The sequence below is a fragment of the Mesocricetus auratus genome, unplaced genomic scaffold (assembly GCF_017639785.1).
Source record: "Mesocricetus auratus isolate SY011 unplaced genomic scaffold, BCM_Maur_2.0 Super-Scaffold_100008, whole genome shotgun sequence".
NCBI classification, from domain to species: domain Eukaryota; kingdom Metazoa; phylum Chordata; class Mammalia; order Rodentia; family Cricetidae; genus Mesocricetus; species Mesocricetus auratus.
This window is the reverse complement of record NW_024429192.1, coordinates 6209053-6352171: the sequence shown is the minus strand read 5'-3', so window position 1 is coordinate 6352171 and position 143119 is coordinate 6209053. Positions and strand designations below refer to the sequence as shown.

General features: G+C 49.2%; 2 protein-coding genes, 3 long non-coding RNA genes and 1 other non-coding gene across 12 annotated transcripts; 3 read left to right on the top strand and 3 right to left on the bottom strand.

The window, feature by feature from the left end:
* Positions 1-58267: 58267 nt before the first annotated feature.
* On the bottom strand, positions 58268-66158 carry LOC121141897. Of its 5 annotated transcripts, none has more exons than XR_005878835.1 (5): positions 65954-66155; positions 63239-63467; positions 62450-62771; positions 61080-62353; positions 58268-60796 (listed from the first exon to the last, which is right to left on the bottom strand). It is a non-coding gene; the product is annotated as an uncharacterized LOC121141897 (long non-coding RNA). The 5 variants fall into 5 exon arrangements; XR_005878834.1 differs by having other exon boundaries at positions 61080-61282; positions 61969-62771; positions 65954-66148; XR_005878836.1 differs by having other exon boundaries at positions 61080-61282; positions 62021-62771; positions 65954-66148.
* Ifnar2 (interferon alpha and beta receptor subunit 2) lies at positions 65657-100947 on the top strand. Of its 2 annotated transcripts, none has more exons than XM_040750495.1 (9): positions 65657-65949; positions 77029-77120; positions 78130-78171; positions 78989-79112; positions 81073-81245; positions 85278-85444; positions 88043-88208; positions 94675-94802; positions 98669-100947. In XM_040750495.1, the coding sequence occupies exons 1-9, from the start codon at positions 65936-65938 to the stop codon at positions 99386-99388; spliced, it is 1626 nt and encodes a 541-aa protein (XP_040606429.1). In that variant the 5' UTR covers positions 65657-65935; the 3' UTR covers positions 99389-100947. The 2 variants fall into 2 exon arrangements, with proteins under 2 accessions (XP_040606429.1, XP_040606430.1); XM_040750496.1 differs by lacking the exon at positions 65657-65949 and adding an exon at positions 66156-66339.
* LOC121141898 lies at positions 100879-102409 on the bottom strand. Its single transcript, XR_005878838.1, has 2 exons — positions 102245-102409; positions 100879-101167 (listed from the first exon to the last, which is right to left on the bottom strand). It is a non-coding gene; the product is annotated as an uncharacterized LOC121141898 (long non-coding RNA).
* Il10rb (interleukin 10 receptor subunit beta) lies at positions 101690-123616 on the top strand. 2 transcript variants are annotated; one of them, XM_040750498.1, is made up of 7 exons: positions 101690-101790; positions 103071-103194; positions 106529-106686; positions 109094-109260; positions 113865-114012; positions 117752-117912; positions 122684-123616. In XM_040750498.1, the coding sequence occupies exons 1-7, from the start codon at positions 101736-101738 to the stop codon at positions 122927-122929; spliced, it is 1059 nt and encodes a 352-aa protein (XP_040606432.1). In that variant the 5' UTR covers positions 101690-101735; the 3' UTR covers positions 122930-123616. The 2 variants fall into 2 exon arrangements, with proteins under 2 accessions (XP_040606432.1, XP_040606433.1); XM_040750499.1 differs by having other exon boundaries at positions 101691-101790; positions 117755-117912.
* LOC121142069 lies at positions 113114-113252 on the bottom strand. Its single transcript, XR_005879082.1, has one exon. It is a non-coding gene; the product is annotated as a small nucleolar RNA SNORA70 (small nucleolar RNA).
* A 13292-nt stretch (positions 123617-136908) lies between the features above and the next one.
* LOC121141747 lies at positions 136909-140300 on the top strand. The gene is made up of 3 exons (XR_005878686.1): positions 136909-137043; positions 139228-139468; positions 140020-140300. It is a non-coding gene; the product is annotated as an uncharacterized LOC121141747 (long non-coding RNA).
* The last annotated feature ends 2819 nt before the right edge of the window (positions 140301-143119 follow it).

Here is a 143119-nt window from a genome sequence, read left to right as displayed (position 1 = left end):
CACACAAAGATACACACGCACACACACGCACGCACGCACGACCATAGGTACGCACTCATGTTTCAAGGTCCTTCCAGTCTGTCTTTGGAGGGGGGCTTTGGAAACCCTGCTTGTGTGTCTGAGTTCCAGATAACCTTGGGAGCTGGTCTCCATCTTGTGTGAGACCGAACCCCGCTTTTGCATGGGCCACTGCACACGCCGGGCTAGTTGGCCCAAAGGCTTCTAGGCATTCTCTCGTCCCTGTCGCCCGTTTCTTGGTAGGATAGCTGGGCCTACAGACATGCTAAGGGACGGTTGTATCTAGGGGCTTGAACTCTCGCTCTCATGCCTGTGTGCCAGGCACTTCACCCACTGAGCCAGATCCTAGAAATTCTGTTTTGTATAACTGCTTTCCCAAATGGCTTGTTCTAGAAAACTAAAGCCAATGGCACAAAAACTCCCAGTGCTCTTTCCAGACCTGCTGGCTAACATTTAAGGAGCCTATAGGACCCTGGTTGGTGCCCTTGACGTACTCTCCCCTCGGTCATGACCGGCGGAAGGCGCTGGAATCCAGATCTTATTCCCGTCTATGGCTGTGGGATCATCATGCTACCTGACTCATCTTCACAAAGGCAAAACTGAACCTACACACCCCCACCCAGAACTCAGAGGGAACAGCTGTCTGCCAGTGCCAGCGTCTCTTAGCAAGAGAGCTGTGAGGGCCCGTGAAGGCCTGAGCAGATGGGAGCCGGGATGGCCGGCCGACCCACCGACCGGCAAGTGGCCGCGAGAGTCCTGCCACCTGGCCCTCTTCCCACAGTCTGAGAGGAGTGTGCGGCTGGCGACCTGACTCCCACTCGAGGCAGCAGGCCTGACTCCGACAGCCTGGTCACATCTCTTGCTTTGGCTTTTTAAAATCCAGGACACATTTCCCCTTAAAGTCACCAAGTTCCAGCCGCCGGGGAGCGGGGTCCTCACACGCAGGGGAACAGAAGGCCTTCCTCTGTGTGGGCAAGCCCGCAAGAGTTCCGAGTCTGCATTCGGGCCTTGGGGACAGAGGGCAGGATTCACAAGAGCCTGGAGCTATCCCACTACCCCTGGCACTTGCGGCACCACACGGAGCTGTGTGGCTCCTCGGGACAAAGAGGAGTGTTTTCACCAGCCCAGCGTTCTGCTGACAAACGCATAATGAACTGACAGAGAGCAACGGAGCAAGCAGCAGCAGCAGCAGCAGCAGCGGCGTTTCAAAACCCCCAGCTACAGGGGAGGCCCAGCCTGAGTGGAGATGGTCACTTTGTGCAGGTGTCAGGCCAGTGTCCCTGAATTTGCATGCATTTGCATAGACTGTCAAACAGTTGGCCGACGACGAGTCTGAGGAGGTCTGGATACAGCCCAAACCTGTCAGTGGCTTTCTCCTTGCCAGTCAAGGTTGGCTTTGGCTGCAATTAAAACAGGAAACGACTGCTTCTGACATTGCAATAGAGACCCGGCCACAGCTGGGCCAAGCTAAACGGGAGAGTGTGCTCTGTTTAGAGAAGGTGCGCACTCAGACAAAAGGGGAAAGAGGAGAAAGGCGTGACTAGTGGGGAATTCTGAGAGTCACACCAAACACATTCTTCCGGGGGGGGGGATAATATTCCGCAATTCTCCCAGGCCCGTGGTGTTTTTCGGGGTGTGCAGGCTCACCCCTCTGAGGGAGACCAAGTCTCCCTGCAAGAGGACCTCTCCAAACACTGCACCTTCCACATCCAAAGCGGCGGGAAGCAGCACCTGCTGTGCACGCGTGCGCGTGGGTTTCCACACAGTGCTCGCTGCCCGATAAAGCCTCACTGTGTGCTTGAGGTTGGCCTGGTTCGGGGGGGGGTGAGAAAATGGAGGAGACTGTTGTTCCCCACTGCATGGGCGGGAGGATTACAGATCATATTAGCATATGGATTGCGGTGGGAAAGAAACAAAAATCAGGGCTTCCACTACTGTAAGTCTGAATGGGCTCTCAGGATGAAGGGGGAGGGAGAGGAGAGCTGTATGGGAGGCAGCAGTTGCTTTTAAGACTATGTGAGATTTCTAGTTTCCGAGGTGCTGTGTTACAGCAGGGTTAAGCAAGACCTAGCAATTTGTTAAATACTTCATCTCCAGAACAGTGGTGGGCACTACAGTTTCACGAGCAGCAGATAATAGATTCTGTTTATTCACCAACAATACTGACACTGTTTAGCTCCGGCCTGCAAGTGGCTGAGCCATCTGGCTTATATCTCCACAGTAAAACATTGTCTGTGACACAAAAAATGACTACATCCCCAGGACAAACTAGTGTGACCTCTAAATAAAGCCTTCCTCTGAAGCTATGATATCACACTGCACAGGGGACACCAGCACAATTGAATCTGGTCACCAAAAGCCCAAGTGAGATAGGACTATGTAAATGGGACTTTATAGGAGACGTTTTGTCCTCCGTGGCAAACCATCTAGATCCGTCCACAGCACTGAAACATCTTTTTCATTCACCCTGAGGACAACAGGGTGGTTCTTCTGGGGGCTTGGCAGTCCTCCTTCTCCGGCTCCAGGCGGAGGAAGCGCACATCCGTGTCCCAGAGACGACACCTGCAGCCAGCCTCTGCTTCCAACAGCATGTCACTGACGGCCCCACCTGCACCAGCCTTGCGGCTGACATGTCGCAAACAAGCAGCCCTTTCTCTTCCCTGCCAGGGAGAAAGCCCGAGTCTGCCAGTTTCTTCACAAATAGCCGCACAAGTCACCCACGGCCGTGGGCCACCTGAATACCCGCTTCATGAGACAAACGGGTGTGCACCCGCGCACACACACACACACACACACACACACACACACACACACACACACACACGCTACCACCACTACCGAGAAAGGAGCTGTTTCAGAGGAAGAAGGGTCATTCCCCGGAAAGGACCCCACACTCAGTTACTACTACCAACACGTTACAGCAGTGGAAAACGCAGACGGATCTGAAACGGGCGTGGCTTACGTGCCCTCGCTCCAGCACCTTCCAATGCCTGCTTATATTGCTTTGTTTGTGTTTTAGAGGAAAGTACTCATATACCTAAAGCAGCTTCTGCATGGGCTGGTTCATCAAATAGCGCCTCTAAACTCTCACTCCAGGCAAAACGCACCATTTTACAGCCAGAGCTGCCTGAGGTGACAACAGGGACAAAGACACCGTGTGTGGAGATAGACAGAGGAGGAATGAATAGTTCCTCCTCCTCCTCTTCCTTCTTCTCATTCACTTACGCACTGTGCGCGCACGCGCATGTGTGCAGGCCCATGTGAGCCACAGCACACGTGAGACCATGTTGAGATCAGAGGACACCTTGCGGGCCTTGGTTCTTTCCTTCTACCATAGGGGTCCCGGGGCTCAGACTCAGGCCATCAGGCGTGAGGAGGGCTGGTGCTTTTGCCTACTCCTGAGCCATCTTGCTGATCCGTGGGTTGAATTCTTACGTGAGAATTCGCTGGCCCCATCATCTTGAGAAAAATCATTTAATAGCTATTCTCAGCTTGTAAAAAGGGATAACAGTTATTTATTTCACATATTCAGAAAATGGGAAGAGAGATTCTTAGCACATGCCTAGCTGTATACTATGAGTTTAATAAACGGTAACTAGCAATAATTGTGGCTTTCAAACTCTTAGTGTAAAAATAACCTGTTGGGCACTAGCCATGCATTTAAATGTCCATTGACCATTTCTTCAGAATATTAGATGTATTAGCAGTGAAAGTTTAGCATAAAGCTGGGGTGTTTGGCAGTTAGATTGGAAACTAGGCTTGGGTCCTGATTTGTTTCTGTTGTAGGCCTTTCTATATGCAGCATGGAACTGGCCAGAATTTTTGTCAAGTTATTCTTATGACTGCCAGGTTTTAAAAAATGAGATGCCACGCACACAGTATGTGACCATCTGTATAGCTTTGAACACTTAAAAGTGTGCCTTGACTTTAGTGCCGACCAGCCTTGGAACCTTAATTATTTGCAAGTATTTTCAAAGTTAAGTTCTGCCCTTATGACAGGCTGCTCTCTAGAAACAACACTTTGGGTTTGGGGATTTTGTTGTTTCTGTTCTTGTGTTTGAAGGTTGAAGTTTGAAAATTGTGTTGTTCCCCCTAACCTGTGAATCATGAAATCCCAGTCTGACCTAGGGTGTGAGAGGTTGTTCTTTGTACAAAACGTGGGTACAAATGACATGATGGACAATTGTAGGATGAGTTCTGGCTCTTTCCTGACTAAACTATCTAACAGTTTAATTTGTTACTGCCTAGTGGCTTTGTCTCCCACCAAAAGAGCCTTGTTAACATTTTCAGGAGAAATTTAAAGTGTACACATAATAATGAAGCTAATAGAAATTTCCGTGTGGCTCTATGGAAAAATCCTCTAGATTTTCTTTGTATATGAAGCACTCAGCATGTATGCACAAATCTTACCTCGTCTTTGCAGGTAGCTTTGGGTGAAGTTTTGGTAACTGTTTTAATACTTAAATTGAAAACATCTGCACACATCACACTATTCTATGCATTCTGGTTGATAAAGGATAGGAAACTGTCCCTAGGTAGCTGCCATCAGGCCAAACACTCCTGCCTCTGGGACCTACAGGAGTGCAGCTAAGGACAAATGTGAATGGTTACATTTGGAGACACATCTTGGGATAAGAAGGCATAGTTGACTCATCTGCTTTCCTGGTGGCAATGTGAATTGTAGCAGTCTGTCTAGACAGCAATTTGACAGTTTCTAGCAACATGTTTAATATTTACACCTGGTGACCCAGAAACTCCACTCCTGGGACTGTCTCCTAAGGAGTTCATCCTTTAAGTGTGCAAGGAACAGAGGCACATGGGAATTTGTTACAGCACTATTCACAGGGGAGAGATAGGGATAACGTAAAAAGGGATGCTTACAGCCTGTGAGCCTGGAGCTGTCCTTCTGGGATCAAATCCTACTGTGCTAGGATTAAGAATGGAAATGTAAGGGGTTGGAGAGATGGCTCAGCAGTTAAAAGCAATGACTGCTTTTCCAGAGGACCTGGGTTCTATTCCCAGCACCCACGTGCTGGCTCACAACCATCTGTGAATCCGCCTCTGGAGAATCTGAAATCCTCTTCTGGTCAGAGTACTGGACATGAGCGGTGCCCAGACACACATCCAGCCAAAACACGCATACACACAAAATGAAATAATAATAATCATTTTTAAATAATGGAAATACATGTGCTGCAAGGACAGTTCAGGATAAAGACACTTTCTGATCTTCAGAGGACACCTGTGGCCCCCAGGGACACCTGTGGCCCCCAGGAGCACCTGTGGCCTCCAGGGACACCTGTGGCCTCCAGGGACACCTGTGGCCTCCAGGGGCACCTGCACTCACACGCATATATCTACATTCAGGATATCTATGCACAATTTAAAATCATAAAACATGATTTGTTCTTTATGTGCGTGAGCAGTTTTCTTGTAAAAACCTGGTGCCCTTGGAAGTCAGAAGCAGGTGTCAGACATGCTTGTGAGTCACCGTGTGAGTACGGGGAACCAAACCAGGTGCTTTGTAAGAAGAAACACTCTTATCCACTGAACCGTCTCTCCAGGCCCTAAAAAACTGTTTTTAAAAATTAGAAAAGAATGCATGAGCATTGATTGATGCTTGATTAGAGTATTTGTAAAAATGAAAAACGGGAGATTACCATAATTTACAGTGTATTCCATGGAAAGAACATTGGACAGCCATTTGTATAATATCTGTCTATACATAAAACGATCTGGGCTGAGCATCGTGTCACACGCCTTTAATCCCAGCTCCTGGGAGGCAGAGGCAGGCAGATCTCCGTGAGTTCGAGGCCAGCCTGGTCTACAGAGTGAGTGCCAGTATAGCCAGGACGGTTATGCAGAGAAACCCTGTCTCGAAACCAAAAAACAAAACACACGCACAAAAAAAAAAAAAAACAAGTGGGGGGAGGGAGGAAAAACCTAGAAGAATGCATAGCGTGTCCCAGAAGATGAAAAGAGACTCTTCATTTCTACAGCTTTTTTTTGGTGGTGGTGTTAGAATTTTACTTTTTCTAAACCACAACACACAATCCTTTTTTTTGTACTTGAAAAAGCAATACAAATTCAAATAATGTGTTTCCCAGTAACTGTTCATTGCCAGGCTGCAGATATCCCTTGGCATAGGTACATGAACTTTATAAGGGAAAGGAGAGGGGCAGCTGGCCGGCCAGCTTCCTGGATGCCCACTGTGAGAAGGGTTGATGCCAAAGGCTGAATGCATACAGCCAAGGAGAGGGGGGGAAATCTCAAGCTCTTTCCCTGCAGAACTTACTGTAGCATAATAAATCTGTGGTTTAAAATACAGTATAAATGAACAAAATGGCTTGACTTTGCCATCCATAGGGTTTTAATGATTTATGATTCGTTTTTGCAAAAATGATATAAACACTGACCTACGGGCAGGACACACCTACCTGAACCATCAGTGTCACTTTGCTGCTCTCTCCAGACCTTAGTTTCCTGGGATCACTGTATCACTTCCTCACAGATTTGACGAGAAGTACGTGCCATGGCCTGGGCATACACCATGAATTCAAGCCCTTGAATCAAGCCATTATTACTTTTGTTCTATAGTAATCATGACTAGAGCTAATCTTCCAGGAACAGGAGCTCGACATAGCTGTACTCTGAGGGCACACACACCCACTCTAGGTAAGAATGGGTTGGGGGGGGAGCTCCATTAAATTGCCCAGATCACCTGGAACAAAGACACACTCACTGGGACAGGGACATGGACATATTGCTTGCTAAAGATGTCCTTAAATCTGAGGGATAAAGCACCCACCATACCTCAAGCCAGCTTCTGGTGGCCCCGGCCCATAGGAAGGTATTTTGTGTCAAGCTCTCGGGAATGCCCTCTCTGTTCTTGGTGAAATGGGATCTAGGGTCAGTAATCAGGAGCCCTGTCTCCCCACGTTTTCAGTGTCCTTCTTCCTTATTTGAGCCTGAAGATGTTTATCTGGGATGTCCTATCTGTTGCACAAAGTGACATCAGAAAGGACAGCAGCAGAAGCAGAGATCCTGCTTAGGTCATGGGGCTGAGGGGCTCAGGGTCTACGTGCACAGGTGCCCACGCCGTCTCCTGAACTTTGTGTTTCTGTCTGGGTCTGCCCTGCATCCTTGTACCCTCCTTGATGCCTTTACCTGAGGAATTCTCTCTCTCTCTCTCTCTCTCTCTCTCTCTCTCTCTCTCTCTCTCTCTCTCTCTCTCACACACACACACACACACACACACACACACTCACATGCCCACCAGAAGACAAGAAAGAAGAAACCATCAGCAGACAATAACGCCACTGGCCCTTTCCGCCTTTTAGCGGGCTCGAGGCAGCAGGCCACGGCTAAACCCTTCTATCAACAATAAGACCCAGAGAAGAGGGGGCTCCTATTTTTGATTGGCCGGCAGTTTCTAGAGGCCCCAAGCTCACTGGAGGCCATGCTGTCACCTCACAGGTGCAGGGAGACCCTGGCTGAGCTCTCTGTAATCAAACTGTAAGGAGAGACTTCAGGATCCTGAGTTTGAGGCCAACCTGAGCTTTGTAGCAAGACCTTGTATTGGTCAATTAATTAACCAGTTAATTGAATATTTGTGATCCAGAAATCACTTTTTAATATCCATTTTAACTTTCGGATGACTGTTTTGCCTGCGTATATGGATATATACCCCATTCATGCCTCAAACGTCAGGAGAGGGCCACTTGGAGTTGCAGATGCTTGAGAGTCACTGTTTGGGCACTGGAAATTGACCCTGGGTTTTCTGAATCACCCAGCTATTTTTATCTGCCATCCTAGAAAGCACATTTTCACCATAGCTCTTTTATGATAAGGTATAACTCCTAACGAGAGTGGCTCGGGTCATTTTGTTCGTGAGTCTCATTGGTATCACGAATGTCATCGTCTGTCTTTTGAAAACTGCTTTCACACCTGCTGGTTTGGGTGACGGAAATGTGAGGTGTGTTTTATCAATCTTCATCCTCTAAGGAAGGGGCAGCGTTGCACAGAGAGGCCAGTTGCTGTTCGTCAAGCCCGCAGAGTTGGGAAAGTTGAGAGTAAATTCGGGTCTAGTCTCTCAGAGTCAGGCCTGTCTTCCCCACAGGTTTCCGAGTGTTCGGTGGGTGCTCAAGATGCTAAAGGTGTCACTTCTCCCCGCTCTTGGTCTTGTTTCTCATTTAGGAAGCCTTTTTGCCTAAGGGTCAATGTAGTAGATAAACTAAAACAAAAATCTTTCACCGGCGTAAAACTAAAACTTCCTATAAAGGGAAAAACAGGACATGTCTATGGCCTACCAATAAAACAATGCCTCACAGGAGGCCTGTCCAGACAATGTGTCCCCTGTGAAGTCTCCTTGCTGGTCACCACAGCAGAAAGGACACAGGCACAGGCGTTCTGCCCTGTGGTAACAGTCTCAAACAGAAAAGCACATGGTAGCCACCTCCCCCAGTCTCCATGTCCTTGCCGGACAATATGCCTCTCTTCAAGCATCGCCTGTGTACATACCCAGTGTAGTGATACATTCTTTATGATTTATTAAAGCTTGCCTGAGGATTCAGAAAGCAAAGTCAGCCATTGGCCACTACAAGTCAGGCACACACCTTTAATCCCAGCAGCCAGGAGCTAGGAGGTGGTGGTATACGGCTTTAATCCTAGGACTCAGGATTAAGAGGTAGACAGATCTCTGTGAGTCCGAGGCCCACCCAGATCTACGCAAGAGTGAATCCATCTAAAAGAGAATTATAGCTCACACTTTAATCCCAGGACTCATGAGAGGTATACAGGTCAGTATCGGGATTCAGTAGGAGGCATTCATTCTCCGGCCACACTGAGGAGAGGTGGCAGCTCATGGATCAGCCCTTTCAGCCTGAGCTTGAGGTGAGAGTGAGTGGTCGGCTGCTCTGCTTCCCTGATCTTCAGATTGAACCCCGATATCTGTGTCTGGGTTCATTTATTTATCACGTTACACCCCAGACCACGAGGGTGCTCTCAAAGACTCCCCTGGCTCTCCACACCCACCCACCCCAGAAGCTACCAAGGTTACAGCTTCTTATTCACAAACAAAGGATTCCATTAGAAAAAACATGAATAGAAGCCCCTCCACATCTTTGGGCTGTTCCATGAAACCTCAGCGGTGGCCGTTTCCAGTACCCTGACCAAAACCAACTTCAGCCGTCAACCACGACCTCGGAGCACCTCACTGCGCTCTAGATATATCCAATTTAATATGGCCCAGACAGGCAGCCAACTGCTGCTTTCAAAAGGCAATCTGACAGAGTCCATTCACTTTCAAAGTAGCTCTCCATGGCTGGGACAATTATCTTTCATCTCCGTCGCTCTGACACCTTTCAATGGTTCCCTGACATCTGAAGAGTTACAGGCGATTTCAGAAGGGCCAGCTGGACTTTCTACCCCTGAAGATACACAGGAAAGATTCCCATACAGCATCAGAAATAACTCTATTTTTTTTTCTGCAAAGGGGCAACCTGATCTACATATTAATAGGGCACTCTCATCTTAACTAAAAGCTCAAAGAAAGGAGAGGCGGCCGTGTAACTCATTCCCTGGCAGCTCTGAAAAAAAGTTCACATTCCCCTCCAAAAAACTGGGGTTCCATCACTGGCTGAACTCACTAAAACACACACAGTCTCTCTCTCCCTCTCTCCCTCCCTCCCTCTCTCTCTCTCTCTCTCTCTCTGTGTCTCTCTCTCTCTCTCTCACACACACACACACACACACATACACACACAATGCGAGTACTCCATATTTTCAAACATCTCATGTCTGATGAGCCCTGCGCTAAGAGAGTGAAAGGAACCCGAGAAACAGCAGGAGGTCCCCACTGTTCCATCTGCTACCAGCAGAGTCTGTGGCGTGTCCTAAGGATGCTGGGTGCTTTTCTAGAATTCGTAAGGTCCGAGTAAGTGGGGTGTGATAGCGAAACCCTGTAATCCTAATGCTTGGAAGGTAGAGGCAGGAAGACCATCCTTAGCTATAGAGTGAATCAGGAGTCAGCATGGGCTACTTTGAGACCTTGCCTCAATAATAATAATAATAATAATAATAATAATAATAATAATAAATGTTTTATTATTAGCTAATAAATGATTACTTGGACAGCCCTTCAATGCAGGCATCTCCAGGGACCTCTCATTATGAGCGTAGGGCATGGGTACAATTCCCTTTACAAGCTTCCTTTAGAAGTCCAGGCTAAACGGGTGGTGGTGACTGTTTAAGAGACTTCATGTAACCAGTAACATTCAATTACAACCTTAGATCCCATCACAAGTGGGGCATTGCGTTCAGGATTTTAAAATTCTGTTCTTTCCCTTTCCCTTGCTCTATACCCTCCCCCCTACACACACACACACACACACACACATACACACACACACACACCGGGGACAGAAGTGCTTGGTCTATTTCAATATCGGTAGGGGGTAGCAATGGTACAAAGGAGGTGTGCAGCCCAATTGTCTTCAGAGACCAGAAAACAAAGACGGCAGCAAGGAAAATGAAGACCTGATCTATTAACCACACTTTGGGGCAGGTCCGGTGCCCAGGAGTAGTTGACCAACAGAACTCAGTGACATTTCCATAGACTTTATGTCTCATTTTGCTTTCTTTGGGTTTTATGGTGTGTGTGTGTGTGTGTGTGTGTGTGTGTGTGTGTGTATGTGTGTGTTTCTTGTTTTTGTTTCTTTTGAGAGAGACAGACAGAGAGAGAGAGAGAGAGAGAGAGAGAGAGAGAGAGAGAGAGAGAGAGAGAGAGAGAGAGAGAGAGAAGGAAACATAAAGATGGCCGCGGGTGGGAAGATGGGAAGGACCTGGGAGGACTTGAGGAAGAGGAAAGACAATCAAAATACATCGTATGAAACACTTTTCAATCAAAAAGAAAAAAAAGATTAAAACAAAAATGAAGACCCAAGCTGCAGTGGGCAGTCAGACCCAACGCGGCCATCCCTCTGCGGGGCTTGGAGACCTGGCTGCACAGGGCAGGAGCCCCCGCCCCGGGGAAGGGCTTCCCTTCAGAGACCACACGGGGAGCTGGGTTCTGAGTCACTCCTGTGAGCTTTCCGTTCTCACCTATTTTCCCCTGCGAGGAGCCCAGCGCTGACAACACCCACCAGTCCCCTCTTCCCCGACACGGTCTTTCGATCAACAGCGCCCCTTACTGGCCAGTCCTGGGGTTCTGACTTCATCACACCCTTACCCTGGGAACTAACAAACGGATTCCTTTCTGTTTTTGCAGAACTTCAAACACGCAGAAAGGCAGACCTTGCAATCCCAACTCAAGGGTCTTGGCTGCCCCTCTGCTTTTTCGGTCTCAGCGAAGTCACACTTCTCTTTGGGACGCTGGTTCTCCCAGGAGGTGTGTCTCCTGGGAGGCCACAGGTACACTGTGACCACAGCAGACGCAGAGCCACAGAGATCCAGTGTCCCCGGAGGAAAGTCTGCTCCTCTGTGAACCAGATGGGCTTGAATTCTAAGCGGCGGGTGTCACAGGCAGTAACTAAAAATCAGGCACCAGCCGTTTTCAAACACTTTTCTGGAGGTTTACAAAGAAACCTCTCCTAACGGGTGTGTGAGGGGCTCCTCAAGCTAATGGGCCACAGGAGCTCAGTCCTGGCTTGGCTGCAGGTCGAGCCTGAGCTATTTTAGGTGAGGGGGTGTCGCAGAGGGAGACAGACAGGGAGGCGGAGGGAATTTATTTTGGTGGAGGCACTTTATTTTGCTTTCTTGCCTGTGAGGATGGGTTTCCCTTGGGTAATTTAAAGTTTGTTAAGAACCTGAGAATTCCTTGGAGGGAAGTGCACCTCCTCAAATGAAATAAAGCTGTGGGGGAGAAAGGGGACCCCACGCGGTGTCTTGGGTTCTGGGGCTTGACAATGGGGTTGGCAGAGGTCTTTAGGCAGCCGGGGCAGCTGCTCCTCCCACACCTAGCTCTTGTCCCAACGATGGTTGTGTGCCTAGGCGCCCAATAGCCGATGGTTGTGTGCCTAGGCGCCCAATAGCCGATGGTTGTGTGCCTAGGCGCCCAATAGCCGATGGTTGTGTGCCTAGGCGCCCAATAGCCGATGGTTGTGTGCCTAGGCGCCCAATAGCCGATGGTTGTGTGCCTAGGCGCCCAATAGCCGATGGTTGTGTGCCTAGGCGCCCAATAGCTCTCATCCCCAGCTCCACGCTAGCATTTTTTTAATGTGTTGGTTCATTTCATTTTGAGACAAGCACCAGAAGTCTAATTTTAGGTCCGACCCACATGTACCTAATTAAGAGAATTGTATCACACTCACCCCGGTGTGATACAACTGGAAACTGAGTCAGATGAGCTGACTGCTCTGAGCTATGCTTCTTAGACTTACCACCACCACCACCCATGCTGTAGCCAATAGTTAGACCCCCAGCTCAAGCCGGTAGTGCCTGCTGATTTTCCTTGGCCTTGCTCAGAAAACCTTTCTGACGCTCTGCCCCTCTTCCTTCAGCCACGCTCCTGTTTCTCAAACACACAGAGAGCCCAGACTGTCATCTTGGTATTCTGCACAGGAAGAAATTCACACTCCATATTCAAATCCTCCTGCAATTACCTAGCAAAATGCCTAGAAGAGTGTATACTGTGCACACCACCTCTCCCTCCAACTGTGACGTCTGCCAGCGTGTTCAGAGCCTACGGTGAGGGGAGATACAGACTTGGCTCCTCCTGGCCTACGTTCTGGCTTCCCACAAGGCTGTGGATCATAGCGTCAGCTCTGGACTCTTAGGGGGGCCCTTCTGTGCATCTGCTTTTGAGCCGGAAGAGAAACTGATGTCCCTGTTATTTAAAAGAACCAGGGCAAAGCATGCCTTCTTCCCAATGCCGCTGGTTGTACCCTGGGTCCCCGCATTCTCTGGGGGGGGGGATATCATTTTGTTTAATCCACTATTTATATGAGCACAGGACACGGATTCTGAAGAGGCATCCAGACTCATGTATTTTTACAAGATGTTTGCCCATCAGTCATTTCAAGAACAGAAATATTGAGAGGCTAACATGAAGAACTTTAAAACATAAATTCATTTATGCAGTAAGAGGCTCACACAGTACCCCATCTGTGCTGGTTGACTTTTTGTCAAGTTGACACAAGCTAGGGCCATCAGGGAAGAGGCAGCTTTAACTGAGATTGGCCTGTAAGCCAGTTTATTCACCGTTTCCTCGATTAATGTTTGATGTGGGAGGCCCCAGGCCACCTTGGGTGGTGCCGTTCCTGGTCAGGTGGTTCTGAGATTGATGACAAAGGGAGCCACAGGTACAAGCCAGTCAGCAGTGCTCCTCCGTGGTCTCTGCCTCCGTGCCTTCATGGCTGACTGTAAGCTGGGGGATGAAATAAGCCCTCCGGTCTTCGTGCAGCAATGGGTGCAGACTAGAGCACCGTCACTTTCAAGCGCTTGAGTGTGTAGCTCAAACAGAACCCTCTGTCATAACCAAGGCACGTTTGTCAAAAAGAAGAAATCAGCAGTGATGACTTCAAATGCCACCTAACTGCATAGGCGAAACCTTCACAGCAAAAGCAGCAATCCAGAGACCTCCTCTCCCCTCGTCATCACCATCCATAACAGCTTTGGGTTTTCATGACACTGGCACTTGGTAATCGATGGAGCAATTATATTGCAGGCCTTGCTACAGGGTTGGCTTTCCATGACTCTTCGCCATTCGATTTTGGCTCTGCCTCTTTGGATGGTGTCTTCACAGAAATGATGTTTGTTCGGGGTCAAGGAAAACATGACTTTAATATTCCCCAGTAATGATCAATGTAACTCAGATGAAGGTGATATTTTCATGTGTTTCCACCTCACTGTCATTTAAAAGGAGTTCAGATCCCCAATACCCAGGTAAATGTCAAACTGGTGGGGTGGCCTCTATAAAGCCAGCCCTCAGGAGGCAGAGGCAGGTAATCTTTAGGCAAGCTGCTAGCCAGACCAGCCAGAATCGGCAAGGTCCAGGGTCAGCAATAGGCGTTGTCTTGACAGATACAGTGCAGAGTAGCCGAGGAAGACACATCAACGTCAGGCCTCTATACTCAAGAAAAAGCGAGAAGGACGGTGCCTGAGTGGTGTGGTACGTCCTTCTGTGTGCTGTAAGTATGTGTGGCTTTTATTGGGTGATGAATGAAGCTGCTGTGGCCTATGGCAGGGCAGAATATAGCCAGGTGGGAAATCCAAGCAGAGACACAGGGAGAAAGAAAGCAGAGTCGAGAGAAGACGCCAGCAGCCGCAGAGGAAGCAAGACATGTAGAAAATGAGGTAATGCCAAGGCCACACAGCAATACATGGATTAATAGATACTGGTTAATTCAAATGTAAGAGCTAGCTAGTAATAAGCCTGAGCCACAGGCCAAACAATTATAATTATATACATGTAATTTATAATATTATATATAATATTATATATTACATATATATAAGTAATATTAGGCCTCTGTGTGATTATTTCATAAGTGGCTGATTAACAAAGCCTGCCTCAATTAAGATGATTCCTGTCACCAGCCTTGAATCTCTACATGCACATAGGTGTGTATCCACCCACACAGGTGCACGCATACACACATGCATACATGCACGCATGCACGCATACTCACGAATACATACATGCAGGCATACACACATGCACACCACACATACACACGTGAAAATGGAAAAATGAGAGAATTCAGAGGGGCATTAGCACATTTGTGTTCATAGCAGCATCACCCATGAAAGACAGAAGCAATCCAAGTGTCATCAGCAGATGAGTGGGTCAACGCATGTTGTACACGCATGTAATGGGATATTATCCAGTCTAGAAACCAAAGTCTGACTCATGCCATGATGAGCATGAAGTCTCGAAGACGCTATGGCAAGTGAATTGAGGCAGATACAGAAAGACAAGCGTCTTACAATCCCGTTTACAGGATAGTCTGAAGTAGTTGGTCACAGAGACTAGAGAGGGAAGGTACGGTGGCAGTTTCCAGAAGCTTGGGAGGAGGCAGGATCACTGTTCTGTGGGTGCTGGGATTCAGTTTCCCAAAATGACAAGCTTTCTGCAGAAAGACGGATGGGGTGGTCACGTGACACATAATGTGAGTTCTTACAGCAGCTCCACAGGGCAATAGGTATCAGCAGCGGTGTTACGGAGAGAAGGAGATTCATGGCAGGCAAACGGCCTTCGCTGGATATGGAGCAGCGGATGACCTGGAGGCCATTGTCTGCACAGGCAGTCTCTGCCTGTCTCCTACTGAAAGCTAACCCTCGACTGTAGGAGTTTGTCCATCAAATGGCTCAGCCTGTAAAAGTGCCTGCCGCACAAGCCCTAATGACCTGAGTTTGATCCCAGGAACCTGTGATAGCAGCCAGATGTGGTGGCGTGCATCTAACCCCGGCACTCCTACAATGACATGGGAGGCAGAGACATCACTTTGATGCTGCTTAACCAGCTAGCCTGGAGAATACAGCATGGCAAGAAAAAAAAAAAAAAGACACCCTGTCTCAACAGTGTTGAAATAAAGGACCAATTCCCAAAAGTAGTTCCCTGACCTCCATACTTTTACTGCAGTCCACAAGCACCCTCCACAGCACACAATTGTAATAAAGATGGTAGTGATAATCCTCATTCCTATTGTTGTAATCTTTTTAAAAGTGCCTTGAGAGAGGAACCACCATGCCAGAGAGTTCAAGTGGAGGCTTTATTATTATTATTATTATTATTATTATTATTATCATTATTATTAAGGGAAAAGGATCCTAAAAGGGGGAAAGGGGAGTGGGGAGACCAGCCTCGGGTGACAGGAGTAGCAGGAAAGAGGAAAGAAGAAAGGAGAGAGAGAGAAGGGGGAAGGGAGGGAGGGAGGGAAATTGGAGCTAGGTAGGGACCTTTTAAAAGGGAACATATTGAATAGGTACAGGTGAGGGCATATCCTGTCAGAACTCCAAAGGCAAGCCAGTAAAACGCCTGAATACCAACACCTATTATCATAATTTCCACTACTAAGGCAAGCTAGACGCTGGTTTTGTTATTTTGTGTTTCTGTTTAATGTTGGGTTTTGTTTCTTTTAAGACAGGGTCTTCTATAGCCAGGCTAGACTCAAGCTTACTATACAGCCAAGGGTGGCTTTGAACTCCTGATCTTTCTGCCTCTACCTCTCAAACACTGGATTATAGAGCTTTGCTCAGTGTGGGTGCTCAGACCTACAGCTTTGCACATAGACAAGCACTGTACCGACCGGGTGCATCTGCAGCGTGGACACCTCTGCAAGCAGTTTGCACGGGTAGGCCCACTTAATCTCCACAACACATCTGCCCCTCAGCCTCCAATGGGCCTGTGTCCTGGTGGGCTCCTCGTAAATGGAAAATATCAAGCCAGGTTGAGCGGTGCAAGCCTTTAATCCCACCACTCAAGAAGCACAGGACAGTACATCTCTGTTAGTTTGAGGTCAGTTTGGTCTACATAACCAGCCCCAGGACAGCCAGAGCTACATAGTGACACCCTATCTCAACGAGACATCAAAAAATAATAATCTGCGGAGAATGCATTAACACTCCTGGCTTACCTCGGCACACTAGGGTCTCAACTCTCCCCTCTCACTGTAATATGACTGCCTGTGAGCTTCTGCCATTGCTATGATGAAACACCATGACAAAAAGCAAGTTGGGGAGGAAAGGGTTCATTTGGTTTACACTTCCAGATCACAGTCCATCATCAAAGGAAGTCAGGACAGGAACGCAAGCAGGGCAGGAACCGGGAGGCAGGAGCTGACGCAGAGGCTGTGGAGGGGAGCTGCTCACTGGCTTGCTCCTCATGGCTTGCTCAGCCTGCTTCCTTATAGAATCCAGGACCTCCTGCCCAGGGATGGCACCACCCACCATGGGCTGGGTCCTCCCCCACTGATCACTATTTGAGAAAACGCATCACAGCTGGTTCTCTTGGAGACATTTCCTCAACTGAGGCTCCTTCCTCTCTGATGACTCCAGCTTGTGTCAAGTTGTGCGCGCGCACACACACACACACACACACACACACACACACACACACAACCCCAGCCAATACAGCTTCAGTTCCTGACATTACCCACCAGAGAGGGGGGGGGGGCGGAGAGAGAACATCCTTATACTCTTAGCTTGAGAGTGTGGGAAGGGAGAAAGAGTATTGTCCTTATACTGTTAGCTTGGGAAAGGACCAAAGTTAAAAGCTTGAGGTTATCGTCTCTATTAAGTGGGAGTTGACTTCACATATCAAAGGGTCTAGTCTTCTGCGTTTTGGGCTGAAGATATGGATAACAATAAGACATCTTGATTGGTGACTTCGCCTGGCTGTATTGCTTTGGAATTGCTGGGCAGGGACATTCTACGTCAGTCTTCATTCTTTATGCCCATAAACCGTCAGCGGCGGTAAACTAAGAGGAAGACTAGGCATTAATTAGCTTGGTGTTTGTGCACCTGGGCGTGTACACAAAGCCCTTCCCCCTTTTCCACAGAGAGAATGAACTAGAAATTTCTCATGAGTTTGGTTAACACACTCCCAGAGAGGAGACAGAAGCAAGGACTCAAGAACTGCTTTGCAGAAATGGATGCTGGGTAAGACGGAAGAGGGTGCGTGGGATGTGGCCTACTGAGTGAACGCTGAAGTAGGGATGTCCACTCCTCTCCTCCCCATCTGACCTCAAACTGGGCTGCCACGTGCTGAGTGTACCAGAGGGGGCATCGACTCATCAGGAAAGGACACACCGAGAACGTTTTACCGGTCTACACGATGTTCCTAGCAGCAGTGACATACAGTTTCGAAGAGAGGGATCCTGCCTGCCAGACCTGTAGCTGTGTTTCACATGGGCTGACATGGAGAAAGGAAACCATTCCTAACCACAGGCTACAAAGCACGCGTCTGGGTCACATTGATCCGTGATGTGATTCTGTAGCCGTGCATGCAACTCAGGAATTCTTGCCTGGTGTCTCCGGCTACAGAATCAAAAAAGCCCCCCACCAAACGTAACTTTACCTCCGGTGGCACCTCATTACCGTGCGGTAGCTCCTTTTGTGCAAACAACTGCTGGTTCCTAGCATAACAAGGAGACCGTGGTGTCTGTATCGAGCGTATTCCTGGGAGAATGAGAAATCTCCAAACGGGGGAGAGGGGATCCTTGTTAAGCGCTGGATAGAGGCTGAAACACGTGCATGTGCCGCCTTCCAGAACTGCCTAATTGCCCATAAATGTCATTAAGTTGAGAAATGTTTTCCACCGAATTAGCTTCAACTCATGATGCCTAATTAGCTGGGGGATCTGGAAGCTAACTTATCAGCCGGTGTTTGAGAAAACACGTTTACCGGGTGACTTTGGGCCAGCGACAACACGGAGACAGGTAAGTATCTGTCAGCCGAGCCTGAGCCCGGCAATTAAGCACCGCATCTCTTTTTTTGGTGCCAAGAATTTTACAACTCCCTCCAAGATATTTTTTTTCAAGCCAGGGAGAGCTAGGGTTTCCCTGGAATTCATTGTTTGCCTACAACATAGGCTTAGAGTGCTGGGGTAGAGGCATCAACAATTAACTCAAACATTTCGGTAGAAAGTTGGTAGGCGATGCTTGAAAGGGTGATTCAGATTTTAGTTTTCCTCAACGCTCACAGAGTAAGCATTCCCTAGTAATTAAGAGAAAGAGCGCTCACACAGCGCTCACTGCAACCCGCTAAGTGGCTGCCACGTCCGGATTCTTTGACTAGCAGGTGAAGAGACCTGAAGTGACAGCCAGCCCGTGCTGGCATGAAACTTGGACCCAGCTCTGTAACCCCTACCCTGGAACCTAGGCTCCTCAGACTGAGAATCTCGTCTTTATCTTCATCTCTACTGAAATTTTTAATCCGGGTGCAAAGGAGTCCTTCAGATCACCGTGCCTTTCTCTCTGTTCAGAACGGCTGGTGTTTCCACGCCCAGTGTGAATACTGCTTACAGCCATCACATTTCAAAATCACACACGGCAGCCTTGCCATCAGATCTTGCCACTCAATGTGACTTCAAATAAATGTATGACTATTACCACAGACATTTTTTTAAAGATATGCTCATTACTGTGTTTTAACATGATTGGTTTCTTTGTACTTTACAGAGAGAGACAGACAGACAGACACACACACACACACACACACACACACAGAGGGAAAGAAGAGATCTTAAGTGACGGATGACAGGAGAGATAAACGCAGAGCTGCGGTATTTGGGAAGGGACCAGGAAGAGAGCGACAAGGAGGACGGGGAAAGGCTGTGGGAGGGAGAGAAATAAGGAAGTGTAATGATACATCTGTGCAAATATGTAATAAAGGAGCCGGCATTGTACGCTAACCTGAAGAATTCATCCAAGGGCTGGTGAGATGGCTCGGTGGTGAAGGTGTCTGCTACAGAAGCCTGAGTTCAGTTTCCTAAAACCCATGCCAAGGTGGAGACAGAACTGACTCCAGAAAGATGCCCTCCACTCCATGGCACCCACATCTGTGCACACACATGCATGCACACACACGCGTGCGCGCGCACACACACACACACACACACACACACAGAGAGAGAGAGAGAGAGAGAAATAATTGTTTGAAATTTTTATTTAAAAATATGATTCTGAAGGGTGCTCTGAAGCCTCGGCCAGACAGACAGCAGAGAGGAAGGACAGATAATTGCAATCAAAACTGGGAATCCACAGGGAAACTGATAGCATATGTGTTCTTGGAAACCATAGTCACCCGAGTACCTTTTAGCTCTGAGCTAGGCTGGCCCTCTGCTCTGAGCCCTGACCTGTTGGGAGGGGCCAGCTGGGCATCTTCCACGTGCTCAGGTACTCCCCAGTTGCCCAGCCTCCTCCACCAGTGAGCTTCTGGTCCCCCAGGTCCGTCAGAGAGCTACACTAAGGCATTCATTGGTGGAGGTCCAGCACCCATCCCCAGGGCTGGGAGCGTGCACATCCACAAAAGCAAACAGCACTAGAGAGAGAGGGTGCTCAGGGACACCCAGCATGCACCCACAGGGCCCTGGCTGCTTGTCAACGCCCACATTCTCACACACTACATGATGGCTGGTGACTAGCGTTTAGAGTTGCCGAGAAACCTTCCCATCATCCCCCAGGCAGGCCTGGGAAGCACTTAAGAACCCATGGCCCACGAGTGAATTGAGAATTTGGAGAGGGCACAGGTAAGCAAGCAGTAAGACCCTTCAGCTGCCACTGTGAAGGATGCTGGGTCTTTGGAACCCAGGGGGCATGGCTAGCACTGTGGTAGGCTGGCTGGCTTATCTTAGGGGCAGGAGCAGAAGTTGCTGAATGACCTAATTTAACAGCCTCAAGGCAGGGAAGGTCTTCCTCAGTAATGTTGGCCCAGGTCACTGAGTAACAGTGCCTGCAGGACCAGAAAGGCATGAAGTTTGGAAAAGCTCTAGAAAATGCCCCTTGCTGCTCTTTCTCTTTCTCTGCAGCTCCCTCAAATGAACAGCTTTAGGGAGCTGCATGGCAGCCAACACACAGTGACACACTCCACCAGAGCTGGGACCAATTACCTGGCCACTCCTAGCCCAGCCTACAGAAGGATGCATTCCCAAGACCAGTAAGCAAGATTGAGTCATTAGACTTCAAAGTCAAGAAGATATTTGAGGTTCTACTCAAACCTATCCCAAAGGCCACATGATATATATAATATAAAGAATGTCCCCTTCGATGGTATCAAGAAGGTCGACAATGGAAGGGGTCAATGAAGCTATAATCACTCTGGAAAGGAAAAGCCTGGTCATACGCAGGGCGCCAGCACACAAACCCACCCTTCCCTAGACCCAAAGCTGAGGCCACACCCTTGGGAGCTGAGATCCGTGTGTGCTCAGTTTATCCAGGGGAGGCTACATCGGTCCAAATGACAGCTGCCAAAATTGGGACCCAGGATCCAACCAGATGTGGGAATGCTGTCCCACACACAGACTGGGCTCACAGCGAAGGGGAAGGGACTCTGTTCATCATGACAGTAAATGACACACGAGTCTGCGTGACTCTGGTTTACAAGTTTTAGTCTATTTGTCTTTGTGGGCAAGGAACTGCCAGTGTTCTCTGACACAGGGAAGAAATTACCGTCATAAAAGCTGGATAAAGATGACCTGGCCATCTGATTAGTTCAGGTGGAAGAGTGGAAGGGTAGGTGTCTCAGTCTGCCATGTGGAGTCATGAACCAAAACTTCAATGTCATAAAACAGTATCCTATATTGTCACGCCTGGTCTACATGTCTTGGGTTGTCTGCGGCTGGCTGGCGAAAGCCGGGCTGAGTAGCTCTGCTCCATGCCTCATCCTCATAGACCCACAGACTGGTCAGACATGACTTTCACTCAGCACCAACAGAAGCCCAAGAGAGTTAGCCCAACCCGGCAAGCTCTGCTAAGGCCTGGGTCACTTCAGGTCTACTCAAGTCACAAGGCCACCCCAGGCTCCATAGCCACACCTAAAGCCAAATGGTGGGGTGACTATAGAGGTGGAGGCATGGGAGGCTTTCAAGGGGGGCTTTGGGGGGCGGGACCCTGGGATGTGCACTGGTTGTTTTTCTTTTTCTTTTTTAAGATTTATTTATTTATTATGTATACAGTATTCTGCCTGCATTCATATCTGCATGCCAGAAGGGGGCGCCATATCTCATTAGAGATGGTTGTGAGCCACCATGTGGTTGCTGGGAATTGAACTCAGGCCCTCTGTAAGGAAGAGCAGTCAGTGCGCTTAACCTCTGAGCCATCTCTCCAGCCCTGGTTGTTTTTCTTGTTGAGACAAAAGACTCAACAAGGAACAGCTTAAGGAAGGGAAGGCTTGCTTTGGTTCATACTTTGGGGGTACAGTCCATCACGGTGGGAGGCCATAACAACAGGAGCTCGGGACACTTGGTCACATTGCGTCCACAGCCAGAAGCAAAGACGGATGAAGCTCAACCCACTCTCTCCTTTTTAATCAGTCCAGGATTGCAGCCCGCGTTTAGGGTGATCGGCCCACCGCAGTTAACCTCCATTAACACAGGCTAGAAAATCCCTCACAGACATGCTAGAGATTTTGTCCTCTAAGGTGATTCTAGATTCAAGTTGACAATCAGTATCAAACATCTGCAGGAGACAGAGTTAGAGGACGTCATGGGCATGGAATCTTCCTAGGGGCGTTGGTGGCTACATAAGAAGATGAGATATCCAGCTAGCTTGCTCTTTCTCGCCATGAGGAGCTCTGCTCTACCTTGGGGGCTCTGCAGACAGTTCAGCAGAGAGATCCTCCCGATAGGCCAGGCGTTGTGATAGGTCCCGGGGATGCCACAGCAAACGCACATGGACCCTTCCTCTCACAGTGAGGGACAGTCGGTTAAGTCACATGAAAGAACCAGGCCGGAACACTGGCAAGGGACCACAGGTCTGGGACAAAAACCGGGGGACAATGTCACAGAAAAGTTTCTCTGAGGGGAGTCCCTAGGTGTGGTCCTAACTGGAAGTCAATGAGCCAGTGGGGTCAAGGCAGGAATGGTGTAACCATCTTGTCACCACCACATCTCAGCCCCTTCCCAGTGGGGTCCAGAGAAGAGACGTGCCTTACAGTGAGAGATCCCAATTCAACATTTTTAGACCCCTAGTAACTAGCCCATCACAGAGTGACTTGCTCTTCTGCCCTCTCCTGAGAAACCGGAGACCTCAAGATAAACCTAAAAGATAACCCTCCCTGATCCAGGAACTAGCTCACCACATTCCTGCTCAATGTTTAACTGTACAATGCCCAAAGAATGCTTGCTTGAGATAACCTTCCTGTTAAGACATAAGCTATCATTTAACTTCTCATCCTTTATGATGTTTGCCTAACTCCCCGATTCGGTTTCTCCCTTTTAAAAACCCCAACTGCAGTTACCAGGGGTCGAACTCCTCTGCCCCTGCGAGGGTCATGAGCTCGGCCCCAGTGCACTGGTTCCCGGAATAAACCTCGTGTGTTTGCAGCAAGAACGGTCTCTCTTGAATTATTGGGGCATCGGCTTATCCCGAGACTTGAGTGAGGGTCTCCCCACTCTGGGGGGTCTTTCAACAGAGGATCTAGAAGGAATTCTTGGAGCCTCAAAAAAAAAAAAAAAGAACCTCAAGCAGGCTGAGAGAGGCCAGGCTGATATGCCGTGACACTCTTCGGTGACCACAGGCAGAGAGAGAAAGGTGGTATCTCAGAAGCTCGATCTCCCTCCTGAAGGACAGCTACCAACAAAGCACGTCCATCAGCGAAGTTAGCTAGCCACGAAAGGAGACCCAGAAGGCTCAGGCCTGGCCCTGTCCGCGTGCGTGAGCAAGGGGAAATCAGATGGAATTATTTACTTGTTCATTTTAACCGTTTTAGAGAACTGCCTTGATTTCATCACTCTTCCTAAGCCCACTGAGTTCTCACAGATAGTCCACTTTCCAAGCTGGGTCTGTGTCTCTTGCATGAGTTGCCTACAATATTCCCAGAACTGCATCCCTAATACATATTCTTTGCATTGGGATCTTTGTCTCAACATTACTTGTAGAAGAATCCAGATGACAACATCAGGATCCATAAAGCGTGTTGTATCTAGTGAGATACCACACTGGTATCTCACTGTCTGTGCCTTGCTTTCCTGCTCCGTAGGATGTGGTCTTATGAGGCCATCTCCTGCCGCTGTCAAAGACAGGACAAATTTCCACAGTGCTTCCAGAAAGGGAAAGCCAAATTGATTTCATTGTGGAATGCAGTCTTGTCCAAAGGAGAAAAGATCAGGCAGGCAAGAGGGAAAGAGGAGGGGACAAGGGAAAAAGACAACAAAATCTGTAATGTCACAGCTCAACAGTAGTGGATATTTCCTCTGCCCCTAAAGGACATGGTGGAAGCCTAAGGACCCCATGCTCAAGAAAGGACTTGGTACAGCAGAACAGGATTTAAACAGATCTCTCTTTTCCAGGCTACAATGTAGCTCTGAAGCTGATGTGGTAAAGCTGACATACTAAGTAGCAAACTTGCCCCTTTACTGGGAGACTCACTTTGAGCAACATTTGTTGTTATAACAACGAAGTTAGACACATCCAATACTCCTCGGGTGAGACAGACAAGGGAAATTGTGTGGTTGTCCCTAGTGGCTTCTTGGTTTACCCCATTGTTTTTGGGCTCTGCAGTCTGCCACATACGGTGTGTAATATTATCCAAACACCATCACAGATGAACAAAGTGACAGCCACATTCCCGGTCTTAGTTCTGAGCCTCGTCTTATAGCGTTGGACCATTTTCAATGTTACTTTTGTGCCCCACGAGAAGAGTGAAGGGAAGGGGGGCAGGGGCAGAGGGCAAGGGACAGGGGACAGAGGGCAGGCTGGGAGATTGCAAAGAACCAGCATCGAGCACACCTCTAACCCACATATTAATTAGAATACAGCTCTATAATTAGGGGCTGTGCACGGCACAAAGCTGCACCCCAGAAAGTGCATATGTTCATCCTGCCGTTCGCACGTCACTAAGAGGAGACGTGCAGACCCCGTGTTCTGATCTATCTCAACTACTAGGAAACCTATGACGTGCATCTTTCTCCTTAGAGTGTCAAACTTTTCTAGTGCACTATTTAGAGGAATTAAAAAATGTAAAGTTGTTATATATGCCAACTCTTAACTTTTTAAGTCTCTCTCTCTGTCTCTCAAAAGCACAGTTGAAGCTAGACAAGTTTCCATCCCATATAAATTCAGATGATGAATTTAAACAAAGCCCCCCCCCACTCCCTAGGAGATTTGCAATGGAAATGGCCGCTGACTCTTAACTACAGAGTCCAACGTGCAGCGGTATTACAGTGTCTGATTTGGAATTCAAATTCTCCCCAAGACAACAGCCCTTTATTACATTTCTGACACTCGTTACCTTGCCTTCTGGCTGGGCACATCCCATGGACTACATATTCTTAGAGCAATTCTAAATCCTCCCCAAGACGTTGAGACAACTGGCCGAAGGGAACCGGCCACCCAAAGACACAGACGGACACCCACACACCCCTGGCCCCAGGATCCTGCTCCTTGCCATCCGCTGACCTCTGTGGCTACCACACCCGTCTCCTTCTGAAGCGAAGGGGCCATCTCTGTAGCTGCCCCAGGTACCTGTTGACCAGTCTGTCTCCCCACCCCCTCCAGCACAAATCCTCACTGCTGTCAGTGACACATGCTCCCTGGTTCATCTGGGTGGCCCAGCCTCATTAGGAAGGGATTTGGTGTCTGTTAGTTAATTGAGGCCCGTTCCTGCCACCTGCCACTCTCGGGCCTCATCTGCACACTAACTGCCCCTAATTGTCATCATACGGTGGACCCCGGCAACAACTTGAGAACAGGTCCTCCGAAAGTTCGTGCAGGGGCCCTTGGTATTGTGGGAATCGGGGTTCTAGAAGCATGGGGTGTGGTGGCAGTCAACCAGAGGCCAGAGGTTTGGAGAAGAAAGGCACCTCGGGCTAACATCTGCCTTGCTTTGTGAATCGGGAACACAAAGCCTTCCTCAGATCCAGACAGAGTCTGAGCCCAGACTGTGGTGTATAGGTATGGTTTGCATATCTGTGCAAGACCACAGCCCATGCGTGTGTTTAACCAAGAAAGGCTGGGATGTCAGGGCAGTGTCCCCCACCTTATTGGAGTAGAAGGAGGCCAGAGAGGGAAGCAGAGGAGGAAACACAGAACACCCCTCCCCCCAGGGAAAGAAGTCTAACACCAAGCAAAGGAAAGGATGGTGGCGGGAGACCATTGCATCGAAGAGCTGGGAGGCTTTTGATGCAGAGACACGATGCCTGTCTGGTAAGAAACACGTGTCTGCTCTGACAGTGTCAGGACTCTATACCTACAGAAAGGGAGAGAACACGGTTGTGGGGACATGAAAAACTGTTCAGGGGTGGGAAGCTGGAGGATTTTGAGGGTCAGGAACCCGGCCTGCACAGAACCCATCCGGACCTCCCAGAAATGAACTCTGACAAGCAGTGTGAGTAGTTCTGCTTTGGATTCTCATTTTATAATTTTTCCACGATAAGCACACTTCCCTGGGACTCTGAGACCAACACTCTTGAGACACTCCAAGACCAGGGAACTGTGTGATCTCTCCACCCAGAATTGGGAAGTGGGGGGGGGGGGGTTGCTTAGAGATTTCTGATTTGCTCTTCCCTCCACACTGGGTGGGAAAAAAAGGAAATTAAGTAGGAAAACCCCAAGTTATCCAGGAAGAGGGAAAAGAAACGAGAGAGGAAAGGAGAAAGAAAGCCAAAAGGAAGTAGAGAAGGGGGAGGAAGAAGGGAGGGGGCAGGAGGAGGGAGCAGGGGAGGGACAGGGACAACTGAGGAAGCCCTGGCATAGGAAAAGTCACGTGCTTCAACAGCCTCTGCTGATACCAACCAGACCCATATCAGCAGCTCCAGAGACGGACGGGCCTGTCCCACTAGCTCGCCACAAACAGAGCAGGGGGGAGCGCAGCTCTAGAGGGAGAACAAGTCCTCTTCCAACCCTGAGCCTCCCACGCTGGCATACATATTCTTAGGGTTTCTTCCACAGCACAAGTTTTTAAATGACTGGACACCACCAGCTTCCTTTGAAGTCTCTTTGAAGACATCTTCCCAGCTCCCGGGAGCTCCTGTGTACCCTCAACGGCCACACAGCTGAGCGTCAGCACGCCCCGAGCCTCCTCATGCTGCACCTGTGTCAACCCCAAAGCCCCCTTCTCACATCCGACTCCCCCTCCTCCACGTCTGTCCTTCCCTGGATGTCACTCACCACCATCCCCGCTTACTTCCTCCAGCCTGGGAACCCGAGGGGCCTGGTCTAGGCTGATTCCAAGAGCTGGCAGGTTTCAGAGGAAAAAAAAAAAACAGGAAAGAAAGAATGGCAGTTTGACACTGCACTGTCACAGTTAAAATGGGCCCGGCGCGTGACCCGGGCTTGGACACGGATGCCTTGTGCCCAATCACAGCTGAGGTTGCATCTGCCACGGTTCACGGCCGCTGCTCCATGCTGGGGGACCAGATGCCTCTGTTGATGCTGCTCCCCTCCCGGCCTTCTGCCGGACACGCGTCCACAAGACACAGCCCGGCCACCCGTCACTGGACATCATCTGCCTCCACAGCCTGCCCCTTCTACACATTCCCCCTCCAACCCTCTCTCTCCACACGAGCAGAGGAGATAGTTCTTTTCTTAAAGTGCCTCCCGAAGGAGCCAAGTAGAATAAAAAAGGCTAACCGGGGAGAATTTGATTCCTGCCACATGAAAAACAACAGAGTGTTCCAAGATGGGGCCAGGAGGCCAGCAGCACAGCCTGCTCTCTGTCCCCACTGAACTCCTGTTGAAATGTCACTGCGGTCATTAAGAATATCGAGACTAGAGAACAAGTTTGAATACTATGCACTTAGCCTCTTTAGTGAGTTGACCTGTTTTGTGGAACTTTGGTGACTGGGAGGCAGGGGACCGAGCCTGCAGCTCACTGTCATGCATGTGTCCTCAAAATGGATTGGGCTTTTGCATTTTAACTAAATCTTCCTGGAAACAGCATCTTTTCTCCTAGACCCAAGACACCTGCCATGCAGTGATGTTGGAATATCCCTGCGGGACAGACAAGGGAAGCTCAGAGAGGAAAGGAATTCGTGCCCGTTCGTGTTTATCCAGGGTGCATAAAAGACCAGGTGCCCGTGTCTGCCATGTGCCTGCCCAGAGCCCCCCAGGAGATCCCACTGAGTGCTGGCCCCACCCGCCACTCCCGTGACTCCACCCACCAGGAGATCCCACTGAGTGCTGGCCCCACCCGCCACTCCCGTGACTCCACCCACCGCTCCTGTGACTCACAAGCACCATATACTTGGCCAGAGGGAACAAGGTGGTTTCCTCTGAAATGTTCCGTCTGGGTGCCCAGGTGACAGACAGCTGTCTCTCACGGGCCACAGGTTGCTCTTGCTGGGGACTGGGGTGTCCCCACGGCTCTTTGTCTTGGTCCTGGAGATCCACTTCCTCTCCTCTTCACTTCCCCATCTCTCTCTCCACCCACACTCTGTTGCTGAGCAAATCTCTGTCCAAACTTGAAGCTAGCCGCGAGGCTTTGCCTAGACGTTACATTTCACCATCTAGCAGTGGGGCTCATAGATGCTATTTTTTCCTATGCGTGAGACATGTGATAAAGTCCAGTCGATAAGCTAGACACCATGAAAGTTAACAATGACTGATAGTAAGCCGTAACAATTATAATAACACGTCACAATGAAAGTCATTTCAAACTTAGGAATTGCTTATCACTGGAATTTTCCACTTTGTGTTCTTTGACTGCAGTTGGCCATGGGTCACTGAGGACCCTGTGTCCACAGCAGAGGGCTATCTAAGCTCTGATCTCAACACGCGTGATGCTCACTTCTAGACTGGTCTGGGGCTGGACCGACCATGCTGGGAGGGTTGTTAGGGATGGGCGGGAAAGCCAGTGAGAAGCGCCCACAGTAGCAGGGAACAGGGAAACCCTCATCATTCATGGCAACATTTTGTGCCACATGGCACAGGATGAAACCAATTAAATAGTAATTAACATACTAACAATAAACTTCTTAGGATGGGGTTGCAGGGGAGGGAGCAAGAGATTGTAATTGGAGTTGAGCAGTTTTACTGAAGGTGCTGTGTTTGAGCCAGAGAAGCTTCAGAGAAATGCCAGAGGTAAGAGGGGAGAGAGGAACATTTGTAAAGAAGAAAACTGTCATCCTCCCCGCCACTGAGCACACACTACAGGCCATACCTGGCACCGAGTGACAGAGACACAAAAATGAAGAAGACTTCATTCCCTTCCCCTAGGCGTGATGACATGCTCACTAAAAATTTGCAGTAGAAACCTCATGGTGATCTAACAAATGAGGTTTCAAAACACAGTGCATTTATAATCTGGCAGTTACCTAAATATAAATGTCAAATTCAACTTGTTATATTTAGTCCTTCGGGGTTCCCTAGGCCATAAAAGACTAGCTGAAAGGTTTTCACTTATAATACAAATAAAAGGCACAGGTGACCTGACTGGGACCTCCAGGAACGCTGACCACAGACACTCCTCGTTTTGCAGGTGATCCGACCAAGCTCTGTCAGGGCAGAGGACATGCCTGAAGGTCATGGGTCAGGAACTCTGACCTACCAACTGCACCCTGTGCTAAGTTGTGCTTGAACACTAGAAAGCTCCATCTCTCTGCTGAGACATTTTCCCCAGTTGATGAGAGTCTTAATCAGCAGGCTTTTGAAAGGCCACCTCTTTGGGGATTTATTATACATCGTCAGCTTCTTACCCACACACATCAGGCTGAACGAGACCCGTATCCTCCATCCTTTGTCAGGTCTCTGATGCCAGGAGCTCCTCGTGTATATGACGCTCATTTCCACGTCAGTGTGCAATAGCGGGTGACGGTGACCTCGCTTTTCATAGATGGTGAAGCAAAGGCATGAACAGCCAAGTTCTTCCCCAAAGACACACGACCAATAGACAGCAAGCAGCAGGCCTCTCGCTCGTTCTGATTCCTCAACCCTCTGCATGTGTCCCCCATCGCCTCCTAGGAACTGCTGGCTCTGTAGAGCTCATCCCTAAAAGAGATAGCTCTGTATAAAACACAGTGCAGAAACATTAATTTTCTAATGTCCTCTGTTTACTCGCGTTGTAATTTGAATACCAAATGTTCTCCGTATGGGTGCTAGCTGGTGGTGCTGTTTGGGAGGGTTCTCGAACCTTCAGAACATGACATGCATTTGAGGGGAAGGGGCTAATATGTTACAGCCTGGCCCCGGCCTTGGCTCTCTGTCTGCTTCATGGATGCCAGCGTGATGTAAGCAGCTGCCCTCCGCTGTGGCTGCCACAGCTGGAAACCCCTGCCACCATCCCTCCCTCACCGTGGCAGACTGTATCCCCTCAGAGCTGACAGTAACGCCCCCCTGTGGTATGTCTGTAAAACGTCTGGTGATGGTGATGCACACATCACTCTCACTTCCTGACAGGGTGTGCGTGCATGCGTGCATGTGTGCATGTGTGCGTGTGTGTATGCGTGTGTGTGTGTGTGTGTGTGTGTGTGTGTGTATGATGTCACCAGGTGCTTCAGCCTCCTCAGACCTTCACTGATCCCCCCTCATGGACACTGCTCTCCAACTACGAGGCGTTCCTTTCATCAAGCTATTTCCTCACAGAGACAGAAAGATAAACAAGACAAACATGTCAGCGGTGTCTTAGAAATGGAAGCAGCACCTCACCCGTGGGACAGAGGTGGGGAAGAGGAGGAGGAGAAGAAGGAGGAGGGGGAGGAGGGGGAGGAGGAGGGGGAGGAGGAGGAGAGGGAGGGGGAGGAGGAGGAGAGGGAGGGGGAGGAGGAGGGGGAGGAGGGAGGAGGAGGAGGGGGAGGGGGAGGAGGAGGGGGAGGAGGAGGAGGAGGGGGAGGGGGAGGAGGAGGGGGAGGAGGGGGAGGAGGAGGAGGGGGAGGGGGAGGAGGAGGGGGAGGAGGAGGGGGAGGAGGAGGAGGAGGGGGAGGAGGAGGAGGGGGAGGAGGAAGCAGGTGGCAGGGGATACACAAGGAAACATAAAGGTTTGATAAGTCAAAAGGCCAGGGCAGGACGGCCATGAAAGGCACCAACATCGAAACAGAGTGTGATGGGGACGTCCGTCTGCATACGCTTCTCTTATCGGTTGATGAATAAAACCCTGATCGGCCAAGCAGGAAGTATAGGAGGGGCTATGAGAGGAGGGAGAAGGAGAGAGGGGCGGGGACAGACACCGTGTAGCCGAGGAAGGAGTGACAGGTCTGGGCCTTTCTCCGGTAAGCCAAGACCATGCTGGAAACACACAGATTAGTAATTATGGGTTAATGATTAAGAGAGAGCTAGCCAGTAGCAGCCCTAGCCATTGGCCAGCAGTTTTATAATTAATATAGCATCTGAGTGTTTATTTGGGGCAAGGCGACTATGGGAGCAGGCGGGACAGAAGCCTCCGTCTTCAAAAGTCACTTGGATCAAGCCCTAAATGAGTAAATTCAGCGGCAGGGGGTGGGGGCTCATGATGGAAGAGTCTAGTGTACGTGTTCAAGTTCCTGGTGGCAGCAGCAACCACAGGAGGCTCCGCTGCGGCCTTACACAAAAGTGCTTCCTCAGAGACATCCACCCAGCAACGGCCTCCAGCCTAGGACTGAGGCATCGCTGTTGTGGATCCTTATTGACCCCTGGGCTCCCACTGAGGACTGAGTGCTGCTTCTCAGGCATGGCAGCACACACTTGTAACCCCCGCATTCCAGAGGTAGAAGCGGGAGGGTTGCCACAAGTTTCAGACCAACTTGCCTTAGAGACCAACCAATCTGTCTCCAGCAAAGACAGAAAAGGAAAAAGAACCATGAACTTGAGCGCTGACTGAACGGCAGCTAGACCGGGTTAGATGGGGCCTTCAGGTTCAGGCGCGGCATCATCCCATGGTTGAATCCAATGAATTCGGCTCCCATGGAACCTGGGGTCACCCTGCCTACCTAGCAACGCTGAGGCTGACTCAGAGTTAAGCACCCCTTCGGGAACTAGGATTTTTGCATGGATGCTGTTCCTTGGGGACATCTGACCCACACAAGGGAAAGTCAGAAGCACGTCCCCTGCTAGAGCCTGGGAAGCCTGGGCGGCTGTGGCTGGGACATAGCTGACCCCATGTGGGTCCAGTCTGAGCTCTGGCTCCCTATGGCAGCACACTGGGAGGTGAGGTCTGGTGGGAGGTATTTAGCTCACCGAGGTGGAGTGCTCGTAACGTAGTCACGGTTTTCTTCAGTTATGAACAAGCCAGGCTGAGTCGGCCCCCTCTCCTCTGATTTGCACGCAGCCTTTTTGCGACACGAAGCCCTCATGAGAGGTGACTGACTGACCTTGAACCTCTCGGCCTCAGTAAGCCAAAAGCACCTCTCTTGCTATCAGCTAATCCGTCTCAGATACTCCGTTACAGCAACAAAAGCAAAAAATTATCCCTTTCATTTATTTCCACCTATTTACCTGAGTCATTCAATCAAAACCACAGAGTAAAACATTTTCAAGCAGCTTCAGTAAACCAGGCTTCACCCGTATGCCCTACCCTGCCTCAGTGTCTTAAAATCAGGACACCGTTCCCATCATTCCTTGCGGTCCACCAGACATTTGTAGTCCCTCCTGCTTGCCCAGAAAGAGTTGGAAGAAGCTGCCTCGAGTTTTACAGAAGTCACTGCACTGTGACAAAGTTCACCGGCTCCCTGTACCGCCTGCCTCCGACTCCCACCAGAAGCCATCATTCCTGATTAAAGCAAACACTGTCAATTCGGCTGCGGCCCAGGCCATTCCGGTCCCCTCTGAAAACATTGCCAAACAGCTCTCTGATTGGGTCACGTTAGGTCACAGAATCCACGGGCGGACAAAATGTAGTAAAAATGTTATGGGCCACTTGAGACCTATTGGATGGGCAAGGAAAGAGGGCATTGGCTCCAAGTCCTCTCAGAAACTACTCGGTGTGGAAGCTTCCCCAGGACTTCTGCGGCCCCTCCTCCAGCCTGCGTCTCCACCCCAGAGCAGCTACTCACTTTCAGCCCCTGTGAACAAAGAAAACCTCAGAGCAGAACGGGTCTCTCTCCTTTGTTGCAACTGCGGAGAGCCCTTCAGGGAACAGGGTGGAGTTCGGGGGGGGGGGGGCTGTGGCCGTCCAGAAAGCAAGATCTCCCGCAAATGCCCGTGGGCCTCGGCGCAGAGTTGGCCTAGCTTTGAGGAGTGGTGTGCACACTTGTGTACAAGCACCGGCTCCACCTTGAGGGCCCTGAGCATCCTGCTCCTTCAGATCTGTCCCTGCTGGTGCTGGGAGCCGCTGAAAGGCTCCGAGCAAGACAGTAGCTGCCCTCAGCTCTGTGCGGCCCCCGATCATCATCAAAAGAGACCCGAGAGCCCATCAGAATCCCAGAGGGCTCCACTCCCATGGGACTCCTGATGCGGTTCCAGCACAGAAACCACAAATGCAGACTCCTGGTTTTGTTATAGCCTGTACCCTGCAGGTCTTTTCAGACCTTCCGTTTCCCCATCAATAAAATGGGAAGAGTCGTTTGTTGTGTACGCACCCATGTATCTGCCAATATTGTTAGACAGCAGCAAAAGGATGGGCACTCTCTGGCTCATCCCTCAAAATCACGTGACAGGTTTGTGAGGAGAGGCCGCCCAGCTCCAGTCACAAAGGGAAACGCTCGGCTCCTTGAGAGCGAAGCAAGGCAGCTCCCCTCCCACGACAGACCGACTAGCCTACCTTTATTTTCCAGGCAGGTTCTCATGTAGCCCAGGCTAGACTTAAGTTCACTATGTGGCTAAGAATGACCTAGAGTTTCTCCTCCTGCTGCCTCTACTTCCCGAACACTGGGGTTTATAAGCATGTACCACCAGAAACTTTCCTCTTCTGAAGTAACATTTTTTAATTTAGGACGCGGCATTTAAAATCATGCAGAATTGTACATAATAGATGGCTCTTCTCATGTGTAATTATTCACATGTTTAAATACGGTGTATTGCTATACACGCATATGTAATGGTCAAAGATGGTGTCAGTACGGACTGCCTTCCACAACGCCCGACCCTCTGTAACGGGACTCACGCCTCTTCCATGGAGAGAGGGGTCTATGCCCAATCCACCTAGAATACAGGCGCAGCCAACAGTCTGCGGTGGGAGTGAGCTGCAGGGCTCTTGGAGCAGAGTCATAAAAAGTGCTGCAGCTTCCACACTGGCCCTTGGAACACTCGTGCAGGCCAAGAGACCCCGTATCCTGAAAGGACTGCGAGACAACCGTGCTGTAAGAAAAGCTGTAATGACTACGTCAACTTGACGCTGTGGTCATTTTGGAAGAGCGGGATCTCAACTGAGAAAAAGCCCCCACCAGATTGCCCTGTGGACAGACAGGCCTGTGGGGCATTTTCTTTGTTGGTGACGGATGTCGGAAGACTAAGCTCACTGTGGGTGGTACCATCCCCTGGGCTGGTGGTCTTGGGTGTTATAAGGAAGCTGACTGAGTAAGCCATGGGGAACAGGCACTAAGCAGCATCCTCATGGCCGCCTCCAGGTCCCTGCCCCGACTTCCCTCAGTGATGGACTTAGAAGCTGCAAGCTGACATAAACCCTTTCCTCCCCAAGCTGCCTATGGTCTTTTATCACAGCACTAGCACCGCAAACTAAGATGGACACCCAAACAGTCCCACATTGGAAAGCCTCCTGGAAAGGCACCTGGGCACACACAAAAGACACACAGACGCTTCAGCAGCCCTGGTTCTCTGGTTTCTTGTCCTGGCCACCATCTGACTGCAGCTATACGAGAGAACCCCCAAGGTTAACCAGTGGCTCAGCATTCCTGGATCAGAGCATCACAGATACAAGAGGTAATCAAACAGCGGTTGCTTGGGTCACCATTTTGCCTCGGTGTGTGGCGGAGGACAAGGAGGCAGCAGAGTGACCAAGACCAGAGACGCTAAAAAGCTCCAGGCACAGTGCTGTGCTGGCCTGTTCTCCAAATAGCCACAGGCAGCGTGACGGGTGACAGGTGCACCCACAAAGGCTTGACACGGCTGAACCCCTAAGAACAGTCCCCATCGGTCCCTGTCACCTCCAGCCACGATCCCTCTGATAGGCTCTGTCTCCCCTTTGTAGTTTGTAGTCTCCTTCTCCCCGTCACCTGTGTCCTGGGGTCCCCCAGAAAAACTATTCACACGCAAACCCTTGTCTCAGGCTCTGCAGTCAAGAGAACCCAACTAATACGGCAGGACTGCCAGGGACAGGGAGCTGTGCCTGCCCCAGACAAAGGAGGAGAGCAGTTAGAAGCTCTGACCAGGGAAGAGCAAGCCCAGCAGCAGCAGCAGCAGAAGCTTCTCTCTGCCATCTGTCCCTGTCTGTCTGTCAAGCAGGGCAAGAGAGCAGGATTTACCTAGACCTGTGACAACTGGCTTGTGGCTCCATGACAAGGCTCGCAGGGCAGGTCATCTCCAGGGATGGCAGGGAGGAGGAGAAACCTGCGCGATCTGGGAGGCAGGGAGCTGGGGAGCAGGAGCGGCATGAGGAGTGGAAACAGATGGGGCTTGTTGGGAACCAGGGCTAATTAAGAGGCTCCGTAGCTCGGGGCCTGGGCCCCAGATAGTGCCCACAGCCTCCAGGGGCCGAGCGCACACGGCTGCACACTGCTTCACCGGAACGGTGTCACAGAACAACCTCGTCTCCATCTTAGGCCCAGAAACTACCACCAAAGAGCAGCAGCTTCTCATTCCTTCTGAGCAGTTGTGCCGTAGGGTCCAGGCCCCCAAGGGGGAATCCGAAGAAAAGGACGGCACAGAATGAATGAATGAATGAAGGATCCCACACAGGGACCCTGCTGCCACCTCCCTGCCCTGGGTCTGTGGGACTGACCCTTGATTGTGTGTGTGTGTGTGTGTGTGTGTGTGTGAGAGAGAGAGAGAGAGAGAGAGAGAGAGAGAGAGAGAGAGACAGAGACAGAGAGAGAGACAGAGAGAGAGAGAGAGAAATGTGAACGTGCATATGTGTGTGTTTGTGTGCATGGGAGTGTGTGTGACACAGGCCAACTGTACACACCTGTGCCACAGAGGACTCAGCAGCATTTGTGTCTGAGTGTGTTTGTTTTTGCAGGGCTCACAATTGCACCCAGGGCCCTGAACATGCTTGGCAAGGGCTACCCTCCTTAGCTACAACTCCAGTCCCTGCATTTGCTTCTGATTAAGGCTAAGCTCCCTGGTTCTCTCCCAGTTTGGAGTATTTTATCTCTCTGAAAACTCCATGCCTGCCATATCCCTAGCTTGAAATGTTAGTAAATATTTGCCGAATAAATCAGTTCTCCTTTCAGATGCAATCCCAGACCACAGAAACAGAATGACTAATGCATGTGTGCCATTCTGTATGTGTTTTTGTATGTGCATGTATCCATGTGTGCACATGAGTATGTGGGTACGCATACAAGTATATATAGTACATGTGGAGGCCTGAGGCCAACGTCGGGTGTCTTCTTCAATAGCATGCCACTTTATTTTCGGAAAACAGGCCTCTCCTTGAACCTGTAGCTCGCCAAATTGGCTAGGTCATCTGGCCAGGGAGACGCAGGGGTCCCTCTGTGTCCACCTCCCCAGCACTAGGATGGCAGGCACGCATGCCAAGCCTTTGCTTAGGTGCTGAGGGTTGAACTCCAGCCTCATTTTACCAACTGAGCCACCTACAGAGCCAGAGTTCCCAAGCGGCAAGCCACAGTGACCAAACAGTTCTGGAAGTAGGCCCTTTCCACAAGTCATGTATTCCATATTGGTGTGTGTGTGTGTGTGTGTGTGTGTGTGTGTGCCACGTGTGTGCAGGTGTCCTTGGAGGCCAGAGGGGGCACCAGATACCCTGAAACTGGAGTTACAGGCAGCTGTAAGCCACCTGATATGAGGCCTGGAGGCAGAACCCTCTCCAGGCACGCTCTCCACCCACTGAGCCATCCTTCCAGCCCTATCACTGAATTTTATGCAACTCTCTCTCGTTTTCTAAGGTGTGTGGATGGAACAATATAAAGTATTTGCTTTGAAATACTCCTCAGACCCACACACATACACATGCCCACACACATTCAAACACACACACATGCAAACACACACGCATGCACATGGAGAGAAAGAGTATCTCCTGTTTGGGTTTGTAGGCCTCTTGGTTTTGAGCAGTTCCAATGCTCTTTGTTCTGTGTCTTCAATACACACTTTGGAAATACAGTTGTGAAAATGATTTATGGTCCTTGGGTTTTAATCCTGGGCTCCAAATTCAAAGACATCCAAGTACCTACATATTTACCGTCTAAACAGTTTTCCAGAAAGTGCTAACCACCTGCAGATAAAATGAGTCGGTGTGTTTGGACGGGTTAGTGGGCTCCCTAGTGCCAGCCAGAAAACCAGATCACCCCGTCAAAGAGATCATCAGTGGGTGACCAAAAGGCAGCATCCTGCACCGTAACAACTGTCCCCAGTCTGGGATCTGAGCAAGCGTAACCCGAAATGCTGAGGCTGCATTTCCAAGTGACTCCCAAACGACCTTGGAAACCTAGCGTGATGAATGGAACACGTTTGAAGGGAATAGCTGGGCTCAGGAGAAAATAGCACTTCCATGTGTTGAATCCCTGGGACAAGAGCGGTAGGGGGAGAGGGGCTTAACTCCAGAAGGTGGACCTAGAATCTGCTGCTCTCTGCTCGTTGTGAAGTTTGCCTTTACATCCCAACACATCACCATTCCACCTTTCAAAGGGGACATGTTGACCCGGCGGGGACGTAAGCCTCTAATGCCAACACTTGGGAGGCAGAGGCAGGCAAGATCTATGAGTTCTAAGTCACCTTGTTCTAGTGATTTCTACAGGGTCACACTGAAAATATGTCTCAAAAAAAGGGTGTCTCGACATTTGCAAAAATGAGGCTCTTCAGTCCATCTGAGATCCTGTGAGCCTTCCTTGGCCCCTGCTGGAATGTTCACTGCCATGGCCTCCTTCAGGTCTCGTGCAGGTAAGCACAACCGTTGAGAGTTCATGGGTGCCGAGCCCATGATGCATTGCAGTCCTAATCCTATGGCTCCTACAGTCTTTCCAAAGTGTTCCTGAGCCTTGGTATGGGGTTGTGTTCTGTTCACTATAAAACAGCATGCTGGTATACACTGACATCAGCCTCATACATTGTGTTTACAGGGTCTCTTTAAGGGACCACAGACTATGTCTATACATTCAAATATGCACTTATTTTTGGCATTGCCAAGGAAATACAACCTGGAGTCACCATTATTCCCCAAGCATCTAGGACACAGGAAATCTTTGTAAAATGAATGTTGTCAGGGAAAGAAATACCACCAAGGACATTAGGCTGCTATAATAAAATACCTGAGGCTGAGAAATTTATAAACATACATGTATTTCCCATAGCTCTGGAGGCTGCACAGTCCATCATCAAGATGCCCACACACGAGAGCTTGTTTTCTCTGCTTCCATGGCCAACACACCCCAGATGGGCAGTGGTGGCGCACGCCTTTAATCCCATCACTCAGGAGACAGAGGCAGGCAGATCTCTGAGTTCAAGGCCAGTCTGGTCTACAGAGTGAGTTCCAGGACAGCTAGGACTACACAGAGAAGCCCTGTCAAAAGAAAGAAACAAAGAAGAAAAAAATCACCACACCCCATGCTGTAGGGAAGGAAAAACACATCCTTGGACGGAAAAAGACAGAACAGGGGACAAACTCCCTGTGTTAAGCTTTCAGAGTGAGCACCTAGTCCTATCCATGAAGCCCTCAGTTATTCAGAGCCACAGCTTTCACTGAGGTGAAATTTCAGTGGCAACTTTGGAAGGGACGCAAACATGTAAGTCACAGCAGCATACACACATCATGTAAGTCACAGCAGCATACACACATCATGTAAGTCACAGCAGCATACACACATCATGTAAGTCACAGCAGCATACACACATCATGTAAGTCACAGCAGTATACACACAAATATCATATAAGTCACAGCAGCATGCACACATCATGTAAGTCAGTCACAGCAGTATACACACATCATGTAAGTCACAGCAGTATACAAACATGTAAGTCACAGCAGTATACAAACATGGTTTCTCTGTGACACGATGAGTGCAATTAAGCAGCCCAGGGGTGCTGAGCGTGCATCGTGCCAAGTGTAACGGCTCACACGTCTCACCTGGGTGTGAGGGGTTGGAGGCAAGCAGCCCTCCAAGTTTGAGGCCCGCAAGTTCCAAGGGAGCCAGGGCTACATAGCAAGACCCTATCCCAAATGTGAATAGTGATAATGACAATAATAATTTCATGTGTGCCATGTCAGGCCCAAAGCTAAGTGTCGCTGAAATGATAGCATTCAACTTTCACAGCAACCTTAGGGCAATTTGTCTGTTGAGCCAAGATCTGCTGAGACTTGCTGAAGGACCTGTTACACGGCTTCATCTAATGTCCCGACACTCATTTCCCACCATCTGACCCGGGTCTCCGTCCCTGCAGAACCCTGAGTTCAAAGCATAGCACTGTCCTTCCCCAGGACTCTGGCTGTCCCCACGAGCTTTACGTGGGATCCTTTGCCCGTGAGTTTGGATGTCACTCTCGGCTTCTCCACTAGGCTCTGGGCCCTCGGAGCTGGAGTCACGTGTCAGTCATGCTGGCCTTTTTCGTACCTTCTAGCATTTATCGTGCCTCCCAGACACTGTTCCAGCCCTGAAGAGGAGGAGGGAAGGCGACAGTGATGAGGCCACCTAGAGGGACGTGCACTGGTGAGACTCAGAGCGGCCCCACCGTGTGCCCTGCTGAGCAGTCTAAGCATCAACTCCTCTGAAGTGGGGATCAGTCACTGGTGACGTCTAATTCGTGACCGGGGAAGCTCGGGCACACGACTAGGAGTGATGGGCGCAGAGGGCTGGGTCTTTGCTTAACTGACCCCCTCACCGCCGACCTGACTCAGAGCATGCTCCTCCGAGGCCAGTATTACGTCACGGCTTCCGAGCATGTGTTTACGCGATGGTGACCGGCCATCCACCCTCTTTCTGGTTGGGTTGGAAGCTGGATGGAGGAAGGGCATTTGCTCGTTGTCAGTGAATCTTGAGTGCCAACATTCAGCGACACTACATGGAGAGGTTGTCACAGTCTCAGAGCCGAGATGGGACGGTGGACAGTGAGGCTCAGAGACCCATGCATGCAGAGCTACGGGGCTTCCCTCCTAGGAGAGGTTTTAGTGAGGGGGCTGAAGGGGACAGGACTTAGAAGGGGAAGAGGACGGAGACTCGGTGGAGGATGTGGCCAGGGTGCTTCTGGGTAGGTTTTCAGAGACTGGACGGGGCTAGAGTGACCCTGACTTGTAGAGAGAAGCCTTTTCCTTGCCAGCTGCTTTGGATTTTCCCCACCAGTTGCCTGGGCTCTGCCGCGTTGTAGTCCCCAAATAACACACAAGACGCTGTATTAATTATGAAGCTGTTGGCCTTGCTTGTGTCTTACTGGCTAGCTCTCACTTAAGTATTTAACCCAACTAAGTATTTCTCTTACCGGATGGACATCTTCTCTGGTGGGCCACATGATGACTCCCTGTGTTTCTCCTACCCAGAATCCTCCTGGACTCGTAGTCCCACCTATCTTGCTTCCCTATTGGCCAACAGTGCTTTATTGACATATACACAGGACTTCTGCATCACTGACTGAACCACTGATACCATCGGAAGCATATGCTTAGTCCCCAACCCTGGGCAGAGTCTCATTCACTACAGGCCCCTCGCGGGTCACGTGGGTCGCCAGCACCGGCCAACGCATGCTTCCCTGTGAGTGGAGCTGGTCCATGGTATCATCCAGGTGGCTGAAAGATCCCCAGTGGCTTTGACTATTTTCCTCTCCTTTCAAAGAACGTGAAGGATAGAATTTGGATTCCCAGTTCTGAACTGTAGAGAAGAGGCTCCCCACCCCACCCACCTTCAGTGTCCAGGGAAGGACAAACAGCAGGTCCCCAAGAATGCTCCAGAATGTTGTTCAGCCAGACAGCACTGAGTTCTACTGACTCCAGAGGGGGACATTGTGGGGCAGAGCAGGACTGGCTGGCCTGTGTGTTTTCTCTCTCCACAGGAAAGACGTGCATTACCTTCCACACATATTAACGTAAGAAGAGGTCTCCACACATTGTAGAAGACACCAGCTTCCTCCACCAGGAGCCAGAGCTCCTGATGAGAAGTGTGCCCTCCCTTCACCAGAGGCAAGCAGCAAAATTTAAAATAATTACCACCTGTGAGTGACTGTGTATGCTTCTGTCACCTAATTAGGTAATCTGCCCAGGTGTTTAGCACCAAGGACTCGGTGCCTTAATTGGAAAAAGTTAAGGACAGAAACTAATTAGCAACCATAACGCAAACCAGAAGTCTAATGATATTAACCAGAAGTCGTCACGACTCTCAGGAACCTTTGTCTTGACTCGCTTCGAAACAGAGGAGGACACAGTGTGCGTAAGCCTTGAAACGCTGACATTCAGCCCCCAGCCCCAGCAACTTTGATCCACGGTGTCAGAGAAATGGGAGGAGTGTGACCAGAGGGCAGTGAGAACCGTAACTGAAGGGACGCCTTATGCATGCCTCCTCCCTTTCCATTTACGTGTGCGTGTGTCTGCACACGCGCATCTGCAGGCACATGCAGGCTAGAGTGCGGTCCTCGGCAGCCTGCCTCCTTGTTTGTTTAAAGGAAGGTCTATCCCTGGCCTGGACATCACCAAGTGAGCTATCCTGGGTGGACAGAGAGACCCCAAGGAGTCTCTGGCCTCTGTTTGCAAGGCATACACTTTACCAAATGAACCATCTCCCCACTCCCTCAACACCCCGTTTACTGATGATTGACTGATTGATTGATTGATTGATTGATTGATTGATAGATTGACTGATTATTGTGAGTGTATGTACGAGGGCACCCACACGCCACAGCTCCAATGTGGGAGTCAGAGAACAATGTTTGGGAATCTATCTTTCTGAGGCAGGGACTCCCTTGCTTCAGTCTCTGGGCTCTGGACTCCAGGCTATCTGGCCTTCAAGCGTCTGCCCAGTTCTCCGTTTCTGCCTCGTATCTCGGGGCAGGAGAGCTGAGGCCACAGATGAGCCATTGCTTCCTGCTTTTCACTCTGGACCCAAGGGTCAAACTCCAGCTGTGAGCTTTATACAGCTGCCAATCTTACCTGAAGGACCACCTCCTCTACCAGGTCCCCCTGTTTGGGAGAGAGCAAGGGCCACCTCCCCTGCCAGGTCCCCTGTTTGGGAGAGAGGATACTGCTATGTAGCTCCATCAGTCTGGTCTTAGACTCTCTGGTATCCCAGGCAGACTGTCAACTCTTGATCCTCCTGCCTCAGCCTCCCAAGAGCTGGGGCTAGAAGTGTGAGTCACCACGCCAGACTCCAGGCTGTGCATTAAGCGAGACATCATTAAAACTGTCCTAAAGTCAGTTCTCATTCTTTTCTTACTGGGGAGGAGCCCCAGGAGCCTGGAACTCTCGAAGAAGAATACTGACTTTTATGACCCACAGTGTCTGCTAGTATTTCCCTCAGTTCATCCCAGGTTTCCTTTGAAATCGGGAAAGCCAGACAGAGTGCTGAACTGGAGGCTGACAAACCCAAGAGGCTGGTGCTTTTCATAAGAGGGCTTTTCTGCTCCTACCTCTGTCTCTATTCTAGAACCTTCCGCTTCTGTGGCACATATTTCATGAAAACACAGACGGAAGCGGCACGGCATCGACCTGCTTTGCTTTGTTGTTCATTACTCTAAGACGCCATTAGATAATTTTAGCGCCCTGGCAATCTGACATTTTAGATGACTAATTAGCTGGACGTGCACATAGATGGAAAGTCAGAATTAGGTTCCCGAGAAAGACAAAAAGAGACTCTCCATGGAGGACTGGAAAACTCAAACATGTATCTCTTCTAATTTGTTGTAACGGAGTGCTCTGTTTAACCCTTCTCTCCCTGGCTAGCTCCAGCTCCGTTTGTGGCCAGCCACATCCCACTTAGCCCTGGCTCCCAGCACTTGGTCCCTTGTTCTGAGCTGGGGCCTACCTCCAACTTCCTATTCCTTACCCCCCACCTTCACTATTCCTCACCAACTCCCTCAAAAACAAAACAACAAAAATACGTTTAAGCAAAACTCTTCAAAGAGAAAAAAATTGATGGGTCTGCACAAGCCAATATCTTTCTTCAGAGAAAAAAAATAATAACTGGAGAAAAAGTAGTTATATTCCCTCTCCTTGTAGAACGTAAAGGGACTCTGCCTCGTGAGGACACACCTGTGTGTCCCCAGCACTGGCCCCTGAGAGGCTGCCACCTAGAAACAGAGCCTGTAAATAAACCGTGTGTGTGTGTGTGTGTGTGTGTGTGTGTGTGTGTGTGTGTGTGTGTGTGTGTGTGTTTGCACGCAATGCTCCCCACCGCTGCTACCAGAGTGATCCTGGTTTGTTTAAGTATTTTTCCCACCGTTTGACACTAGGCTTTTTCTAGCTAGCTATCAGACACTGCTCGTGCTCAAGGGTTAAAATAATGGGGTCATTACGTGCCTATGGAGAAACAGGCAGACGAGACCCGCAGCAGACTCGCCGCAGCTGTCAGGAGTCACCGCCTGCCCCTGGGGAAATTGCTTATTTCTCTATCACACTCCCCACCTTGATACCACGGACAAAAACACACCCACTGCATTTGGGTCCTGTGCTAAGAATAATTGCCACCAATATTGATTGGCCCTTGGAGACTCGGCTGAATTTAAAAATTGCAGACTGTTAACTCCCAGTTGGGGCAGCCTCCCTGAGATTGAGGCTTATTTGTGACATGTTCCTATGTTTAAACTTACCTGTGAAAACTGTGAAATTAATAACCTCACGTGGAGCACAATATGGTAACACCGCCCTGCAGCGGCGCACAACTATTTTTACCCTTTACTGCGTTCAGGGGGCCCCAGCCTCCCCCAGTCTCTGACAATGAAGCCCGAGGATATTTGTCACCTGGCATTTCACGTTCCCAAGGTTTCCAGAGACCGTCTCTTGCCTCCTTTGGCCGGACGTTGGCTTTCAAGCGGTTTGGGAGGGACCTACGTGGGTGTGGAGTGATTTCAGCTGTCAGCTCAGTCCTGCTCTCTGCGGAGGGTTTGGGCTTAACAGTTTGCATTTGGACTTGAGTCCCAGAGAGGGAGGTGTGCTGATGTGGTCAGCACAGCCCACACATGTCGGGGATGACAATTCCAAACACGTGCTGACAGCCATCACGGCTGAGAGAGAGAAGCTAATTCCACCCAGGCTCGAGTCACTTGGAACGGTGTTTTTAAGTCACACACACACACACACACACACACACACACACACACACGCACGCACGCACGCACGCACGCACACTATTGGTATGTGCTTACATCTATGCATGCACACACGTGCGTGCCCCTCTATTGATGAGGCTTCCCTGGGCCTCTTCCCTGGCATGATTAGAAACCATAACTCCAGTTCTGCTTCTTGTGTGCCCAGAAGTTCTGTGTGTGGGGCGGGCGTTGGTGTCACAGTCCTTGCAAAAGCTCTAGTTCCTCTCAACTCTGGTTCCCCTGGTGATAATTAGAGAGGGGGAAAAAACAAAACTAAGTGATATATTTTTTTAAAGATCTGTAAGGAAAAACAGCAGCCAAGGTAGAGAGTACTCAGTCTTCTGTGCTGCAGCCTGTATGTAAGTCTGTTCCCTCTGGCTTAGCTCCATGCCATGAGTCTGCAGCGGCACACACGGCTAAGTTTAGCAACAAGAATGGCAATCAGGTATTCTTTTTTAAATACAGCTGCTAAAATAAATTAATTAAATAAATAAATGCTTCTATCCCTCGAATGTAAGTTATATATACAATTCCCATTGCATATAAAAGTGGAAACTCAATAAACAAAGACAAACAAAATAATGTCGCCTCTAACATTCACCCTTACATTTTGTGCTTAGAGAATTCATTTTCCCACCCAGTTTTTGCAGGGTGGATATTCAGATACGGCTGCTCTGGTTTCCTGCTAGTTCTCGTCCTTCTTAAAGGAAGGTTGTTATCATCATCGTTGAGAGCATCTTACTTTATTATCCTCTGGGGTTTCCAAGACAGAACATCAGTAATGTAAATATGAACCATATCTAATGAGCAAGGACACATGCTGGATGTAAAAAAATGCAAATGCAGTCCACACCATAATCCTTTTTATTACTCAAATTCTCAAAATAATTCCTAAAATTTCCACCCAGCCGGCGGAGAAGCATGCCCGTATTGGACCAGAGCGGAGCAGCGAGGCAGTCCAAAGTGTCTGCACTGAATCATAGTCAAGTCTCTGTGTAAGCCACAGTTTAATTCACATAGCAATTTAGTGTGTTTCTCAGATAAGGCCTTCTTGCTTTGTACTGAAAGTAAGGCCTAAGGAACAAAGATAAAGAGCTAATTCCCTGGGAATAGAATTGTCGGTCGCGGGGATATTTTAGGACCAATGTATCTGGGACTGTTTTGTCTGGAGACAGGGAGCAGCAGGGCAACTCTGGATTAATAACAGCCTGCCTTACCTTGAAGTTTGCTAAGAACGTGTGTCTTAGGTCATCTCACCAAAAAATCTCACACTCACAAAAAAGGTAACATATGAAAGGATGTATTTGTTAATTGGGTTGATAGTGCATCATTTTATAGTTAACATATGTATCAACAGATTTCCAATACCTGAAGAATGTGTATTTTTTTTTGTCAACTGACAGCAATTTGATAAAGAGTTTCTTTTTAACAATGCAAAATAAACTATTTCAAACCTAAAATGAGGGTGTGGTTCTGCTTGCCTTGTTGTTGTTAGTTTTGTTTTGTATTTTAAACAAGATCTCAGGCCATAGATCAGGCTGGCCTGGAGTGTGCTATGTACATAGCCCAGGTTAGCATGGAAGTCACAGCAATCCTCCTGTTTCGCCCCTCCAGTGCTGGGATCACAGGCGTGAGCCTCCAATCACCTCGGGCAGAAGTGAAACTGTTTGAAGCTGTGGCCAGAGTGTCAGTTGGGCTTGTGATTTATTTATTTTTTCCCCGCAGAAGTTATTTTTCTATTCGGCCTGCTCCAGCACTACCCTAAAAATGGGCCACACTTTCACTGCAGGAACTACAGATAGTACAACAGGCCGGCGGTTCTCTGTAGCTGCCACACCCATGTAGAAATGTCCCCAGACATCCAAGAGGACACTGGATCCCAGCTGTAACCTCCCTGGGGGTATCTTGTTTAGTGAATGCAGTCACCACTTGCTGTGGGTGGCACTGGCGTTGTATAACGTGTCCTCGAAGATGTTTGAGAGCAGAAGGGAATATGGCGGCCTTACCTACAAGACGATCTTGGCTAAGTCCAGTGCAGCAAAGCAGTTATTTCTCTAATCAAAACACACACACACACACACACACACACACACACACACACACACACAGACTGCATTCTTGAGTGCTCTGTTGAGCTTGGGAGTTACAACAGGCAATTCCCCCAAAAAGGGCGTGACACCTGTTATTTCCATCGCCTCAACCTTGCCTTCAGGTGTGGTTTAAAGGGAAGCACAGTGCAGGAGGGCTGTGGACACAGCTTCCTGGTAGAGCTCCTGCCTAGCAGTGGGAGGCCCTGGGCTCCTGTGATCTGCGACCACAGAGTAGTACTCAGCAGTGAAGGGTGATAAGGAAGGGGGCGGGCCTCCCCTCATTTACATGTGGGAGGGGACCAGCTTGACTCTAGTGCAGTAAGCAGACATCATTGCAGGCCCCACGGGAAGAGGAGGGAGGGGCTCCGTATCAAACCAGTGCAGGTGGCCTCCAAAACCACCCTGGGGTTTCTCCTAAGCACAGGAGAAATGAGTTCTCAGCCCGGGCCTTCCAGGGCATGCTACGCCTGCTCCCCGCCCGGCTGTGCAAACCTGAAGGCCTCCTCGGCTGTGCACACCTGCTTTGTTCACTAGAAAAGGCTTCCCAGGGTTGTTTATCTAGATGCTGCCAAGTATAGAAGGTGGGTACACAGGAGCCGAATCCCGGCTTCTCCAGGGGAGAAAGGCAACCAGGCCGCAGGCGGCCACTGTCTAGGCCCCTCCCTCTTGTGGCCACCAAGAAAGGAAAGAAACGCATTTCCCTCTGAGAACATTTCCACTGCAGTGGCACAGTCTAGGAGCCCTGGTCAGAGTGGAGTTCACCGAATAGAGCACACCTATCTAAGTTTAATTCCAGATAAACAGTGACACTCTTTTTTATAAACAGATCCCAATTGCTGCAATGAACATACTGAAACACGTGTTTCAGAAACCATCCGTTCTCACACATCTCCCTCGGCTCTGAAGGAAGACACACAAGAATATTGAAAGCCACTTCTGTGGGATGAACACAGAGGACTAAGATGACGCCTGCTGTGTGACCAGTGTCCCCAGAAAGGCCCCATACTCCTGCTGAGCTGATGCTCTCTAAGACTCGGCCGCCAAGCCACACTAACTGCACTCCAACTCCACCAAGAGAAAGTGGGGCCATTCCTAACTACACGGTGCTTATCGCCTCCTGAAGTAAAGAAAAACTGCTTGTTCTAGACGTCCTCGTGCGCTTTCTGTAGATGTGACAAAACGCCGTGGCCAAAGGCAACTCAGAGGGAAAGAATACGGTGAGCTCAGGCGTCACCACCACAGTCCCGTCACTGAGGGAAGCTAGGCCAGGATCCTGGAGGCAGGAGCTGACGCAGAGGAGGCCGCAGAGGGGCGCCGCTTACTGGCTTGCCCAACCCGCTTTCCTATAGATCCCAAGACCACCATCCCAGGCACGGGCCACTCACAATGGGCTGGGCCCTCCCACATCAACCATTAATCAGGAAAACGCCCCCAACAGGCCCGGTGTGATGGGGACATTTTCTCAACTGGGGTCAACTCTTCCCAGAGGACTCCAGCTTGTGTCAAGCTGACAGGAAACTAATGAGGACATCAGAGTAGAAAGCTCCTGAAAGTTGAATCAGATTCCCCTCAGCCACACAGCTGTACCTGCCCATTCCTAGTGGGCTTCACTCTGTGAAGAGCAGAGGTCGTTTCTGTCACCTGTGAGCCCCTTCTAAAGTCTCTGTGTCACCTCATGAATTTTAAAGTGTTTTAACTTTACCTACTTTCCAAGGAGGACAATACAGTGTTTAATGCCTTCCTAATCATTATTCCTTCCCATTTAAATGTTTGAAAATATGAGTAGATTGTCCATTAAATCACAAATATATTAAAATTATCTATAATAGACTTCAGCTTGAGCCTGGCTTGCAGTTGAGAATAATAGACATTCATTTGAAGAGGAAGGAATTCAACAAGTTAATGCTTTGGAAATATCACCAGTTTAGGTATCAAATGGTTCACTCTGTTTTCAAGTTGTTATTTGGTTGGTGTAGTGTAGAGAGTGTGTGTGTGTGTGTGTGTGTGTGTGTGTGTGTGTGTGTGTGTGTGTGTGTGTGACCATTTAGGATCAGAATAAACCCTTCCTGTGGGGAAAATTGCAGAAATCTATGAACCAGAACTCCTGTGTCTAGCTTTGCCTCTGTTAGGAACCTGTAGTTTCGTGCAAGAGTATTTTGTTTTGCGCTCTGCTTTTTGGTCTCTGGGTATCCGTGTCTCACCAGGAAAATGAAGGAATTGATAGAGCCATCACCTGCTGAAGTCATGTCCTGGGCTGAAACAGACTCGCAGCCGCTTTTCCGGCTTCTGTCTTTTTCCCTGAGAAACAGCGCCACCTTCTGGTTATAGAGGCCATAGCATTTGCCAGAGGAAAAGTTTGGCTAATATACTAGTTTTTTGTTTTTTTGCCAACTTGACACAAGGTAGATTGGGAAGGAGGACCCTCAATGGAGGAATTGCTTACATCAGACTAGCCTGTGGGTATGCTATGGGGGCATTTTCTTAATCGATGATTGGTGTGGGAGTGTCCAGCCCACCGTGAGTGATACAGGAGATCTGGGCTGTGTGAGAAAGGGACTGGGCCGTGGGGAGCAGGCCAGTGGGCAGCTCGTCTCCGCTCTCCTCGCTGTAATGAAACAGCTATGCTTGGGGCATGTGGGCGTATTTTGTTCGTTAGACTACTCTGCTGAAATTGCTCTCTTTTGAGATTATGATTACATTGTTGGGACTTCCTTCCATTTAGCCCACTCTGCCATCAGCTTCTGGACCCTTCTACCGCCTCCACCTCCCATCTACGGGAGCTGCAGTTGCCATGACAACTGGCAATGTATACCTTCTTATCAAGGAAGATGACTCCAGGCAGCAAATGTCTATCCAGCCATCCTCAAACCAGCCCAAAGTCACACAAAATTGTTTTTACTGATTTTCACACCACTCCTCGGGGCTGAATTTCCACCCGTTTCAGTAATAGGAACCTGACACCAGGCCCAGAGCCAGCAGAGCTGAACCGAGATTGCGAGTGCCACCTGTACACGGTCCCCCTCCACAGCCGGGGCGGGAGCAGCCTGAAAGCAAGGGCTTCTCCCTCAGTACAGAGTGGCCATCGGCATTTCAGGTGCAAAGCTGGGGGGAGACCTCCACTGACCCCTCTGAAGTAAGATCTACCCATGGGAAACGGCCCTATCTTCGCCAGCCGTGCTCAGCAGCTGCACCGTGAGTCACTGGCCAAGGCAGTGTGGTGTGGGAGTTGGTTACTAGGTACCGATGTTTCTGACGGATGACACCTCCCACACATCTGGTGGAGAACACTTAAAATTTCCCCCTCAACGACAGCCCAAACTCACAGGCTTGCTTGATTGGGGAAGGGAGGACATGGAGTCCGTAGAGGTGCATCAGACTTGAAAATGGCATCCCTTCCTGCTCATCAAAGGGGGAAGGAGGCAGTGTTTCTCGTCCAGGTTGGAGGAATTTAGGAAGTCTGTCTCATGCTTACGACCACGCCCACTTAGATAATCTGGGAAGGAAACTGGGGCTTCTGTTCCTTGTTTCCTCTCTTCCATTTTACATAATCCTGGCACATATATATGAAGTAACTAAACACTTACATATACACCAGGAAAAAAATATGGTGCAGGACTCCACAGCTGCAATTGCGACCTGCAAAGAAGTTCTCACCAGTGCAGCAGCTGCATGGCTGCTATGCAGTAGCCAACCGCTTTCTGCATAGATGTACGGCCTGTTCTACAGAAGGAAACTCCACGTCTGGTAGGGTACCCTGGTCAAAGACCCGTGGCTAGATAGCGCCCATTCCTCGAGTAGAACCTATTGCTGATACTTTACCACATGCTCCCACTGTCTAACTGCCTTCTGTATATTTATGTTTACACCCGTAGACCTGGGCTGCTCTGGACCTTTGTCAGGGAGGCTTGTTTTCACAGCAGCCAATAGAGAGACACATAACTGGCCAAAGCATTGAGAATAATAGACTGGGCATTTATTCCTAAACGAGATACTTAGATCCACCACCACACACACACCAAGGCTCAGGGAACATCTCAAAGTGTTGAGAATAATAGACTGGGCATTTATCCTTAAACGAGATACTTAGATCCACCACCACACACACCAAGGCTCAGGGACATCTCAAAAGTAAGGGTAGGAAGGAGTGCTGTGAGATTCTGTCATCTAGGCATGACCTGGCTATCAAACTCATGAACTCACGGCAGTTGTATTTAACTGTACATGTCCTATGTAATATCAAGCCAGCGGAAATTCCAGCATAGGTGGATGTCGTAGTTACAGTGTCTATTACAATGATGAAACACTGCGACCAAAAGCAGCCTGGAGAGGAAAGGGTGTGTTTATTTGGCTTACATATCCTGAACCACAGTCCCCGGAGAGAAGCCAAGGCAGGAACTCAAACGGGGAAGTGTGGTGATACATTATGTATGATTTATTAAAGCTTGACTGAGGATTCGGAAAGCAAAGTCAGTCACAAGCCATAGGAGTCAGGCACACACCTTTAATGCCAGCAGTCGGAAGCTAGGAGATGGTGGTGCACACTTCAATCCTAGGACTCAGGATTAAGAGGTAGACGGATCTCTGTGAGTCCGAGGCCACCCAGATCTACACAAGAGTGAATCATCTAAAAGAGAATTATAGCTCACACCTTTAATCCCAACATTAGGGAATCGTATAAGACAGAAGCAAGGTCTCAGAGAGGCATTCTTTCTCCAGCCACACTGAGGAGAGGTTACAGTCTGAGGCTTGGTGAGAGCTTGTGGAGACAGGACCAGCCCATTCAGCCTAAGCTAGAGTTGAGAGCTAGTGGCCGGCTGTTTTGCTTTTCTGATCTTCAGCTTGAAGTTTGAAGCCCATTGTCAGTCTCTGGTCCTTTTATCTGTTCATGTTACAGGACAGAATCCTGGAGGCAGGAGCTGATGCAGAGGCCATGGGGGGAGCTGCTCACTGGCTTGTTCATCATGGCCTGCTCAGCCTGCTGTCTTACAGAACCCAGGACCTGTAGACCAGGAGTGTCATGATCCAAAGCGGCCTGGGCCTTCCTCTGTCAATTGCTAATTTTAAAAAATCCCCCACAGACCTGCATACAGCACAATATTATGGAAGTTTTTTTTCAATTGCTCCTCTCAGATACTTTAGCTTATGTTATGAAACGAGCCAGGACGGTGGGGTAGACAGTCTCCAGGCTCCACCCCTGACTGAGGAGCTAAAGACAGTTGATAGATCGCTCGCTTTTGGGGATGTGCCCACTGGTGGGTTTCCCTTGCTCTAGCCTATGGCCCCAAATCCTTGCACATATATAGAGCACTAACTGGACTTGGTGGTTTATAAAAGACAAGACATGAAATTGGGAGTGAGAATTGTTGGGTGGACTATAGCAGGAGTTGGAGGAAATGGAAATAAATATAATCATATTTCATTATATATCTGTATGAAATTCTCAAGAACAAAGAAAAGTAAGCCGCATATATATGTGTGTATATGTATATATGTGTGTGTGTATATTTGTATCTGGATAATTTCATGTCAATTTCGTGAGAGTGATTTTGGAAGAGGAAACCTTGACTGAGGAAACGCCCCCACCGACTGACCTGGGGACAAGTCTGTGGTGCATTTTCCTGATTGGTGATTGATGTGGGATGACCCAACCTATTGTAGGTGGGGCCACCCGGACAGGGATCCCAGGGTGTATAAGGAAGTATGCTGAGCAAGCTACCCGGAGCAAAGCAGCAAACAGCCCCTCCGCGGCCTCTGTGCCAGCCTCCAGGTCCCTGCCCTGTTTGAGTTCCTGCTCTACGTCCCTCAGTGATGGAGCCTGACGCAGAGCCGAAAGCTGAGGTAAATCCTTCCCTCCCTGGGCTGCTTTTCTTCATGGTTTTTTCACAGCGATAGAAGCCCTATGCGGAAATATCTATATTCTACATCCATGAGACAAGAGCATCACGAACTTGAGTGTAGATACAGCAGAGAGGGTGGCTAAGTTACTCGGGGACAATGGCCTCTCAAGAGACCCCTCCCAAGTGGGACGTGCTGGGAATCTTTTGTGGAATAAGATTGAATAAGACACCAGGATGACTTGATCCTTTGGGGAAAGAGAAGTTAGGATATTATATACGAACCACAAGGCAGATGGCAGAGGACAGAAATAATAACACATTGCAAGGGGCTGGAGATGTAGCTCCATTGGGCTGAGTGTTTACCTGGTATGTATGAAGCCTTGCGACCAATCCCCAGCGTAAACCAGGAGTGGTGGCACCCTCCTGTAGTCCCAGCACTCACTAGGTGGAGGCAGGAGGATCAGAAGTTCTAGGTCACCTTTGGCTACACAGAGACTTCCAGGCCATCCCAAGCTACATGGAATCCTGTCTCAAGACGACAATGATGATGATAATGACGATGATGACGACAATGATGATGATATATCGAATAAAGGAATATGTGCCTCGATCGCAAGCATATTTATTCTCAGAGGAAGCTGTTGCTCAAGGCCGAACGATTGCTGAATTGCAGCTAGTCCAGAGCTGAGGAAGAACCTCTTGGCCATTGTTAGCCAGTTTTGGCCATAATCAGAACTGATGTGTCAGCTCTGTGGTGTCTCAGAAGCTGGGACAGGAGTGAGAAGAAGGAAGTGAAGGAGGGGAGACACCCTCGTCATGCCACGCTGAGAGCTTCAAGCAGCAAACCCTACGTGGAGGCGGCAGATGCAGCACCGACCACAGCCCATAGGGGCTTTCTCGAGCCCAGCAATGATGGTATTCAGTTCGCATGTCCATTGTCAAAGTCACCCAGGTCTCGACCCACTGGCCACCTCCTTTCTCTCTTTATCCCCCCGCCTTCTGCTGGCCATGCCTTCCTTTTCCAGCGCCCAATCAGGCTAAGACAACAGAGCTTCAAAGGCAGTCATTATTGTGCCTAAAGCCAGGGTTACAAGGCTGGGGCTGCTTGCTAAGGGGGTTCTGTGGTGTCAAGAGCAAGGTCCGCTACGCCCTGCGCTCTCGAACTGCTCACTCCTGGTGGGGTGTTCTCAGAAGGGGCTCCCACACTTTGCAACAGAGATCCACCTAACTATGAGTTTCCCTGAAAGCAGATGAGGTATATAACTGGGTCCACATGGTTTAGAAATTCGTGGTTGAGCAGGGTCTATGACTTCCAGTTCCCTGTCACATCCCTGCCCATGACATGTGCCCAAGATGCCCTCCTCAGATTTGTCTTCAGTACCGCGGCCTTGGAGTTAATGAGAAGCTCGAACCAACAGCCACCGGGAGCTGCCTTATCCTCCTAGAGGGAGCAGTGACCGCACACTGCCTCCCCTCCGAGCAGCTGGGTGAGCCAAGACATTCCCTGTATAAATGCTGTCCCTCCTCAGCTGGACACACTAGCCTCCTCGTTGCTCTGCTCATATTTCTCCTGTGCATCCAGAAAAAAAATGTGTTCTTTGCTCTCCACAAAAAAAATGTGCCACACCTACCCCAGACTGAGATACAAAAACAGGCATTTTGTAACGTTTGTTGGAACACTTGGATTACATCCACATCTCGAACCCAGTTCGAGTTTTTATCTTGTTTTGTCGCTGTTTAAAGCACAACCCAGAAGGCTGTGGGGGTCATGCCCAGCGCTAGAGGTTTTCCTTTGCACCGTAAGGCTTTGGAAAGGAAATCGCTTTGGTGGCTCACACCAGCAGCCCTGAGGCCGGAGGCGGGGAAGGTTTAACAATCTAACCTAAACACACTGGAGTTTGAACTCTGGCTTTGTTCATAGCCTCGACAACGGGCCCTGACCTTCAGGGGCACGGGGTGGGATATATCCATGTCATCGATGGCAAACCGCAGCCAGACGGCAGTTCCCTCTTGGAAACAGAGCGCTTCTGGAGTATTCCTCGGAGCCGCAGACAAGGTTGAAGACGGCAGTTTTACAGCAGAGCATTGGGAAAATGTTTTTTGTTTGTTTGGAAGTGGGAGGCTGTGTGTACACAGATGTGGAGGTCAAAGGTTGATGTCAGGCGTCTCCCCTTAATCACGCTTCATCGTATTTCTTGAGACAGGGTCTCCCGGTGAGCCTAGAACTCAGTGATTTACTTACAGTGCCCAGCCAGTGAGCTGCAGGGTTCTGCCTGTCTCTGTCCCCCATCCAAGCACTGGGGTCACAGACACGTGCTGCCAGCCATGCTTTCACGGGGTGCTGGGGCTCTGAACTCTTGGGGCTTGCACAGTGAGCGCCTTTCACTCGCCTCTGCCCTACTCCAGATGCAATTTCTTTTCAACTATCTTCTGTCTGTGATTTGTTAAAGTGGCCAAGGCAGAACTCGGAAGGAGTAATGACTATTCCAGCACTGGATTGATGATGGATAAATAGTTGGGCCTGTTGGTGTATGCCTTCAGACAGCTCTCTGAGTTTGAAGTCAGCCTGGTCCAGGCCAGCCAAGGCTGCATAGTGAGACCCTGTCTCCAAAAAGAAGATAACAAATATAAAAATAATTCCGTAGGATTTTTATATTGTTTATGTATGCCCCACAAAGAGTTCTGTAAAGAGCATGTGAATACACCGTTCTCAATTCTGCCTTTCACACATGAAATTCATTGGTTTTGAGTCAATAAAACACAAAGGCCAGCAGAGGGCACTGTTCCCTAATAGAAAAGGAGCCGTGGGCCCACCACAAGATGGCCGGCCACGGGTCGATTTTCCTAGGGCTGCCCCAACAAGGAGCCACAACCTGGACGGCTGGCACAACAGAAATATTTTTGCTCATCATCCGCGGACTGAAATTCTAGAATGAATGAATGCGTTCGGTTGGTTTCTTAGCAGAAGGTTTCTCAGCGGTGGCTAGCAGATGGAGTCTCACTGCGTCTACACGTGGTCGGTCCTCCAGTGTCCGGGTCCTGGTCTGGAGAGGTGGTTCAAGTCCCAGCACCCACACAGGGGTTTCACACTCTGTGACTCTGGTTCTAGGGAACCCAACACCCTGCTCCAGCCTCCTTACCCAGGCATGGTCATGGTACACATACACAGGACAGGCAAAACACACATGCACATGCCATCAAAATAAACAAATCTTTTTAAAGTCATATTAGAGCCCAAACTAATAACCTCATTTAACCTCTTTCAAGATTGCATACCCAGCCCAGTGGTGGTTGCACACGCCTTTAATCCCAGCACTCGGGAGGCAGAGGCAGGTGGATCTCTGTGAGTTCGAGGCCGGGCTGGACCAACAGCCTCCAAAATAATACAGAGAAACCCTGTCTCATAAAACTAAAAAAAAAAAATGCATACCCAAATACACTCCTATTTCCAAGATTACTGCAGGTTGCAACATATAAATGGGAGCTGGGGCATGACTCAGCACACACAACCTCTGTTTTCAGGGTTGCTAACCTTTTTCAAAGACATCCCCAAGTTGCAGTAGTCCGGCATTGCAGGACGGTCTGGCATTGCAAGGTAGGGAGCCTGAGAGACCGTACTGCGGATGCTGAATCTGACTCTGTTTCTAGGCTACCAGGCTGCCAGTTCTCTCTCCTGGGTGCAGTGGGGCCAGGCTCTGTCTGGTGCAAAGCTGGGGTGTTCGGTAGGTTACCCACAGTCAATACATCTCCCTGCTGCTTCCTGTGTTCTCAACGCTGAGTGAAATGAGCAAGAAGCATCTGCAAGTCAAAGTATTCTTTCGTTTGCTTTTGTACGGTGTGTGCATGTGTGTGCGTGTGTGTGTGCACATGCTCACACACACGCATACAGATGCACACCACACACACACACCACAGCAAACCTCACCTAGACACACACCAGCAGCAGTCCCAGCAGACAGCTGCTGGCTGAGGTCTGAGCTGTATCACACTTAGGAAACTTAGGTTGGCTGGGATCTTATGCCACAGAAATTAATCCCAGCATGAATCAATTGAAACCAAGTCAGGTTGTTAAGTAAAGAAAGCGAAATAGTGTATGCTTTAGATTTAAGCGTGGAGGGTGGTGTTCACGTGTCTTAGCAATATTTTGTGGTCTTTGAAACTACACTCTCCCAAAAGATGTTATTGACAACCAGGTTCAAAAGATTAAGCAAAGTTTTAGGTTTTTTTATTTTGTTTTGTTTTGGGGGGTTGGTTTTTTGTTGTTGTTGTTGTTGTTTTTAGAGTGTGGCTTTAGAGGCTGTCCTGGAACTCGTTCTGTAGTCCAGGCTGGCCTCGAACTCACAGAGATCCTCCTGCCTTTGCGTCCTGAGTGCTGGGATTAAAGGTGTGTGCCAGCAATGCCCAGCTGGTTAAGCAAAGTTTTAAAATTACACAATAAATATGAACTGTCTTACTTATTTCTTATCTTACATAATTTCCTTTTGTAGATGAAATTGTGAGGCGATTTACAAAACTCAAGTTTAGGGACGAGAGGTGAAAACTGACCAGGTTAAGGTCAAAGGTCACAGACCTCCCGCCCATTCCGTCTAAGGCAAGCTTGCCTCACTTGGTGCTTTCACTCCGAATTTAAATCCCTGGGAAAGGCAGCTGCTGATTCTCTGCAGACTATACTCACAGTTTCCTGGCTGCTGGATGCCTCGATGCCCTCCAGCTAGAAATGCAAACCTGATACAGAAGTGAGGGCCTTCTGTTTCTTCCCGGGTCCCCCCACTCTCCTTCCTATCTTGTCTTACACCCACACACTACACTAACACTCCATGGACACATTCTCCCCACGACAGACATACCCACCACACACCACAAAACAGGCACGCTTAGACCCTACACACCACGTATGCCGTACACGCTGCACGCATGCAAACCGAGCCCACGCCAGTCCAGCCCTATTCTGTTCTTCCCCCCTCCTCTAAATCCCAGGCTCACTAAATTAATCCCATGATCTCGAGCAGAAGTTTGGAAAACACAGACTTCAAGGGAGCCGGGGGAAATCCACAGGCCTCTGCGGAAGAGACCTCTGGCCTGCGGTCTGCCCTTGACCACTGAGCAGTGACTGACTGCTCCCGGGTGGATCCCTGACCCGAGGCTCCAGCTAAGGCTGAAGGCTTCCTCCCACTGGCAGCTGCCAAGAACGAGAGAGGCTGAGTCAGGCAGCCTGCCAGCGGGCGTGCGTGTAGGAGGGACCCTCGAGAGTATACCCAGCTTCCTACCTGGGAAGCACCCCCCCCCCGAGTTCTGCGTTACCCCTTCATTTCACAACACCATGCTTCCTTAACGTTTTCTAAGTCATTGTTTTCCACACTCCAGCTGAGTCATAAACTGTATTTAGTCAGCCCTCTGTGTCCGGACTTAACCAACCCCAGACAGCAGATATCCAGGAATATTGCTGGGGTTTTCCTAAACATGAACAGATGCTCCTTGCCATTGCTCCCCCCCACAGTACAGTAGAGCAGGTTCTGACGTAGCATTTCCGTGGGCTGGGTACTAGAGGTGATCTAGAGGCAGTTTGATACACAGAAGAGAGGCCTGCGTTAGGTCTGAATAATCTCACTTTGAATCACGAACTTGGGCGTCTGTGGAGCTGGGTATAAAGGCAAGGACCCTGGAGGCAGTTCTCCACAGACACTGGCAGGAGGTGGTAGTGAATTTCAGACAGTTTCAGAGGGAAAAGAAATGAATGAGAGGAGGTGTGTGTGCCAGGCGCGACCGAACTGGGTAGAACAGAGCGCACAGTAAGGGCAGGCACTGGCGTGACAGCGGAGGGTGTGTGTTGGATCCTAAATCTTCCGCGGCTGTCGACAAGCTACCAAATGAAGCAGCAACTACAAGACAGAGACAAAAAGGCCATGCTCATGATTCAAACGCTAAAGCACAGAATTGAGCAACCCCAGAAAGTCATCCATCAACTGAAAAAGAAAAACGAAAAGTCAGAGGCCCACAGCCAATGGCTGACCCTGCTGGGCCAAGGGATTCAATCATCTCAATCATTGCCCTTCCTGGCGAGCGTCCAACCAGATGGCCATCCTTCCTGTTACAAGCCCACCCGCTTGTGGGCACAGAGCTGAGACCTCGGCCGTGGGTGGTTTTCTTTCATAAGTGATTTGGCTAGTGTCCCTGTACGGATGGGAAGTCACGGCTTTGCAGGCTGGAGAGCCAGGGGAGGCATTGGCTGCAGCTGGAGTCTGAAGGTAGCTGGAGAGAGGGTTCCCACAGAATACAGTCTGCTTTACTCAGAGACTCGTGGTGTGTACGTCCACTGGTCTTAACATTACCTTCACAGAAACGTCCAGACTGCTGTTTGTCCAAGCACTTCCTTGTCAACATGACAGATGAAATCAACCATCACTCACACTACCTTAGTGTCATTCCCAGGGCTGTGAGAGAATACACTAGCAGAAAGCGACACAGGGTGGAAAAGGTTTATTCGGTGACAGCTCCATCATGTTAGGGAAGTCAAGGTAGGAATTCAAGCAGCTAGTCACGCCACATCCACAGCCAAGAGCAGCGAGAGAAGAATGCACCCACTTCAGGGACCCAGCCTAGGGGATGGTGCTACCCACGGTGGACTGGATCCTCCGACATCAATCACCAAATCTAGACCCCTGCTCCCATGCATACAGACCAACCTGAACTAGATAATTCCCCATTAAGATTCTCCTCCCAGGCGATTCAACAGTCGAAACTAAGCAGCACTCCACTTTAGGAAATAGCATCACCACCTGACTTAATATCTTATCTGTTATTAGCAGGCACCTAACCCCAGGTGCCAGGAGCCGAGTTCGTTTCCTGTATAACCCTTGCTGCATGGCCAAACTAGCACCGTGTTCTACATCATGTACCTACCCATGTCTAACCTTTGCCCTGCCATCGTCCTGGCCGGGCAGAGGTTCTGCCCGGGAGCAGTCATTCCCGGGGGACCTTGTAGAACGTTAGGAGGGCCGCACTGGCATCATGACGATGGGGTGAGTGCTATCAACGTGTGATGAGCAGAGGCCAAGGATGGTGGCCATGGGGTAATCTCACGACCGTCTTCCGTGACGAATCCATGGCTACATCTTCGGAGGGACATCCCTGTTTGCGACTATTCAGCCTTAGAACCTATTTCTGTTTTACACTCAACTATATATTTCTTGATACTTGACTATATTGCCATACACCAATGCATATATACAGTGTATACATATATCCAAATTCGTATGTCTCTTTATCAACATTGAATGTGATTTTCCCTACAGAACACTCTGTTCTGAAGTTCACACCCCATCACTGGGGTGTGAACACTAAATGATAGCAGACACACACGCACACACACACACACACATGCACACACACGCAGTCACGCATGTACACACACATACACGCATGTACATACGCACACATACACGCATGCGCACACACACACACACGCGTGCACACACGTCTAGTCACCTATCTCATTGCTTTGGCCAAGACGCCCTCCCATGCCATGGCCACATCAGGTCGACCACAACCCACTTGAAGCCCAGTTCACCAAAGCCAGGGTTCTTACCAACTCCTGTTCTTCCTGCTTTATCATCTCAACTTTCTCTCCTTCCTACCTCTCACTCTCTGATCAATCAGTTAATCGGGACTCTGAACCCAAACACTATTGTTGGCAAACAAATGCAATTCTCACTTTCCCTGGCCACACTGCTCAAGAGATAGACAGGGAGGAACTACACAATAAAATAGTCCTGGAGACTGCACTGGGTGCTGCCCTCCTACTCAGAGAAATTGCCGGGAGCACAAGTCTAGGCTCTTTCTTTGCAAGTGCTGCAGCTCCTTTAAGTCCAGAGCCATGGCTATAGCTTTACAGTTTTGCGGGAATTCCGGCCAAACCTTCCACTTCTGCAGGTTCTGAATCCACAGACTCAACCAGCCTTATATTTAAAATGTTTGGGGGGGGGGTGTTGGAGAGATGGCTCAGAGGTTAAGAGCACTGGCTGCTCTTACAGAGGTCCTGAGTTCAATTCCCCGCAACCACATGGTGTCTCACAATCATCTGCAGTGAAATCTGGCGCCCTCTTCTGACCTGCAGGCATACATGCAGACAGAACACTGTACATAATAAATACATATTTTAAAAATATATAAAATATTCGGGGAGGACAGTGGGGAGATGGTACAGTTGATAAGGCATTTGCCAGGCAAGCATTAGGACCTGAGTTCAGGTCCCCAGACCACTAGGGATGGGCCTTCAAAGGTTTTAGCCCAGCCCGGGCTCCAATCAAGCTCTGATTCGTCGTGGCTCAGGACAGGTAAAGATTCTCCGCTAGACACTCCTGCTGCCCTGACACTGCCGTGTCTCCCAAACCATCAGGAACTGAAATCTCTGAGCATCTCGGTACCTCTCTTTCGAGTTTAGAATACCGTTCTGCGGAAACGGCTTCTTCAGTCAAGCACAGGCCTTGCAAACCTAAAGACCTGAGTGAAATCCTAGAGCCCGTGTAAACACGTGGGTGCGGCGGTATACTCTTCTATTCCCACTCAACACTAAGGAAGCAGAGACAGGAGGATCCCTGGGGTTGCTTGGCCAGCCATTCTAGCCTAGTGAGACACTGAGTCTCAAAGGATGTGGGTGGCAGAGGTTCTCTCTCTCTCTCTCTCTCTCTCTCTCTCTCTCTCTCTCTCTCTCTCTCTCTCTCTCTCTCTCTCTCTCTCTCTCTCTCTCTCTCTCTCTCTCTCTCACACACACACACACAACACAGTAAGTAGATAATTTTAAGGGAACTCAGATCACTGTGTAGAAAGGTGGAGTCATTGTCACTCTGGAAAGACACCCTGCAGACGCAGTCCCTAAACACGAGGGCGACACCGTAAGCTCGCATGTTGATCTGCTCGGCTGCAGGGGCACGGGCTTGGTGGGAAGAAGCCGGCTGGCAGGTGAGAATGCGGCCTTAGAGAATGGTAGGGACCCTGAAAAACAGTGAAAGAAGGAAGTGAGTCATTTTACGACTCTGGGGAAGGGAAAGGTCATGCACCGTAGCCAAGTATGGGGGTTGAGGTTGGGGCAACGGTGGCAGCTGCCTCCTTCTCCGCCAAGCAAGGCAGAGTGTCCTGCTCACCACAGTGTCCACACCCCGTGAGCGGAAGGTCTCTCGCCGCCCCCTTCCACTTCCTCCATCTGCTGGCTTGAGGCTGCGTGTGGTCTAGTGGGGTTTGGGGTTCTCAGCCTAGAGGCTCAGGAACCGGCTCTCACCTGCCTCGCACGTGCAGGTTTCAGGGATGTTCATGACCCATCGGAAGGGTACAACCATCTGGAGCGTCAGCCAGGACCTGCCAAGAGGATGCTGGAGTCCAGAACTTGACATCAAATGTAAATCTGACCCCGGGTGCATTCCCACTGGACGCAGGACTGACCCCAGCTCTCCGGGCGTGATATTTGGGGCTCTCTCCACTGTCCTGGAAGAACAGGAAGGTTCTGGGTAGGAGATCCTAGGAACAGGAGGACCAGACCTGCAGCTCAGACAGCTTCACCGAATTCTCTTCCTCCATGAAGCCTCTGACACACACATGCACTCCATAGCTAGAATGTTCCTTCTCCACAAATCTCTTTCATGGCTCTTGCCACAGGCCCTCTCCTCTGCAAGAAAGCACCGCCACACACTTCCTGTAAAAAGCAGAAGTTGTCACTGGGGACTCTCTGACCTTCCCCCAAATATACATATGAGCTCCCTTCATTACAAAAGATGCCAACCGAGTGCCTTCTTCTGTGGAGAGGCAGCCCTTCTCTGTGTTCCTGGACTCTCCATCCCACCTCAGACATGCCAGCCTTGTCTGTATCGCCCTTACCAACGTGGCCCTGCTCCTAGGATCATTCCCAATAAACTACGGTCATGCCGGACAACTTTCCATCTCCAAAATATCACCTTAAACAACGGCACATCTTTAAGAATGGCTTTTGTGCGGCAGGCTTTTCCTGGGGAGACACGACACAAATATCTACTCACCCAAAATAGGAAGCCCATGACAGAACAAGTGTAAACGCCCCCAAAGTCCACCCAGGTGACCAAGGTGTTTTACAGGGGTTGCTTACAAAAACATGGGTGAGGGGTTACTCTCGGGAACATGGGTGAGGGGTTACTCACGGGAACATGGATGAGGGGTCGCATACAGGAACATGCGTGAGGGGTTACTCACAGCAGCAGAAGTGACTCTAACCCGATACCAGGGCTAACCCCAGCACGTGTGACAGTTCCCAGAGCTGGGGACCTGGAGCACACTGCACAGCCTGCAGTCAGCTCAACAGGTTGGGGAGCGTCCTTTCCAGGTGTCTCGGCTGATCCGAGCCTTTTCCAGGAAGTTAGACTGGTTTCTGCTTCTTCCAGGCAACTCTCTGGTCTCAGGGTTTCTTTGCAGCTTGGCTCACGGAGAGCAATCCTCAGCACCCTCTGCTGTTTACTCTCCGGACAGAGGGGCCTAGTGAATCTTGTCAGCTGCTTTAGGTCGTTCATGTCATCTTAAGGAGCTTCCCTGAAAGAATGTTTCAATCTAAAAGGAAACTGCCACACAGCAATGTCTAAAATCTGCCACTGATGACAAGCGCTGGCGAGGATAACAGGGACTTACATTCCTTGCTGGTGGGAATTCTGTACAACACGGCCGCTTTAAGAGATAACGAGGTAGTTTCTTATAAAGCTGACTATATCGAGCCATATGACCTTTGAAGCTGTCGAGTGAAATAAAAAGTCATATCTAGGAGCTTGAGGGATGGTCCAGTGGTTAAGGACGCTTACTGCTCCCGAGAGGACTTCCCTTGGGTTCCCAGAACCCACACGGAGGCGGCACACATTCCTCTCTAGCTCCAGTTCCAGGGGATCCGATGCACTTCCCTGATTTCTGTTGTTACTTCACACAGCTGATGCACAAGCGTTCTTGCAGGCAAAATACACTGACAAAATAAAGGAAATAAATCTAAAAACAAGTAAGCAGATTTTTTTTAACTTGAAGTCCATATTTTCTTTCTTTCAAGGATCGTAGTTTTGGTGCATCTAATAGGTCTCCCCAAACCCAAGGTCATCTAGACTTCCTTTGACATTGTCTAGTAATGACATTGTCCCTTCAACGTCTGTATTTCACACAGAGGTCTATCACCTACTTTCCAGTTAGTTTTTGTGAAAAGTGTAAAATCTGTGTGTCTGGTGTGTGTCAGGCAGCTTTCTGCTACTGTAACAAATGCCCCAGGTAGTCAATCTGAGGAGGGAAAGTTTATTTCAATGTATGCGTTTGGGTCCATGATTGAGTGTCTACGTCACTCTTGAGTGTGTGGTGAACCAAGAAGCCAAGGCAAGGAACACAAGGGCACAAAAAGAGGAAAATGAAGAGATCAGACTCCCACAGTCCCCTTCCAGAACACACCATTAATGAACGGGGTCTCCCCACGGGCTCTGATTGTTAACGGGTTCCAAGACTCTCTCTCCAGGAGAATCAAGATGAGGGCCATGTCGCAGGGGATAGGTCATACAAGCTGCAGCAGGCTGTTGGTGGGAAGACTGCCTTCCTTCTAGGGAACACCGGGTCACAGATCATGTGACCGTATCTGTGAGGTCCTCTCAACTAGGCATCTTGTCTAATTGATCTGCTTGACCTGAAAGTGAGATCGAATGCCAAATGCAATTAATTGTAGTTAACATTTGCATGTTTTCAACGATTAGAACAATGATATTTTTCCCCAAGGGCATAAATAGAAATTTCAGCAATCCCATATGTGTGTGTGCATATACACACATATATACATGTGTGTGCATATGTACATATATATGTGTGTGCATGCATGTGTGCATTTATACATATATGTATGTGTGCGCATATATACATATATATGTGTGCGTGTGTCCATATAATACATATACATATTTGTGTGCATATATACATATATATGTGTGCATGTGTGCATATATACATATACATATATATGTGTGTGCATTTATACATATATGTATGTGTGTGCATATATACATATATGTGTGCATATATACATATATGTGTGCATGTGTGCATATATACATATACATATGTGTGTGCGTGCATATATACATATACATATATGTGCATATATACATATATGTGCATATATACATATATGTGTGCATATATACATATATGTGTGCATGTGTGCGTGTGTGCATATATACATATTTATGACACTATACTTCATTTCTGTGCCCTCATTGCCTCGCTGGTCATCCCCTCCCCCTCTCGCTGCCCCCTTCTTCCCAACCGCCTCTCAGTCTGCTTTCAAGTCATGAATATTCATTACCCTCTCTGGTCTCCACCCCCTCCCTCCCTTTAGATCTCTTCCTCCATCCTCCTAGACTTCTTCTATCTTCATCACCTGTGTGGAAATTTGCAGATCTACATATATTTAAGTCTAGAGTCCATGTATGAGGGAAACATATTGGTCTGGGTCTGGTTTATTTTACTGAACATAATGATCTCCAGTCCTACCCATTTCCTGCAATATTTCTGTTTTTAACGAACATATTATATACATTTTAACGCAGAAATGGGGGCAGACAGCACAGTTTTGTGAAAGCTTTACCCAACTTGCAGGAGCTATTTCTGCAACTTCTTTGAAACTGTTGCTGAAAATATTTTCAATGCTGAGTGTCTTTTATAGAGAGAACCAGGATCTCAGTAGGAGCCTTTCAAATGTATGGTACTGGTAAGAATCCTGCCCAGGGTAACATAAGAGGCAGGGCTGTCACGCCTCTTCATGATCAGTCCACGAAGAGGGCCCCCAAAATGTCAGCCCTCGCGATGAAAATGTCCCTTTAAGCACGTGTGACAGCTCTCCCTAGCCATCCCAGCACTTGGTGGGTTATAGCATGGAGATCTCAAGTTTCAGGACAGTTGGATACATAAAGAAATACTGTCTCTAAAGGAAAAAAAAAACATTTATGAGGAAATAACATCCCCCCATAAAACCCGTGAATATTACCATCCCCCCTTTCCTCAGAGGTGAGATTCAGTGCTCCAAACAGGCTGAACGGTCAGCCTTCACGCCTTGTCTTACAGACCCCATTAACATTTCCACCTCGGTAACTAACATTCATGTTTAGGATACGGACACGCTACGGAAAGCTGCTCCACATTCTATTTTGGAAAGACAAAGATGCCAGCACCTAAGTAGGTAAGGAAGCATTGTTCTTCTGGCTCTAAAATATCTTTTTCTCGGGGGGGAGGGGAGCTAGGTAGTATTAAGCAAAGACCCAAGGAGGAGCAGGAGAGTGGGTTATGGTGTTTATAATATTTGCTTATACCGTGGGTAGAAACTTATACTCAGAGGAGTTTATAAACAAGTAAGCGCAGGCCCAGGAGAGAGAGGGTCCATTCGTCCGGGCCTTCATTGACTGGACCTAGGGCCTAGCCCATGATTCGCAAGCGCCCTGACACTCAGTGACACCCCCAACCCCCTTTTCCTTTGTGCTTTGCAATGGGGTCTCCCTGCACTGTCCAGGCTGGGCTTGATTTTGTTCTGCATCCCAGGTAGGCGCAGAATTCGAGACGCTGTCGCCTTGGCCTTGCTGGGAGCTGGGAACACACACCCTCGCCACCAGGTCTGGCGTGCACCTATTGTATCAAGCTAGCTTTAGCTGCCAGGCACTCACCTAGCCCCATGAGGAGGCCAAGATAACAAAACAGGCCCCCAAGTCCTTTATCTAGGACTCCCTAGACTGTACTTGAAGTGGGTGGGGTTCGGCACTCTAATGGCTAGGAAAGTGTCCAATCTGGTGGCCTTGTCCTGGCCTCGCTCCGCCCCCGGCCCCGCCTCACGCCTCGTCCCCAGATCGCCAGCCTCCGGTCGAGCCTCTAGGGACCGGAGGCGTCTCCGCACCGCCTGGGTCTCACTCAGGACCCGGGGAAGCCCTGCGGCTAGCCGAGGCCCTCCGGGTCGCGGAGCACCGGCCACCACCCCGCGGTCCCCCCCGCTTTCGGTCTGGGTCGCCCGGATCGACTCTCGCCGGCCGCTGCCCGCCTGCCGTGTGCATCAGCGCCTGGAGCCCAGAGCAGCTCCGAGGTGGCCCCAGGGACATCTCCGAGGGGATCTGCGAGATGCGGCCGTCCAGGTACCTGGGTGGGGACCTCTGGCATCTCGGAAGTAGGGCAAAGGCCGCCTCCCGGCTTCCAGTTCCCGGAATCCCCCTTCATCTCTCCTCCTCGGGACTCCGCCTCTTCCTGCGCTTCTTCCCTGGAGGTTCTGGGGACTCTGGGTCCCGCGACTCCCACGGGCTGCGGCCCCTGTTTCGTCTCCGGAGGTGGGGGAGGAGACGTCTCCATGCGGCCGCTCGCCCGAGCGGTGCACCCTGAGTTTCTGTGGGTTCTCCATCTGCGTCACCCAACCCAGAGTGCAGGGGACGCCTCGGCAGTAGCCATTACCAGGTCCTAGAGGGTCGGCGTTCCTCAGGATCCACTCCGCCTTGCCAAGCTGGGTTGCCCTCTCCAGCCTCTGGGTCCAGGTCTGCGGCCTGCCTCCCCCGCCCCGCTCGTGATCGGTTTGTTCACCAGCCCTAGAGGTCACAGCAGCAGACACTGGAGTGTCCTGCATCCTGACTGATGCTCCCCTGGGAAAGTGGGAGTTCGCGGGCGAGGGGTCACGGCCACAGAGGCAGAAGGAGGATCGGGATGGGACGTTGGGAAAGCACTGGGTGAATAATACTGGGAATATTGGTAGCTTGTATTTCTGTTCCAAGCAAGTGGATAGTTGCATGCGGTAAGCAGTTGGCCCCATGGACCCGTTTTATTTGGCTAGCAGGGCTTTATTGGAAAACTTTTGATAACCTACGAGCTTTTGCGCTGTAATGTTTGTTTGATGTCCTTGTTTTGTTTGACAAGAGGTCTTATGAAATAGCCTTAGGGTGGTCTGTGAAAGGTGCTGGGATTAGGACCAGAGGGTCAGTCTGTCTCATCGTCCCCTCCCTTGCCTATCTGTCCTTCTGTGCGACCTGGGGAGGTTACCGAGGTGGGGTGGTTGATGGTGGGGTAACCGAGGTCACTAAAAATGTCTTCATCGAATTCAACAACACCCTAGAGGTATGGGCATGCCTGAGGAGGCCATCAGTTTGTCTCAGGAAATTGCCGTTGTTTCACAAGTGGTTTTTCAATTGTAAGTCATAAAAAGAGAAACCCGGATGTGACTTTAAAAATATTTTCCCTGCATATTATTTAAACATTAAAAAGGAGCTGAAGGTGAAGTTAGTGATTCCTTTCCTTGTATTCTTGAAAGCCCTTGCTTGGATTCCCAGGGCTGCAAATTTTAATTAATTAATGTTGAGTTAAAGAAGGTCTCTCTCTTTTAATTAATGTTGAGTTAAAGAAGGTCTCTGTCTTTTAATTAATGTTGAGTTATAGAAGGTCTCTCTCTGGGGTTTGGGTGACTTAACAAAGTGTGATAACCCTTCCTGAAAGAAAACCAGGAGAGGTACTGTTTTAGAAGTGAAACTACTTTTTCTTTTTTCTTTTTTCCTTTTTATTTTTTATTCTTTGTTGGTTTGTTAGGTGGTAGTGGGGACTGAAACCATATTAGATAGATGACAGATACTCTAGCACTGAGCTACATCCCCAGCCCAGAAGTAAAGCACACACACACACCTGCATCTCTATACACACACACACACACACACACATGTGCACGTGCGCATACATCTACAGACACATACATACATCTACACACATACATATATACATCTACACACACACACACACACACACACACTTCAGTAGCCAGGCATGGTGGTAACCTGTAACCCTGTAATCTCACTCAAAGCTAAGGCAAAAAGATTTTGTGTTAGAGGCTGGTGTAGGCTGCTTGGTGAGAGCTTAGCTCAAAGACAAAGAGAGAAGGACAGGGAGGAACTCACAAAAAACTTAGACCACTCCCAGATTCCAAAATGTCTATTCTGTCACGCCCTCCCTCCCGCCCACACAAAGACTCCCTGGACTCATTTTCCCGTTGCATCTCAAGACCTCAGGGACACAAATATATCCTTTAATTATTGGTCTTCATATTTTATCTTATCCACTGCCCAAGTTAAAATGTCCTTGGCTTTTAAGATGTACCTGAGAAGTATGTAACCGAGTAAGAAGAGTCATTCATGCCATCATTCCAGAAAAGGCAAAAGTGCATTCTGGCATTCATGAAATCATAAGTGTGCAAGCACAGCCTGTGTTTGTCAGCTTTTTTTTTTTTTTTTTTGAGACAGAGTTTCTCTGTATAATAGCCCTGGCTATCCTGGAACTCTCTGTAGACCATGCTGGTCTCGAACTCACGGAGATCCGCCTGCCTCCGCCTCCCGAGTGCTGGGATTAAAGGCGTGCGCCGCCACTCCCGGCTATCATCAGCCCTTCTTACTTGTAGCTGTCATGACTGCAGGTTAAGTCAGGGTCCGTGTGTGACCTGTCTTCATATCCTTATCTCTTACACAAAACAGTGTGTGGTTGTTTGAGGGTGGCCCCGGAGGCTCATAGTCTCCAGTTGTCAGAGAAGGATTAGGAGGAACGGCATTGTTCGGGGAAGCGTGCCACGGGAGGTGGCCTTTAAGGTTTCAAAAGTCTCTCTGTCTCTACTCTCTGCCTGTGCATGTAGCTCTCAGATACTGTCAAGTACCTGCCTGCATTCTGCTATGCTTCCCGTCATGATACCAATGAACTGCATAGAAACTGCAAGCCAGCCCCCAAGTAAATGCTTCCTTTTGTAAGAGCTGCCTTGGTCACGGTGTCTCTCCACAGCAATAGAACACTGACCAAGACTCATGGTAGAAGCCAGCTCGTTGTATGAGGTTTTTCTAGGTCATATAGTGCTGATAGATATGTGTGTGTGTGTGTGTGTGTGTGTATGTATATATATGCATTATATGGGAGGATTATGTTCTGTGCAGACACCACGGCATTTATATACAGGACTTAAGGACCTTTGATTCTGGGGGTGGGGCTCCTGGCACTAACCCCAAGGGATAGTCCGTGACCGCTGTCCATTTCCCTGAGGTGTCCTTCTTATGTGTCCAAAAGAAGAAACTAGAGGGGCTGGGGACATGCCTCGGTGAGCAGGAGACTTTGTTGGGAAAACAAGAGGATCTGAGTTTGATTCCCAGCACCCACATAAAAGCCATGATTGTGCATGCCTGGAACCCCCCCATCCCTGGCCAATGGAGAGTAATCAGGTGTATCCCAGCAACTCCCTAGCTAGCCTAACCTTGACAGTCATCTTCAGGTTCAGTGAGAGACCTTGTCTCCAAAAGGGATGGGGAGTGGTAGAGGAAGTGATGATGTCTTCCTGTCTCTGGCCTCAGCTTCCGTGCGCATAGGGACACACACCAGACATAGACCCTCGCCTGCACATATACACACTGTCTGGCCTCAGCTTCCGTGCGCATAGGGACACACACACACACACACACACACACACACACACACACACACACACACACAAAGAATGAAACTAGAAAAAAATAACCTGGGTATAGTAATGCTCAAAGAATTAAGCTTTCAATTCCTGTACTCAGGTACCTGAGAAAAGGGGATTTATGTGAGTTCAAGGCCAGCCTGGGCTATCTAGTGAGTCCCGTGTTATCCTGGGCTGCACAGTAAGAAGGTAGCTATCTCAAAAGAAACAAACAAACAAAGAATTAAACCAGTGGTGTGCAATCCAGGGAAGAATGAACGAAAAGCATCTGCTCCTGAGCGGAGGTTGATTGACGGAAGAACAGTGAGGGAAAAGGAGTCAGGAATTGGGGTCAGGGTGGGAGTGCCGGAAGGGTGGAAATTTTTTTCTGGAGCCAACAGGAAAACGAGCATACTAGATAGCCTAGAGGCCAGTTTATAAACTGGATATCCTTAAAGTTTATCTTGGGTTTTTGTTTGTTCGTTTTTAATTCGGAGATTCTTTTAAGTGCCTTTAAAATTGAACCATGCTCCAAGCACAAGAAACTGTTCTATGGGTCAACAAGAATCTTGAACATTTTTTTATATCTATAACCATTCAGAGAGAAGCAAGTGGAGCAAGCGCGGCGTTTTCTTCTTCTCACAGAGGAGCCTTTGTGTGGGCAGAGGCCAGTGAGAGGGGAGAGGTGCTCCACGTTTCTACCCCAGTTGGAGAACAACCCAGGATGAACGGTCGCGTCCCCTTGCCTCTCCCCTCCCGGCAGTGAGCAGCGTACCGGAGTCTCTGTGGAGAAAGCCAGCCCGGAGTTCCGGGGCAGACTCGGCTCTCTAGGGTGCCTTCTCCCGACTCCAGTACCAGCTCCTCCTTTGGGGACGGGAAGCTGCCCTTGCTCTCCTGCCTAAGCAGAATGGGGCTGAGGTGTATGCGAAGAAACTAAGGTCCCAGCATGCTTCATCAAAGCAGCGGCGCCGGAAGCCATCCGAGCGCAGCAGAGGTGGGTGGGGGGACGGGAGAGTCTCACAGAAATATCTGTGAGGCGCTGGCCTGCAGCTCCCTTGGTAGAATGCTGGCCTAGCATGCATGAGGCCTGCTAGGTTTGATCGCGTGTACCTGATGACATGCCTGTCACCCCAGCATCCTGGGAGGTTTGATCGTGTGTACCTGATGACATGCCTGTCACCCCAGCATTCCGGGAGGTTTGATCGCGTGTACCTGATGACATGCCTGTCACCCCAGCATCCTGGGAGGTTTGATCGCGTGTACCTGATGACATGCCTGTCACCCCAGCATCCTGGGAGGTTTGATCGCGTGTACCTGATGACATGCCTGTCACCCCAGCATTCCGGGAGGTTTGATCGCGTGTACCTGATGACATGCCTGTCACCCCAGCATTCCGGGAGGTGGAGGCCAAAGGATCAGAAACTCAGGGTCGTCCTTGTCCATCTAATGATATATGAATATATGAGCCCTTATCTCAAATAAATGTGCATAGGTTCAATGCTTATATACTATATATAAGGTAGCTTTCGGCTGAAGCCGAAGGGCTTCCTTATACCCTACAAGTTGAAAAGAAAAAATGGAATTCATACTGGAATATTGACTAGCCCTGGTCTTGTGCAGATAACCACAGTGAGCTTGTGAATACAGCAGAAGACACTCTTTTTCCCTTGGTCCTCCTGTGCCCAGACTTTGCCAGAATCAGTGACTCTGAAGGACACACGGCGGGGGGGGGAGGCTTTGTCTGCCCAGCTGCCATTCAAGTTGAAAGTCAGTGGTCAGACTTTCTCAAATATGACCGGACACACACTAGAAAAGACAAGCGGAGACAGCTGGAAGCAGCAGGTTATCATAAGCACGGTCAGAATAAAAGCCTGAGAAGCCCTCTCGGTGCAGAGTTCACCGGGCTCAGAAGTGCTGTGTGGCCGAGTATGGGGGTGGGGGTGATAGGCAGGACCAGGTCTGGCAGCCGGAGAATGACGTAAGCCACGATGGTCCTCGGGTCAGAAAGCAAAGCTCAGACTGGGGAGGTGGCTCAGCGGGCAGGGAGCCTGAGGACAGGCAGGGGACTGTGTGTTCCATCCCTGGAGCCCAGAACAGCAGCAGCAGGTGGCACACGTCTGTAATCCCAGCTCTGGATGAAGGACACAGGACGACCCCTGGGACATGCTAGGCAGCCAGTCCAGTCGAGCCTGTGGGCTGCAGGGCCTCAGTAAGAGACTGCCACTGCCCCCCCCAAAATAAGGTGGGGCTGCCCTTGGGCATTCTAGCTCCAGGGGCCTGCCGCTCCTGTGGGGTGCCTCTGTCTCTTTAAATAAAACGTCTTGTTGCCTTGCCAAAAATAAACAAACAAGGTGAAAGGGTGATGGGGAAAGACCCACAGACGTCGACCTCTGGCCTCCACAAGCATTCAGACGCTAACCGCGCTAACCGATCCCACCTGCACTCGGACCCAGGAAGAAAAGCGGGGGAGGGGGCGGGGGCAGAAACCGGTCTTTCCAGTACTTCTGAAACCATAAAAGGTGTCCTTAGACTCCTGAAAACGGTTTGTTGGGAAGATTAAGTGACTGACCTAAATAATATCTGGACCTGAGTGGAACTTACCCCTGCTGGAAAATTCTCCGAGGTTCAGAAAAGGACGTGTGGATTCTTTGTGACCGTTTTTTATTTTTGCCATGTTTTTATTTTTTTCATATCAAAGGGTAGAAAGAGGATCTTGGAGGTGGGAAGTGCAGGTCCTCACAGGTGAGGACTCTTGGATAACTGTAGGTCTGACGTACTGTATGCCCTGTCTCCTGTTAGCCCCCTCATTCCCTTTCTGAGGACTCAGCATCCTGTGGCACACTGGGTGACCAGGTGTCTGTAGACCTCTGTTTTAAGTCTGCTAGTGTCTGGGCCATTTACTGACTTGTTCCCACCCAAACTCCAGCCGGTTTCCCAATAGTGAAAGAACCATTGGTCCCAGTCCATCTCTGGGCTGACGTACCCGCCCTGACCTCCCAGCACTTCCATCAGGGGGACTTGAGTGGAACAATGGGATTCTGCTGGTGTGGTCCAGTTGGTACCCAACCATGGAGCAATGGCATTCATGAGTCCTGATCAGCCCCAGCTTGCTGGGGAAAAGAAAGTAGCTCAAATACGAACTGGAGGTTTGAGTCCAGAACATGCCACCGCCCCCTCAGTGGGTGCTAAAAAGCCAGAGTCAAAGAAAACTTAGCCTAAAGGCAGGAGAACGTGAAGTCACCATGGGAGTCCTACATACAAGGCCCTGAGACTGATAGCGGCTGACTCCAGAGATGACACAATAAGAGCTCTGTTTGAGGAAGACCGAGCTGCCGGGGTCAGGCGCACTTTTAAGGGGCTCTGTTAAGAATTCAGGCAGGGCTCCAAAACTGGAAATTCAAGTCAACAAAAAAGAATTTAGTTAGAAGGCATCGGGTATGAAATGGAGCCTGGTTTGCCTGGGACAAAGCAAGGGGAGAAGATAGCTCTTGGCCCAGAGGGAGAAGGGTGTGGGGTGTGTGTGGGGGGAGTGTGTGTGTGTGTGTGTGTGTCTATGTTCCCACTACTGAAGCAGTTGAGTCTCACTGCAAACACATCTTTTTTTTTTTTTTTTGGTTTTTCGAGACAGGGTTTCTCTGTGGCTTTGGAGGCTGTCCTGGAACTCACTTTGTAGACCAGGCTGGCCTCGAACTCACAGAGATCCACCTGCCTCTGCCTCCCGAGTGCTGGGATTAAAGGCGTGCGCCACCAACGCCCAGCTTGCAAACACATCTTGAAAACAAAGATCCATCACCATCAGAAAAAAAGCAGAAGACCAAGGCAGGTATGCAGATGCAAGTGAGTCATCCCAGATAAGACCATGCAAGTATGTCCTGCATCCAGGAATGTTCCTGGCCGTGCAACCACTCTTCCATGGAGTTCCAAGCACATCACAAGGCTATCCCAGACGATGCTTCCACGGGAAAGTGGAATTATAAGATAAATTGTGGGGAGGGTGATTGAATACCTCTGCAGAAGGAGTGTGAATCTTAACCTGGAATCTCCAACTTTCTGTGGAAGATGCCATGGGTGGGACCTGCCACCCGGCAGAGAGACTTTTGCCTTTTGATTTTGGTCTCAGAAGGTTTTATTTTAGGGTGGGGACCAAAGAGTCTCTCTGTGATCACTAAGACCTCAGTGAGAGAGAAGAAATAAGATCAAATGGGCTCCTTTAAACTCTTAAGAATCCCAGTCTCTGCTTGGAGTGGGGACTGCTTCCTAAGACTCAAACCCCAGAAGCTGAGAAAATAAATATAGTAATCCCTTGATAACCTCAGGAGTCAGTTCCAGAGAACCTTGGAATACCAGCCTCCAAAGGTGCCCAAACCCCTGTGTTAGATGCTGTCGTATATGTAACACCCATCCTCACGAGGCACGGAGGTGTGCAGCTGTCGTCCCAGAGCTGAGGAAGTAGGACAGCAAGATGACCATTCCAAGTTCACAGCCAACCCGGGTTACATGGCAAGACCTTGTCTCAGAAGACCAAGAGTTAAATTTGTAAATGTCAGGGATGGTGATGTGTGTGGATTGGTAGAATGTCTTCTAGCATATTTGGGTGTGGGTTGGCTCCCCAGCCCCATGTAAAACCAGGTGTCATGGCACACTCCTTATAATCCCAACGCATATGAAGTAGAGGAGGAGAACCAAAAATTCAAGATCATTCTGTTACAAAGCAAGTTCAAGGTCCTTGCTACACAATTTACACATGTCCAGTTGCTTACTTTTCATACTCTGAAGGGCCAGGTTCTCAGAAAGGATCCCTGCCAGAATAATGAAAATGAAAAGAACAATGGAGGTGGAACAAATGGTTGACAGAAAAAGGATTATACACAGCCTTCAAATGAGTGGAAGGATACTCAGCTCCCACCCAGAACAAGAGATAAAAATTAATATTAGAAAATAATTTTCATTCATAAACTTGGTTTAAAAATAAGAGCAAGAGTTGGACGTGGAGGAGAGGGTGTGGAGGACACGCTTCAGTGAATCGGCATAGCCATAAACGCCAGCAGCTAGACTGCTTCTGTCAAGGCTGCAATGTTTGGCCCCCTTGCCAAGGCGTTACTGTTTGTCCCTCCAGAACTACCTTTCACTGTCTTCCCCTAGGCCCCTGTCTTCCAGGCACACACCACCCTACCTGAGTTTGGACAGGATGAAATAAAACTATGCATCCTTAGTTCCTACCTGAAGCAGCTGTGACCTGGAGGTGTTGTTTAATTTCCTGTCGTAACTCTTCCCATGGGATTTTCTTCTTACAAATTCATGTTGGCTTTTGTTTTTTCTCTTCAAGGCCAGAGTAGTCATACCTTCCCTCTTGCTAGCAGGAGGTACTACTGAACGTTCCCTCCTGGTGGGCATGCGTCTTATTCACGTGTGTGTAACTAGACCTTATTAAAGTCTTCCTCAAAATATGCTAACTGCCCTGTGCTGTTTTCTGTATACCCACTGTCTTCACTCATTATGTGCTATAATAATAGAACAGCACAGGTCAGGTCACTTTTAATAACAGAGATTTATTTGGCTCACAATTCTGGACACTAGGAAATCCAAGATCACACCCACAACAGGAATGACTGGACCAAAGCAAGGCTAAATCCCACCGCCAAACCCTACAGTTCCGTATCTGACATCTAGGGTCCTCGACGATGCCGTTGGAAGCTCTAACGGTCTTGGGCAGCCCTGACCCTCCAGTTCCGCCTGTGGTGCATACGGCCTTCTCCCTGACCCAGCTCCAACTTGCCACCTGCAGCTTTCCTTAGTGAGCAACCCACATTTCTGACATCTCTGATAACCTAGGGTCTCCATGGCAACGTGGACTTAACCTACACAGTTTCACACACACAGCCTGTTCAGGAGATGGATGCGCCCCTCAGGAACTTTTGAAACGCTGGTGTGAGGCTCCCATTAATCTACTGACTCTTGGGTCTTGCATTCCTGCAAAAGCCGCACCACACGGAACACCGAGGTCTACAGCCAACTTGAGATGTAGGCTGGCCTACCTGGACGGCAGCGGCTGGCCTCCCTGGACGGCAGCGGCTGCCCTAGGCAGCAGTTTTCCAGTGGGGAAGAGGCACCATTGGATTCTACCCACCTCTTCGGTGGTTTTCTTTTCACACGAAAGGCCTTCATGTTCTAGCCCAGGGCTCTCAGTGGGTGGCATCTTGCCTTCAGGGTAACTTCCTTATGATCCCAGTGAGTGCAGACTCCCTGGTTTGTCTTTAGCTGCTGCGCTAACATCTGTATCAGCTGCCAGGGCTACACAAGCTTTGAACTCGCTCCCTTCCTTGCCGGCCTGCATGTTTGTCCGTGTGTTTCGGCATCACCTGTTGCTCTCTTTCGGCATAGACGTGGGTAAGAGCGGTGAGCAGTAACCATGACGACCTGCGTGCGCATCCTGTCTTTAATTCAGATGTCCTCCCCCAAAAAAATCACTCCATGACTTCCAACTCAGCCTGCTCGGGACACGGGCAGATGCTTTGCCGGACTGCAACGCAAGTGACCTTTAGCCAACTTCCCTATAGAATCCTTGTTCCTCTCTGAAACCATTCCAGCACAGTCTTTACTGCTTGTGTATCTGACCGCATTTTGGTCTTCCAAATTCCTTCTTCAAGTTTTTAGCACTTTATAGGCACTTAAAAAGTCAACAGCTCCAAAACCTTCCATATTCCTCCCGGAAACCTATCCCAAAGACTTAGGAACCACGTGGTCAAGGTTGTAACAGCAATGGCTACACTTGTTACCAGTGTTCTGTATTAGTTACTTTTCTCACTTCTGTAACCACACAGCTGACAGGAAGCCACTCAAAGGAGAAGACTGTGCTGGTTCACAGTTTGAGAGGGTCTAATACATCGTGGCAGGGATCACGTGACAGCGTCAGTGGTGAGCGGGGCAGTGTCATGTGATAGTGGGTCGGTAGAGGCATACTGTACAACTATATTAAAAAAAAGAAAAGGGTATTTTCTTTGGTGGGAAGACATCTCAAATTTATTTTTAGTAGAAAAAAAATTAAGCAGAAGGGGGCTGGACATTCCACTTCTTCCCTGAAAGAAAGGGAAGTACATTTGGCCAGGGAGGTGGTGAGGCAGGAGTCTTGCTCAAGTTCAAGCCAGCCCGTGTCACATGGTGGTAATACAGGCGCTGGAGAGATGTCTCAGCAGCTAAGGGCTTACACGGATTCAGATTCCATCCTCAGCACCCGTGAAGGGAGGCTCATAACTGCCTGCAACTCCTCCTACTTGGGCCCCACAGGCGCCATTGCTCACATACACATACCCACACACAGGCACAGAGTTCGCTATTTTAAGTGTAATTATTTAATGATTAAAGTAGATTAATCAAATGCCTATTGCATTCAAGCTTCAGAAATGTCTCCTTAACCAGGGATTGTGTACCGGAAGCTGGGGGAGAAAAGCTGAGCAGACCGACAGATAAGCCCCAAGGCCTGTCTGTCCACGCTGGCTTCAAACTCCGTCCCCTGTGTAGCTGAGGACGACCTCGAACCTTTGATCCTTCCACCACCTGTCTGGGTGCTTAGACAGGAGATGTGTACCGCCACACTGAGTTTATGCAAGACTGGAGGCCAGTTCAAGGGTACCCACAGAACCACATCTGCAGCTCGAAGTCAGCTAATTCCCACTCGCCTTTTACTGTCATGTAGATGGATATCATATACATATGACAGTGGAATTGGGCACTTCTGAGTTTTGATCTCCTCAATGTTGATTTCTTCCAGATGTGAGAGCAGAGAAAGTGCTTACAAACTCACCAGGATGCTCCCAAGCCACGCCCTCTCCATCATCCGTTTGCTCAGCCTGTGTCTCATGGGTAGGTGCTACTTTTCATCACAGCTGTTAGAGGAGCAAGCTTGTGTCTATGTCATCACACAGAGCTCTGGCATGGAGGGGCAAACTCATGTCCGTAGCTGGACGACCTGGGTCACCATGACCAGAATCAGGCATCCCAATGGCTTCCTGCCTGTTAATTTTAGTTAAGCCAGAATAATGTAAAATACAATCATATTAGGGAAACATCCTTGCTTAGAGTCCCCATACCCTTAAGTCCAAGTGGAGTTTGGAAGAGGACAGCGTCTTTATCTCTTTCCATACACACCAAATTGAAAATCTAGCCCAGAACTTGGGTTATGCATTTTATCTCATTTTTAGCCCTTTTCTCTCTACTACAATTCTGTTTTTTCACACCCTTTCCCTTGACTGTTTCACTTGACAGATTATTTGTTCCAGTTTGTCCTTAGGGAATCCATGAGTGCGACAATTGTCCCAGTATAGGTATCCATGGATAACGTGTACCACCTGTGGTCTCCACCTTCTGTAAAATGCCAGAAACTCCACTCCCACTAAGTCTTTGCAAGATCCAGGAATAAATGTCTCCCCTTACTTGAACCTACTCCAAGGGGTCAACACTCACTAATTCCTGTCACAGATACCCTTTCTTCATCTGCCATCCTGGGTAAATATCTTTACCTTTGAGGTGTATTAGTGGACAGCATGCTTATTTATATCCTGAGAAATTTTTCATATAGACAGCTGCTCCTCAGACACTCTTTCTACCCAACCCTCGCTGTTGTATCGGGTCCCAGAGACCTCACTTGACATCTGCCCTGAATGCCACCCTCAAACCACACAAGTGTCTAATTCTGTGGCGCCAACGACGGCCAGGGGCATGTCTATTCTTCACAGCATTTTTGTTAGCACAAGCAAATCTCAATGTTAATTAGTGCACACATGTCACTAATCTAAGAATTTTAAATTTAGAGTGATGTTGATGATCTGCGCCCAGAATAAATCTCATTGTAATGTGTCTTTCTTCCTCCTAGTGTGTGTGAGCCTACAGTTCGTTTCATCAACTGATGTTGAGGGTAAGAATTATTCTGAGTTTGACTAAATTTAATGTAAGGGTCAGAGTGTTGGCCTAACAGACAGGGAAAGGGGAGGTCTGATCTCAGATATGCTGACAAGTTTATTGGAGTCCTTTGTCCTTGGGAGGAGCCAAGATTTGTAACTGCAGTCTCCATTATGTCCCCTAAAACCATCATGAGGAAAAACACTAGAGATCATTAAGAAATCCTCGTACAGAAATCTGAAGCTTTTAAAACCCCTCACTGATAAAAGAATGAGGAAACAAAATATGATCCAGACATAATTTCTCTTTAATTTCTAATCTACTACATAGTGGTTTCAGGTAAAGGAAAACGTATTTCTTAAAACTCCTTTTTGTGATCAGGGGAATTGGGTTGGGGAAAGGGAGGGAGGGTGGGAGACAGGAAAAATAGAGAGAGGGAGAGTCTGAAGTGGGTGGAGTTATGCGTGGACCGCCCAGTGGAGAGGGCAGGATGGAGAGGGAGTGTGGGACAACACCCATGCTCGGGAATGAACTTGGTTATCCTGGATCCATGAGCTGTACAGTTGATGATAATTGGAGAAACATCGTGTCCAAGTCTGTTTACAGGGTACCGAGTTCCTGTTTGTGGACCTTCCTGCTCTGACAATGTGTTGTCACTAATTAACTTCACTTCCCGTGTCCAATCGACTTCCTGTGTTTTCCGGATGCCAGTAGACTTCCATCAGGGCTTCTCTGTGCGACACTGGGTCCCAGCTCCTAAGTGGGAGAGCGATCCTGAATTCCAAATTTCACTGTTTTGTTTTGTTTTTCTTTTCACCTCCTGTTCCCTCCAGATTATCCAAAGGAATCTTGCGATATAAAACTGACGTTACGAAATTTCCGGCTAATTGTGTCATGGGAACTACAAAACAAATCCATCCCACCAACTCACTATACGTTTTGGTCCACAATCATGAGGTTGGTTGACATTTCTTTTTCTTCTCCTCCTGAACACTCTGCCTCTCTATCGTGTGATTTCCTTGCTCGGTATATGTGCTTCCTGTCCCAGATGTTTAGGTAAATTTGTGTGGGGGGGGTGGCCTTTGTGTGTGTGTGTTTGCTGAGGACAGAGGTTGACATTATCTTAGTTCTGGAGACAGACTCCCACTGGGCTTGAGGTTTTTGCTAGGCTGGCTGGCCAGCAAGCCCTGGGATCCTACAGTCTCTGTCTCCCCCAGGCTAGGATTGTAGGTGCTGCCTCTATGTCCCTCTTTCCAGGTGACGCTGGGGACTGAACGCAGATCCTTACCCATGCCAGACAAGCACTTTACTGACTCATCCATCTTCCCAACTCTCTGTCTTGATTTTTTTTTTTTAATTCGGAACCTTAAAGAGCCAAAGTCAAAACACCTATCCTTTCTTAATTAATTTGAATTCTTTAATAACCCAAAGCTCTTTGGAGACAAAGCTCATGTTCATAACCAAAGGCAGCTTCTTACAGTTTACAGTTTCCCTAATGACCCCTCTCCAGCCACCCTGATGTTCAACGTCTCACTTCCCTTAGGGCTCAAAGGTCTGTTGACCATATTGATGGTTTATATCCATTTTTTTTTTTTTTACTCATGGAGACAAGTTAGACTCCAGAAAGCCCTGGTGGACAAGCTTGAGTCCAAAGTCATTGGTCACTGGCCAGTTTAATATTTAGCCCAGAGCTTTTGTCCCTTCTTAAGGATTACTACAAGGAGTAGTTCCCACATTCAACAGCACTCTGCTGCACCCTAGCTTAGACCAAGCAGCTCTTTGGAGAGAGAGAGTGTATATATGTATGCAGTGTGGCCCTGGCCCTAGATGTCCTTTTCTTGGTTACATATCTGACTTCTGACTGTTGAACTGGCCAGGAGAGGGCAAGGGTCCTCTGTGAATCTCCCTTTCTCCTGACGTGTCTTGGTTTTTATCTGCTTGATGACCACACATGTCGTTAACCGACCTGGTCTAGTTCTGTAGTTGTGATAAAATTACGCTGGCCAAAGGGGACTTGGAGAAGAAAGGGATTTGCGGGTTTTGCGGGATTTGCGGGATTTGCTTGGATTACAATCCCAGGGTACCATCCATCACTGAGGGAAGTCAAGGCAGGGACGTCAAGTGCCACGTCACAGTCCTGATTAGAGGGAGGACAAAGGCATGGCTTAAGCTAATCACCCAGCTAGCATGCTCTACTCATACAGTCCAACACCCAGTCCAGGAAGCAGGGTCACCCTCCTTCGGGGTGCATCTTCCAACCTCAGTCAACAATCAGGACAGTCGCCTACAGATGTGTCCGCAGGCAAACTCAGCCACTGCCTTCCCCACCTTGCGTTAAGCTGACAGTCACAGCTAACCAGCACTTTCCCTTTCTTACCCCAAGCTCGGTGGATCAGATGTCCATGCTGTCCCTAAACTAACACAGCTCTGACTTAAGACCGAGCTGTATGGCCTCCAGGCAGAGACGGAGGTCTCAGGAAAGCAGTCATGATTTTCCTCGAGAGTGAGGGAGGTCCTGGCTTAGGCCAGGAAAGTCCAAGCCCAGAGTGTGTTCATTCATTCATTCATTCATTCATTCATTCATTCACTCACTCATTCACTCATTCGCTCACACATGCAGTAGATTGTATCCATGAAATAAAAACCCTTCCCTCTAGACACAGACACTCAGAAAGAAGCTGGGGACGTCATTAAGCAAATAAAGGTGTAATGTAGCAGTGGGAACGAACCCTTGGGGGGGGGCGGAATCCAGAAGAGATGAAGAGTGTGGGGACAGGGAGAGTTGAGCCTGTCCGTTTTAAAATAAAGTAGGTGTGGCTGTCTAGGCAGAGCCCTGAAGGAAATGCATGAGGCGCAGAAGATGGAGACTGCACGTGCTCAGCTTTTCCTCTTCCCTGTCCCCCCTCCCACCCCAAAGCAAACTGGAAGACCCGAAGGCTTTGGAGAACTGTACAAATATCACGGAATCCTCTTGCGACGTGACAGATGAGTGGGGATACAGAAATGAGAACTATGTCCCCATCGTTGTAATTTACAGAGGAGACTCCATGCAGAGCCTCTGTGACAGCTTCGAGATCACGGCCACAGACAGTGAGTGGGTTTCTACGCCTTTCGACAGTGAGTGGGTCCCGTGTCTCAACGGTGGTTGGCCACGAAGGAGGAAGGTCAGCAAAAGTGTTTGGCTTGAGAGCTGGGCTGACTCCTCCTGGCCCTGCCTTGTGTTGCTCAGAGCCTCACCTTTCTGATCTGAAAAGTGGATCCATGACCTGGACCTCTCAGATTATTGTGCAGGTTTCCTGCAGTAATTGCAGCTGTTTTCCTGCTCTCTTTACAGCCTGCCAGGAAGTGGGGAAAGAACCTGACAGGAAGTGGGGAGGAGCCTAACAGGAAGTGAGGGATACTTGACAGGAAGTGGGGAGGAGGATTTGTACAGTCCTTCCTAAGCTGTCACATCAGTTTAGGCCATTGTCTTCCTGACCATCACAGCCTGCCTGAGATTGTAACCCAATAAAGCTGCCTGTATAAACAGCGAGGGCCCTCAGTTCACAGGGTGAGTGGAGCCCAAGAGTGGGGTGAACCCTTCCTCTCTGTGCCTGTGTCTGAAGGCTGCCCCCAAGTTACAGTACCATTACTTTCTCAGTTTCTAAATTTAAAACTGGTTCCCAAGCAGTGATTTGGCTTTGGCATGCTGTTACTGACCAAGTGTGCACACAGACACACCTTGGCAAAGTTATAATGGTGGCCGAGCCATGACCCATGCATGATTCAGATCTCTCAAGGTCACGGCAGTAGTGTGCAGGCTTTGAGTCAACATTGATATCTGTGCATAGGCTCACAGAAAACAAGCTGAAGAAGAATCTATAGATCATGGCAAGGAACTGATATTAAAGGAATGAGTATTTTTTCCCACGATCCAAATGATAACCGGGGTTACAGTCATGCACCACTGTGAGAGAGGCATTACAGCCTAAGGTCACTGTAATCCCAGCCCCTGTGAGCCCAAGACACGAGGACCTACTGCAGGGTTGAGGTCGCCCGAGGCTCCCTGGAATGTAAGAAGCCAGCCAAGGCTGTACAGTATGACTCTATGTCAAACAAACAAACAAACAAGCAAAACAAAAACCCCAGGAGTAGAAAAGCAAAACAGACATCATGCTTTGACATGGTTCTTCTGAACGGATCTGGCCATGTACATTAAAAATGAATAAATAAATAAATAAATAAGCCATCAAGATGGCTCAGTGTCAAGGCTGTACAGTATGAACCTATGTCAAACAAACAAGCAAAACAAAACCCCCACGAGTAGAAAAACAAGACAGACATCATCCTTTGGCATGGTTCTTCTGAACAGATCTGGCCGTTTACATTATAAATAAATAAGCCAGCAAGATGACTCAGTGTTAAATGAGGCACTTGTCACCAGACCCAGTGACCTGGTCAACTTCAAGAACCCACACAGAAGCCGGGCGTTGGTGGTGCACACCTTTAATCCCAGCACTCGGGAGGCAGAGGCAGGCAGATCTCTGTGAGTTCGAGACTAGCCTGGTCTACAGAGCTAGTTCCAGGACAGAGAAACCCTGTCTCAAAAAACCAAAAAAAAAAAAAAAAAAAAAAAAACCCACACAGAGAGAGCCAGTTTCCAAAAGTTGTCCTCTGACCTCCACATGTGTGCTGTATGTAATACATGTGCCCACACATATATGCATGCATACACATAAATAAGGGAAATAAAACCCTTTAAAAAACCTTAAGAGCCGGACAGTGGTGGCTCACACCTTTACAGCACTCAGGAGGCAGAGACAGGAAGATTTCTATGAGTTCAAGGCCAGCCTGGTCTACTGAGTGAGTTCCAGGATAGGCTCCAAAGTTACAGAGGAACCCTGTCTCAAAAAACCAAAACCAACCAACCAAACAAACAAACAAAAGCCACCTTAAAATAGTAGATGTGGTTCTATCAAATATGGAGGAATAAATGAAATAAAAAAACCTTTAACATGTGACCACTCTAGCCGAGAATTCCTCATTAATAATTTGTTGTAGAGAAATGACCAAGAGGATTGGAGAGTTGGTTCTGCAATTAAGAGAACATAGTGTTCCTGCAGAGCTACTGAGTTCAGTTCCCAGCATCCACAGGGAGGCTCACACCACCTATACAACTACAGTTTCGGGGATCTTCTGCCCTCTTCTGGCTTATAAAGGAAACTGCACTTACATGCACATTCCCCACAAACATACACACATACACATAATTTAAAATTAAAAAAAAAAACTTTTAAAAGGAAAAAGAACAGGGTGGTGGTGCACGCCTTTAATCCAAGAACTCAGGAGATAGAGGCAGGTGGATCTCTTTAAGTTCAAAGCCAGCCTGGTCCAGGAACCCTAGAACTGTTAAACAGAGAAATCCTGTCTCCAAGGGAAAAAAAAAAGTCGGGGGGAAAGGGAGAGGGGCCGGGGGAAAGAGAGAAATAGCTAAGGACAAATATAAAACTGTAGCTCCAAGAACACTGTATGACACATTGATTCTTTTCATAAATAGTAAGGATAATCTGTTTGTTCAAAATAGTTAACCAGTTGGGGGTCTAGAATACAAGGATTTAAATTCAACCTGGAAAATTGTGACGTGAGTTTGGGGGGTCAGAGATACTCACAAAGGCCAGGGAAGAACATTTTAGACTTTGTGAGTCACACAGTCTCTGTCCTGGGTTATTCTTGGTGTTTTCCTTTGAGATCCCTAAAAAAACAAGCAAAATCATCCAAAAGAAAAAAATCTGAAATTGTAGGTTGTGCCAAAGTCTAACCCATGAGACATGGTTTTCTAACCCTTGAGGTAGATAAGTATGTATTAAAATGTTTATGAACTATAGTTAAGTGAGTCAGTACTGAAGAACCAGAGGTAGAGAATTGTGAGTTCAAGGCCGGCCTGGGCTGTGTAGGAACAACCTGGGTTGTTTTTGGGGGGGTTGTTTTTTTTTAAGCAGTTTAGTGAAATTATAAGAAAAAAAACATTGTGGGTTAGAGGGACTTAGTTTCAGTGTGTGTGTTTGTGAACATGCATGGGCGTGTATAGAATTTATATGCCCAGTTAATACTTGTGACTATGTGTATATTCATGTACATACATTGTAAAAAGAAAGTTGATTGTACTCAAAGAAAATTACCACCTTGTTTTCTACAAATGTGTGTGTACATATTGGTTTTTTGAGACAGGGTTTCTTTGTGTAGCTTTGTAGACCAGGCTGGCTTCAAACTCACAGAGGTCCACCCACCTCTGCCTCCCAAGTGCTGGGACTAAAGGCGTGTGCCTCCACCACCCAGCTTTACAATTGTGTATTATCATCCTGTATGCATGTTGAATTATGAAAACATTTTAATTTTGTATCTAGGACACAGGTTGAGAATTGGGACTCTGTTGGCGTCAGTCTCGCATCTGTCTATAGTGCTATTGAGTCATCTCACTGTCTTATTCTCTGTTTTACACCAGCAAATCCAAACGATGCTGTACGGCTAGAACTAGAAGCCCATTCACACAGTATTAGCCTTTCTTTAAAAGAAATGACATTGTGTCTGACAACAGGAGGTGTGGTAGTTACACATCTAAGAAATGACATTGTGTCTGACAACAGGAGGGGTGATAGTTACACATCTAAGGAATGACATTGTGTCTGACAAGGAGGGGTGATAGTTACACATCTAAGGAATGACATTGTGTCTGACAACAGGAGGGGTGATAGTTACACATCTAAGGAATGACATTGTGTCTGACAAGGAGGGGTGATAGTTACACATCTAAGGAATGACATTGTGTCTGACAACAGGAGGGGTGATAGTTACACATCTAAGGAATGACATTGTGTCTGACAACAGGAGGGGTGATAGTTACACATCTAAGGAATGACATTGTGTCTGACAAGGAGGGGTGATAGTTACACATCTAAGGAATGACATTGTGTCTGACAACAGGAGGGGTGATAGTTACACATCTAAGAAATGACATTGTGTCTGACAACAGGAGGGGTGATAGTTACACATCTAAGGAATGACATTGTGTCTGACAACAGGAGGGGTGATAGTTACATATCTAAGGACTAACTGCATTCACTTCTCACCCTGTTTCCCACGCAGCTAGACTTGAGCCGCCAGAATTCGGGGTTGTCGGCTTTACAGATCACATAAATGTGACAATGAAATTTCCACCCGTCACTCCCAAGCTATTCAGGGAGAGCATATGGAATATGCTAGTCTATAGGTCGCTTGTCATCAAAGAACAGGCGGGTCAGAGCGTCAAGCTGGTAAGTGGTTCTTCGTGCTCAGATCTAAACAATGCCCAGCTGGCTGTGGATATCCTTCAGTCTTCCCAAGAACTGTGTAGAGCCAGGGGGCGGGGCTTGCTGCACCGCATTGGAGGAGGTAGCTCAGTGGTAGAATCGCTTTCTACCAGGTCCAACACCCAACTCTGCAGAGACAGGTGGACACAGAGACGGGGAGGCAGAAATGGGGAGAGAAGTTGTATCATCTCCCGTCACATTTCAGCCATGCTTCTTCATGTCTGTACCGTGAGCTGCAGCATTTTAGACTGTTTCACAAGTGAGGTGTGTCTACTGGGATAATAACAGCACAAGAGTGATGGGAGATGCCTTTCTGTAAATCTGTCTTTTATTGGTTGTTGAATAAAGCACTGTTGGCCAATAGGGAAGTAAGAGAGGTGGGACTAGGAGTCGAGCAGGATTCTGGGAAGGAGAAACACAGGGAGTCACTATGTAGCCGCCATAGAGGTAAGAAGTCCAGACCCTTTCTCCGGTAAGAGAAATACTTAGATTAACAATTATGGAGTAAATACTTAAGTTAGAGATAGCCAGTAAGAAAACAAACAAACTGCCAACAGCTTCATAATTAATATAGCCTCCTGTGTGTTTATTTGGGACTGATGCGGATCTAGAACTAGGCTGGCGGGAAGACTTCTCTCTACACGGGAGGATGAAAACCATAGGCCGCAGGCCTCTTCTTTATTAAAGAAAATCAGCCTTTAAGTCATGAAATGAAAGAGGCCGTTGGTGTAACCCAGGCCACAGGTGGGAGTAGCCTGGACCAGCTGGTGATGTGATCTTCCAGTGTGGCGTGCGTTTTTATAAATGAACTCTGCGGTGTGGGAGAGAGAGAAAAGAGAAGGGTTACGGCTGCAGTGTGTTACAGTCCTGATATAATGAGGGCTCTGGGTGCAGCTCAGTCAGGAAATGTTCACTGCCAGTGTGGTGTTCAGAGGGAGACCATGACAGACACTGCAGGACCTGCGTCCTGAGTTAAAGGGAGAGTCCTTCGGTCAGAGTGAGTTGTGGGGCAGACCCTGGTTGGAACAGGCTCCAGAAAAGCATCACGGGGCTGGCTCTCCTCCACAGCCTTTCTTTTAAAGGGAAAGAGCAACCTGTAGCAGAGCTATAGAAGGTGAGCGTGAGGGAGGGGCTTTCTAAGATTGGAGAAGTGACAACATGTCCAACGCTGGCGCAATGCCTTGGAGAAGGGGAGCATTAGTGGACTCTCAGTGGGACGTCCTAGAGTTAGTGGCATTTCAGGAGCATGGAAAAGGTGCCCTTGGCTGGGCGCAGAGACGGAGTGGAGTACCGCAGCAGAGATTGCTGTTACTGTAAGGAAACACCTGTGGCGACACGCTCTATCGAGAAGGAGGTTTGACTCTTGCTTTTGGAGTCAAGGTTGAGAGATGATGTTTTTTGGTGGCCCTCCCACTCAGTCAGTCCTGAGACAACACAGCGTATCACGTGACGAGAACAGGGAGCATTCATGTGTGTGACCAGGGGTGGTTTTCTTATTGAACCACCAGGGTTTAGTCATGGGGCTCTACTCCAAGGACCCAAACTAATCCTAATCACATCCCAAAGGCCACGCCTCTAAACACCATTGTCACTCAGGTTCAGCCCACAAAGGCCACGCCTCTAAACACCATTGTCACTCAGGTTCAGCCCACAAAGGCCACGCCTCTAAACACTATTGTCATTCAGGGTTCAGCCCACAAAGACCACGCCTCTAAACACCATTGTCATTCAGGGTTCAGCCCACAAAGACCACGCCTCTAAACACTCATTGTCACTCAGGTTCAGCCCACAGAGGCCACGCCTCTAAACATTCCTGTCACTCGGGTTCAGCCCGCAGAGAGGATTCCATTTCAACATAGGAACCTCTGGAGGATGCACTCAAGCCACATGCAAACAGAAACAGAGTCAGCTGCTTGACTGGAGCCTTTGCCCGCCGAAACCGTCCGCTACTGCCCCGGGCGTGCTCAGCGTCCCGGAGGCCTGTTTCCTGCCCGTCCTCTGGGAGGCGCCAGCTTTGCTGCTGCACCGAGACCACCCCGGCCCCACTCTCCTCCTCCAATTCTTCCCTCCACGCTTGAGCTGCGGTTTGTTGAGCTGTCTGCCTCTTTGTCTGGAAAAGAGAGGCTGCTAGGGATGCGGGCTTACCGGAGAGCTCGTGTGGCTAGAAGTCCCAGCTTAGGAAATTGCTGCTGAGAGCGCAAAATGAGACTTTTTACAGTCATTATGTAGGGTAGAGGTGAGGCTAGGGGAAAACGATGATATTGTAGAAATGACGTCATGGAAACCTTCATTCGCTTTAGGGCTTTTTCTTCTCATCCGTAAAATGGAGCTGATAAGCCAGATGCCATGGTTTTAGAAAATATGTGCATTGTGTGTAGACATGTGGGTTGGTGGAAATTGCTTGCTTCTAGAGACTTAGAATCCTTTTCACTAGTTAATCCTACGATGTTTTTAAACCAAGGCCTTAACTGATCTCTCTCTCTCTCTCTCTCTCTCTCTCTCTCTCTCTCTCGTGTGTGTGTGTGTGTGTGTGTGTCTATGTGCCTGTGTCTCTTTTTACAGCACAAGCCCAAAATGAAGAACATCACTGGGAACGTCACCTATGTCCTTCGAGACTTACTTCCAAAGACAAACTACTGTGTATCTGTTTATTTTGAAGCTGAAAACCCGAAAAACACTATAAAGTCTCCCTTTAAATGCACCGTCCTTCAGCCTGACCAGGAATCAGGTATGGTTAGGTTTTTAAAATTTGCACTTTTATTTTGATGGAAAACCTGTTGAATGAAAGGAAAGGAAAAAAAAAAAAAACCAACTCAAGTTCTAGTGTGCTGAATGTACTTCTCCCAATAAATGCACATCGTGTCACTGTTCCTATTGGTCCGTCTCTAGTGTCTGTCCTGCCGTAAGAATAACCAGTATCTGCCTGAGAAGGTTAGATCCCTGTAGCACTTTCATGTAAGGAAATCTGGGTTCGATTCAGCACCGTGTGCCCTTTGGGCATTGTTTGTGCCTAGTGCTAGAAGTCTCGAAACTGCTTCACGTCCTGACATTAGAAGCCTGAGAAGGTGCAGGAGGGAAACCGGGCCCTGGGGTGTGAGTCCTGCAATATTGGTTCTGCATGTAGAGGGAAGGGGCCTTCTCCAGGCTAATACTGTCACCCCAACCTTTCTCTATCTGAGAAGCTGAGTGGCCAGGACGAAGGAGCACCTGTCCGGAGCACTGGCAGGGAGCATGGGGTGTGGTGGTGCATGCCTATACTCTAGCCTTCCGGAGGTGAGGCAAGATGATAAGTTTGAAGCCATCCTGTGCTGCGTAGTGAGTTTCAAGCCAGCCTGAGTCATATAGCAAGACCCTGCCCCCCAAAAAGAAGACGTGGAAAGGAGAGCAGCTGAGTTTAGTCACCTTCCCTATTTTCTTGGACAGTTACTAGTTCTTCAGGTGTCTAATTGAAAGAAGAAGGCCCTGAAAATCCCCCTCAGAGATGGCTCTGTAAATTCTTCAGCCCCAAAGACGGGCTCCTAAACGCCGTGGTGCATCAGAGTGAAATTAAGATTGCTTTTGCAAGGGACTGGAGAGATGGCTTGAATGGAAAATGTCCCCATGGATGGGCTCATGATTGGAGCCCTTGACCTCCAGCTGATGGCTTGATTTCTGAGTCTTTCTGGAAGCTCTGGGAGGTTGGACCCAACTGACCAAAGTGGGTAACCGGGCATGGGGCTAGCCTCGACGGCCCTGCTGTGCGGCACATTCTCTGCGCCCTCGCCCACCGCTTGAACAGCTTCCAGTACACACTCCTGCCACCGAGTGAGCTCCTCCGCACCTCCTTCCCTGTCAGGATGGACAGACTCCGACATGGTGAGCCAAAGCAAATCCTGTCCCCTTCCATTTCTTCTGTGAGGCCAGTCTGCCACAATGTTGCCAATGTAACTGTTACAAATGACTTAGCTCTTTGGGGGATTCAGCAAGCTGCACTACCTAGGGCCTGGCACTAGGGTGGTCCATAGCGGTGGGACCTCACCGTCCAGTGTTTCTGCAAGCAGAAAGATACACAGGTTGATACTAAAGGTAAAAGGTCAACCTTTACCGGAAGTGGTGTTTCACTCTCTGTAGCATATAGGTCCTACACAACCACTAACACCATCTGTGTCTGACGCCAGACCTCTTAACTCTGAGACAGGCAATACTCGAGTTTGGACCTGTTTCCATAGATTGTCCCCCACTTTAGACGCTAGCCACAAGGTCAAGGACTTCAGACCACAGGGACTCCTGTCCAACACGGCTACAAAACCAAGACCTCCCCCAAATTCCTCTCAGATCCAATAATTTGATGCAGTGCCTCCCAGAACCCAGGAGACTTAGGAGACTGTTTGGGATAAAGGTTCTACATGAGTCTAGTGAGGAGGGTTCATGGGACAGGGATGGAAGGGTCCGAACACTGGAGAGCGGCGAGTCATGTTCCGGGGCTTTAGCTGGGCCTAAGTCATCAGCCACAGCATGAGACTTAATGTCCTAAAGTACAAATCAGCCCTCATCCTGAAGCTGTCTCCCTGCCCTCCGGGCATCGCTTCATTGGCATAAACTTAGGTGGTTGCTGCCTTAGCCTTTTTTTTTTTCTGCTGTTAAAAATGAAATAACCCAAGTGGATAACTTTAAATAAAGAAGAGGCATTTAGGGGGCTGGAGAGATGGCTCAGCAGTTAAGAGCACTGGCTGCTCTTCCAGAGGTCCTGAGTTCAATTCCCAGCAACCACATGGTGGCCTACAACCATTCATAGTGGGATCTGATGCCCTTTATGTAGGCATTAAGTCATTCATGCAGATAGAGCATGTATAAATAAATAAATCTTAGGGGGGGAAGGATCCAAAATAGGAAAGCTTCCTTTCAGAACCATAGCTCGTAGGAGATGTCACAGGCCTTGGAGGACATGTAGCAAGGTGGTTTATGCCGAAGTCACATTTGCAGTATCTTATCCATTCCCATAATGACAGCATTACTCCACGCATAAGGGCAGAGCCTTGTGACCCAAGCTCCTCCTACCGCCCCCTGTACCTTCTCAGTGGGCACTAACTACACAGGGGACTTTGCAACCATAGCAGACCCCAAATGGTGCTTGTTAAAAACAGCAGGTCTCACTCGGGGAATTTCATGAGGTTTGAAGCTCTGTGCCTAGACACACACACACAACGCGCGCGTGCGCGCGCGCACACACACACACACACACACACACACACGTAATAAAAAAATAAATTCAAATTAGCAAACAACAGAGGAAGGTTTACTGTGACCCTGAGTGGCTAACCCAGCAGCTGGCCATTCTCTGGAAGGTGACCGACTCTCCCCTCACCCCACCCCACGCTCCACCTGCCAAGACTTGGTCTCGCAATAGCTTGCTGTGGGTTCATCCCAACATTATCCGATGTTAACACATTGTTTTACGTGTCGTCCGCCTCCCTTCCGTCACTAACTGAGACAGTTAAAGGGCAGGGAACTACAACTGTCCAAACAGATGTGTTTTCTTGTCTGGCAATTACACAGATTCAGATACTGTGACGCCTCCCCTGTCCTGCTGCCATCCGAGCCACTCTTAGCCAGCAGAACCAGCTGTCCCTTGATGGACAGCTGAGGCCAGTGCGTACTCTTAGCATAACAGCCACGGGAGGATTCTAGCCCAAAGGTATCATGAGGAATCCTCCCCCTTGTTAATCCCTATATCCATCAATTGGCTCTTAGAAAACCCTGAGGGGACTCTATTCACTTGTCAAACAGCAGCAGTGACAGAAATAGAAATCTCACACTGTGGGACTCCCGCTGCTGCCGGAGACGAAATAATGATATTTAAAGATAGAAACAGAACGACACTAAGAACTACGGGGGAAAATAAAGCAAGCAGTCAGTCACTCTGTAGACCAGTCTGGCCTTGAACTCACAGGGATCTGCCTGCCTCTGCCTCCCGAGTGCTGGGATTAAAGGCGTGCGCCATCAACACCCGACTGGGATTGATATTTTTCTATCACATACTGAAAGACGTTGGATGAGAAGAGTATTTGTTTAAGTTGTACTGGTGGTGGAGTGGTACACAAAATTATGGACTGTACATAGTAGTTTTACTAAAGCTTAGAATACGTTTTCATGTTCCTGGAGTATGACAACCATAAAATGGAACACGAATTCCCATTAGAGAATGAATGGGGATTTTAAAATTCAGAAATAGAAGTGCAGTCTGAAACTGTTCAATATTCCTATTTTTTCAAAATTGCCATGAGCTCATCCATAAGAAAGAGAAGGACCAATTACCCTGATCATCTATAGGTTTATTTATAGAACTGATGCTAGACCCTATTATGTCACTTCTACTGGTCCACAATGTAGTTGTTAGCAATCTGAGAAGAAAGAGTAAATCCAGACCACAGAGGCCGCTCCACACTCTGCACCCAGAGTGACCCATCGCTCCTATTATCTGTGTAACAAGAGATAGGCTCTCTTTGTTCTCACTCAGCTTAAACATTTTAATCGCATTGCTTACTTAATCAAATTTCCATGTTTCTGTCTAATCATCTACTGGCCTTGTATTTATTATATGTATGTCCAAAACTATTCACACATAATATGTATAAAAAGTGACACCTATTATGAGTGGAACTTTCTTAAAAGACTTGATGTTAAACATTACAAATGATTAAAAATGTCCTTTTAAAAAAAAAAAAAGCAAGCAGTCAGGTGAGGAAGTGTGGGAGCCGGGTGAGCAGCCCCCCTTTCAAAGATGGCCGTCTCGGTGCACACCCCCCCTTCAGTTCCTGATCAGCTGTGGTTTGTGTGGAGGTAGACGAACCTCAGGAAGGGGCTGAGGGAGCAAGTGTGGGCCAGCAAAGAAAGGACTAGTGGTTGCCGCCCGCGTGGGCGTCCTCTGCTCAGCAGTCCACTCCCAAGGGCTTCCCAGGGACTTGTCACACCCTCAGTCACCGGGGTGGCTAGTGGTCCTGCGCGGTGTGATCTCCAGTCCTTCGAAAGCAACTCATGCTTAGCTGTTAGTATGCGCCAAAGCATCCACAGTTCATGATGGGTAGAGGGGCGTGGGTGGCATGCCTACAGCATCCGCCACCGACGGCCAAAGGGAGTACTTCCTGGATGAGGGCCCCGGGGAGCTGTGGTGGGCGGGGTAACAGTAACATAAAGGTATCTGGATCTTGATCGTAGATGTGTTAACTTGCTACCTGCTGGGGACAAAGAGGCTTGGTGGTTCCTATTAAATTCAAAATAGAGACAGATTGTCCCAGGCCACCCGCGTGGGTCTCCTGGGAGCACCGAGGACCTTTCAAGGGAAGGAGGCAGAGGACAGTGACAATGGAAGCAGAGGTCGGACAGTAGGAGACTGGGAGTTGCCTGTCAGCTGTCCCTGGGGATGGAGAACTGGCTCTCCAGAGCAGAAAGGGACATGGAAATGGACCTCCGATGACATCCGCAAACACCCTGATCTTTATTCCACTGAAAATCATTTTGGACGTCGGAGTTGTAAGCCAATCTGAGTTGAGCTAGGTTTTGCCGACTTGCTTCTTTAGGCAGGACCATAGGAACAAAGCAAATGGGTCTCGGAGACATAGCAGAGAGGGAATTCCATAGGATGGCCCATCGGATGCTGGAGAAGCATTGACTTGGAGTTCAGTGAGCAGAGGGTGAACAGTACTGGTTTAAGTCAGAGACGGAGGGAGGCCCTAGATGACCTAGGTCTTTAAAAGCCATTAGGAGGGATGGGGACCCCAGGGGGACTTGAGCAGATCTGACAGGATGTAGGAGGAACATCAGTGTGCCACAAAGTCGGGGATCCAGGTGGCTCCCTGTCAGGCACCGCAAATAATCCAAATGGGAGACCAGCAGGGAAGAACTCCAAGAAGAATTAGCCTTGGCAGTCTTAGAAAGTTCTCCTGTCCGCTGCAGAGAATGGCAGTCACAAAACACCGTCCTTGCTGCCCAGGCCTCTTGGGTTTCAAAAGAAAGACAAGATGCATCCAACGCCAAGATTTGAAGATAACAAATTTCTGCTGCCCAAAATAAGCTGACCTAACCCTCTTTTAGGAAGGTGATCTACAATGATAACACATGCGTAATAGGCCACAAGCCAAGAGAGGTTGCATTTTACGTTGCCACTAAGGGAAAACGAGACACAAACCTTTAAGTCATGGAGACCTCTGAGCCTGATGACAAATCGCCCTGTGGGGAGGGTTACCGTAGCTCGCTGCTGAGCGCGATTTGCATAGTGTGTTCCTAGACCACTATGTGTCAGCCATGTGCGGGTTGAATTGGATGCACTGCTCTCCCTGTGGACTCTTTAGAAAGTCAGGTGGGTCACCTGTGAGTCAGAACCCTGTGTTACCCAAGGCCTCACCCCTGGGGGTTAGGAAGCGTGGGAAGATTTTGTGTGTCTGAAAGCGGTGCCTCTGAGCCTAGGCCTGAGGATTCGCCACCATTCGTGGGCCTGGGTTTGGAGGTCAGGGCTAACTACCAATGAGCTAGCTGTTCATTAACTCACCCTTTAAAAGACTTGAAGTATACGATCAATTTTCAGTGCCTTTTCTCTCCTATGTCTGTTTCCCCTCAAGCTCGTACTAACACAGAGCCTTTCTGGAAATTGAAGAGAATGCTGCGTGTGGAGACGCACTGCGCCTTGGCACGGTGGTACTTAGGGAAACTGCTGCTCTCAGCGCAGAGGTAGAAGTCTTCCAGAAGGAATCTTGACAAGAGCCTAGGGAAAGTCTTTCACAGGCAGAGAGAGCACCGAGGCTGGGTGCCTGATGTGGCCAAGGCCGAGCCTCGGAATGGCCTGATTGGTTTTCCAGGCTGCTGTTCCAACCTCCAACTCTCCCATCTGGGCCAAGCAGGGATTTGCGGTGTGACAGAAAAAGCAGGCTCCAGTTTTGATTGTTGAAATTTCAAGAACCACAGACAGCTAGGAGCTACTCTGTTGCAATTACAGAACACAAAACTATGTTTTCTTTTTATTTTGAAACCTAAAAATGTTTTGTTTAAAATAAAAGCACTTATATTAGCTTCCATTCTTTGGCATCTAGCGATAGAATTTTTTTTCAAACTTTTGCCTCGTCCGCATTAACTTCTGGCACGAGACCAATATGAGTGTTACCCCACTTGTGACCATGCACTGAATTTCTTTTGAATAAAGTCATTTATCTTTTCATCAACAGGACCATCAGAGTCTGGCAAAGTAGGAATAATTACTGGGTGTGTGATAATAGTGGCTTTCTTCAGCGCCATCGTAATGCTGAAACGGATTGGTTATATATGCTTAAAAAACAATTTCCCCAATGCCCTGGTATGTAGTTCTTCTATCTTTATTTCTTAAATTATGTGTTTATTTTTATTGGCGTTTTGCTTACATGTATATATCTGTGTGAGTGTCTCAGATCTCCTGGAACTAGAGTTACAGACAGCTGTGAGCTGCCATGGGAGTACTAGGAATTGAACCCAGGTCCTCTGGAAGAGCAGCCAATGAATGCTCTTAAACACTGTGCCATCTCTCCAGCCTATCTTTACTTCTTATTTTAACTTGATAATTTTTATTATAGATGTAACATGTTTGCAGTAAAGAATCTCATTTTCCAAAAACATCAGTTACCTTGGTTGTCCTAGATCCTTTATTATCCCTGCAAGTCTCAAACGTATCGGGGCATTTTCTATTTTCTGTCTTTTCTACCTATTCTCCCTCTCCTCTCCTCCCTCCCCCCTCCCCCGCCCCATGGTAGGTATTTGTTCATGTGTGCGCGTGCGACGTGGAAGTCACGTGTTGACTTTAGGTGTCTTTCTCAATGGCTCCCCCGGCTTATTTCCACTTGGATATTTTAATTGGGTCTTTGAGAATTTCACACAGTATCTTTTGTTCCTGTCCTTTCCTGGATTGCCAACTCCTCCCAGAGCCTTCCCCTTCCTACCCACCCAACCTCACGTTCTTCCTCTCTCTTATTAAAAAGAAACAGAGCTCAACTACATTTACACTTACATACTTGTGCTTGGGCAGGGGGTGCCGTCCGTGGCATCCTCTGAAGTTTGAGCCGGGCTCGTCCCTCTCTGTCTGCTGTGCGGGTCTGGGGTGGAGCCCGGTGCGCAGTCTTGAACTAGAGTGCTTCTGCCTGTCATTCTGTCTGGCCTGCCCTCTCCACTTTGTTTTTTGTTTTTGTTTTTGTTTTTATGGAGTAAAACATGTTTTCTTTTTAGTAAGCTCATTTGATTTTTATCTATTCAACTGCATATAGCTTTTCCAAAACAAGCTAATGATTGCTTTTTTTTAACTTTAAAACAATTTTTTGAGATTACAACCACATCATTTTTCCCCTTCCCCTTCCTCCCTCCAAACCTTCCCATATAACGCCCCCTTGCTCCATCTCAAATCTGTGGCTTCTTTTTCATTAATTATTATTACATACATGTACATATGCATTGTTATTACACACACACATATGTACTTATATTCCTAAATACACACGTGCAACCTGCTCAGCCTGTATAACGTTACTCTTACATGTGTGTTCCGGGCTGACCGTTTGGTACTTGATAATCAAGTTGTCGCACTCTTCCCTGGGGAAGATGATTTCTCCAGCTCCAGCCCCCCGTTCCCCAGTTGCCTATGGTTCTCTGTGTATGGTTGCAGACTGGGCTTTCCGGGACTCCAGTCTGCTCTGCCTGTCTATTGGTGCTGTCCTCGTTTCCGGAACTGTCTATTGGTGCTGTCCGCGTTTGGCTCGCGTTTGGGTAGTCACTTTGGTGAGACGGTACAGGTGTAGCTTCTAACAGTCCTAGGAGACACACTCTCACAGCACGCTTACGGTCCTCTGGCTCTCACGCCCCTTCTGTCCCCTCCCCTGCAATGTTCCCTGAGCCTTAAGGGTGGGCATTGTTTCCCCCTTTATCTTTTTAAGAAGGTCTCTCACTGAACCTGGAGGCCCTGCGCTCAGCTAGGCTGGCTGAGAATGAGCTTCAGGTCTGTGGCTATCCTGGAATTACATTATTATCCAGGCATATCCCCCCCCCCGCTCCTGTAGGGCATTTGGATTTTCTTCTCTCTCTCTTTCCAATTAGGAATAGTACTATGGAATTTTTTTATGTAGGTCATCTTTTCATTTTTTAGATTACTTCACTGAACCATACACACACACACACACACACACAACACACACACACACACACACAGAGTAGGTTTATCTTATAAAATGTCATAACGAGCTAACTTGTCATGCTTTGTTCTATGTACTTGATGGCTGCTCACGGTTGTTCTCAAGGGCTGCTACTCTCCTGAGTCATGAAGACAGCGGTTTGCTTAGCTTTTGTCTGTTTCTGTTGGCAGCTCATGGGCCTCGAAGAATCTGAGTGTTGACCTTCATCTTTCTAAACGCTGTGTGTTTTCACTCAGCTGCTTTTCCCGGCCATTTATCGTCTTTCCTGTCACATTGTCCCCTCTTACGTTGCTTTTGTAACCTTTCAAATGGAGACGCCTTGTTTTCTCCTGGTGCAGCTCATCTGCATCATCCCGTTCTCCCAGCGGCCACTGTGCCTCCACATGGGGTAGCTTCAGTCACTTTGTTCTACTGTCACCTTGGCTCTGTCCTCTACTTCTCTGTTAAAAACTGTTGCTCTCCATGTAAGCAAACCCTCCAGAAAAAGGAATGTATGGCACTCTAGGCCCAGTGTGTTTGGAGATGCGTTTTTACCAGAAAGTTCAATTTGGAATCAAACTCGGGTCTTGCACGTGCTAGTAAAGCTTTTTAAATGGTTACTGTTTTGATTTTAACAAATCCTTGTTGACTCTCTACTGAATGACCTGTGCTCCAAGTGTCGGTTTGTGGGACAAGGCCAACAAAATCCCAGGTGGGCTTGGTTTGAAGAGTAGGGCAGACTGCAGTTATTCATAAATGAGAATATTAGTCTCAAAAAAGTGTATGTCATTCTGGGGATAAATTTTTATGTCAGTAATCTGCCCTACATAGTGAGTACAGGGCCAGCAAGTCTACACAGGGCAGACTGTCTCAAAGAAAACAATCAAAAGGTTTGGCAAAATCATTGCATACTGAAGTTGGCTGTGTTTGATTAGAAAGTAAGGGTGAGGCTGCTTCCAGCCTCAGAGGAACCAAGTACAAAAGTCGCTGTGCTACTGAGTTTCACCCAACCCAAACAACTACGTAGCTTATGCCCAGATGGAGACAAAAACAAAACCACAGTCAGCTCTGCCGGGGTTCTCTCTTGCCACCTTCCAAAGCACCGATGCTCACCAAGATTAATCCAGATTACTAGGGACATGGATTATTTTCCTGGTTTTTATATTCATAGAAACAGAGTATCATTTTCAATAGCCCCAAAATCCACGCAACTACAGAAGCGGCAAGTTATTTTTTTAATTTAAGAAATAAATCTAATAAAAACACGCATGCCCACCACACAGGAAAGAATAACATAGGGTGACAAAGGCCATCCAAGGAAAAGCCCAGAAACGCGAGTGTATGCTTAGAAGCCTGCTGTGTGGCAGCGGCTGTGGGGGAAACCAGGGCTGGCGATGGTGTCACCTGTACCAGACAAATTATATGGGATCCCTCTCTGTCTCATAACACACACGGTTTACATGCATAGTAAGTCTAGAGGCTGGGCGCTCAGTGGCATGGGTTATGCTTAGCATACAAAGGGCCCTGAGTTCAATCCCCAGCATGTACATGCACACACACACACACACACACACACACACACACACACACACAGATAAGCCTGCTTCATAGCGCAGTTGTGAGGGCAAGGGGACTTAGAAAATGGCTTGCATCCCAGGCTTCACCCAACCACAAACAGGGCATCTAAATGGACTCTTTCTTGGCAGTGTTCCCTAGGCAACCCACTGCTCCATTCACGCAGCGTTTGCATTGCACTAAGTTCAGTCTAGAGGTGCTTGCAAGTGTGAAGGAGGGAGAGCAGAGGTGAAGGCAAATGGTGTGACGGTTTACATGGGGGGGTCCTAGCACCCTTGGGTCTGGAAACACAGGAGCAGCGGCCAGCAGCCAAGTGTCGCACGGCCATCAGCGTGTGTAACTAACGTGCCCGCGTCTGCATCACCTCCCAGTGAATACTAAGTTTTTATGTTGGAGAGCTAATACGAGTGAAAGACCTTCTCTCTCTCCCTCCCTCGTGTCCTTCCTCCCTCTCTAGAATTTCCATAACTTTCTGTCCTGGATAGTCCCTGAAGTGCCACCATCAGAAGGAGTCGACAAGTTGGAGATCATTCCCACAAACAAAAAGAAGAAGGTGTGGAATTACGATTATGGAGACGAAAGTGACAGTGACGGTGAGGAAGTCCCCAAAGCAAGCGCCACTGGCTACACCACGCACGGACTGATGGGTAGGCTTCTGAGTCAGGCCTCCGACCCCTCCACCAGCCCCCAGGAGCCCCAGCTTGAGGAAGACTCTGCCACAGAGGAATCTGATGCCACAGGGGCTGGGGCTGAGCCAGAGCTCCCCACAGAGGCTGCGATGGTGCTGGGCCTCGGGCCTTCAGAGGACCCGAGTGCTCCCTATGAGCGGAGAGAGAGTGCGCTCCAGGACTCCTTCTCCGGGCATGACAGCAGCTCCATGAATGAGCCCGGGGAAAAAGTTATCTTCAATGTGAACTTAAATTCTGTGTTTTTGAGAGTTCTCCACGATGGCTCTGAAGACGGCTCAGAGGCGTCGTCTCTAGCAGAAGACCCCGTCCACCTAGACGAGGCTCCCCACAGGACAGAGTCAGGCCTCCCGATGGCTGGTGGGGACAGGACACAGTCACCCCATCCCAGCATCTCTTCCCAAGGTCTGTGGACTGAAGATGGGTCGTCTGACAAAACTGACAGCTCAGACTCAGATGCTGACATAGGGGATGGCTATATTATGAGATGACTAGCAGCTGGAGCTGAGCGCCTACGGGGGTCTCCTCACAGCCTGGCTGATACCTTGTGGCCCGCAGCTGTCTGCGGGGGAGGGACTAGGGACCTCTGGAACCCTCCCGGTTCTTGCCATGGTCCCCTGGGTGCAGACTCCCAGTTTGTGGATCCGTATTGTTTACGTGGGTCATGAGCATGCCCCGCCCACCCCGTTCCCACAGATGCACTAAGGGTGGGGCTGCATTATGTTTCCCAGGGAACAGTGTTCACTGTGACTTTCAGGGGTAGCCAAGGCCCCCCATGCCTGGGGTCCTATCTAGGCAGTAATTAAATGGGGGCAGAGAAAAGGAAAGGGAAACTGGCCTAGCAGTGCTTAGCAGGGCTCCTGGGATGAGCCTGAAGGCGGGTAAGGGGGAGAGAGGAAGGGAACCTTACAGGTGGCGGGAAATGAGGTGTGGACGAGTGGGCCAGCAAGGTCTGGGTCCTCAGCTGCCACTGCCTGTTCCCACCACTCTGCGATGTTCACTCAGTCACCCAGAAAACCTCCCACAGCGATGTGGGCGTGGGGAGAAGCCATACGAATGATCCCAGGATCCTCCAGGGCGCTCAGAGAGAATGGAAATTGGCGTGGCGGGGGGCAGGGAGCGAAATCTCAGTGCCTGGCGCATTGTAAGGTTTTCGTCTTTGTTTCTAAGAGCAAAAGCGAGCATTTCAAGGTCTTCAGAATAAGCAGGGGACACAACAAGTGTTAGTCCCACTTGGCGATTTTTAAAGAACCCTGTGTATGGATTTGGATGGCGGTCACTGTGAGTCTCAAATCATGGAGGGGCCAGCCAACAAGCGGTTGCCAATGGGTGACTTTGGGGTTCTTGTGTGGTGTGTATTTTATTTTGTTTTGGACAAGTTCTCTCACATAGGGTGGCCTTCTGGTCGCCCAGCCCCGCCTCTCTAGCACTGTGACTGGTTACAGGAGCGTGCTGTCGTAAGACTGAACCCAGGGCTTCTCCATACTAGGCAAGCGCTCTACCGGACCCCTCCCCCTTTGTATTTTTGCTTCACCTCTTTGAGCACCAGTTTCTTCATTATGAAATAAAGGGAATGACTGGGTCAAGTCATCCCCACCATCCTAGAGGCCTGAGACCGATGCTAAAAAGACCCAAATGAAGGTGCTGAGCCCCAGAGGTACCCAGGATGGATGAAGAAGAGTATAGGCCCCTCCCATCCTGCTCCTCACCCCCAAAAGTCAGTTTCTCACACCTTTCTTCTATTCAAAAAGGGGAAACTACATGGGTCCTCGCTCAAAGGCTTCTGATGGGTTGCTCTGTAACTCATCAAAAGAAGCCCCGTGGGATGGACCTATAAAATCCCACAGGAGAAAAACCCTACACACACAAACTATCTCCCTTCCCTCTGAATACATCTATCCTCTACCCAGACTCATTGCTGGCTCTCACCCTTTCTTTTAAGCTTTGCATAATTGCTGGAAAATAGTTTTTAATGCTTGCACTCATTTTTAAAAATTTTGTATGTTTGAAGATTGTCAGAGGTTTAATACAAGAATACTTTTTTACACAAGCCTGTAGTCTTTCGAGTCATTTCTCAATAGAATGTTTCTCACTAGAATGTATTTCTTTAGCACGTTCTGTGGTTCTGCCGGCGTCTCGAGATTATTCCATGTTTCTCTAAATCTGCAGTGGCCTGCCGGGATGCCCCCACCGCACACTTGGCGTGTTCTAATGTAGACATTTCTCAGCACGCAGTCAGCCGGCCTCTGTGGAGTTTCCCACATCACCACCTGGTTCGTTTAAGAAGAGGAAATTAGAGCTTTCTCAGCAGTCTTGTGTAAGAAACAAGTTACCAAGAAGTGAATGAACTGGCCCTGTGCCATCCCCTTGGGGTGGGGAGGGGCACTAAAACATTCCCAGGCCATGCTGAGGGGTGGGTGCTCTGATTCACCTTTCGTTTGGGTGACAGCACTTTGCAGGAGTGATGTTTCAGTGGGAGAAACAACACTAAGCAATACTAAGAAAAGGAACTGCCCAGCACCAGGGAAACTGAGGCTGGAGGATCGCTTCGATTCCGGGCCAGCCTAGGCTGCACGGAAAGACACTATCTCAACATCCACCCATCTAGGAAAAGAGAAACAGGATGAAGACGAGGATGGGAGGGCTGGGGGGACGACGACGACGACACAGTAACCCAGGACCGGCGTTTTAGAGCGTTTAGCTTGGGGCCACCTTCGCAGCCCCGGTCCCCGGCGGGCTGCGGGCGGAGGGAGCCGGAGGGGCGTGGCCTGGCCGCCCGACGGAGGTTCCCGGAAGGGCGCCGACGGCTGCGGGGCTGCGGCGGGCGGGCGCGGGGCCATGGCCTGGGCGCGGAGCGCGGCGGGCTGGCTGGGCGGCTTCCTGCTGCTGCCAGGTGAGCCGGGCGGGCAGGGGCCTGGGCTTGGGGGCGGCGGGGAGCAGGCGCCCAGGCTTGGGAAGTCGGGGGCCCCGTGGGAGCCCCGAAAGGGACGGGAGCGATGCCGAGCACCCGGCTGGGAACCCCTCGCCGACATGGGCGGCACACACGCGGCGCGGCGCTGTCTGGATCCTGGGCGGACCCCCCACCCAGCCCGCAGCGGGGTTACAGGCTGTCTAGACCGGAACCTGAAGCGGGGTGCGGTGACAGCTGCTGACGGAACCCCGGGAGTACAACAGAAGCCAGATTTTGTGAAAGAACCTAGGCACCCTCACCCCACCCCGGCCCCCGGGGCTGTCCTGACCCTCTGGTGCACACCCGGAGTCCTCCCCGGCCACCGCCCCCTTCCTGCGCCCCCTCCTCGGCAGGGCCAGCTCCCCTTCCCCACGCCTTCCTTTCCACAGGTCCACACCCTGAAATCTGAATTCTGCCCATCGGCTCCCCAAGTAGCTTCCGGAGACTCAGCAGTGTGTGCCTCTGGGCGCAGCGCTCTGGGATCCCCCCACCTCTCTCTCTCTGACTAGTTCTGATTCGCATCCTCGCTTCCTGCTTCCTTATCGTGGGACTTTGAGAGAGAGTCCCCGGCATCCTGATGTTGAATAATTACTGCCACACATAGTCGCTGTTGGCTCCAGGATAAGTGGTTTAGACTCTTTTATGTAAAAACATAATAATAATAATAATAATAATAATAATAATAATAATGATAATGATAATAATAAATAATAATTTTTGTCCTTAGCCCAAGGCTGCCTGCCCTCTTTTCGACCTCAGGCCCACTCAGATAAAGGTCTCCCTGATAAGCTTTCCTGAGCCCCCATGGCAGACCCGGTCTACTGCAGCTGATTGAGACCCCTGGGTCCCCTGCCCCCACCCCCAGCTCCAACCAGGGCTCCAGGGGCTTTAGCTAGAAACGGCCCTTAACCAGTCCCCATCAGGTCTATATGGAGTGTAGAATTTATAAAAATGGGTCTGAAATCCACCTGACCCTCTTATCCGTTCCTACCACCCAAATTCCGGTCACCATCGTCTGTCCCCAACTATTGTCCACCCTCAAATGTCTTCTCAACGTTGCTTCAGACAAAACCCAGCCTCCTCAGCATAGCTAACACCCCACCCCCAGCACACAGCATGAGACAGTGTGGACCTGCGAGACCCGTATTGACCGTAGTCGTTTTCTTGGTCTCCTTTTTGAGGAAAACAGCCATCTTTCCCTCCTGCCCCCCCCCTTTTTTCAGCTCTAGGGATGATTCCACCTCCTAAGAATGTTAAGATGAATTCGGTTAATTTCAAGAACATTCTACAATGGGAGTCACCTGCATTCCCCAAAGGGAATCTGACTTTCACAGCTCAGTATGAAAGGTAGGTCTGGTGGTTGTTTACAGGAAGGGTCGAGGGTGGTGACCCTGGGCTGAACCTCAGGAGGGAGCCAGTCTAACTGTGTCCTATTGTGTAGTGTGACAGTGGGGGGGGGGAGCCAGCCCGTTAGCCCCCCTCTCTCTCTAAAGGGAAAGATTGTAGCCAGCGCGTTCTACACCTCCCCTGCCCCTCCCTCTGACGTCAGGCCTTGCTCTGCTTGCTGTGTAACCCAGGGTAGTGTAGAAAGACACTATGTAGCCCAGGCTGTCCTCAAGCTGATGCATCTGAAGAGGAAAGGGACCGCCGCTGCCGTCCTTCCCAGTTGTACGACTAGACTAGCATCGGAAACAGTAAACCGTGTATGAGTGAATGCTGCCTGAAAAGCCCGGGTGTGCAGAACCGTCAGGAAGAGGCTTGCTTCCTACCCCTACCCTCCACTGTAGGCCTCCTAGAATGTTCTAGCTCCTAGAACGTTCTAGCTCCTAGAACGTTTCACCACCGCAGGGTCCCCTCCTTGTCCTGCCTGACTGCGAGTCCCTGTACCTGGTGAAGGAGGTACAGGCCAGCCTCGCCCCCAGTCCGTCCTCACTGGCTATAGGCTGGATGACAGCAGGAGGCCCAAGGCCTGTCAGCTAGCACATGTGACTCAGAAATGTGGGAAGACGGACGGGCCCGTCAGCCATACAGAGCATTCCCTTCCAGACCTCGCTAGCCCTGCCCCCTTTTCCATGCAGCTGTCGTTTTACACACATGCATACTGAAGGGTGACAAAGTTCAAGAAGGAATAGAAAGTGAGATAAAGTGACCCTTGCCTACATTCTGGAGTTTTAATGGTTTTCCTAGATTAAAATAATTTCATACCAACTGAACAGTTCAACGTTTTAAGTATAGTAATAAAAACTAGTGCACCTACAATGAGATTTACCAATTTTGGTATTTACTATATTTTTCCTCCCTGGACTCTCTGACTTTATTAATTTCTTCTCTCATTGCTGTGATAGAATCTGACAAAGCTACACGAGGAAGGAAAGTTCTCAGGGGCCTTGGTTTGGGGGTGTAGCCCCTCTCTGTGGGGAGCATACCCGGAAGCCTGTCACACAGAGGCATTCGGTTGGGAAACAGAGGGAAAGCTGCTTCTGGGCTCCCCCTGCCCATTTTAGGTAGTCTGAAGCCCCGGTTCATAAGAAAGCTCTGTTCACATGCAGGCATCCAGGGTGTGTCAAACCTTCCTGGAAACACTCTTGTAGACCTACTCAGAGAGCGTTTGCAGACTGATTTTAAATTCCATCAGATTGACAATGAAAATTCACCGGCATGCACACACGTTTCTGTGTGAGTTTCATAAAAACAGGGTGCCCTTTTACACCTGGTAGAGCTGCTCTCCAGAGTCCAGAGTCCCGTGGCTGACAAATCCAGTTCTGCAGCATCTCTGGTGAGGTAGGCTTTGTCATTTCATCTGCACGTTTTCTCCACTGAGTCTGGAAAGGCATGGCAGCTTCACTGTTCCTTCTTATGACAGTCGGCGTTGTTGTTGCCGTAATGAAGTGCCTGAGGCTGGGCTACTGGTGTCTAGCTACCAATGGCCTTGATGGCAGAGTCACAAAACAGTGCAGGGAGGGTCTCACAGGTGAGTGACAGAAAGCATGCGTGTATACCCGGGTACTGCTTTTTTTTTTTTAATGAAGCCACCAGCATTTAAACATACTACATAGTTACCAGCAAAAGTACTCCTCAGTGAGAAGTCAGAAAGAGGAGGTTACTACAAAATGTCTTTTGAGACACATGTGCCGGCCACCTGATGTATTAAGTGAATGAAATGGCCGGGTAAGAGAAAAACGCTTTAAAGAAATGACCCCTGCACTCCGGGGGTCATGCCATGGTCATGCCAGCCATGAAGAGCTGATCAGTTGGCAAAATGTTGAATGGGAACGGCAGGTTGTAGGATACTGTGATGACAGTAGTCCCTAGCTACTCTTTGCAAAGCCGTGAGCCATGGCTTGGCCCCGAAACCCTCCAGTCAACAGAACTGAGCGCATTAAGGATTTCGGTTCCCAGCACCTGTGTGGGGTAGCTCACAGGCACCCACCCCAGCTCCAGGGCATCCAGTGTCCTTCTCTGCCCTCCAAGAGAGTATGCACACACATGCTCGAGAGTGCGCACACACACACACACACACACACACACACACAGGCATAAATAAAAATAACCCTTTTTAAAAGGGGAGAAATCGGGCCGAGCACTCAGACACACGCATTCTCTGCCCTCCTCTAACCATTCCTGTTGACTTCCCTGATGTGATGGACTAAAATCTGCCCCTGCCCACTAAAATGAACTATCTGCCTTAAACTGATTTTGTCAGACTATTTTATCATAGCGACAGGAAAAGAAACCAAAACAGACAGCGAGGGTGACCCAATTGGCTGGGCTGTCACACCTAGACAGGAAGGTGTTGTGGGAACCTGTCAGGCAGCCCCTCCCTTCCAGGAAGGGAGCTCATGTTTTCTTGGTGGCTGTTGCTGCTGTCTCTGAGGATGGAAGAGTTGTTTTACAGTCTTTTCAGAAGCATCCCAATGTGAGTCATTCTTGGGACAAGAGTCTTATCTTATTATTGCCTGGTAAATTTGTGTGTGGCAGCCCGTCACAAATCACAGCCCAGTGCTTTCAGAAATACACAATCCAGGAAAGAAGCTTTCTCATCAAGTGTGCTGAATGCTCAACCTGGGCTTTGCAGCCATGAATGCTTATTGGGAGGTTGAGCCCTCTGTTGCCAAGATGCCGACTTTTTGTTTAGCTCGATTTCCCCACAAATGTTTTGGCTCCAGGATGGACTGTGTTAAAATGTCTTGTGATTCCTCAAGCATCATTAAGAACTCGGAAAACACACAATTTGAAAAATATTTATTTCTGTGTGTCTACCATTTATCCAAATTAGTGATTAAGAATTTTCCAGGCACCAGGCGTTGGTGGCACACGCCTTTAATGCCAGCACACAGAGGCAGGCGGATCTCTGTGAGTTCGAGGCCAGCCTGGTCTACAGAGTGAGTTCCAGGACAGCCTCCAAAACAATACAGAGAAACCCTGTCTTGAAAAAAAAAAGTTTTCCAGGCACGGTGATACATACCTGAAACCCCAGCATATGGAGTGCTGAAGCAGGGAGTTATTGCGTTAGAGGCCTGGACAACAGAGGAGACTCTCTGAACACGTGAAACAAAAGCAAACAAGCAAAGAAAAATGGATGCCTTTATCATCTTATATCTGTCTTTGGTATCACAGGGAGTAACGCAGCTGCCAGCCCAGAGATCAAACGTGTCCTGCTTTTGTCTCTCTGATTGTATAGTTACTGGTATTTCCAAGATCACTGCAAGAACACTGCCTCTACCCAGTGTGACTTCTCAGTCCTTTCTAAGTACGGTGACCACACTGTGAGAGTCAGGGCCGAGTTTGCGGATGAGCATTCGGAGTGGGTAAACGTCACCTTCTGCCCTGTGGATGACAGTAAGCCATTTATTTTCCGTTTTGTTCTATGTGGTCATCTTCCCTTGCTTTTGTCCACACGGGTAATCGCCAGTAAGAATTCTTGGCGTGCCCACAGATGGGTGGTCTGTGTCCGTAAAGCTTGGAATAACAAGAAACTGTGCCTTCAAAGAAACTCATGGGTGCAGCAGGAAAAAAAATACGTGTCATCAACAAAATACATGAATGTAAGTTTGATGATTTCCCTGCCTCACAGGTATGAATGAGTTAGGGCCAGCACTGTTACTGAGAGGAAAACAGACCGCTGTGACAGTGTTCTGGAAGGAAGTCACTGAGGAATTATGAGTTAAACCAAGAAATATGGGCGTGGAGAGGTGACCCGGTGGTTAAGAGTACTGGTTCTCTTCCAGAGAGCTCGGGTTCCGTCCCCAGCACCCACGTGTCAGCACAGAACAGGGTGAAAGTGCCGTCCTGTGGGCTCCAACAACAGCTCTGGCCTCTTTGGGCATACCTACAGGCGAAACACCACAGCACAAAATTAAAATCAAGTAAAGACTGCTTTTTAGAATGAGACAAATGACAAGAGCAGGTGCGGTGTGGGAAGAGCCCAGTGTAGGGAGCGCAGGCCTGGAGAAGGGTGGAGTGTGCCCGGGAGAGCTGACTGAGGCTGGCTGGTAAGCTCTAGAACGAATACGCCGCGGCCGGAGGTGGAGGGCTGTGGGGATGGACAAACATGTTAGAGTATCGGGAACTGAGAGCTAATGAAACCACTGCCCAGCAACTGGGAGACTAGAGTAGATCAGAGGTCGTGAGAATGTCAGGAGCAAATCGTAGGATCATCAGAAGGGTTGTCAATAAACTGATCAAAAACGTTAAAAAAAATACAGTTCAGGGCTGGAGAGGTGGCTCAGTGGTTAAGAGCACTGGCAGCTCTTCCAGAGGACCCAGGTTCAATTCTTCCCAGAACCCACGTGGCGCTCACAGCTGTCTGTAACCTCACTTCCAGGGGGCTGACATCTTCATGCCAATGCACACAGGATAAAGTTAAATAAATTACTTTTAAAAATACAGCTCACTGATCTCTAGGCTCCAAAACCAAACTCTCTTCAGTGCTGTTATGTTCCTGAAAACCCATCCTAAACTGAAGATACCATAAATCAAACATTGACAGGTCTAGCCTGCCACACCCTAGCTCACCAACACAGCAGGCAGTAGAGGATTTGCTCCTGATCCCTCCTGATCCCAGAACTGAAGGGGAAGTGGCGGCTGGCAGTCGTCTGCCTGCTTTGGAAAAGGACATCAAACCTCAGGTCCTTAGCTTGAGGGCTACTACAATTCAGAAGGCAAAGTGCAGCCTCTGTCTGTGTCTCCACACCGTAAGCCAAACCACTGAACCCCTACTGTACTGTATGCTGGGCCTGCTCTTGGCATTGGAGTTACAACAACAAACAAAAGCTAAGCTTTGTCCTCCTGGAGCTCGATAGACTCATAGGAAGAGTGGCGGTAACCCAGCATGTGGGTATCCTATGACAAGGAGTGACTATGGCTCTCAAGACAGAGAGTCAACAGGAAGAAAGGAATGCCGCTCTCCTCCACAGAGCCACAATATGCAGACTCCCCGGGGAGCCCCATAGAGCCAGCCACATGAGTAGCTGGTAAAAGAAAAGTTGTAGGATATATAGAGTTATAGGTGATAAATATTTATGAGTAATCTCTACGGGTAACAGAAATATCATTTGTAGCCTCAAGGCCAGAAAAACAGAAGAAAATTCGAGCCAGTAGAAGGCAGAGAACAAAAAGGGAAGAGACGAAGCTAATAAAATTAAACATTTAAAAGCAGACTTCTTGTCAAGCATGGAGGCACACGTCTGTAACAGCACAACTGACAAGGCTTAGGCAGCAAGGGCACACGTGTGAGCTATTGTGAGCTAGGTACAGGGGTAAACACCCCCAGAAAAGGCAGTTTTACAAACAGTACAAACCAAAAGAGTTGGAATAACCCTAAATATATTAGACATCACTGTGAACATAAACGGATTAAATTTGATTAATAAAAGACAAAGGTTATCGCATTTTTTTTTTTGGTTTTTTCGAGACAGGGTTTCTCTGTATTGTTTTGGAGGCTGTCGGTCCAGCCTGGCCTCGAACTCACAGAGATCCACCTGCCTCTGCCTCCCGAGTGCTGGGATTAAAGGCGTGCGCCACCAGCATCTTTTTTAAGTAGGCAAAAAGAAAAAAGAAAAAGAAAAGAAAAAAAATCCACCGGTCTGCCTCAGCAGCAGCAGCCAGTGCTGTAACAGTGGTCTGTCAAGGGTGAGAGCTAGCCTCCAGTAGATTGTTGCGCACAGATGTCTGAGGGATTAACGTCCGAGTGAAGTGCTTAAAAGCGTGGCCTTTGACTGTCATTTTGTTGTGCTCTTACGTGTAGCCATTATTGGACCTCCTGAGATGCAGATAGAACCTCTTGCTGACTCTCTGCATATGCGCTTCTCGGCCCCCAAAATTGAGAATGAGCCCGAGACATGGACCATGAAGAACATCTACGATTCATGGGCCTACAGGGTGCAATACTGGAAAAATGGGACTTCTGAGAAGGTAAGCCTGGCTGCCGCGTGCATCTCAGATGTAGACACCCACGTCCTGCTCACTTTGGCAGCTGTGACGATGGAAAGGGCGTCCAGGGCCTGGGGTAAGGGCTCTGTGGGTAAAGTGCTGGCTGCGCAGCCAAGACCAGAACTTGGGTTCCTCGTTGCTCAAGTGAGAAGCCAGGCATGACAGTGCACTGCTGTAACCACAGTGCAAAAAAGTGGAGACGGGAGAATCCTGGGAACTCACTGGCCTGCTGGCTTAGTCCGTGGGTGAGCTCCAGAGTCAGGGAGACACATCCTGTCTCAAAAACAAGGTGAGCAGTGACAGAGGAGGACACCTGATGTCAACCTCTGGCTTGCACACGCACGCACGCACACACACGCACACACACATGCACGTGCATGCACACATGCTATTGGCGTGTGCTCACATCTATGCATGCACGCGTGACCAGGCAGAGTCTTGCAAAGTGGCGGCACCTGGTGCTCAGAGAGTCTAAAGCCTGGTCCCTTAGAAACCCAAAGCTTCTGGACTTGCAAGCGTCAAAGGGCAGACTCTCAGGATGAAGTCTACACCACAGACTTCCCTCCCCTTGAGAGGAAGTTGCAGGAGAAACAGGGCATAGTCAGCATTTGGCTGAGGGAAGCTGGAGTCAGCTGACATACCACATACCACAAACCACTTCATAGTTGGGACACCTCCCAAGTCCCGAGATGCTTAAGAAGTGTCATTTTTAACCCTTCCTGTTTTCCCCATTACTCTCTTTTTTTTTTTTTTTTGGTTTTACGAGACAGGGTTTCTCTGTATTGTTTTGGAGGCTGTCGGTCCAGCCTGGCCTCGAACTCACAGAGATCCGCCTGCCTCTGCCTCCCAAGTGCTGGGATTAAAGGCATGCACCACCACCGCCCGGCCCCATTACTCTCTTATTTAGGAAACATTCTTTTAAAAGAAACTTTATTACATATATTTCTTTATGCTGAGGGACACGCCACAGTCCTGGAGATGGAGTCTTCAGGCCTTCGAAGGCTGAGTCACTTGGCAGCTCAGGGAACAATTCTTTCCAAATAAAGGTTGAAGCCCAAAAGTCTGGCGAGAATATTGCCTCTGTCACCGTGTTGCTCTGGTCACATCCACGGCCTCAGCTTCCTAAGACCTAAGAATGGGCACAATAACCCACTTCACCCCAAAAAACAGGAAGAAAAGTCCAGTTTGTAGAACTGTTGAGGGATTTGCTAACAAAAGCCAAGCTTCTCCCGTTATCTGCAACAGTGGGAGGCTCTCTTCCCTTTATGTAGACATATTTATTCAGTTTTGGTCAAACTTACTGCTTCTGAGCTAAATATCATTCGTTGTTGTTAACTGACATATGTGCTGTATAAATTAATTACATTAAATAGTCATCAGTTTCTTCCCAAGAGTCTGAGAGTCTTAGGATGATATAATTAAACACACACACACACACACAAGAGCCAGACACAAATCTCAAGTTAATTTTTCAACCAAAAAAAAAATCTTCCACAGAGTGGAGTTGTGTTAGTCTGCTGTGATAAAGTGGGTGGTTTAAAAATGGTAATTCTAAAGGCAGATGGACCCAAGGTCAAGACACAGTGGCAGACCCAGTGTCTCCTGAGGAGTAGCCCACTTTGCTCCCAAGGTAATGCCTGAGGCTGCATCCCTTGATGACTAAGGGGGAGACAAAGGAGTGAACAGCTCCCTGGTACCTCTTTTATAAGACCTTTAATGGCACTCACGAGGGCACCTGCCAATCACCTCCTGAAGAACACAACTTAAGAAACATTTTTAAAAGATTTCATTTAAATTTAAATTGTGTGTGTGTGTGTGTGTGTGTGCGTGCGCGTGTGAAGGGTTCAGAGGACACTTGGTAGGAGTTGATTCTCTCCTTACACCATGTAGATCCCAGGTTGGACTCGGGGCATCAGGCTTGGTGACAGACATGTTTACCCACTAGGCCATCTCAACAGCCCAGGCTTCCCATTTAACATGGTGTTTTAGGTTTCATCATGAGACGCGCACATTTAAACCACAGCAAGAGATGCTTTGCTCACAGCCAAGGCCAGGAAGTGCATATCTACAGAATATCTAGTTTCATAATCACTCATCAACGTGGTGATCTCTGCTAAGCTCTGCAACCCAAAGTCCCATTCACTACGCTCCAGGGGCCACCGGTGCCTTCTAATTAAGGATCTAGTTCCTTAGTCACCGTGGCTGAGTGCCTCCCTCGTCAAGCACGACATGCAAAACCCCTTCATAATTTGCTTTTCTAGAATGCGCCGGCAGGGCTGGAGTGTGGTTACATGTCCATTCGCCAGCTTCACTTGCCGTGAGGATGCTAGAAAGGCCGCCTGCCCCCTCCTTTGCACCTCTCCTGGATGCTGCCAGATGGGTTCCCTGAAATGATAATGAAGGGCTTTGGCGGGGTTCTGTTGTCTTGATGGGGAAGGGAGGGTGAAAACGGAATAGCCCAGAAATAACAAGAAACTTGAGAAGGACCCTTCCCCTACTGGTGCCCGCCCGTGCTTCAAAACCGCATGACAAGGTCTAAGGGCACTGAGCTAATAGACTTAAATCCAGCGTCTGACTGCTTTCATTGCTATTGGTGGTGCTTTGTCTATGTGGGGGGAGTTGTGTTCCGTCTCTTCTTGATTTCAGTACATGCCATCCAGTTCCTGGGGTCCATGCTGACAAGCTGGCGACAGCCACACCCCTCCCCCCCGGAAAGGAACCAAATTAGGGAAAAAGAAGCATCTAGCTCCCTTAGTACGCTCTTTTATTTCCCCTTTGTTTTGCTGAGGAACTATTGTGGTTCCTCAAACTCAGAAGCATGCCATTAATTATGATGTTCTCATATTTGAATTCAATTTAGCGGTTAGTCAAGGACTCCAGGCACCAGGGAAGAATGCAGGAGTGCCCTGAAGACAGCAAGAGCCTGGGAGCCAGAGCCCACCAGGCACACACGTGGGGGAACCCCACAGGATCACAAGCATGCTGTGAACCCAGGGACAGGGTGGGAAGCACATGTAGCCTCCACACACTACATAACTCCGGCTAGCTAAGTTAGTAGCTTCAACCACAGCAACGCATTGTCTAACATTTCTGGAGCCTGAGGGTTGACGATCACCGCGTCTTCAGGGCTGCTCTCCTGAAGACATGGGATTCTCCCCGTTTGTCTCCCCCAACTCTTGCAGGCTTGCTGCCAATCACGTGGCGCTCTGTGGCTTCGAAGAGCACCTTCAGGTCTTGGCCTTTTCTTTACATGGCTTTTAGTGTGTGTGTGTGTGTGTGTGTGTGTGTGCACGTGCGCGTCCATGTGTGTGGGGTGTGTGTATGTATGTGTGTTGGGATTTAAGGCATGCACCACCAATGCCCAGCGACACATTTACATTTTAAAAGAGTCTACATCCAAATAAGGTCACATTTACAGGCGCAGATACGTGAAGTTTAATGGGATGCGGTTCAGCCCATTAAAAACGGTTTGTCTTTATTTTATTTTACTTTAACTGAGTATGCTGGTTAGTGAACAGCACAATGGAAACCCTCATGAGGGCACAGCTCGCCACTTGTCCAGGGGACCACGGTTAGGGACTGTTTAACCAGGGGCCATCAGGGTGAGCTGCTTTTCTGCAGTTTATCTGCACTCAACGTGGCAAAGCCCCGCCTCTCTGACATGTGGTAACTCAAACTTGGTCCTACAGAGCGTCTCAGCCACACGTGTCTTCTCCTACGGCGTGTGTGATGACCTGGCCGACGCGAATCCTAGCCCGAGTGCACTGGCACTTCCCAAAGGCACCTCACTTACCTGTCTGGAGTCAAGAGTGTGTATAACGTGATAGCAAGGTTACCGTGTCTCCAGGATCCCTTAGAGCAACCTGTGCAAGCAGCAGGTTGTGCACGCTCCCAAGGAGACTGTGGCTTACGGCCATTGCACCCGGGGCCCTGTGAGGAGAGGAAGGGAACCCGGTTGCCTTCATTGGCTACAGGATTTTTTTAAGGGAAGTGTGATGGTTTAGACGCCACATATGCTAAAGAATTGAGGCAATGGGATGGCTTGCTGGCCTCACGGTTGGTCGTATAACACTCCTCAGGATGCAACGTGTGTTGGGAGCTGGAAGGAGTTCCAGTCGGTGGCTCTTTCAGATAAGTTGAAGCACAGTTTATAGCTTGTGGGAAAGGAAATAAAAAAGAGATAGTAATACTGAAGCTTTTCTTGTCCTGACGCTACTTCAGCCCCAAATGAGCACACAGATGCTATATTAATTATAAAACTGTTAGCCAATGACTAGGGCTTCTTACTGGCTATCTCTGTCTTAATTAGTAACCCATTTCTATAAATCTGTGTATTTCTACATGGCCTTATCTTACCAGAGAACACCTGGTGTGTCCTATCTTCCCAGTCTCTACATGGCATCTCCCTGCCATCTCTCTCTGCCTACCTTTCCCAGAATTCTCCACATCTCCTAGTCCCACCTATCTTCCTGCCTCTATTGGCAAAACAGTGTTTTATTCATCAACCAATAAGAGAAACATATGTACAGAAGGACATCCCCCATCAAGATGGTGTCCCCTTACTGCCATGTGTGTCTCCCTTACAGTTTCAAGTCACTTCTCCGTATGACTCCGAGGTCCTCAGAGACCTGGAGGCGAGGACAACGTACTGCATTCAAGTTCAAGGGTTTCTTCTTGGCCAGAACAGAAATGGGGAATGGAGCGAACCTATCTGTGAAAGGACAACCAGTGATGGTGAGTGGGAACATGGACAGTCTATAACAGCCAATGGGGAGAGTGAAGACATAGACAGCCTATAACAGCCAATGGGGAGAGTGGGGACATGGACAGCCTGTAACAGCCAATGGGGAGAGTGAAGACATAGACAGCCTATAACAGCCAATGGGGAGAGTGGGGACATGGACAGCCTGTAACAGCCAATGGGGAGAGTGAAGACATAGACAGCCTGTAACAGCCAATGGGGAGAGTGAAGACATAGACAGCCTGTAACAGCCAATGGGGAGAGTGGGGACATGGACACCTGTAACAGCCAATGGGGAGAGTGAAGACTTAGACAGCCTGTAACAGCCAATGGGGAGAGTGAAGACTTAGCCTGTAACAGCCAATGGCGGAGAGTGGGCATGTAGACAGCCTGTAACTGCCCGGTCAGGGCTACATGGACCCCACCCTAGGTCCCAGACACCACGGCAAGTCAGCTCAGCCTCCACCACAGGTCAGAGGTTAGCCTCCTCATCGTCTGCATGGCCCCCAGGCCCCAGTGGCTCTGCCTCATGCAGTAAAGGAAGATGCGCCATTCTGAGGACACTGGCTCTTCCTTGCCAGTCCAGCGGACTGAGGTCTGCCTCCTTGAGTCCAACTTTACTATGCTCTATTGATCTCTCGGCTCTCTGGAATAGGTTGATCGTTCCTCATGCAACCACCAGGCAGGGACTGAGCCCTGCCACAACTTGCCTTTCCTCCCGTCACCTCTGGCTTTGGGTACATATAATGACTGGGAAGGGGAACTTGGAAGACACGTCAGTATCTCAGCTAGTGCCATTGTGTGCTGAGGCCCCTTGTAAAGCATGGAGCCAAGGCACAGTGGCATCTAACAGGGTGCTCTCCACAGCTTTTTAACAGGACAGTGGTCAGGGGGTGGCTCAGTGACAAAGGTCTTATGTAGCATCTGTGGCCCTGGATTCTACCCCAGCGCGCAGACGCACACGCGCACACACACACACACACACACACACACACACACACACACACACGGGGAGGGGGCTTAGGGAGGGGAGTGGAGAGGAGAGGAGAGGATTGAAACGGAACAGACAAAGGGGGAAAGGGGGAGCAGGAAAGGAAAGACGTGCTGCTTAGCCTGGGTGCTTCCTACACACAGATGCGCCATGACGTCCTCCAGGTGAGAGTATATGGCCCCAGCATCTGTAGCAGCCAAAGGATTGTCAAGACTCTCAGTAATCCGAGAGCATGAGAGGCGAGACACCTGTAGAGACACTGGTGTCATGAAATCTGATGTGAGGGACACAATTTAGTCTGCTTCAGGCCTGGTGGGGTGGCCCAGGCCTGCAATTCCAATACTTATGAAGCTGAGAGTCACCACAGGCTGGACTGTGTAGTGAGTTGCATGCAGGCCAAGCAAGGTCACAGAGTGAGTCCCTGTCTCCTGACTAGATCCAAAGGTGTTGTGTTTTTAAAAGGAAATAGAAAATCTGTTTGGCAAACACCCATTTTACAGGTTTTTTTATTTTATTTAAATAGTACAGCAGGTTTGCAGTGCGAGCACCTCAAGGATCTAGAAAAGGAGGCTCCAAGGTTCCGTAGTGAAGGACGAAACCAGAATTGAGCCCTGTGTAAACCCAGGTTGCTTTAACGCACCACCTACAGCCTAATTCCAAAGGTAGACTGAGACACCCGGCCCTTAAAATAAAACCAGAGACGTGGTCTGCCGATAGTGTAGTCAGCTAGATCTGCAGCAGGGGAGGAGCCAGGCCGAGAGTGCCGAGTGAGGCTAGTGAGTTGCCCTGCAACTCACACCCTTTATAAAGCACCCTCCCACCCTCTGACCTCTGCACTCTTCCTGAGAAATAACAAAAATGTCACCATCAGCCAGGTGTGTCCTTATCTAAAATACCAGGAAACCAGCAGTAATCACCTACCACGCCGCCTGGGAGAGCCTGGAAACCCTGACTCAGCCTGCCACACTGGGGAGGAAGCTTGCCTGGATGGATAAGGAGAGTTTCCGAGATGGGGTGACCTCTATTGTCAGAGTCCTCCTAGGGCCAGTGCGGCCGGCTCTCGGGACCCTCCATTCACCAGGAGGAATGCACGCACGCATGAAGGGGGCAGGGGGCTGTGCACTCTGAAACGAGACCCCGGGACTGGGATGTGGTTGTCCCAGGCTGGTGAGGAGGGAGACGGTCAGGAGGCTGGCGTGTGTGGGTGCAAACACAAGGGGACCAGAGAGAGGCAGGGAGGCAGAAGACGTGACAGCCTTTTCCCAGCCTCTTGCTCATCGGTCCCTCTGTCTGCCCACCTTCCATCCGTCCGTCCTTCCATCCGTCCATCTATTTATCCATGGGCATTTAAAGAGCCAGTCTGCTCAAATGCCTGTAATCGGTGGAACACCAGGACCACCATACTGTGAGTTCCCTGGTCTTCTGTGGCTAGGTGACAGCTGCCATCCTGCGCACAGCCCGTTTCAGGTGACTGGCTCCCACCAGGCCAGGCCGGTTCTCTCAGCCCCACCAGGAACCGGATGTGTGTGTCCTTGTTCAGGGGGGTGATGCTGGTTGGCAGCCATGGCTGGCTCGAGGGAAGCCGATTGGCCAGGTCAGCTGGAGAAGGGACTGCTGTGAGGGACGGATGCTGGGACCGTAGCTGACCAGGGTGACCTCCTGGCTGCTGCCACACAAGCCAAACAGGGTTGGTTGAAGCAGAAACATTGTATTTCATTCAGTGACGACTAGCTACAGTAGGGGAAGGGGCTGAGCTCGTCGCAGTCAGAGAAGTGTCCACAGGGAGAAAGTGGAGAGGGAGGGAGCCAGAGTAAGCAGAGGAGGGGAAAAAATGACAGTTGAGTCCGGTGCCATCACCACTCGCTATCTGGGCCTGCCAGCTGGCATTTATCAAAACCTGCCAGTCTCCTGTGGAGGCACCCTTCCTGTTGGCATCGCAGAGGTGGTTATCATCGTTGAGGAAGACAGGACTGGACCGCAGCTCCACGAGTATGTTCCAGAGGCAGAGACGGCCTCGGGCGCCAAGGTCTTTCTAGAAAAGGTCCCTGCAGGTAATCTGAGGCATGTGGTCAAGTGCTGACAACATCATGCACTCACTGCGTAGGCTCTGGTCCGGAACTCCAGGAAGAATGGACGGCCCTCGGGGACAAGGCGTCAGTGATGGTCGCTTGGGTTTGTGTGTAGAGCCGGTTTCTGCTCTCATACCAAGCACGGAGCCTGTGCCTCCCTGGGGCCCTGTGCCTCCCTGGGGCCCTGTGGGCCGTGTCACAGTAGATTCCCAGGCTCTAAGCCTCTCCACCAACAGGAGAGTAAACCAGGGTCATTGATGCTGCTGCTTCTGTATCCATCAATCATGCCAGACACCACGCTGTGAGGAAGGTTAGGCGAAGAGGTGACTCGCATCGAAAACACCACGAACCTCCAGCCAGCTGCCATGTTTCCAGGCCATTGTGACCAGATGGGCCTATTTTCTTTTTCTGGTTTTTCAAGACAGGGTCTCTCTGTGTATCCCTGACTGTCCTAGAACTCACTGTGTAGACCAGGCTGGCCTCGGACTCATAGAGATCTGCCTGCCTCTGCCTCCCAAGTGCTGGGATTAAAGGCATGTGCCACCACCGCCCAGCCAGACAGGTCTGTTTGGACGGAATGTATTGGGTCACCATGCCTACAAAGGGTGTGTTATCACCCGGTAACTCAACCTGTGGGTGTGCCAAGAGTCTAACCGGCTGCATTGTCCCCAGCAGAAACGACCCCTCCCTGGATGGTGGCCATCCTCCTCGTAACCTCCGTCTTCGTGGTCTTCCTCGTCCTGCTCGGCTGCTTTGGCTTGCTGTGGTTCATTTACAAGAAGGCCAAGTACACCTTCTGTTCTGGGACGTCTCTCCCACAGCACCTGAAGGAGGTAGGTGGGATGGAACAAGGGGAGACCTCGCTAAGGTAGGGGCCGTCCAATGTCCACATGTCCTGCAAGAGCCTGATATGTGTCCGTGTGCTGGCCCGTGCCCAGAGCCAAGGAAGCAAAGGTTTGTTCCAGGTCCCCCCCTCCCCAGACCTGCATTGTGCTCCTTACTGCCCAGAGAAACAAGTTCTCGGGTTCAAAGACAACGGATGGCTCTGGCAGAAAGAGAGCCCAACAGTGTGAGGCCGACGGAACCGGACACTCACGCTGAACACTGGCAAAGGGAGAGCCGAGGGAAGGCGAGGGGTGGCGGGTTTTCAGTCTGGGAGTGTCAGCATGACTGATGTTCTGGGGTGTGTGTCGTGGAAGATGTTGGGAGGGAGCTCTTTTATGAGCTTGGAGAGAAGAGGGAATGCACGGACTAAAGACTGAGGCTGACAAGCTCTTAGGAAATTGCATCCTGTACTGCAGCCAGCCTTCCCTGAGAGTGGATTCAGATGGCACATGGTTTTTTAATCACATCTCTAACTGCTGGGGGTATGCAGCACTTGGACAGTGCTGCTCTTATAAACACCACGGCCTACAGCAGCATGGAGAAGGAAGCGTTTAGTTGGCTAACAAGTTACAGTCCACATCGAGGGAAGCCGGGAGCTGAAGCCGCGAGGGCGGCTGCTTCCCAGCTGCTCCCCGGCTTCCTCAGACCCCTTTCCATGTATCCCAGGCCCGTTTGTCCAGGCACCACCCACAGTGGGCTGGGCCCTGACACATCCATAGGCAATCAAGAAAATGCCCCACAGATGCGCCTATAGGCCAATCTGATGGAGGCAGCTCCTCAATCGAGGTTCCCTCCAGGTCTGCATGGCTTTCAGTCACGTCGACAAGAACAACCAGCGCAGGAGGCATGCGTGAGGTTCTGAGTTCAGTCCCTGATAGTGGAAGAAAGTGAAGCCGTGCTGAGTGTATGCTTGCAGGAGATAACCGAGAAGACTTCGTACGGCTCTCGCTCTGTGTTGGGTGGTATAGGCGGTCTGGAGGGATTGGTGGCGGAGGTCCCTGACATCCCAGCCCTCTTTCTGCTAGACCCTGACTATCCTGACTCCCAGCACAGCTGGTAAGGTCCTCCAGTGACCCCGTGGCAGCCTTGGTCTTGGACTTCTTCTTTATACACTAAGAGGCTGATCCCATGCACAGGGGAAGCCCAACCTGTGGAGGGTGTGTCCCCACGATACGATCCCCACATACTGCATCACCTCCCTGTGATCCTGAGGATGCGGATGCTATGTGGTCACAGAATAAACAGAGGCAGGACAGTTAACAGTGGCGTGGGGGAAACTGTACCACCCACGTGTGTGTCTGGCCGGCAACCTCTTACGTTGTGTTAAGGACAGGACGGGCCTGACAGCCACACGGTAATGCCACTCTGTGTGATGACAGAAACTGTCTAAAGAAAAACTGCTTTATTCAAGGACATGGCAGGGAAGTTTGCAGTTCCAGGGTGCACATCATGGAAAACTGCTTTATTCAAGGACGGGGCAGGTCAAGTTTGCAGTTCCAGGGTACACGTCATGGTGAGCAGGGGGAGGCGTGGGTGGTGGCAGCAGCGATCTTAGGTATACTTAGGGAAGTTAAGGAAAGCAGATATTTAAGGGTAAACTGAGGGAAAGTGCCCTAGTTATTTTGAAGCAATGACCCTTGTCTGAAATATCAGTAGCAACATTGATGCTGGTTCAATGTTTTTGAAAAAAGCAACCGCAACCTCTCGGGTAAATGTCCTTGCAGAGGTGGCCTCTGTGTGAAGCTGTGGTTCGGTGTGGTGTCTTGCCACAGCTCGGGACATAGGGCATTATTACGCACGAAGCCCCTGCCTTCGTGATCTCTCGGCTGTTTGGTTTGGTTGTGGCCACTTTGGGGCCTTATATTCACCTATTCTCCCTCAGTCAGACTCAAGTGTTGGCCAGGGCCACACAGCCCACACTGAGCTGCTGCAGACCGCCCAGCCTGAAGTCTGCTCTGCGACATTCCTCATGCAATTGACTGTGACATCATACACTTCACAGATCTGCAAGGTCACACATGTGCCGGGCTCAGTTAGCATGTGGTCACTGAGTCACACGCCCGCCTGAAGGCCTGAGCACGGCTTCCTGCCCCTCAGCCCATGCACGCTTCAGGACCCTTTCTGCTCCCTCCTCCCAGTGCCAGCAGCCTCTGCCTCTCGGTGGACAGTGTGCAGTATTCCCAGAAGTGGAGTCTGCTGTCCAAGCACCCAGGAGGAGTACTTCCTTCTCAGTACGGGAGGGACGATGAGTCAGTGCCGCCTTTGGTGAACCTTCTCCGTGAGACTCCTCAAATTGTCTGGGGTACTAGGTCTCCCCTTCTTCCTAGAGAAGATGTCCCACTCAGCCCAGATTTAATGATGCTGTGTGCACCACGGGTCCCATAATGTACTGTGATAGCCTTTGTTCGCACACCAAAAATCTATGTGAAGAGCTTGCAGAGGAGGACACAGGCCTTATGCGATGAGTGTTGCTCCCAGGAAGGGACCCGGCTGTAAGCAATGCAAGCTGCCAGGTTCCTAGAAGCCGGGGACACCATGAAGGTGCTGTGGGTACCACAGGCCAGCACCCACCCCTGCTAGGAAGCAAGTTTCAGAGCAGAGAGAATCTTCTGGAAGGAGTGCAGGCAAGTCCTGCAGAACCACAGGTGAGACTCTCTGGGGATGAGGAGCTGGTGCGAGCCGAGCTGGAGCAAGAACAGAGAGGGGACAGGCCCTGGCTCTGGGTGGGAGAACCAGGAAGGAACTTAACTCTCCCCCTAGTATTTTTGCTGCTTGGCTTCACCATCAAAAACAAACTGGTCAACAGGAAAAAAAGAGATAGATGGATCAAAGCTAGGCAAATGCATTCAAGGGACCGGACGGACTGAGCCCCCCCCCACCTGCAAGGCTAGCAGGCCTCACAGTAGCCGTGAGGGAAGTGGGGATATGGAGAAGAGCTGGACGGTGAAGGCAAAGGAGACTGCGGACAAGTAACACTCCCCACGTCACCGCTCTCCAGGCACACTACCTGGGCATGATGCACACACAGTGCGCGTTGACTTGGCATGATGCCATGATGCACACACAGTGCGTGTTGACTTGGCATGATGGGCACACAGTGCGCGTTGACTTGGCATGATGGGCACACAGTGCGCGTTGACTTGGCATGATGCACACACAGTGCGTGTTGACTTGGCATGATGGGCACACAGTGCGCGTTGACTTGGCATGATGGGCACACAGTGCGCGTTGACTTGGCATGATGGGCACACAGTGCGCGTTGACTTGGCATGATGGGCACACAGTGCGCGTTGACTTGGCATGATGGGCACACAGTGCGCGTTGACTTGGCATGATGGGCACACAGTGCGTGTTGACTTGGCATGATGGGCACACAGTGCGCGTTGACTTGGCATGCTCAAGTTCAGGGAGACTGAACGGGGGAAGCTGGATGGAGGCCCCCAGCACGGCCGCAGCTGTTTCAGTATCGCAGTATTTTATGAAACAAGGGAAATCTAAAATGTGCATCTTTTACAAAAAGTCTCCACCATCTCGTGTCTATTTCACGCTGACACACCTCGGTTCAGACAGGGCACCTGTCAAGTGTCTAGTAGCCCCACGTGGTTCTTGGTACTGGACATTACCAGGTTAAAGGTCAAAACGGCGTGACACAGAGGACGCCGGTGAACTTGGCCCAAGACATATGAGATATACCTGTGTCTACCCATGATGCATTTACCCATGGCCTGTATAGCCCCCCCATCCCCCACAGCCCTCTTCCTAGAAGAAAAGGCAGCCAGGCACGCACTATACAGCCTCAGGGTCAGGCTACCTTGTTTTCCAGGGAGAAGTATTAGTTCTTATCCCACCTCTTTTAACATGGTGAAGCAGGCAGCTTGTCCACCTTGGTCACATGCACAGTGTAGCTCGGTGGCAGTAAGCCTCCATCGCCGCCAAGCACCCCCAGAGCCCATCCACAGCAGAAACTCATCCTGCTCAACACTCCCCGGTGTTCCTTCCTGACAGCCGCCGTTCTATCTCTGTAAACTTGATGGTCCTAGGCCCCTCATATAAGTGCAGTCACATGCACACACTAGTTATCTGCCTGTCTTCCTTTTTACAGGACAGGGTCTCGCAGAGCCCGGGCTGACCTTGAACTCACGGTGTATCTGGGAATGACTTTGAACTTCTGATCCTCCTACTTCCTCTTCCCAAGTGCTGGGCTCATGGACGCGCAGCAGCATGTCCAGTTCTCTGCTTTGCTGGCTCTCACTCTGCTGGCTGAGCTACATCTGGCGTAGACTAGAGGACAGCTTTCAGTTCTGTCGTCCTGCCATGGGGACGGGGAGTCACATTCGGGTCACCGGGTGTGAGTGGAAAGCACCTCTACTCGCTGAGCCAGGGCCCAGAAGCTCCTCTTTCATCAAAACAGAGTAATCCCCCACGAAGTACCAGCGCGTTTGAGTGCTCATCCCGGGTTCTGCTGTTCGGTCACTGTTGGCAGCTGAATGAGCCTCTTCCGCTTTCATTTCCCTTGAGAGCACCAACTGTGAGTGGGATGGCTAGGTCATGTGATAATTCCCCCTCCCAAGGCACCACCACAATTTTACTGTTGCGTTTTAAAGTTGTGTCTTTCCAGCCCTAAAGTTTTACATAAAATCTTCGTCAGCCTGGAAAAAGGAAGAAGAACGGGGGTGGGGGGACCTGATTCTTACGTAATGGCCTTTAATTTTTCTGCAGTTTCTGGGCCACCCTCACCACAGAGCGTCTCTGCTGTTCTCCCTTCCTCTCTCCGATGAGGCCGAGGTGTTGGACAAACTGAGTGTCATCAACGAAGAGACCGAAGGCAGCAGGCAGAGTCCGGGAGACGGCTGTGCACTAGGGACCCCATGCACGCCAGAGCGCCAAGAGCTGGGGTCCAGGAACAAAGCCCCCTCGCCAGCACACGGTGACCCCTTACTTCTTACGTCGGCCTCGGAAGTGTGACTTGTACAGACAGCCAAAGAACCAGGTTTTAAAAGCTCTAGTGACAAAAAACAAAACAAAACAAAAAACACTCCATTTGGGAGTTCACGGCTTTATAGACTTTAATAATTTAGGGACCAAGGGAAAGCTCAGCTGATGGAGTGTTTAACATACGTGAAGTCCTAGCCTCAGTCCCCAACACCGTTTAAGCCAGGCATGCAGTGTCTGCCTATAAGCACAACCCTTGGGAGGTAGAGGCAGGAGGAGCAGTAGTTTGAGGCCAAGTTGGACCCTGTCTAAAAGAGAGAGACGCTTTATTTTTCCTAATGACCACTGAATGTAATTGGAGCCCATTGTGCTCCCTAAAGTAGAACCATACTTAAATTGTGACAAACAGAAATGAGGGACAAAGTGGAAACGCCATAAAATCCTAAGAACGTCTGCAGACTGCCCTCATCTCCAAAGTGGAAACGCCATAGAATCCTAAGAACGTCTGCAGACTGCCCTCATCTCCAAAGTGGTTGGCCCCACACCGGACTCACATGGATGTTTTGGATTCTCAAGGATCAAACAGATTTCCTTTCCTACCTGTATATTTTGTGTATTACCGGTGTTCTGTGAATACTGTGTTTGTATGTTTGTGTTTTATAACTAGCTTCCCGCTGTTATAAAAAATATGTATATATGACATAAACCATTTAAAAGGAAGAAAGTTGCCTTTTGGGAGTGTCATGGCTTCAGAGGTTTCTGTCCATGGTCTCTTCACCCCTGTGTTTTAGGCCTGCACTGGCACATTATGTCACGGGGGAATGCATGCTGGATACTGCTCACCAAAGGAGAGCCAGGGAAAGAGAAGGCATGGGGAGGGCCAGGGTTCCACGGTCCCTCCTTAGGGGCGTTCCTCCAGCCACCTAACTCACTCCTCCTAGGCTCTACCTCCCAACTGTGCCACAAGCTGGCCACCGTTGGCCATAAATCTTGTTGTTTAGCATATGGGATTTGGGGACATTGAAGATCTGAGCCACCTTCGTGTTAACGCTAACATATCCATGGATGAGGTTCCTCTGCGTCCCTGTCCAGACAGCAAGCGCTTGTTGAGGCTGAGGTCCTAATCTTTTACTCGGTTGCTCTATCTGAGATGCGCCCCCTCCCCAAAACAAAACAGAAAAGCCCTGGGCTTTGTCCACTAAGACATTTACTAGCCTGTGACCTCTCTGTTTGACCTGCTCTTGGGTTGAAAAGATGTAACGATTAAAGATACAAACGTTAAAAAGTGACTACCCCAGAGCCAGCACATAATAGTCACTCGATAGACAGTGTCAGTTCGTAACCCACTATATCATCCAGTAGATGTGACAACCTCCATAAGTATAGGCCAATGACAAATGTCCCCCAGTCTGTGCCAGAATGACAAAAAAACCATATCCATCAAAGGCCCCCAAACAGGAAGAAAGCAGACGACTTTGAACCTGTGGACGTAGCTCAGTGGTAGAGCCCTTGTCTATCGTGAAAGCCCTGACCATCACTGCTACCCCATGTTAGTTAGGTCTCCACTGCTGAGCCACAACCAAAAGCGACGTGGAAAGGTCCATCACTGGGAGAAGCCAGGACGGAAACCGGGGGGCGGGGACTGAAGCAGAAACATGAGGAGCGGGGCTTGCTGGGTTGCTCCTCCCGGTTTGCTGAGTTCGTGTTCTCATAGACACCAGCACCAACCTCAGCGAGCTGGGCCCCCACACCAATCAAGAAGATGCCCCATAGGCTGTGCACAGGCCAGTGTGACGGGGGTGTTTCTCAGTTGAGAGTCTCCCTCTCCCTCTCCCCCTCCTCCTCCCTCCCTCCCTCCCTCCCTCCCTCCCTCCCTCCCTCTCTCTCTCTCTCTCGCTGTAAAATATCTAGAATTTCTTTTTTATTTAAATTAGAGACACGCTTGTTTCACATGCCAATCCCAGTTCCCTCTCCCTCCCCTCCTCCCCTGCCCCCCACCAACCCCCTATCCCATCCCCTATCTGCTCCCCAGGGAGAGTGAGGCCTTCCACTGGGGATCTTCAAAGTCTGTCACATTGTTTGGAGCAAGGCCTAGGCCCACCCCGGTGTGTCTAGACTGAGAGAGTATCCCTCCATGTGGGAATGAGCTCCCAAAGTTCATTTGTACACCAGGGATAAATCCTGACCCACTATCAGAGGCCCCATAGATTGCCAAGGCCTCCTCACTGACACCACGTTCAGGAGGTCTGGGTCGGTCCTATGCTGGTTTCCCAGCTGTCAGTCTCAAATGATTCTAGCCTGCATCAAGTTGACAAAAAGCTAACCAACACACACATACACCCCACACACATATACACATACCACATACAACACACACATATACACATACCACATTCCACACACATATTTACATACCACATATACACACACACCACATACCAACACACACATACCACACACACCACCCACCACACATACATATACACACACACATACCACACACAAGTATACACACATACCACAACACACCACATACCACACACACACACACCACATACCACACAAATACACACTACACATACTGTTTTAAAAACAAAAACCAGAAAGAGACCATGGTTTATGAGCCAAACACTCCCTCACAAACCCAGTCGGCTCCAGCCCTTGACAACCTCACTCTGCTGACTGCCAGCGATGAGTCTGCCTCTTGCTCCTCCTCCAAGAAGCCAAAGCTGTAAGGGAGTCCACACAAAACCACAAAGGGAATACAGGAGTTTATTCTGGAGCTAAAATATGAGTGGCCAGGGCTCAGAACGGAGTTGGGTTCCCCTCAAATGCAATGTTCCGATGTTTTGTGGAGACTTTAATGTGGAGAACAAATTAAGTTATGAATCAAAGCACTCAACAGTACATAGGGGGATCTCAACTATGGGCCACAGACGCTATGTGACACTACTCCTGGCCCTTCTGTTGGTGGGTAGGGTTTTATGAAGACACCACATTCCAAAGGTTTTTGGGGCTCATCAGGATGTTAGGTTTACACACATGTGGACAAGGAGGCTTTCTGGGGCTAAAATAGCCGGAGAGAAGTTGTAATTAGACTCTCCACCTTGAACACCCCACAGTCATCGAAGTTTTAGTCAGCTTTTGCTGGGAGCCTCCTTTCAGGAATTCCCACCCACTAGGGCAAGAGTGGGGTTCGGCAATCCCTGTCCAAGCTCTCCTCCTACAGCCCAAAGGCCGTAGATGTAACACTCCGCCAAGCTCCTGACTGCCTGAGAGACTCTGATTTTTGGCAAGGCCCCCTGGAGAGCTGGGAATAGTATTTCATGCCTGTGATTCCAGCACTTGAGAGAGAGGCAGGAAAATTGGCAAGTTCAGGACCAGCCTGGGCTACATAGAGACACTTTGCCTCAAATAAATACACAAAATGAAAGCTCCAGAAATGTCCAATGGGTATAGTAGCATATGGGTAAATGCTGAGATCAGAAACGTAAAGGAGCCAGCCACTAGAGAGACTTCTTGCCTGTACCGTATCCTCAGACTGGATGGGTGAGATCCTGTCTCTAGGAATCCTCAGACTGAGTAGGCGAGAGATCCTGTCTCCACTGCCCCCTTCCATCCCTGTCTCCACTGCCCCCTTATAGTCCTGTCTCCACTGCCCCCTTCCATCCCTGTCTCCACCCCTTCTATCCCTGTCTCCACTGCCCCCTTATACTCCTGTCTCCACTGCCCCCTAATATCCCTGTCTCCACCCCTTCTATCCCTGTCTCCACCCCTTACATCCCTGTCTCCACCCCTTATCTGTCTCCACCCCTTCTATCCCTGTCTCCACCCCTTCTATCCCTGTCTCCACCCCTTCTATCCCTGTCTCCACCCCTTCTATCCCTGTCTCCACCCCTTCTATCCCTGTCTCCACCTCCCTAGTGCTGGGATTAAAGGCTTGGGATCACAAATACTAGAATCAAAGTCATGAGATCCAGGTGCTAGGATCAAAGGTGTGCGCCTCCACTGCCTGGCTTCTATGACTAACTAGTGGCTAGCTCCGCCCTCTGATCTTCAGGCAATTTGTTAGAACACAAACAAAATGTCACCACACTGCCTCCCCAGCCAAACAAACACCCTTTAAAGTGTTTCTTAGAAAGGATAGAAAGAAAACTCAGAGGCCAATAAAACCCAAAGAGGTTGTCAATGCCGCCTTCCACCCCAAAGGCATTTCAGGTTTTAGCCTCACATAAAAAGCTCTCAGGGTAGAAGGTAAACCCCAAATACCTTGATGGAGCCTAAAGGAGACCCCACAGATTGAGACCCTTTGTAAAGGGTGAACTGGGAACAAATGAATCCTTTTCCCTCATGCCAGTGTCCTATGACTAGTGGAATAAATCCCCACACTCTCAGGAGTTTAAGATGGCAGAATTAATTTTCAGAGTTTGAGATTCCAGCATTGGTGGGATGAAATCAAAGTGTCCAAGGGGGGCTCTTGGGGATCCGAGGAGAATCCATTCCTTGCCTCTTGCGAACCCTGTTATTCTTTGGCTTGTGGCCACACCCAGCCTCCCTCTGCCCCCACAGCTACCCCTCCCTTCCCTCTGTATTGTCCCACCACTTACTCTTCTAAAGGGTTCTGCGACTGCCAAAGTCTGCCTTGTGTGATCCCAGACAATCCCCATGTCTCAACATTCTTAGTCACATTTGCAAAGAGCACCCAACAGCAATCACGAGTGCCAAGTACTAGGATCCGATGACCTCTGGGATCATTACTCAGGGCCATTGCGTACCTGCCTGAACTACAAAGAAACCATTTTGGTTTGCGTTGAGGTTTGGCTTGGCTGCTGAGCGACGAAGTCAAATCTGTCTTTTCTGAGAAGTTCTAACCTCACAGTGGTCCTTGTGGTGGGTCACAGTCCCAAATCACCCTATCGAGGTGGTCAAACAAAGCTTCAGGGTCAACCTCTAGAGATCACAAAACCCAAAAGTGGCTCTACAACTAATCAGAGCCAGAGGGAGCAACGGCCGGCTAAGCCGGAGCCAGCAAGGTGCAGAAGGCGTTGCGGGTGTTTGGTTCATTCCCAGGGAAGACGACAGCGGCGGTGTGAGGGGAGCCCAGAACCACTCATGGACTCCAGTTTTCCATGGAGTTTTACGCAAAGGCTGCTTCATGCTCCAAGTGGCTGGAGGATAACCCTGCAGGCTCATGCCAAGATCTAGCCTGCAGGACACACCGAAAGGGAAGACGAATCAGTTCCCACAGCAGCTGGCTACTTCTGCTTACAGTATGACCCATCTGTCCATATCCCTTCCGGGCAGGAAACGGCCAAGGCCAGTGCGAAGGGAATGAGGAAGTATATTCCTACCCGGGCAACAACTGTGAGTCGGGCAGCAATTTTCTCCCATTGCGTTATGTGCATGTGTAAATGATGTGTGCATGTGAGAACGTGTGTGTTCATATGGCATGTGCATGTGAGAACATGTGTGTTCATATGACGTGTGCATGTGAATACAGACTTGGTACAACAAGTGTGTGAAAGTCAGAGGACAACCTCGGTGTCTGTCCCCGCCTTCCACCTTGATTGAGGTGGTAGCTTTTTATTTGTTTTTAATTGTTGTTGGGTTTTTGTTTGCTTTGTTTTTTGGTATTTGGGGGGGTTGGTTTGTTTTTTGTTTTTTTTAAGACAGGGTTTATCTGTGTTGCTCTGGCTGTCCTGGAACTCGCTCTGTAGACCAGGCTGACCTCAGACTCACAGAGATCCGCCTGCCTCTGCCTCCCAAGTACTGGGATTACAGGTGTGTGCCACCACCACCTGGCTGGATGGTGAGTTGTTTGGTTTTTTTTTCTAAGATTTTTTATAAGAAATTTGTTTTGTTATTATTTACTACTACTATTGTTGTTGTTGTTGTTGTTGTAGATGTGTAATGTGTGTGTTCATGATTGTGGTCAACAACACGTTTGCTGATTGTGCCCAAGTGAATGTCACAGCCTGTGTATGAAGGCCAGGTGACAGCTTTATAGCGATCTGGGGACTGAACTGAAGGTGTCAGGCGTGTGCGACAGGCACTTTTACCCATTGAGCCATCTCCCTGGCCCAGTGTCTCTTTGTTCACCACTGCAAACCCTGGGCTAGCTGAGCCACGAGTTTCTGGGATTACCTACCTCTGCCTCCCATCTCATGGAGGGCCCCTGGAATTGCAGATGTGCCCCTGGAATTGCAGATGTGCCCCTGGAATTGCAGATGTGCCCCTGGAATTGCAGATGTGCCCCTGGAATTGCAGATGTGCCCCTGGAATTACAGATGTGCCCCTGGAATTGCAGATGTGCCCCTGGAATTGCAGATGTGATCTACGGCACCAGTCTTCACATGGCTTCCGGGGATTTGAAATCAGGTCTTCACGCTGATTATCAAACGATTTACCTACTGAGCCACACGCCCCAGCCCAGAAATGTGCAGTTTCTGTACAGAAAAAAGATAAAGATTATTTGAGAGCAAAAGCTGCCATCTACTTCGGACTAAGAAGTGGCTGGCTAGATCAGTGGGTGGTGAGAATGCAACCAGAAACAAAAGTCTGGAAAATGAAGTTGAGCGAGTCAGAGGACTGACTTCATGGCCCGTTCCCAGAGAGAACTGTGACCCTGCAGAAGGAGAAAGGCATTAGTCAAAGTTTTCCAAAGAGATGCAGGCCCTTGTTTTAGGGAGTTGAATCTTGCATTTGTGGGAGTCAGCAAGACCCAAATCTACAGGGCAGACCACCAGGGTGACGACCAAGGGAAGACATTTCCAGTCCAAGCAGTCTGTGGACAGGGGACCTCATATCTTTTCCCATACTTACTAGGTTGGAGGTTTCGGGACAGAAAGACCCACACCCCCCGCCCACTCAGTCACCACCTTACAGCCAGAGGCTGGCGTTTGCAGAAGTCCGCAAACCGGCCAGAGATTCTCACTACAAGCCCGCGCGCTTACAAAAGTCTGCACAAAACACCGGGCAAAGCCGACTTGTGATTCCGGTTTCCAAAGCGACGGATGGACCCAGGACACACCTACCAGGTCCCCAAACCCAGGCAATACTCCAACAGCTTATCAAGCACATCACAACCTCCCAGCCCTCTCCTACAAAAAGTCCCTCCTACTGTGGGACCGTGCACTCGCCTGGGGGCAACTAACCCCTTAAATAATTTAATTTGATCGAGGCCCATCACATTCTAGAGGGTTAACTCTCTACCCAGATCTCCTGGTTTTAATCCCTCCTTTAAAAAAATTATACACACACACACACACACACACTTTCACAGTATCAGAGACTAGCATTCCTAAACTGCGTGTTTAGAGAAATACAGTTGACCTAAAATGGTACCTTAAGAATCTTGTTTAACTAAACAGCTTTATTGTAGAATGTTAGAGTACTCTAGGAAAAAAAGTACCTGCTCTGTAGAAATGTCACCTTACTTCTAAGACAGATGGTTTTCCAGAGCACAGTGGGGAAAAACAAAAAGACGAAAGTATGGGCCGTTCCCATACGAGATAACGGAGGAGAGGAGGGCTCCAAGGACAAGGGACACAGAACCCAGCACGGGCAATGTCTGAATGTCTGAAAAGAAAACGGCCCATAAGACTCCCACAACCACAGGTTACAAATCTCAAACCCCGATTTGTTCGAGGTCCAAAAATGGAGAAATCACGTGAGAGCGAAGCTGCAGGACATGGAGAGCAAAGGCGGAGGGTTTTCTGGGAAGGCGGGGCGCAGTGCCTTCCCAGTGCTTCAGAAACCCGGTCTCCCTGGGCTTGTTACTCTGGTATGTATTCATCTCTGGGGGAAATCACCGCACAAAATATCGGGAGGAGAGCCACGATAAAGATCAGCCAAACAAAAGTGAGAGCGTTTGATACTGAAAGACGGTTATGAAAGGTCTTAGGGGTTACTTTAGAAAGAAGGAAACTGACCTCAGATGGGAGTGGTACTTGCTATTTTAAAATGCAGGAAAAGCCAGGAAAGTACACTAGCTAATCAAAACAAACACTGACTTATCATGCCGAACAGCAATAGTTCAAACAAACACTCTACAGTACACAGCACCTTTTGGTGCCCGTGAGAACCTATGGCACCTGAGCTAACCGAAAGTAAATTTTAAGTTATCTCAGCATTTAGAAAAATTATGTTAATTAGGTTAGTCATTTCACAATGCATACATATTTCAAAATATCATGTCTTAACACAACAGAGACAAGTTTTTGCAACTAAATATAGATAAAAGCCAGGCATGGTCGTTCATACCAAATCCTATCCAGGAGACAATCAGGAAGATGAGACAGGCTACACAGTGAGCTTGAGGCTAGCCTGGGCTACAGTATAATGGCACCTGTCTTTAAAAAGAAAAAAAATAGTTCATTTTTAAAAAAGTTTATACAACTATAGTTTTTAAAAGTAACTAAAACAGATGAAATTTTTACATATTACATCACTTCTTTTCTTTTTGAAATTATAATATAATTAAATCATTTCTTCCTTTCCTTTCTTCTCTCTAAATCCTCCTATATTCCTCACCCCACTCTCTTTCAAATTCGTGGCCTCTTTCTCAAAAAGAAAATGTTGTTACATGTATGTATGTATGTATGTATACACACATATGACATATATGTATATACGTATGTTCCTAAATATAACCTGCTCTGTCTAGATAGTGTTACCTGTATGTATGTATTCAGGGCTGACCATTTGGTATTGGATAACAATTGGTGTGCTCTTCCTGGCAGAAGACCACTCTCCCATTGTCACCAAGCCTTGACTGCCTCTGGTTCTCTGTGTAGGGCTGAGGCCTCCTGGGCCATCAGAAGGAGAAAATTAGAAAGCCAAGTATCTCTTGTGTTCTTGATGTTTGTGAGGGAAAGAGTAATTACAGTGATCTCTCTACAGTGAATGACACATGAGTTAAATACTTTAAGATTTCTGGAACAATCTCACTACCAGAGAAGTGTTTCTCAAAGAGAGGTGGTTTTGTTCCCTAGGGAACGTCTGGCAATGCCCAGATATTCGACTGTCCCAGCTGAATAGACGATTTGTGGCCTTCAAGGGATCTACAGAAGTTCAGCTTGATCTGACTGCAGCCATCTTGAGTCAGTTCTAGCACATCTATATCAGAGTAATCCCAGTGAGTTTTCCTTGCACAGTTCCCCAACAAGCCACAAATAAAACTGTGGGAGCGTAGGCAGAGCTTTACAGCCAGCAGACCCTGGCACTGGCAATCCAGGAATGTGCCGGTCATCTTTGATATCGGCTTAATATAAAACCAGGCACTTTCTGGTTTGCATGAAGTCAGGTTTGGTAAAAAAAAAAAAAAAAAAAAACAAAAACCAAAACCCCAAACTGAGAATCCACCAGTCTCCACCAGTCTAGCTGTCACCCAAGACCAAGACCACACACTCGTCGGCAAATTCCCCCAATAAACTGTACAGGATGCAGCCCCAGCTAGCTGCCTGCCTTTCGTTCCACGGCTCCTTAGGCTGGTTCTAGCACCCTTGGGCAGGCGTTTCCTGGAAAACGGTTACTTTTGCTTTTAGTTCTCAGCCAGCTATAGTCACTGTAGTCACTTAGTACTGTTTGGGAACTCAGAAGTTAACTGTTTCATTTCCACGCTTTGAGCAATGTCTTTCCACCCTACCATCCATCCATCCCCCATCATATCCCCCCCCCAAAGCAGTTTCCCATGTTGCAACTCCTCCCTGTGTGCTAGCCCCTGGCATGGCGCCCTGGTTATAGCTATTACTCAGAATGATGACTGATTAGTAAACTTGTTCTGTAGATGAAGCCTTCTTGGCACAACAACCAAGCATGAAGAGTCAGGTCACTGATACTTGCAGATTAAATAAAAAGTTGTAGTTAACCAAAACACACATGCAAGAGAAAATCAAAGCCAGTAAAAAGTATTCCAGGTAAAAGAAAAGAGCCTGTGCAGGTCAGCTCGATGCTGTGGTCTCAGTGTTACTGTCCCTCCAAAGTGTGTGTGTTGAAACCCAGTCCCTGTGTGGTGAGAAGTGCTCATCTGGGGGCTGGGACTAAGTCAACAGGATGGAGCCCTATGGCTGGGACCAGTCTCTCTAACAGAAGGGGCTGTTTCTTCCAAGCCTCCAAAGACAAACGGAAGGCGCCGTCTGTGAAGACAGATCCTCACTGGTTGCACCTCCATCTCGGACAACCCCAGCCTGCAGAACTGAGATCAGATCAGAAATGTTCTATTGTTTAAAAATGACCATCCTATGGTATTTCTTTATAAAAGCCTGGGTATATGGACCCCCGATTTCTTTTTTTTTTTTTTTTTTTTTTTTTTTTTGGTTTTTACGAGACAGGGTTTCTCTGTATTGTTTTCGAGGCTGTCGGTCCAGCCCAGCCTCGAACTCACAGAGATCCGCCTGCCTCTGCCTCCCGAGTGCTGGGATTAAAGGCGTATGTCACCACCTCCCAGCTGTGGCCCCGATTTCTTAAAACTGCTTTTCAATTTCAGTTGTGTGTATCAAGTCACCCAGAATTTTACAGCACCTATGTGATACATAGCATGTGAAACTATAAAACATATTTTGATACTTTTCACATTGCTAAAATGTAGTCCTTGCTTTAGTTAGTGGAAGGATAGTTTAAAAGTTACACCCTTAGAGGCACACTTTGTTTTATCCTTAAAGGTCATCTCAGAGCTTAACTACAAATAAACTTCAAAAGCTTAGCACTTGGGCTCTTTAGACAACTCCAGATTCACTCCAGACTCTGTATTCGATCAGGAGTTTGCAGTGTCTAGCCATCCTCAGAGACAAATGTGGGACCTAAGGGGAGGTAGCTCAAGTGACAGTGTGCTCTCCTGTCATGTCTGAGGCCCTGAGTTTGATCCCTTGCAGCCCATACACAGGGCATGGAGGTGCATGCCGTCACCCCACCATTTGAAGGTAGCGATGGGAAGATCAGAGGTTCAGGGCCATCCTCAACTACGTAGGCCTAAGCTTCTTGAGGCCGTGTCTCCCAAAATTACACTGTGTACCCAAGTGTGGTTTTTGCTCAGAGATCAGTTCTCGGAGTTCTTGCAAAGAAGGCACGCTGAGGCTGAGCTATCACCAGGAGCCCGTTCGTGAAACTCATAGCAAAGCCATCAGATGCCACTTCGTTCCCACCCAAGGAAAAGAAGAAGGAAACAAGCCACAATGGGTAGATTAAATCCTACATAATATCGCATGTTTTCAAATCCCAGTCCATTTCTTCTCTCCTTCCAGAGCGACGGAACTCCTAGCTAGAAAGCATCACTCAAAATAATGACAACAAATTGCTTTTGTTAAACCAATTGAGGGGACCCTCAGCCTTGCACGGTTCCTGCCTTAAACCAGACCTAGCCTTGAAACTGACCACAATGCCACAGCCTGCATAACCTTGTACAGGACAGATGTAACCGCCTCCAGGAAGCTGTTCAAAGAATGGAGGGGACAATACCATGAACACAGGAAACTCACAGCAAACAACCCTCAAGCTACATTGTTACCATCCCCAGACCTGCCCGTGCATCCCGTGACAAACACAATTTCATTTCTTAAAAAAAAAAATCACTGTTTTACTGGGAAATCATTCAAAAGCCATTATGTCTCAGCCATGCAACGTTCTTTTTTTGGGGGGGGGAGGGGTTCGAGATAGGGTTTCTCTATAGGTTAGGAGACTGTCCTGGAACTCTCTTTGAAGACTGGCCTCGAACTCACAGAGATCCTCCTACCTCTGCTGGGATTAAAGGCATGCACCACCACCGCCCGTTTTTGTTTTGTTTTGTTCTTTTTTTTTTTTTTTGAGTTCTTAATCTAGTTAATAAGTTTTGACTCCACTGTTGCAATCCCACTGCGGAGCGTTCCCACTCCCAGAAGAAGCGTGTAGCCGTTAGCAACCACGCTCTACACCCTCCCCAGCCCCTCTCCGCTCCAGAAACCCCAGGCTGCTTTCTGCATCGATGATTTTGCTGCTTCTTCAAAGTTCGTGCAAGCAGAACAAAGGGGAACTGTCCCTTCGTAGATGGCTCTTGTGGCTCTTTGCACTGCACTGTGTCTCAGATGATTCATTTGTCTTTTCCTGCATAGTGTTAGACTTTGCTGACACCCTTCAGTGGCTGACTAGTAGGTGGGTGTTGATTAAGGTTGTGATGAACCAGGGAAGAACCCTGGGGGGTCTCGGTCCATGTTAGGCAAGTACTGTACCACTGAGCGTCACTCCCAGCATGCCATGTATAGGTCTGTGTGCAGGCACATGTATTCATTTCTCTCGAGTATATATCCAGGAGTCAAAGGTGTGATTCACGTGATAATTTTATGCTTAGCTGTAGTGAGCTGCAGGCTACAGAGCTACAATACTTCACAACAATCTGAAGCCAAGGGCTAAGGATGTAAATGAAGACAAAGACAGCAGCTCATTCTTACAAGGAGAATGGCGTTTATTTTAACAAAGGTGGAGCCTTTTATACCAAAGGCAGGCATGGTGGAAAAACACCCAGGTCAGAAGCCTACCTTCCCAGAGACCTCCAACAAAGGGTGAGCCAAAAACAGTAATTAAGATTTAGACAATTAGGATGGACAGAAAACAGGAACTTGCATGCAGGCCTTACTGGGAGGAGGGGATGAGAAGTGTTTTTGCTAAAAGCTGCTAGTCACAAGCTGGTCAACAGACCCCCATGGGGGAAGGGTGCACGCTTAGCCATTTAAGAAATTTTGATACTAGCTGAGCCCTTCAAACACTGTCTTTCCAAAGCACCTCATCCCAGGGTTCTTTCTTTCTTTCTTTCTTTCTTTCTTTCTTTCTTTCTTTCTTTCTTTTTTTTTTTTTTTTTTTTTTTTTTTTGAGACAGGGTTTCTCTGTGGCTTTGGAGGCTGTCCTGGAACTCCCTTGGTAGACCAGGCTGGTCTCAAACTCACAGAGATCCGCCTGCCTCTGCCTCCCGAGTGCTGGGATTAAAGGCATGTGCCACCAACGCCCGGCCCCAGGGTTATTTCTTATGGCAGTCAGATCATATAGCTGTCTTGCCCGGGTATCCCTGAACTTGAAAACAACAAAGGCGCTAAAGTTTGCTGAGATTGCTTCCATGGTCAAGTTCGTCATTCTTCCTTAGTCTACGTGTGACCTGGACGTTAGCTGGAAAGTAGAGGAACATTTCTTGTTAACATTTGAGAAACAGCCAGTCGTGGTGGCGCACACCTTTGGTTCCAGCACTCAGGAGGCAGAGGCAGGCGGATCTCTGTGAGTTCGAGGCCAGCCTGGTCTACGAAACTACACAGAGGAAACCCTGAGAAATAATAATCCTGCCCAAACCAAGCTCCGTTACCATTTGGTGAGCCATGTCTGCTAACAGTCCTTTGGCTGTCAAGAGTCCCCTACCTGGGTATGTATCTTCACCCACCCGCTTTACATCAGAGGAATGGAATGGTGGAGACAAGGGTTAAAAATTAACCAGTTTTCAGGGACCACCACAAGTGCAATTAACAATTACAATTAACATTGATGGGGACGTCCTTCTGTACATGTTTCTTATTAGTTGATGAATGAAACATTGATTGCTCAGTAGCCAGGCAGAAAGTATAAGCAGGACTACCAGTGTAGTGACCAGTTCCCCATTTTAGCAACCATGAGAGGCTAACATATGCTTACAAGACCTTGACGCTCCTGTCCTGGTCACTAGGAGGTCAGATGCCCTTCTCATGGCAAGGAGCCAATCAGAAGTTAGCTGGCAGCGCTGTGCTTTACGGACAGTGCACAGCAGTGACGTGCAGAACATAGCAACAGCTCTGGGAGGGCCTATGGGCTATAACAACCAGTTGACCAATCAGCACAGGCGGGTCACCCAAACCTGGACTGTTTCATACCCCTAGACACTTCCCTTGCGCTGCCCTTTAAGATCCCTGCCTCGAGGTTGCTCCCGGTCTTTCTCTAGCCATCTGCCATGGTGGCGGAGTGAAGGGCCCGAGCTAATGGGGTTAGCTTGTTAAACCTTACAATAAAAGACTTTGCTTTTGCATCGAAATTGGCCTCTTGGTGATTTGGGGCACAACACCAGATGAGGAGAATTCTGGGGAGAGGAGGCAGAGAGAAGCCACCAGAGAGAGAGAGAGACGCCATGTAGTGACCGAGAAAACAAGAGGTTCGGGCATCACTGGGTAAGCCAAGAGCTCATGGAGATATACAGGTTAACAGAAATGGGTTAATAATTAAGAGAGAGCTAGCCAGTAAGAAGCCTGAGCTATGGGCCACACAGTTTGTAATTAATACAAGCATCTGTATGTTTATTTGGGGCTGAAGGACAGTGGGACCAGATGGGACAGAAACTCTGTCACAAAGTATCAAAGAGAAATCTGGCTTATTCTGGCTCATAGTTCTGAAGACTTCAGTTCATTCATCCCGTGACCAATTGGTCACAATGCTTTTGGGTCCATCACAAGCGCAGTGTCATGGTGGAAATGTACAGTGGGCCGGGGTGCTCACCTCATGTCTGCGGTGAGTAGGAGGTGAAAACCCAGAGAGCAAGTCACTGTGACTCAAGCCTGTCACTAAGCCCTGCCACTCCCAAAAGCACGAGCTAGAACCAGGGCTGTGACTCCTGGGCCTTTGAGAAACACACCAGATTCAAACGCAGCGTATCTGCGTCCAGATGTCTGAGAAAGTGGGAGGGAACTGCCAAGGATTGAAATCAGAAGGTTCAAGAAGAGATAGATACGTCTGTAGTTGAGTGCGGTGACTCATGTCTGTTACCCCAGCACTTGGGAATGTATCTGTGTGTCTTAGTGCGAGGGGACAGAGAGAGAGAGAGAGAGAGAGAGAGAGAGAGAGAGAGAGAGAGAGAGAGAGAGAGAGAGAGAGAGAGAGAGAGAGAGAGAGAGAGAGAGAGAGAGAGAGAGAGAGAGAGAGAGAGAGAGAGAGAGAGAGGATTTTCCTTAAAAAGGCAAAGAAGAATATCCAAAAAGAAAAGTGGCATGTTAGAATACTCAAAACATCAAATGTTCGATAAAAGTCCTCTGTAGCTTTTCGGCCCAAAGTTCCCTCTCCCACCGGTGTCTCTAATATGAAACTACTCTCCAGGTTGTGGTTAATACAGTCTAAACATTAAGAGTCAAGCTGGGAGATGTGGTGATGAGGTGGCCTCCTGGTTCTTTAGCGTCTCCAGGACCACGGCCCACACTTCTGAGGTCTTAGCACGTCTTCTGGGCCAGGCGGTGGCTTTTTCCACGGTCCACCTTCTCTTCTGCCCAGGCTCCGAGTTCCCCATCAACACGGTTATTCCACCTGTCTGTTTCTATCTGAACAGTTTCTTTGAAGAGGGAGCCAGAAGCAAAACCAGAAGCAGGTCAAGAGTTTCCTGTTGGCTCCCAGTTCTCAAAATACCTCCTTCGCAAAGCAAAAAACGCCTGTGCCCTTTGTTCTTCTGGCTGCTACTTGGGTTTTACGTCGCTTTAGCATGCTGTGCACACGGTCGGAGTCACCATACTGAACCCTACTGATAATGTACAGCTAATAGCCGAACAAAACGATACAATTGTTGGTTCGTTCTGGGCTGCAGTTTTTATAGACGATTCTAGATGCTCTGCAACAACTGTCATAGGTTCACTCTCCATCTTCGGGATGGATCTAGAAATATCATTACCCTAGACGTGGTGGCATGTGCCTGTAACCTGAGCACTGCGGAGGCTGAGTCAGTGAGGTTTCTGGGGGAGTGCAAGGCCAGCCTGGGCTACAGGGATTCTGTCTCCAAAGAAAAAAGACAAGAAGAGAAAAGAGAATAGGAGAAAAGGAAAGAAGAAAGCAAGGAGGGAAGAGGGAACAAGAATAGAACAAAGGAACACATTCCCTAGTCTAATTCATCACCCTCCTGGTTTGGGGTCCACGACAGACTACGCTAACAAGATGTTCTTAGATGTTCCTCACCGAATTGAGGTCTCATGAGACAAGGTTGACGGGGAGCCAGAGATCGGATCCTGTGATAGAGGATGAGAGCCAGCCCCACCTATGCGACCCAAACCTGTGTTCTCAGCAGACGTGAGGAGCATGCGCTGAGCCCTCCTCCTCAGGCTCCTGGGGGCCCAGTCCGGTTTCTAAGATACCAAGTGACCACGGGCACATCCGGATGGGATAGGCATCAAGGGGTTCTCTGCATCAGACTTAAATCATCTCAAAATAGAAAAGTTGAAAATGAGAGCAAGAGCACCGAAGCCCTTGCAAGGGTCCTAGGGCCACCACGGAATCTGCTACAAACTGGGAAGGGGGCGGGGCGGGGCGGGGCGGGGCGGGGCGGGTGGATGGTTTAGTCTGTGGCAAAAAGGCTGGAACTCTCCTGTTTCTTCTGGCAGGTTGCTGGAGAAGAATCAAGATTCTTCCGTTCTGGTCAAGAAGAAGCCCTGCAGAGGCTCGGCAGTTGGGGATGCTTCCCGCTGTTCCGGAGGGCCTGGGTTCAGTTCCCAGCACCCACGGCAGGCGGTCCACAGCCATCTGTAACTCCGGTTCCCTGGCATCAGAAGCCCTTTTCTGACCTCCGTGGGAACTCACACACGAAACCCTCACATACACGAAAGTCAAAGCACATCTTAGAAAGTAATAATCTTTTGTTTGTTTGTTTGTTTTTTTGTTTTTCGAGACAGTGTTTCTCTGTATTGTTTTGGAGCCTGTCCTGGAACTCGCTTGGTAGACCAGGCTTGGTCTCGAACTCACAGAGATCCACCTGCCTCTGCCTCCCGAGTGCTGGGATTAAAGGCGTGTGCCACCACCGCCCGGCAGTAATAATCTTTAATTATTATTATTATTATTATTATTATTATTATTATTATTATTGTGTATACAGTCTTCTGCCTGCAGGCCAGCAGAGGGCACCAGATCTCATTACAGATGGTTGTGAGCCACCATGTGGTTACTGGGAATTGAACTCAGGACCTCTGGAAGAACAGTCAGTGCTCTTAACCGCTGAGCCATCTCTCCAGCCCAGAAAGTAATAAATCTTAACAGAAAAAAGAAACCCTTGAACCCGGACACGGTTGTCCTGTCTCCAGGTCTCACACTGAGAGTGACATGAAACAGGTTACACACCTAAGAGCCTGCCTCGGCCGCGGAGTGAGTGGCGCAAATCTTCCTTTATCTCCCTTTCCTAGCTACCAGTTATGGCCTGTGCTTCAGATTTAAAACAAGAGAGAGCCGGTGGCAGGCGCGCTCTCTGCTCCCGGCGCTCTTCTCAGGGGTGCAACAAGACTAACTGTAACGCTGACAGACCGTCTTCTTCAAGAATGAAGTATGAGCCACTCGTGGTGGCCACTCCTTCGATCCCCCCTTCAAGAGGCCGAGGCGGGAGGACTTTGTATTCGAGTCCATCCTGTGCTACATAGTGAAACCTCATCTGAAAAAATAAAATAAAAAGTACATACCAGAACTGTCACAATACGTTCCCTTATTGCTGCAAATCCCTGAGGGCTTTCGATACATCATGATCACCGATTAAAAACAAAACAAGCCAGGCGGTGGTGGCGCACGCCTTTAATCCCAGCAGAGGCAGAGGCAGGCGGATCTCTGTGAGTTCGAGGCCGGGCTGGACCGATAGCCTCCTAAACAATACAGAGAAACCCTGTCTCGTAAAAAAATAAAAAAATAATAAAAATGAAAACTAGAAAATGTTCCGTATTTGTACTGAGGTGGACATTACCCCCCCCCAAAAAGTCATGCCCACTCGAGTCCTAAAAATAGTGCTTTATGTGAAAATGGGCATAAGGGCATCTTGGGGCGGGAGCAGGGGAGCGACAGGACATGACTCTGTGGCCCTGCCAAGACTTGGGACTTCCCATCTCAGAAGCTGATGAAACGAATTTCTGTTGTTTTAAACCAGCTATGAAAACATCCGTCGTGTTCTAGCGTCTTTCTGAGCGCCTGAAACAGGAGAGAGGGCCGGGATTGTTTCTGCTCCCTGGAGAGGAACCAGAGCCATCCTGTGTGGCTTGGTCTCTTTTCCTGATCACTGTTTCAGAGAACACACAAGCCCACCCAGGTTTTGAAACAATACAGGGTTTTCTGTTGCTGTTGTAAATCAGTTATGAAACAGATTGGTGAGGTTTCAGCCAAGTTCACGGGTCTGAATTCTGGCTACCTTACCCTTCTGGCTGGGCCAAGCAGACATTACACCATGCTTTTTGTCTTCATGCTCCTTAGTCTTAAGTAGTCACCAGCTAACAGGCTGGGTTTTTATGAGGCCAGATTTACTGCTGTTGGTTTTAAATAAAAACATTGTTAGATGGACCTGTGGAGATACTATTAATAAGCTGGTGGGGTAATGGCAAAGACAGACTTTATTATTATTACTACTATTTTTAAAAGACGTATTTAGTTTTGTGTTTTATATATGTGAGTGCTCTGTCTGCCTGTACTCCAGAAGAGGGAGTCAGATCCCGTTATACGTGGTTGTGAGCCACCATGTGGTTGCGGGGAATTAAACTAGGGACCTCTGTGAGAGCAGCAAGCAGTGTTCTTACCCGCTGAGCCGTCTCTCCAGCCCCTCACTACTATTATTTTAAAAACAATTTTAAGACTATAGTATAATCATTATCCCCCCGTTTATTTCCAAGAGGGGCCGAGGAGAGAGACACTGAGGCAATGCTGGGCTTGTGCATTCGGCTCACCCAGCGCATTGGTACGGCCAACCCGAAGAGCTTGAGGTTGGCAAGACATGTGAACAGAGTCCCTCTTCTTTCCCAACAAGGAAGGGACTATGATATTCTGTAAGCAGCCACATGCCAACTCCACCGATGGGGGCTCTTGGCTGGAGAGCGACAGGGAGGTAGCAGCTCCGCAAAGGGGGCAGTTCTCACTGCCCCGCCCACGTGGTCTCCTGCCAGGGTCACTCCGCTCCAGAGCACACCTCCCCAAGGAAAAGGCAAGCTGAAGACATCGCCATCCCCAAGTGGTCTCCGTCACCCTTGAGACAGCTACACGGGAGCCCCTGAAGTCCTCACAGGCCTCACACTTGGGAGACCTGCCCAGAGTTCGCAGTTGAACTGCCTCCGCGCTCAAGCCCCCTTTTACCCACGGGGTCTAACCCAGTCTGGTTCGGTGCCATCTTGAAACCAGAGAGGCATTGGTAGAATTTGCCCTGCCCTGGGGGCTGGTAACCCCCACAGTGGTTTTCTTTTTCTGGAAACCCCACAGTTATCCCACCGTGTGTGTTCATATAGTCGGCCAGAGGACTACAAACCCAGCTCAGCTGCTTGGAGCTCCAGTGCAGCAGGAAGAAGCCGACCCCAGACTCTGCCAGTACGGCCGCCTAGCCTTCAGCGCATGTGCAGAGAGGAAACAGACCCACACCAGCAGCCTGGCATGTCCATGTGCACCTGTGGCCAGACCAGCCGCTCGCCAGAAGTCACTGCCTCCTGCCCAACGAAACCTCACACGCCTGACCGACCGCAGTGCCCACCACATCCACGTGAGGCAGAACAGCCTGCAAAATGGGCAGCTTCCCCCATCTCTGGGGGGCTTGCTAAATGACACACCACGCCACTCCTTTACCTCGTCCAACCATCAGCCAGGTGGCACCTCAGCACTCTTACTGAGGCCACTGCTCAGCCCTGCGGTCCACAGCGCCCAGGCATGCCCAAGCCCAGCCCAACAGTAAGCCTGGTAACGGCCCCACCCACCACGGAGCCTGCTGTACCTCCAGTAGCTGATGGTACCCCACAAGGCACCTGTGATGGCCCAACTGCCGCACACAGTGGCCCAACCCCAGGAAAACCATGCCCCACTACCACAATGACAAATATAGCTAGTCCAGGCCACTGGCACAACTGAGTTCGTTCAAAACCAAAGCTGAGACCCGCTGTGTGCTATCCAGTCCAGAGAATAATCTTTCGGTTCTGAACAACTGATATTATTAAGTAGATAACAAGACAAAGCAAAAGAATAAATAACAAGAGACGACAGGTGTGCTGGCGCACGCCCTTAATCCTGCACTCAGGAGGCAGAGGCAGGGGGCTGTCTGTGAGTTCGAGACCAGCCTGATCTACACAGAGAGTTCCAGGCAAGCCAGGGCAGACCCTGTTACAAGGAAAAGAACAGCCAGCAACCAAAAGCTACCAAATCAGGCACCCGCACGTCCAGCAAAAACTGGCTGGGAAACCGAGGCAGCCAGCTCGAGTTCTCGGTTGGGCTTTCTCTCCACAGCTGTGCTGGTCTTCCTCACTGCGGGCATTTTGTACTCCAGGACAAACAATAGCA

Excerpts from the sequence above, each read along its gene's own strand:
- Ifnar2 (XM_040750495.1), top strand. Across the intron at positions 79,113-81,072 it reads TTTTGGTCCACAATCATGAG|CAAACTGGAAGACCCGAAGG; the intron begins GTTGGTTGACAT and ends CCCACCCCAAAG. Across the intron at positions 85,445-88,042 it reads CGGGTCAGAGCGTCAAGCTG|CACAAGCCCAAAATGAAGAA; the intron begins GTAAGTGGTTCT and ends CTCTTTTTACAG.
- Il10rb (XM_040750498.1), top strand. The coding sequence starts at position 101,736 with ATGGCCTGGGCGCGGAGCGCGGCGGGCTGGCTGGGCGGCTTCCTGCTG. Across the intron at positions 114,013-117,751 it reads TGAAAGGACAACCAGTGATG|CAGAAACGACCCCTCCCTGG; the intron begins GTGAGTGGGAAC and ends CATTGTCCCCAG. Across the intron at positions 117,913-122,683 it reads TCCCACAGCACCTGAAGGAG|TTTCTGGGCCACCCTCACCA; the intron begins GTAGGTGGGATG and ends ATTTTTCTGCAG.